This window comes from Lytechinus variegatus, chromosome 17, assembly GCF_018143015.1.
Source record: "Lytechinus variegatus isolate NC3 chromosome 17, Lvar_3.0, whole genome shotgun sequence".
Classification (NCBI taxonomy): domain Eukaryota; kingdom Metazoa; phylum Echinodermata; class Echinoidea; order Temnopleuroida; family Toxopneustidae; genus Lytechinus; species Lytechinus variegatus.
The window spans coordinates 2,666,416-2,810,594 of NC_054756.1; the positions used below are offsets into that span (position 1 = coordinate 2,666,416).

At 37.3% G+C, this 144,179-nt stretch overlaps 4 protein-coding genes and 1 long non-coding RNA gene across 8 annotated transcripts in view; 3 read left to right on the forward strand and 2 right to left on the reverse strand.

Annotated features, from left to right (window-relative positions):
- Positions 1-9,768: 9,768 nt before the first annotated feature.
- LOC121431104 lies at positions 9,769-11,096 on the forward strand (the record flags this gene model as incomplete). The annotated part of the gene is made up of 1 exon (XM_041628602.1): positions 9,769-11,096. A coding segment is annotated over exon 1 (960 nt), but the record flags the coding sequence as incomplete, so codon positions are not given.
- An 18,749-nt stretch (positions 11,097-29,845) lies between these two features.
- LOC121430740 lies at positions 29,846-70,709 on the reverse strand. Of its 3 annotated transcripts, XM_041628109.1 has the most exons (7): positions 70,621-70,709; positions 66,979-67,261; positions 43,972-44,065; positions 35,249-35,379; positions 34,181-34,315; positions 33,083-33,226; positions 29,846-30,908 (listed from the first exon to the last, which is right to left on the reverse strand). In XM_041628109.1, exons 2-7 carry the CDS (start codon positions 67,141-67,143, stop codon positions 30,837-30,839), a joined length of 741 nt encoding a protein of 246 aa, XP_041484043.1. In that variant the 5' UTR covers positions 67,144-67,261; positions 70,621-70,709; the 3' UTR covers positions 29,846-30,836. The 3 variants fall into 3 exon arrangements, with proteins under 3 accessions (XP_041484043.1, XP_041484044.1, XP_041484045.1); XM_041628110.1 differs by lacking the exons at positions 66,979-67,261; positions 70,621-70,709 and adding an exon at positions 55,820-56,046; XM_041628111.1 differs by lacking the exons at positions 66,979-67,261; positions 70,621-70,709 and adding an exon at positions 49,905-50,086.
- A 7,542-nt stretch (positions 70,710-78,251) lies between these two features.
- On the forward strand, positions 78,252-99,494 carry LOC121430670 (extracellular signal-regulated kinase 2-like). Of its 2 annotated transcripts, XM_041628008.1 has the most exons (14): positions 78,253-78,418; positions 81,034-81,132; positions 82,265-82,294; positions 83,107-83,197; positions 84,139-84,269; positions 85,382-85,551; positions 86,966-87,163; positions 88,083-88,217; positions 88,634-88,739; positions 90,686-90,941; positions 92,517-92,621; positions 93,155-93,261; positions 94,839-95,015; positions 98,006-99,494. In XM_041628008.1, the coding sequence occupies exons 1-14, from the start codon at positions 78,353-78,355 to the stop codon at positions 98,183-98,185; spliced, it is 1,851 nt and encodes a 616-aa protein (XP_041483942.1). In that variant the 5' UTR covers positions 78,253-78,352; the 3' UTR covers positions 98,186-99,494. The 2 variants fall into 2 exon arrangements, with proteins under 2 accessions (XP_041483943.1, XP_041483942.1); XM_041628009.1 differs by lacking the exon at positions 92,517-92,621 and having other exon boundaries at positions 78,252-78,418.
- A 7,388-nt stretch (positions 99,495-106,882) lies between these two features.
- On the forward strand, positions 106,883-118,767 carry LOC121430783 (COP9 signalosome complex subunit 5). The gene is made up of 8 exons (XM_041628180.1): positions 106,883-107,085; positions 110,899-111,007; positions 111,593-111,718; positions 112,963-113,091; positions 113,692-113,757; positions 114,362-114,559; positions 117,442-117,587; positions 118,452-118,767. Exons 1-8 carry the CDS (start codon positions 106,952-106,954, stop codon positions 118,534-118,536), a joined length of 993 nt encoding a protein of 330 aa, XP_041484114.1. The 5' UTR covers positions 106,883-106,951; the 3' UTR covers positions 118,537-118,767.
- A 25,334-nt stretch (positions 118,768-144,101) lies between these two features.
- The window catches only part of LOC121431032, a 3,286-nt gene continuing 3,208 nt past the window's right edge, over positions 144,102-144,179 (reverse strand). Inside the window, exon 3 of the long non-coding RNA XR_005972092.1 lies at positions 144,102-144,128. This is a non-coding gene — a long non-coding RNA (uncharacterized LOC121431032). The remainder of the gene's footprint in view (positions 144,129-144,179) is intronic.

The following is a 144,179-nucleotide window of genomic DNA, read 5'->3' on the forward strand; positions in this document are numbered from 1 at the left end:
CCGAATTCGACGAAAAGGGGCAAGATCGGCTTGCCCGAGGGCATTTTCTAGATGCCATAGAAACACCAGAAATAAGAGAGGGATTGTTCCGTGCTCAACCTCGCACATTGGATGATGCTGTGGAAGCTGCTTTAAACACAGAGGCCTTTCTGAGAATGGAGGGTCAGAGGAATGAAGTGAAGCGGGCCATAAGGTACAGCCGAGCTCTGGTAGAGCAGGAGTGTGAAGTTGCAGCAGTGGAGGAAAAGCAACCAAGAAATCCAACTATCGACAAGATAGTAAAGGCTGTCATAGACGCCTTGGATGAAAGAGACAAGAAAAAGGAAACAAAAATCAGGACCAAATATCAGGAATCGAGAAAAGATGGCTTTGAGCCACAAAGAAAAAGAGAGGAACCAACTAAATCAGGGATTGATGAACAAGAGGAACAAAGATGTTTCAATTGCAATGGATTGGGGCATTGGAGGAACAACTGCCCATATCCAAAGAAAATAAAAGGAAGAACAGCAGCTTTACAAGTACCCGGAAGGGAAATGATGAACGAAATAAAAGGAAAAGAGGAACAAATCAGAGTCGGAACGACTCTAGATGGACAAGACAAGACAGGAATAAGAGAACAAGAAAGAGATGAACAAATCAGAGTCGAAGCGACTCTAGATGGACAAGAGAAAAGAGGAACAAGAAAAAGAGGAACAAACAAGAGTCGAAGTGACTCTAGATGAACAAAATAAAAGAGGACAAAAGAAAGAGGAACAAACAAGAGTCGGAGCAACTCTAGATACCAAGAGAAAAGGGCTTTACCTTCAAGGCAAAGTAAATGGACAAGAATTAAAATTACTGGTCGACAGTGGAGCTACCAACACTCTCATTGGAGAGAAAGTGTTTGACCAGATAGAGAAAATCAGAAGACCAGAATTACTACCAGTGACAAGTGTTGTACTACAAGCAGATGGATCTCACTTGAGAATCAGAGGAAAGTCAATGTTGGAAGTGCAGATTGGAGATATAGTTGACACTACAATGGCTACAGTGGCTAGTCTAAAAAAATGAGGGCATTTTTTGGCTAGATTTCCTAGTCAAGATCAATGCTGTATTAGACTGCCAAAAGATGGAATTGAGGACCAACTATGGCATAATTCCATGCCTAGATAGTAATGGAGAATCATTCTGCAGGAGGATAGTAGCGGGAGAAGATTATTCAATTCCTCCAGGACACGAGATGGTATTAGCAGGTAGAGTTACAGGCAGAGAAGTGTCACTAGGTGATGGATTAGTAGAACCACCTGTAAATCCAACAGAACTACTCAAGAAAGGACTCATCGTCGCCAGATCTGTTGTGAAGGCAGACGAAGATGTACTACCTGTTCGGGTTTTCAACCCAACCAAGGAACAAAGGATCATAAAGGCAGGCACTGCCATTGCTTCATTGTCAGGGCTGGAAGAAGTGACCATGGAAATGTGCAACCCTGCCGAGCCAACTGAGACCAATGCCAACAAAGACATACCAGAACATTTGAAGCACCTCTTTGTTCGCAGTACTGACAAAGTGCCAGCCCAATGCCATGATTTAATAAAAGAACTGCTGGTTGAGAATGCAGATGTTTTCTCTACAGGACCTTCGGATCTTGGACAGACCAGTTTTGTCCAACATGGCATAGATACTGGTACTGCGAAACCAATACGTCAAGCTCAGAGAAGACATCCCCTGACGAAGAGGAAAGAGATAGACGAGCAAGTAAAGAATCTACTAGCTCAAGGCCTGATTGAGCCAGTGAACAGCCCATGGGTATCCAACATCGTACTGGTCAAAAAGAAAGATGGCAGCCAAAGACTGTGTGTTGACTACTGTCAACTCAATGCTGAGACCATTAAGGATGCCTACCTGCTGCCTAGAATTGATGACATTCAGGAACAGGTACAACTGGATGAAACCATCACTGACCGGAGCTCACAGGAAAAAGCTGACTGGCAAGAAGAAGACAAGGACATACGTCCTATCTACACGGCCAAGAAACTTGGCAACAGGCCAGATCAAGATGAAGTATGCACGTGTTCCATGGCTTCTAGACATCTACTGGACCATTGGGATGCTTTAGAACTGACTGAAGATTCTACATGCCGTCTTATTCGAATAGACCCTGTGCCACCGGACCGGGAAGATAAGGAACCGCGACTGAGTCGATCTCTTAATAGGTCACTATGTCGCACTGACTCTCGCTCACCCCGTCGATCAGAACGTGGTAGTTCGGCTCGACACTCCCGTTCCAGATCACCAAGACAGAGGTCCAGGACACCACAAAAGGACATGCCTAAACCATCCATTACAGATTGTCCAAAGTGTCCTGAACCTGACAGATCAGAAGTATCTCCACGGCATGGTCGGAATTCTACCCCTGAACCAGAGGACCTGGACTATGATGAGAGATACGCTTTTAGGAAACTGGTGTCGGAGATTTCGTCTACCAGGGACTGGATAGAGTGCACCGGCAGGAATGCTGAGACGCAGACTGACAACCCCCGCCAGAGAATCCAGGCAATGAGAACTGGCGGATCAGAAGAGAAGGTGACCCTGAACAAGTCAACCGACACATTCCAGATTCCACCAGATGTCACCTAGCTTTGTTCGTACCACAGAGTGTTACATCACTAAGGAAGGAGAACTGTTAGAATGACGGAGGAACTCAAGAAAAAAAAAGTCGTCTTGAACAGTATCCCTATCGTGTTCTTTATTATGTTGTTTTGTTAATACAAGAACACTATAAGAAGGCATGTCACCGTGTACTTTGGACATTATTTTTCATGCCGCATTGTTTAAGAGTTATCTTTTCGTGCTACAGTGTCTGATGTTGTTAAATGACGCTCGGGGGCCGAGCTTTGAAAAATAAGGGAGTTGTGTCACGAAATGGGTTTTATTTCGTGTTAGGAAATTATTTTTGGTTGATTTATAATGATTTTGTCGTAGCTGGCGATATTACATGCATGTTTCTACAGTAATAACGACGTAGATAAGACATTGAAAGTTATTCATGTTTTGAACCGTTTTTGTGGAATAACAATTTCTTGGAGATGCATAACTGATTATTATGGTTAACACTAGCTTGATCTAAATGAATGCTTTAATTTGATATGTCATTCATGCATATCCGGTTTCAGAGAGTAAAGTTATAACTGTTTTAAGTTTGTAACAGAGGTTAACTATAACAAAAAAATGTATAATTAATGGATTAGTACAGTAAGAAAGTGTACTCGTGAGGCTTTGCCGATGATCTGTTGAAATACGGCGCCCACGGGGTGCATTGCACGTAAAGTATGCAGATCGATTTGGATTCGCTATCCAATAAATAAAGTTGGTGGATGCGATCGAAATGATTTATATGATCGTTCGCATGTCTTTCCACGGGGAAACCTAGAATCCTAGGCGACGACTGTGGTTAGATTTCCTTGTATGTTGGGTCTTTTGCACGCCAGCAAGAGACTATACCAGGGCTTGCTCTTTTGGTAGTCTGGTTGGTCTGGATTCGGACGGTTCGGAGTCTGGAGCAGACGGGTTGGTCTGAAGCGGATGGTTGCTGGTCTGGAAGCAGACCGTCCGAGGTCCGGAGCAGACAACGGGAAAAACTACAAGTAGAGTAGAGCCAATGGGTGTGGTCGTGGGAACCTGACTGCAGAAGGACCCATACATATGGTCGAAGAACCAGACGTCGTTTCCGGTACTGGAGGTCCCTGGTTGCAGTACGGTTACTGAACAGACGTGGTAGCAGTACTGAACAGATGTCGGTGGTTGCAGTACGGACTCAGACGTGGTCGTGGTACTGAACAGACGTGGTTGCAGTACTGAACGGATGTCGGTGGTTGCAGTACGGTATCAGACGTGGTCGCGTACTGAACAGACGTGGTTGCAGTACGGAATTCAGACGTGGTTGCAGTACGGAGCAGACGGGGTTGCTGTACTGAACAGACGTAGTAGCTGGTCGTAAGCAGACGACGGAGGAAATTAACAGAGTCCATGGGTATGGTCGTAGGAGTATAACTACAGAGAAACCCATACCTATGGTCGAGAGAGCTTAACTACAGGAATCAGAATCATTTGGTCGTAGGAGCTTAACTACAGGAATCAGATGCATATGGTCGGGTGAGCTGTTGGAGCTGACAACAAAGAGTGTAGCCGTCTGGAGGTTGCCTGGTGGTGGTACTGACAGGATCGAGGCGTGTGCAAGTGTCAACTGCGGCAGTATATCTCTGCCAAACGGATCCACGACTAAAAGTTTGGAAATCGACGTGGCGACACACCCGCCGGCGGCAGGCATCCTGACAAGAGCGAGCTGCCGGCGGACCGAACCCACGCCGCCGCCCAGCGGTTCCGTCACAATACTTAATGTCATTCATGATATCCCACAATGCTTTGCAAATTCCTTTTGTTTATGAGTCTGGGGAAGACCAGTGATCAAACAAGAAATATATAGAATACCCGACGGTTCGAAAAACTTCTCATCAAAGTTGAAATAAAAAGTTTTCCAACACTCCGTGTCATAATGACCGCCCCCCCTCTATCTCTTTCTTTCTGGCACATGATATGCATCAACCCTCAAGCCAGGGCCAATACCAACTAAAGGCGTGGAAATCAAAGGGAAGACCAAAGCAGCTAAAAGGAAGGACTAAAGGCCACCGCACACCTTACGACTGTTCGCGATCCGAATTTGGAACAAATCGCACTGTGCTCATTTTCCGAAAATGTAAATGGAACATATCTTTTTATTTGAGGTTAGAATTAATTGAAAGAATACTAATATAACCGTTTTAAAAGATCGCAAACCTTTATTTTGGAGTAAAGGCCAAATTAATTTCATATCGTAGCCAATCGTACGACTGCTATGACGTCATTACGACTAGATATCAAATTCGCTTTTATTCTAAGAAGCATGAGAGCATAGTCACAGATTTTAACATTGGTATTCGTACGAAGATTTCAAACATTACACAGTTAGATTTTCCAAGTCTCAATTATTACCATCAAATTCATTCTGAAATAAAAGTAGGACCTAACATTCCATGAGATATCCCGGGGGAGGGGTCAAAGATATAGCTGTACACACGCGTGACCACCCCCCCCCCAAAAAAAAATGATAATAATAATAAACGCCTTTAAAGGGGTGGGGTTTTTTTTACTCTTGGACGCGGGCTGCGGGTGCACTCGTCATGCTCGTTATCATTGGGTATCAAAAACACAAGATTTTAAAAAGGCAGCTTTGAAAGACTGGTCAATGGTCAATCGCGGGGTCAAACGTATTTAGGGTATTTTTTTCCCTGGGGTCACATTCTGGCGACAACTTCTTTAGGGGCCAAAATATGAAAATAAAGCCCGCGAAAAACTTGTTTAGCATGTTTATGGGGCGATCTTGCACACAGAGAAAAACTCGTTTAGGGGGGGTTGGAAAATTATTTGGCCACGCATGCATACAGCAATAGATTTTTCATGCCCCCCCCCCCACCACCACCACCACCACCTTCCCCCGGGAGATATATATTCCTAAGTCACACAAAGTTACCATTTTAGTCTCTCTTTTTGGGGGGAGGACTCTTTTCAATGGTGAAACAGCGCGTTATGAAAAAAAATATAAAAATGTATACATAGGATAATATAGTAAATGACAGTTTGTATGAGTTCATCTGTGAAAATAAGCGGTACAAATCTGAGAAAAAGACATGGTCCGTTTTCTAATCTAATAAGGTATTGCAGTGAGCAAATCGTGCTATATGAATTAAACATCAATCACACGAATACGCATCTTCTTAGTAGACCTACAAGCATTACGTCTCACTCGCATAACTTACAAGTAAAGATTATAAAGCCTGGCTAACCCCATCGCATACAGGTTGATTAAGTTATTTCCGTCACCAAAAAATACACAACAATATACACACACCACAGAACGGTTTTCAAAGTGGGGGGAGGGGTCTGACCATATGCAAAAATCACAATGATATGGTAATTTTTAGGTTTTTGTATACGGTTTTGGAAAAAAGCGGGGGGGGGGGGGTGGGCTTTAAACAAGCTGCCTAAAAAATTAAATGATAAAAGACAACAGACGGTTGGATAACCCATATTCAGCTGCACCGATAATAGGTTGCTATTGACATACAGATATATCAGGTTTATATGATAATAAAGAAAGAAAATAATGTCCATCGTCATATGATAATTTCAAGAATACTCACATATTGAATGGTATCTTTAATGGTGTAAGATGTTCCCAATGAATACAAAACGAGATGTATAGGCTATAACTCTAATCGGGTTATCAGGACGATAGAGGTACTTCTTCAAAAATGGAAAGAGAAATGAAATATGAATAAGCTCAATGTGGGGCTGTGAAATATTTGTTATTGTTTTGTGGCAATCACCAATTAATTCTTTACGTCATTTACGATATGGAACAATGCTTTGGAATGTCTTTTGTTCAGTCTGGGGGGAAACCAATGATCAAACAACGAATATAAAGAATAAATAACGGTTATAAATATATACAAAACTAAGACAAAGACATGGTCCGTTACCTAATTCAATATGAAATCCAGTGATAGGATGTTTTTTAATCAGCAAGGGAAAATATTTGGACTGAGTGGGCGAAACTGGCAATTTTCGTTGGTAAAACGGTATACAAAAGGCGAGAGCAAATGAGGTGTACACGTCGACGAGCGAGCGTAGTGAGATTTATTTCCAGTTGTTACCAGAGTCATTTTGAAGCTGGAAGCACTGGCCAAACACCGGGCCAAGCACTGTGTGTGTGTGTGTGTGGGGGGGGGGTGATAGCGATCTATTGATCTGAATCATTATTATCGGGATTATAATTTTAGGTCATCACAGGCAACTAACTTCTAAAAAGGTGGAAATATAGCACAATGATGCAAATTAAAAGAAAAGTATTGCAGAAAGGAAAAATTATTTTGGAATGTGATGCGACATTCAAAATTTGGAACGAAATTCACATTTGAAATATTTATTGCATGGTTTAATATATAAACCGATGAAATATAAAATATGGGGTAAATATTGTTGTCATAGCTTGCCTCTATGTTTTACTAACGGCAATGACTTGCCAATGTCATCAGTAACTCAACGTACTCCTAACATGTGGTCCCCCGTCCACAAAGATGCTAGGATAGTACATTCATTCCAATTTTAAAGGTCAAGTCCACCCCAGAAAAATGCTGACTTGAATAGAGAAAAATCAAACTAGCATAGTGCTGAAAATTTCATCAAAATCGGATGTAAAATAAGAAAGTTATGACATTTTAAAGTTTTGCTCATTTTTCACAAAAAAGTGATATGCACAACTAGGTGACTTAGTCAATGATGTCTGTCACTCACTATTTCTTTTGTTTTGTATTGTATGAAATAAATATTTCATTTTTTATAGATTAAACAATAAGGACCAACTTGACTGACCAACCATATAGCATTAAACAATGCTAACTCCACTCGTTAAGGGAGGAATTAATCGTTGTATCACTTGACAATGAGGAGAAAATTAGAATATTTCATATAATAAAATACAAAAAGAAATAGTGAGTGGATGACATCTTAGTCTCCTCATTTGCATACCAGCCAGAATGTGAATATAACTGTTTGGTGAAATTACATCCGTTTTTTTGATGAAATATTCAGTTTTATGCTTAATAATATATACATGTACATGTAAAAGCATACAAATATCATACATTCAAACATAAATATGCAAATATAATTTAAAAAAAAATAAGATGAGAAAGAAAATAAATGAAAGAATATCATGAAAGAATAAATGAATTAATGAAAGAATGTGATTATTTCAAGAACACTCACATTTTGAAAGTTATCTTTAATGGTGTAAGATGATTACAATGAAATATAAATAAGTTGAATGTGGGGCTGTGAAATATTTGTTATTGTTTTGGGCGATCACCCATGAATCCTTTACGTCATTCATGATATCTAACAATGCTTTTTAAATGTCTTTGTTTATCATTCTGGGGAAAACCAATTAATGATCAAGCAAGATATATTTAGAGTAACCGATGGTTCCAAAGAATTCTCATCTAAATTTATATGAAAGATTTTTTCCCAACACTTTATGTCATAATGACAACTATCTCAGACCGCCCCTTTCTATCTTTCTGGCATATATATATATATATACAGTATATATATGTCAGAATTCCAGTCAATGCATAATCCCTTGAGACCAAGGCCAAGAGCAAGGCAAGACCAAGCCATGAAAACTTCAAAACCTCTCAATCAAGATAAAGAGATGAGCAACAGATTCGGGAAAATAGAAACGAACAGTCGATGGGACATTTATTTCTATGTCAAAAAATGTATCATCTTTGTTATTGTTATTATCATCATTATTATTATCATTATTATTATTTTCATTTATCTATTCATTTATTTATTTATTTTAATTTTTTGGTGGAGGGGGAGGGGGGGCTCTTTCAGTGGTGAAACATTGCGTTATGAACCAGAAAAAAAATGAAATAGGATATTGAAGTAAATGGATGTTTCTACGAGGTCACCTATGAAATTTAGCCGTGCAAACCTCCGACAAAGACATGGTCTGTTACCTAATTCAATAAGGTATTGCAGTGAATTTTTTTTATTAGCAAGGGACTAGCGACTGAGTGGGGTAAAATAACTGACCATGTGCTAGAGCTGTGACCTATTGATCAACTGACGAAAACACATCAAAAGAACATCAGAATTATTACATCAAACAAGGTAAATCCTTCAGAAATAATCGAATGACGATCAGGCGCGCCGGAACACTTTCAGTTTTGGGGGGGCAAAATCCCGAAGGGGCACAATATTTTCGACAGTGTGAGATACCGAAGCGATCGAGCGGGAGAGGCTGTGGGACCCCCCCCCCCGTAAGGACTTTGTGTAAAAATGGAGTATAGAAGTTGCGTTTCTAAGAGCATTCAAAAATACGAATTTCTTGAGAATTAAACAGTCTTGGAGTTCCAGCAAATTACGAGCCTTATTGCAAACGAAATTGTTTCAAACCAATGTAATATAGGCCTTTTAAAGAATTTAAGATGACAAACATGACCGAGTGGGCAAAATTCACAAAGTTCACCAAAAGTGTGCACGAAATCCTTCAATTTTATTCTAGAAAATTTTTAAGCTCCCCCATCACAAACCTCCTCGCTCTTAAGTTTCTTCGAAAATTTAGGTCTTGCAGCCCCACCCACTCCCGGATTGTTTTTTTATTTTTTCAAACGTCCATGAATAACAAAAGCTGGGATGAACCAGAGAACATAGCTGCCACCTCGATTTGATTAGTTACAGGTAATGGGAAGAAGTTTTGGAATCTAAAATACATAAGTGCTATATCATATGAGCTGAAATAGTATCAGACAAAACGCCTTCCAATCATGCCAATGAAAAGGAATAGAGGAAAATACGCGCAGAATAATCATGTGTAGAGAATTACAGTTTATAATGGATTTTAAAGACGGCTTGACGATTTAAAATGATTTATTAGCGGGCTAGCAAAATACACATTTTAGTTTGTTTTGATTTTGAAAGGGGGCGTGGTTGCCCGAGAAAGGGCTCGTGACCCGACCCGTAAAGGGCGGGGCAGCGCTTTTTGGCGCCCGCGCCAAAGAATTTGGGCACAATGCCAGACATTTGCCGCGGTTGAGCTATGCGCGGATAAAAGTGCGGGGAATGCTTCATTTTCGTTTTGGCTTTCAATGAAGAGAGATGACGGTGCATGTGTAAAGCGTGCTTACAAAATTTTTTGAAAATTTTCTTTCGGCACTGGCAACTAGGCCTAGGTGGCAGATATTTCGACATTTGTCTAGCTACCTATACCGGATATCTACACAAAGGATTCATACTTTTATTGGATTATACAGACGCTGATTTCAGTTTTTTACTGTCTTCAGACTTCAGCCTCAGGAATTGTTGCCGTAGAACTAAGACTAAGTTAGCTGTGCCGATTTGTGGACCTAAAAGATTCAGTTTGCAACTTCAGGATTGAATTTTTTCTTGGCGGTTCGCTTGATTGAACTTTGGAGGTGATTGCATCCAGGATTCATTGGACTTGGGCTGAGTGACGGAGCTTCGAGTCTAACTCTAGTTTCGCGAGTTGATCATGCCAAAGGTTAAGGCCAAGAAAATAACGACCGCAGGTGCGAGGAAGGGAGATGACACACCGAAGAGGAGGCCGGGTCGGCCGAGAGGTCCACGGGCGACGTCAACCCCCGCAAGTGTGGATCTGGGGCTGGGAGGCGGCAACAACGGGCCAGGAAGGAGCGGTGAGTTAAATCCCTCTCAGTCTCAAGTTGTCGATGTTGATGAAAAAAGTGGTAGGCCTAGGTCTAAAGTTGGTGATAAAATGGCAGAGCTAGATCTAGATCTAGTGGGGCGGGAAGGCCAGGCGCCCGTGGGCAGATCTATTGCTTGGCATGAGATAGTAGCTCAGGAGTCGGATACCGGTAGCTCGGGGCAGGCTCAGCCAGCAGTTTCAGTGCCGGCGCGGTCGGCAGGGGTAGCCGAAGATCTAGGCCTAGATCTAGTGGAGGTCGGTGTTGAGAGATCTGAGCCCCAGGCGCCTAGGCTTTCTGCCGTGTTGGGGGCACCGGAACCATTTATTAGCGCATGCGATCCACTAGGTGTGGAAGTGGCTATCTCACTGAAGGAAAAAATTTGGGCAAGTGAATATATAGATTTGGGAGTGCTCCTTAAGCATAATAATGCACGTGATGAGTTTGGGGCCTTGAGTGTAGGTGACACCACTTTGAGTTTGTGTCAATCGGGATCTGGTCTTGGTTTGCAACTTCAACCTCAATCAAAGGCTAAGAAAATCATGTCGGTAGAGCAGTGGACTTCGGTGTTTCTAGTATTTGCCTCAATTTACGCTGAGAAGCACATTGAAAGGAGCAGGGAGCTCATGAAATATATGGATTTGATAAGGCATGCAGCCCGTGCGTTTGCAGGTTATGGCTGGCGTGACTATGACACTCAGTTTAGGAGCAAGCAGGCGCGTTTACCCGGGCGATCCTGGGCGAGCGTCGACGCCGAGTTGTGGTTGATGCTGGTGGCCTCTAATGGTCCGCGGCAGCGCCACAATTTACCCCATGCCCCTCGCCATCAGTTCTACAGAGGGGAGTACGGCGCGAGAAAATCTTTTCCCTTCGGAGGAAAGGGACCCGGAGCCAATGGCACACCCAGCCGAGGCGTGTGCTTTGCCTTTAATAGAGGCAAGTGCATGCGAGGCAAAGCTTGCATCTATGAGCACAAGTGTTCCCGCTGCCAGGCGACAGGTCATGGGCTAAGCAGTGTAGCCAAGGGCGGGCCGGTTCCAGTCCCGCTGGCAGTAAATAGGTCTACGGCTAGTGCGGTGTCGTCTATTGCTCCGACCCCTATTAAGTTAGCACGTTTGGTGCCCATGTTAGCTACTTATCCTAATCAGGAGCATGCTCAGTGCTTGTATAATGGTTTTAAGTTTGGTTTTTCATTACATTTTGAAGGGGACAGGGTCCCATTGGTTGTTAAAAACCTGAAATCAGCATTCGAACACATGGATACGTTGAAAAAGAAATTGAGGGATGAAATAGACTTAGGTAGGATAGTTGGGCCTTTTGTTGTTCCTCCCTTCGAGAATATGAGGTGTTCACCAGTGGGGTTGGTGCCCAAAAAGGCCCCAGGGGAGTTCCGTATGATTCAACATTTATCGGCACCCAGGGGAAATTCAGTTAATGATGGCATACCGGAGGGGCAGTGTACAGTAACATATTCGTCCTTTGATTCGGCGGTAGATATTGTGACGCAATTGGGGCGGGGTGCCCTTATGGGAAAGACTGACATTAAGTCAGCTTTCAGGCTCTTGCCTGTTCACCCAAAAGATTTTGAGTTGCTTGGGATGTATATAGATGGTCGTTACTATTTTGATCGTTGTTTGCCGATGGGCTGCGCAGTTTCTTGTTCCACTTTTGAATGTTTTAGTACTTTTTTAGAGTTTTGCGCGAGAAAAGTTGCGAAGTCGCAAAATATTGTCCATTATTTGGATGATTTCTTTTTTGCAGGCGGCCCTGCCTCGGAGGATTGCAGGCGGGCAATGCATTGTTTTGAAGCAATTTGCGAACGATTTGGGTGCCCATAGCGCGAGAAAAAACGGAAGGCCCGACCACACAGTTGTCATATCTTGGGCTGGTAATAGATAGCGTTTCTCAGCAGGTTCGGGTACCGGAGGACAAAATTGAGAAATTAGTAGGGAAATTAAATTGGGCGGTACAGAAACAAAAAATTTCCCTAAGAGACATTCAGTCGATTGTAGGTAGTCTAAACTTTGTATGTAAGGCAATTGCTCCAGGGCGAGCATTCATGAGACGGCTCATTGACTTAACTAAGAGCGTTAAGCGTCCTTTTCACATGGTTAGGTTGACGAGAGGGGCTAAGGCTGACTTGCGGGTTTGGTTGGAGTTCTTGGCACATTTTAATGGTCAAGTTTTCTTCCGGGCTCCAGGCTGGTTTGGAAGCGAGGAAATTCAGTTTTTCACTGATGCGGCGGCTGGCATTGGTTTTGGAATTTTCTTTGGAGGCAGGTGGGCTCAATCCAGGTGGCCTGCTGATTTCCAGGCCGGTAGGAGGTCTATAGCTTTTTTAGAGCTATTCCCTATTTGGGTAGGCTTGGAGATTTGGGGCATGGAGCTAAAGGACAAGAATATATTGTTTAATTGTGATAATCAGGCCGTGGTGGCAGTACTTAACAAGCAGTCGGCGCTATGCCCTGATATTATGGTTTTGGTGAGGAAGGTGGTGATTATATGTTTAAGCAATAATATAGTGTTGAGGGCTAGGCATGTACATGGATGTGATAATGGTATAGCTGATGCACTATCTCGATTTCAGATGCCGAGGTTCCATGCGTTAGCACCGGGGGCCGCCCGGGAGGGCGTGGAGGTTCCAGTCCGTCTTTGGAAGAGCTGGCTATCGAGAGAAGTCGACTGCTGATGGCTTCTAGGGCAGCTCGAACACACACAACTTACTCTATTGCCTTGGGGGCATACGTGAAATTTTGTAAAGTGTACGGATACGACCCCCAGCTACCCCCTAATGTAGAATGGGTGGCGCAGTTCATTTCTTATTTATCCTTTATGGGATATGCAGGGTCTACTATTCAAACATACATATCTGGGTTGGCATTTTATATGAGTTCATCTGGGCTAAAGGATGTGACCAAGAGTTTTGTGATTACAAGGTTAATTGAAGGGTGTAGGCGAAGTACTTTGAGAAGAGATGCTAGGCATCCAATCACATTGTCTGTGTTAAATAGAATGCTCGCCTACTTGAGGCATGTTTGTGGTAGTCATTACGATGTTTTGATGTACTCTGCTGCTTTTTCAGTGGCATTTTATGGTTTGTTGAGAGTTAGTGAGTTGACAGTAGAGTCCAGGCATAGATGTGAGTCTATTCTGCAGCACACAGATGTTAGGGTCACTGGCGATGCACCGCATCGCAGGGTGGAATTATTCCTAAGGAAGTCAAAGACTGACCAGCGGGGAAATGGGTGCACCATTTCGATACCAGAGTTGGGGACAGTTAGCTGCCCTGTGATGGCGGTTATTCGTTATTTAGAAATCCGCCCAAAGAATGGTGGAGCCTTCTTTTGTTCATATGGTGCTCTCCCGCTAACTAGGCGTGAATTTGGAAACATGATAAAACGATGTTTGACATACGGGGATATGCCGGCGGCAATGTTTTCATCGCATTCCTTTCGTATTGGGGCGGCTACGACCGCTGCCATGGCCGGTTGCTCGGATGAGGAAATCCAACGCATGGGGCGTTGGGTTTCGAGTGCACATCGGAGATATATAAGACTCGACATGGTTAAGTAAAAAAAAAAAAAAAAAAAAAAAAAAAAAAAAAAGAACGAAAATATATATGAAATGATGATTTTAGGTTATTTGACATTTTGACCAAAATCAGGTGTAAGTTATCTTCCAATAATGTCACAACGCGTTTACTTTACACGAGGACATGTGCTTTAATCAAAGCCGTGGCCGATGGGTTGTTGGATATTTGGGTGTATAATTCTCAATATATCTGCTTACATGGTATTGTTTTATTTTATTCAGCCCTATTCAGAAGCAGGGTGGTATGTTCAGTGCCAAGAGGCTTGTTTACAAAGGAGCCCTTGTTACAGTATACATTATACATTATACATTATGCATCATATATTATACATTATACATTATACTTTATTACATTCTTTATACAAAATGAAGAAAGAGATGGTAGTATATTGATGGGAATGTGTTTATACGTTATACATTATACATTATACCTTATACATTTTACATTATACATTATACCTTATACATTTTACATTATACATTATACATTATTATAAATTGATTGGAATGTGCTCAGACATTATACATTATACATTATTATATATTGGTTGGAATGTGTTTATACATTATACATTATTACATTATACAAAAGGAAGAAAGGGATAGTACTATATTGATTGGAAGGTGTTTGGAACATCAGATTGATCATAACGACCCCCCCCCCCCCCCCCCCTGTACATGTTGATATCAATATACATGTATCATCAAAATAACTCTGGGCTTAATATTGAATGAGTAAGTGCGGGTTTAATGATATCACACAATTACGAGCATTCTGCTTTTTAGAGAGAATGTTACAACGGTATAATGACGTGTTTAATATCAATGCTTTCAGGATTAAGGGGAGGGGTCAAAAATGTGATTACATACATTGTATCTTGGAGGGGAAAACCCCGTGATGAAGGGGTGGTGAAGGGTAGCAGACCTTTCAGGGGGAAATTTTCATACTTCAAAATTCTGCCCAGCCCTCTTTTCTTGTTTTCTATTACAGGACCTGTGGTGTGGATCATAGGGGACTCGATAGTGTTTTGGGCACATCGCAGGGCGAAGAACACCGGCGAGGCTGACCTTGGACTTGGAACGTCGGTCCGCTGGTTGGGGAAAAGGGGGCTACGAATTGAAGGGGTAAGCGATTGGTTAGATAAGATGGGTCGGAGTGAACCAAAGCCTTCAGTAGTAGTATTGCATGTAGGAACGAATGACATTGAGGCACTGTCCAAGAAGAAGCTGGCTAGTTTGACGTATAGACTTTTTGACGCCAATAAGGACAAATTTCAAATAGTGTGGTCGGACATTTTGGAGAGGGTTTGGTACCCCGCTGGCTGTACAGGAGATCAAGGTAAATTGGACTTAAAGAGAAGGGCGGCCAATAGGTACGCCAAGGCTTTAGCTGCAAGATTTCATGGTAAAGCCATACCGCATCCATCAATATCCCATAATGACATTTCGCTGTACAGAACTGATGGCCTACATCTGGCCGATGAAGGGTTGGACAGATTTATCAGTGAGTTAAAAGTTGGTCTTTCATATCTTCGTTGAGTATGTATTTATACATTTTACCTTAGTCGCTCCGGCGTGACCGACTCCAGACCGTCCGATCCGATAGTATGAATAAGGGTTTTGGCTGGTCTGGAGCCGGTTTCACCAGTGTGTCTATGCTTTCATAATGTATCATTTGTTGTTATTTAGCTGCTCATGCATTTACGTTCAATGTATGCATGCATTAAATCATGTTGGGGTCAGTTATGGATAACCTAGATATACATTGTAATGGAGGAATGAGCAATGTTCCCTGGTACCCCCCCCCCCCCCTGGTAAAAGCACTAAGGATGATAACGTTGGTGAATACTAGTAGAATGATCCTGTAATGGTTGCTAAGATTTATTGAATATCTTGGTAGATACGAGTAAAATTTTGACGTGTTTGTTGGCGGTCGATCATATATAAATAAATTATATATTCTCGTTTGGCGGTAATTTGGCAATTAGGCCACCTGAAACACGTATTTTCCAAGAATAATTGGGTATTTCTGGTCATGCCAGGGCAGGCATGTGGATTTTAATCAATTATGTTATGTTATTATGTAAGTTGCAGGTCCCCACTCGTTACCTAGGTGAGGGGGACCTATTTGTACATACAAATGTTTGAGAACGCTGTTAAACTGAAATAATTGTGTCATGCTTAAAGTTTAATCTTAGCCTGACCTGATCTTAAAGGCGGGCAGGCTGGTCTATAGTCATGGGCATTCATATATCTCTATATGCTATATTTATGTCATCTGTAATCCACCGATAGCTCATAATTAATAGCTGTGCTGGGATTCCGGTCCGGCTAGCAGGGAACCAGTGGGAAAACAGCCATGAATTTTAAACATTGAAGAACTTACGAGGGGGGCCTTCTAGCCGGGGGTTTAACCCCTCTCCGAGGAGCTTATTAAACAAGGGTATCGGTTGGTTACAGACATTATCGGTATATGTATATGTGATGATATTCATACACTGTACACAAAAAGCAGAATTGGTAAAGATGCACATTCATCTCTATTTTCATTAAAGCCACGACAAATCGCAATTCACTTGTTCTTGTTGTTTTGTTAGCCGTGAATAATGGATTTTAAAGACGGCTTGACGATTTAAAATGATTTATTAGCGGGCTAGCAAAATACACATTTTAGTTTGTTTTGATTTTGAAAGGGGGCGTGGTTGCCCGAGAAAGGGCTCGTGACCCGACCCGTAAAGGGCGGGGCAGCGCTTTTTGGCGCCCGCGCCAAAGAATTTGGGCACAATGCCAGACATTTGCCGCGGTTGAGCTATGCGCGGATAAAAGTGCGGGGAATGCTTCATTTTCGTTTTGGCTTTCAATGAAGAGAGATGACGGTGCATGTGTAAAGCGTGCTTACAAAATTCCCACCTCCTCCCCATTACCATCCTCTAGTTATAATTAAGGGGGATGTTGACATATATATCGTGGGGGGATTCTTGCATATTATGGATATGGTTGTGTATTTATTGTCCTTGTGCATTCTTAATGTTATTTTGTTTATTTAGTTTTTGTTTGCAAGGAAGAAGTCAATTCGAAATTACTATGAAGCAGGTTATGCCTCAAACGTTCATGTGAGTTGTCATAAAAATCCAAGTTATGGATGGTTATAGAAAAAATCTGGGGATTGAAATTATAATTTTCTCAGGTCATTTGAGAAGAAATGTTTATGAATTCATAATTTCTATGTATGTTTTATTTTCCTCTACCATGAGCATTATATATGAAGAAATGTTTGATAAGATTGCATAGGCTTCATTTCAGATAAAGTTATTTCTCGGGTCTGCATCGGACTCCTTAGGAATTAGACGGAAGTATTGTCCCAATTTTTAGGCTTCTTCAAGTTCAGCCGAATGTTCAGGTCTTTAGGCGTAGTATGTTGGTATACTTATGTGAATTTGTATGGTAATTTTGTCATGGTGTATTTATTATTAATACTGCCCACCTTTGGTATAGGAAGCAGCTCACGCATCAGTCAGATTTGAGTTATGGTTTTTAAATATCTGTTGTGTGCTGCCCGTTCAGGCAGAAATTGTGAAGAAATGATCGTTTTGGGGAAAGATATTGAAGAAAATATTATTTAGTTTAATTGCATTGATGTATATGTTAATGACGAACACGCATTGGTCATTTACAACGAGTGATACTTTCGTACCTTGCTTCCCTTTGCCAGAGTATGGCCATATTAGTGAATTTCGTTTGGTGAAACAAATTTCTTTCTGAATTCAATTTCCTTTATTAAAGTTCCTTTAAGGGGCTCAATATTTTCAGTGGGATGAAAATTGGATACCTATAGTTGGCTTGAATACCAGCAGTAGTTGATCTTGGCAAAGTGTGATTAGGGGGGGGGGGGGGGGGGTACAAGTACTTTTGCATTTATATTTTCCAGGGAAGTTGTATTTGTTGAATCTATATGATACTCTATAATGAATGGTGTATGAAGTAGTTGGAGGGTGATGGTATACTTTTCATGGTTAATTTCAGAATCTAGGCAGAGCCTAGGCTGATAGAAGAGCGTAACACGAATCCAAATTCGAGGGTGTTTGACCTGGTCGCACACCAATCCTAACAACGATCGTCGTGCATAAGTGGGCCGTAAGGGAATTTTATCCTCCTGTCCTATTTTGGCCAGTGGGCAGGCGGGTTTTCGCCCTTACTCGTTTTTGGGAGGAGTGTTGACGCCTTGTGTGTTGTTGAAAAACAAGCAGTTGAAGTTCTGGGGGCATGATTTCAGTAAGAGGCGCATTATTAAAGTACCTCCTTTTTTCCTTTCCATGCCAGGGCAGGCATGTGGATTTTAATCAATTATGTTATGTTATTATGTAAGTTGCAGGTCCCCACTCGTTACCTAGGTGAGGGGGACCTATTTGTACATACAAATGTTTGAGAACGCTGTTAAACTGAAATAATTGTGTCATGCTTAAAGTTTAATCTTAGCCTGACCTGATCTTAAAGGCGGGCAGGCTGGTCTATAGTCATGGGCATTCATATATCTCTATATGCTATATTTATGTCATCTGTAATCCACCGATAGCTCATAATTAATAGCTGTGCTGGGATTCCGGTCCGGCTAGCAGGGAACCAGTGGGAAAACAGCCATGAATTTTAAACATTGAAGAACTTACGAGGGGGGCCTTCTAGCCGGGGGTTTAACCCCTCTCCGAGGAGCTTATTAAACAAGGGTATCGGTTGGTTACAGACATTATCGGTATATGTATATGTGATGATATTCATACACTGTACACAAAAAGCAGAATTGGTAAAGATGCACATTCATCTCTATTTTCATTAAAGCCACGACAAATCGCAATTCACTTGTTCTTGTTGTTTTGTTAGCCGTGAATAATTTGTGAAAATATCTTAAGATTTTTTTTATAGTAGAGCAGTACTGTAACGCTTATTTTTTTCTTTTATATTCTTTATTTACATTTTTATTCATATCTCGGATAATATGAGATTATGAGTCCGGTCAAGAAGACACTTTCACAGATGATTTTATTTTTTTCATGTCTAAACATTATCTCAAGTTGCTTTCGAGTGGGATTCACCATTTTCACAAATTATAAACTGTAATTCTCTACACATGATTATTCTGCGTGTAATTTTCTGATAACATGTCTTTATTGAGTTGAAATGACCTTGGTATTTTCTTTAGGGCACTGACTCGTTAGCACTGTACTAACTCAATTTATATTTAGTTGAAAATGAAATAATTGAAACAAGTTTCTCGAGATGTTATGGTTTCTGGGCTTGACAGCTATGACATAGATTCCATATCTTGCTCGAGTAACTAGTGATCACGCGCGTTAGTGATATCGGGTCAAAATTAGTCTGAGCGTTTCTTGGCGACCGCGCGTTTGTTAGACGACACAGCCAGCGTCATAGAGTTATAAACCTAATCATTGGTGGACCATATACAATTTGCCATTCGCTTTTAGTCTGAAATGTATTCATTAAAAGGTTAAACGTTATCACACTGTATAAGATGGAAAAGGGGCTTATCAAAGGTATGTTTCACAGAGGAACTGTTCGTCGAAAGACTCGAGGCTTACTATGATAATTTGCCCCGTCAGGGGCAAATTTTTTTCATTTTTGAAAATTGAAATGACAATTTTCAGGCAGAAAAGTGCCTTCGTTTGCTTTTGTCCTTAAATAATTTATCATTTTTCTACTTTCAGGGGGCACGTTGGGGGGGGGGGCAAAATCTCGTTTTGCCCCCCAAAAATTTTATTTGGGGGGTGCCCCCCCCCCCGCTTCCGGCGCCCTTGATGACGATCACATTCTCATATCTGTATGTCTGAGGTTTTACTTTTAACATGGTGTTCAAAAAGAAAGGCTGCATGTGCGTTCGAATAATGATATACCGCATATCATTGCCCAATGCGTCCCTATGCACTTTTTGAAATAGGCACAAAAGAAGTCGAAAATATTATTGCACTTTTTTATATCAAAATTAAGGAAACGAAATGGAGGTGGACATGTATTGTGAAGTCAAAACAATATAAAGATGTGAAGACCACGTCCAATTAATTTACTTTCGATGTTGACATTCAACATTCCGGTTCGGTAACCCGACACATGCTCCGGCGACGATTGCTCCGGTAACAAATGCTCCCCAAAATGCGACATTTGCTCCGCGACATTTGCTCCTCGACATTTGCTCCGTCGACATTTGCTCCGCCGGCATTTGCTCCGCCGATATTTGCTCCGCCGACTGTTGCTCCGCCGACAGTTGCTCCGCCGACTGTTGCTCCGCCGACAGCTGCTCCGCCGACAGTTGCTCCACCGACAATTGCTCCGCCGACAGTTACTCCGCCGACAGTTGCTCCACAGACAATTGCTCCACATTTAGCGACAAATGCTCCGGCGATAAATGCTACCCGAACGACACATGCTCCGGCGACAATTGCTCCGCCAATATTTGCTCCGCATGAAGGGACAGTTGCTCCGCCGACATTTGCTCCGCATGTAGGGACAAATGCTCCTCTGATAATAGCTCTGCCGAAAATGCTATCCACTGAAAAATTATTTTTTTTTGTAAAACTAACAACGCTTCTTTTCCAAAGCTGTATGGTTTTTATCATTATTCTATACTTTTTTAACATTCCTAATTGAATTGCTCAGCGAAAAGAAATAATTTGGCTGAACTTAAATTTCCCATCAGCGCTTTTATCTCGATTATTTCTCCCTTTCTTTCCTTGAAAACCACTTTCTCCCCCGTCCCTCTCTCCTCCTGTACTAAATTTTTTTTCTCTCTCTACATTCATGACTTCTGTTCCTTATTTCTTTTACAACCTCTCCCATCTTCTCCTATCTCTTAAGCTAATATGCCTAAGTAGGGCAAGAAATCATGGCCTGAAAACCGGACATTTCAAGAACTTTGGTAATTATGAATAAGATGAATGAGTGAATACATTTTAACAATTAATGCAAGCGCAAATCGCGAGCCGAAACTTTTGATAGACTATCACAAAATGTGGATTTTAAGAAGCTTGTTGTATAATCAATATTGAGACATACATTACTTGCCAATAAAAATGCGAGCGTGCAGTGCTAGCTGATACGTTTTGACTATCAGAACTGCAAAGGGATACTTTGAAAACTGTATGGAATACACGAAATTAATAAAGGTAACTGATAAGTTAACATTTGCAAGCGTGCAGCACGAGCAGAAAATATTAATGTTCAGATCGTAAAACTAACATTTTTTAAAATTACTTTAAAACAATCAATTTGTAAATCAAACAAAATAATGAAAGTTCGATATCCGCGGCGAAATATCTTTTACATATTGACTTCCAAACGTGATATTTAAGCTCCATATTGAACAAGATAATTATGAAAATCAAACAGGCAATGCGAGCACGAAGTGCGAGCGAAAATTTTATATAGTGAAATATGAAAGATTCTTTTTATTTTCCAAGTCTTTCACTTGTCTTCCTCTTCTTTTTTCTCTTTTTTCCCTGTTTTTTCTTCTTTTTCCCCCTTATTCTCTGTTTTTTTGCTCCGCCAATAGGGGGGACCCGGGCCCCTCGCCCCTGGATCCGCCTATGATATAAAGTGGCACAACAACTTGAATGGAAAAACAAAACAATACAAAAAAGTATGTAACGCAAAAGGATGTAACAAATATTTTCGTCAGAGCAAGTGTCTTGTCTTCTTTTAGGCCTAGTAACTGTCGGTAGAGCAATCGTGAGCAGAGCAATTGTTATTCGAGGAGCATTTGTCGCAGGTATTTTTTTTAGGTCTTATATTTATTTTTTTAAAGCAACATGCCGAGAAACTGTCGATGGAGCAATTGTGGACGGAGCAATTATTGGCGGAGCATTTGTCCCTACATGCGGAGCAAATGTCGGTGGAGCAACTGTCCCTACATGCAGAGCAAATATTGGCGGAGCAATTGTCGCCGGAGCATGTGTCGTTCAGGTAGCATTTGTCGCCGGAGCATTTGTCGCTAAATGTGGAGCAATTGTCAGTGGAGCAACTGTCGGCGGAGTAACTGTCGGCGGAGCAACTGTCGGCGGAGCAACTCTCGGCGGAGCAAATGTCGGCGGAGCAACAGTCGGCGGAGCAAATTTCGACGGAGCAACAGTCGGCGGAGCAAATATCGGCAGAGCAAATGTCGGCGGAGCAAATGTCGGCGAAGCAAATGTCGAGGAGCAAATGTCGCGGAGCAAATGTCGCATTTTGGGGAGCATTTGTCACCGGAGCAATCGTCGCCGGAGCATGTGTCATGGATTCTCGGGTTCATTGGGTTTCTGATTAGGTTTTGCAATAGGAAATGGGGCGTATGTGAGCACAATATTTTCGACTTCTTTTGTGCCTATTTAAAAAAAAGTGCATAGGGACGAAGAGGTCTGTCATCTTACACCCAACAAACCTGACGATACATAATGTTTATACTATTCTTTCTTTGTCATTATTATATGAACCTGGTGTAAATATATCTGCATGTCAATGTCAACTTGTACGCAATAGGGTTATAGGCTTTATAATATGGGAGTGAGGCATTGCTTTACATTATGTTTTCTCTCCCCGTCATGCCTGTAGGCCTATAATGTGTATCGTTAGGTTTTTTGGGTGTAAGATGACAGACCTTTTCGCAATATGAAATTACATACTCTAATTGGGTTATCAGGATGAAATCAGTACTTCTTAAGAGTTGATATTGAAATGAAATAGAAGGAGGAAATGAAATAATGAATAAGCTCGATGTGGGGCTGTGAAAATATTTGTTATTGTTTTGGGCAATCATCCATGAATACTTAATGTCATTCATGATATCCCACAATGCTTTGCAAATTCCTTTTGTTTATGAGTCTGGGAAAAACCAGTGATCAAACAAGAAATATATAGAATACCCGACGGTTCGAAAAACTTCTCATCAAAGTTGAAATAAAAAGTTTTCCAACACTCCGTGTCATAATGACCGCCCCCCCCCCCCCCCTCTATCTCTTTCTTTCTGGCACATGATATGCATCAACCCTCAAGCCAGGGCCAAGACCAACTAAAGACATGGAAATTAAAGGGAAGACCAAAGCAGCTATAAGGAAGGACTAAAGGCCACCGCACACCTTACGACTGTTCGCGATCCGAATTTGGAACAAATCGCACTGTGCTCATTTTCCGAAAATGTAAATGGAACATATCTTTTTATTTGAGGTTAGAATTAATTGAAAGAATACTAATATAACCGTTTTAAAAGATCGCAAACTTTTATTTTGGAGTAAAGGCCAAATTAATTTCATATTGTAGCCAATCGTACGACTGCTATGACGTCATTACGATTAGATATCAAATTCGCTTTTATTCTAAGAAGCATGAGAGCGTAGTCACAGATTTTAACATTGGTATTCGTACGATGATTTCAAACATTACACAGTTAGATTTTCCAAGTCTCAATATTACCATCAAATTCATTCTGAAATAAAAGTAGGACCTAACATTCCATGAGATATCCCGGGGGGGTCAAAGATATAGCTGTACACACGCGTGACCACCCCCCCCAAAAAAAAATGATAATAATAATAAACGCCTTTAAAGGGGTGGTTTTTTTTACTTTTGGACGCGGGCTGCGCGTGCACTCGTCATGCTCATTATCATTGGGTATCAAAAACACAAGATTTTAAAAAGGCAGCTTTGAAAAACTGGTCAATGGTCAATCGCGGGGTCAAACGTATTTAGGGTATTTTTTTTCCCTGGGGTCATATTCTGGCGACAACTTCTTTAGGGGCCAAAATATGAAAATAAAGCCCGCGAAAAACTTGTTTAGCATGTTTATGGGGCGATCTTGCACACAGAGAAAAACTCGTTTAGGGGGGGGGGGGTGGAAAATTATTTGGCCACGCATGCATACAGCAATAGATTTTTCATGCCCCCCCCCCCCACCACCACCTTCCCCCGGGAGATATATATTCCTAAGTCACACAAAGTTACCATTTTAGTCTCTCTTTTTTGGGGAGGACTCTTTTCAATGGTGAAACAGCGCGTTATGGAAACAAAATAATATAAAAATGTATACATAGGATAATATAGTAAATGACAGTTTGTATGAGTTCATCTGTGAAAATAAGCGGTACAAACCTGAGAAAAAGACATGGTCCGTTTTCTAATCTAATAAGGTATTGCAGTGAGCAAATCGTGCTATATGAAAACATCAATCACACGAATACGCATCTTCTTAGTAGACCTACAAGCATTACGTCTCACTCGCATAACTTACAAGTAAAGATTATAAAGCCTGGCTAACCCCATCGCACACAGGTTGATTAATTTATTTCCGTCACCAAAAAATACACAACAATATACACACACCACAGAACGGTTTTCAAAGTGGGGGGAGGGGGGCTGACCATGCAAAAAATCACAATGATATGGTAATTTTTACGTTTTTGTATACGGTTTTGGAAAAAGCGGGGGGGCTTTAAACAAGCTGCCTAAAAAATTAAATGATAAAAGACAACAGACGGTAGGATAACCCATATTCAGCTGCACCGATAATAGGTTGCTATTGACATACAGATATATCAGGTTTATATGATAATAAAGAAAGAAAATAATGTCTATCGTCATATGATAATTTCAAGAATACTCACATATTGAATGGTATCGTTAATGGTGTAAGATGTTCCCAATGAATACAAAACGAGATGTATAGGCTATAACTCTAATCGGGTTATCAGGACGATAGAGGTACTTCTTCAAAAATGGAAAGAGAAATGAAATATGAATAAGCTAAATGTGGGGCTGTGAAATATTTGTTATTGTTTTGTGGCAATCACCAATTAATTCTTTACGTCAATTACGATATGTAACAATGCTTTGGAATGTCATTTGTTCAGTCTGGGGTAAAACCAATGATCAAACAACGAATATAAAGAATAAATAACGGTTATAAATATATACAAAACTAGACAAAGACATGGTCCGTTACCTAATTCAATATGAAATCCAGTGATAGGATGTTTTTTAATCAGCAAGGGAAAATATTTGGACTGAGTGGGCGAAACTGGCAATTTTCGTTGGTAAAACGGTATACAAAAGGCGAGAGCAAATGAGGTGTACACGTCGACGAGCGAGCGTAGTGAGATTTATTTCCAGTTGTTACCAGAGTCATTTTGAAGCTGAAAGCACTGGCCAAACACCGGGCCAAGCACTGTGTGTGTGTGTGGGGGGGGGGGGTGATAGCGATCTATTGATCTGAATCATTATTATCGGGATTATAATTTTAGGTCATCACAGCCAACTAACTTCTAAATAGGTGGAAATAGCACAATGATAAAAATTAAATATTGCAGAAAGGAAAATTATTTTGGGAGGTGATGCGACATTCAAAATTTGGAACGAAATTCATATTTGAAATATTTATTGCATGGTTTAATATATATACCGATGAAATATAAAATGTGGGTAAATATTGTTGTCATAGCTTGCCTCTTTGTTTTACTAACGGCAATGACTTGTCAATGTCATCAGTAACTCAACGTACTCCTAACATGTGGTCCCCCGTCCACAAAGATGCTAGGATAGTACATTCATTCCAATTTTAAAGGTCAAGTCCACCCCAGGAAAATGCTGACTTGAATAGAGAAAAATCAAACTAGCATAGTGCTGAAAATTTCATCAAAATCAGATGTAAAATAAGAAAGTTATGACATTTTAAAGTTTTGCTCATTTTTCACAAAAAAAGTGATATGCACAACTAGGTGACTTAGTCAATGATGTCTGTCACTCACTATTTCTTTTGTTTTGTATTGTTTGAAATAAATATTTCATTTTTTATAGATTTAACAATAAGGACCAACTTGACTGACCAACCATATAGCATTAAACAATGCTAACTCCCCTCATTAAGGGAGGAATTAATCGTTGTATCACTTGACAATGAGGAGAAAATTAGAATATTTCATATAATAAAATACAAAAAGAAATAGTGAGTGGATGACATCTTAGTCTCCTCATTTGCATACCAGCCAGGATGTGAATATAACTGTTTGGTGAAATTACATCCGATTTTTATGAAATATTCAGTGTTATGCTTGTTGGATTTTTCTCTTTTTATTCAAATCAACTTTTTATTGGGGTGGACTTGTCCTTTAACAATTTAATCAAATGTTATTAAATAATGAAGTAAGTTAAAATACATGTCATGCATTAGTTGGGGTGATGATGCCATTTTCTTTTTATGTTATTGTAAGAATATGGCCATATGCAGAAACTTTTCGCTGGGGGGGGGGCAGCACGCGTATAGAAGTGATGGAGCGGAGTTACCGAGCTTTTGATTTGGACACTTTTGCATTTTGTGTATACTACAGTGTATTGATTAATTTTTTCAAAATCCCATGTAATTTTTTTTTTTTTTTTCATTTTTTTTTTTTTTGGGGGGGGGCAATTGCTCCCGCTGCATACAGCCATGCGTAGGAACACGTCTGCCTTGGAATAAAATTAATTTAGCAAGAATTATCTTACATGGTATAAAGTTAATAGTCTTCCTGTTTTGGGGGAAACTCTGAATAAGCATGATTCTGTATTATGAAATGCACAGAACTATTTATAATCTCGCTTCATAATCATACTTACTAAAATAAATTAACAATACACATTAATTTCTTGTGTTTTTTATCATTTAATACAGACTTGAAATAATTTTAACTGGTATATAACTACTTAAGATGGCACTGAAATCCCTAAGTTGGTATTAAAAAATATCCAACATTTAAAAAGGCCTTGTACTTCAATTAAATTTTAACAACAATATCAAATATTGAAGAATTAACTTCCCCCTGTATGTACTTCTCTTTAAAGAGAAATGCCAGTAGTTGCAGTTCAGGAGAAAATCTGTAGAACAAGGCTTAATTGTCAGTATATCATCAAGGATCTAGATGTGGTACAGTTACATAAACTGAACTTTGCGAAATCTTGAAATCTACGTTGAAAAATGTTCACACCGAAGATCCCCAACACAGATAAGTGCACGTGGGACAATGTATAATTATTGCTTAGAGCGTCGGTCCCGACGCTCTACCCGAATCCTGTGCTTATTGGCTTATTCTCAGCTTATTTCTCAGCAATTACACAATTTTTTTCCAGAATCCTTTGGCACATGCTTTTTATTTATACAAACAGACACTTTGGCGGTCATTTCATTGTATTATGTACGAACTCATTTTGATATCGTTACCAAAAACTAGCATTTACCTTTAAGACATCAACACAATAGCATGCGTAACTTCGACATGATTTGACCAATGCGGTGACATTTAAGCACGACTCTAAGTCACAATTAATCTTTGTGAAACACCCCCCCCCCCTCCGATGGAAGGCAATTCTTTGGAAGACATTGATACAGACATTCATGATAACATAATATCACAATAAGATTCATTTAAGTAGAAACTGAACAGCGCAATTCAAAATTGGCAAAACAACAAATTGGTAACTCGCTGGATTCCACAACAATTTTCTATGCGGTGTATACAATAATATACAAGTATAATTCATTTCATTGAATGAAAGAATGCATACTATTTTCAGTCAATCAATGGATAAACAAAATGATGCAATTGCTGAATCACAAATTCAGGAAGTGTTTTGAAGTGGCACGATCACATCATGATATAGTTGATATAGTTGAAGAATGTAGCTCAAAAACATTTTACAGAACAGCGTCCTCCTATGATGAAATCATGGATACCGTTTCATTAAGATATGCCACACTGAGTAGATAGGGGAGCCTTCGGCAATAGAAGGGTTAAAAAAATGGATACAAACTACTACATCTGCATAAAAGCACCATTCTAGCTCCTAAAACAATGTAAGGGAAGTTAACCTGGAAGAAACATACATAGTAAAAACACCTATAAGAAAAAATAAAAGAAATTGGTAAAGGTTTGAAGAAAATCCATCAAAGATAAAGAAAGTTATTAGAAATGTAAGTTTTGCATTTGTGACGTCACATACGAGCAGCTGCCCCATACATGTATGTTATGTGTATTACAAAATGCATAGATTTCAATGTTTTTGATGGTTCATGAATACTAAATTCTCTTGTTTTTTTCAGGGGAAGATGTGAAAATTTTGGCTGCAGATTTATTGAAGGAACAAAACTATTTTTAATTTTTTGAGAAAATGACATTGCATTGATTTTTTTTTCAAATACATGATATATATGTATGGGCAAGCTGCTTGCATGTGAGGTCACAAATAAAGAAATCTCATTCTAATAACTTTTAATGTCTTTGATGGGTTTTCCTCAAACCTTAATCAATATTTTTCATTATATTTTCTGCTATTTTTACAATAATGTTTTTTTTTCCATGATGAACTTCCCCTTTAAATTGTCTTGAATATTTCAGACTTTCCGTCAAATAACTATCAAGCACACATTCAATTCTACCATTATAAATTGTTCTATATTCATAAAAAATAAAGATATATCTAGCAACATGTAATAATTTAGCAATATATTTTCACAAAGAAGAATATTGTGTGAATTGAATATGTTTAAGTAGCATTCATGATTACAATGTACATTTCAATCAATAAAGAACTATTTACAAGTTTACTAGAGTACTTCTCGATCATATTTACACTTTATCACGTCTCAACACAAGTACATGGGACATGAAAGTAAATGGGTAATTTCAAGTTCAGCGTTAGTATTGGTGTTGGAAGCACAGAACACTTCATTCCCCAGCATCAACACCTTACATGCCCTTAAACGAAATAAGCCAAATAATAATAATAGGCATTTTATTGTGCAATCTATCAAGAAATAATCTGTTCAAAGAAGCATTTCTATTTTCATTATTACCCCGGATTTAGCTAGTCAAGAGCTACCTTCGAGTGCTCAGTGCATTCAAGGAATTAATCCTACCAGGTTCCCATTCACCTCACCTGGGTTGGCTGCAGCACAATGTGGGTAAATTTCTTGCTGAAGGAAAATTGAATCATAACCACTACACTACAATGCTCCCATCACATCAAAATAAATCGATGATTAATCACCATACATTCTTTCCGAGAAAAATTGGAGCTTGAAATTCAGTGGATTCTGACATGAAGAATATGACAGTAGAGCAGCCTGGCGTTACGCAGTCTACTGCCCTGCCGGTGTAAACTTCTGAAGGTTCAGAAAGGTTTAAATAACACCTTGTGAGATACATGCAAGAACCAACTAAATTTTAGGTCTAGTGTTGTGCTGGTGTAAAATCTAACTAAGCGCCAACACATATAAATGTAACACCGAACTTCAAATAACCCAATATGAACACCAAACTCAAGGGTACAAATTATTATTACAAATATCAACAGGGATATGTAACACAAAGGTCTTTTCTTAATCACTATAATGACCTTAGCCAATCAAAATCAGTATTGTATGCCTATATTGATGACAACACCGAGCAGGGACAAATGAAAATTGCTCTTTCATATTTTGCATTGTCAGGATAGAGGTACTGTCAATGTCGCTTCATTCAAACGGGCAAAAAAATTTCTTAAGCAGAAAAAAAAATTGTCCAACTTTCCAATATTCAGCAGAGTCTGCAGAAGATAACCTTATTGGCCCGTATTCTGATAGCAGGTTTAACTCGGGTTTAAAGTTGTGGTTTAAGTATGGGAAGCCAAAAGTATCAAAATTTTTATTAAGTTGTATGTCTCTTATGTTTACTGTGCTCTTTCCCGATTCATCGATGGTGAAGACAATCATCTATTCATACTTCCTAGACAATTATGAATGATTTGAAAGCCAAATGAGCTGAAGTATGCTATCTCTACTGTTTGTGATTTACACATGTATGTAACAATTGGCTACCCATACTTAAACCACAACCTTAAACCTGAGTTTAAGTTAAACCTGCTATCAGAATACGGGCCAATGGGTTGATTGATCGCAAAAGTTAAAAATTTTCTTGGACGAGAATACATAAATTGTGAATTACATCTTTTCAGGTAGAATTTCTGAGGTCTTCCTCCATGAGTTTTAACTTCCGCAAGTCAAGAATTTTATATTAGTCACACTACCTAACAATAACCATTATTTGAGATTTCAGTTTACTTTGAATAAGTACAGAATTTAGAAACACAAATCAAAAGCATTATATTATTGTAACTACTATCCTCGGTTTCTTTGTGATCACCCATTTTCAACAGTGTTCCAGAAGCTTTTATCAGTGAAAATTACATCATGAAACACTCCCCTATGTAGAGCAAGGTTTGGCTGAGATTTTTAAGTAAAAGTCATGATGAATACACATGGAAGACATATACATGCAGCCAGATTCAGGCTGTTTGACAGAGGCATCACATATAATTGAGTGATGCTTAAAAATGAATTGTGACATTATCAAACTTATCTCATACATGGAAGATCAAATCATCAAGTGTTTTCTACTACACTTGCAGAACCTGGAAGCGCAATTTGTTGGAAGCACTAAAGATGAGCCAAGACACGAGGTGATAGAATAAGGAATAGAAAATAAAGCTACAAGTATCGCAAGTAATACTGTTTTCTATGGTGTTAGTCTTGGTGTCGGCATTGTCAGATGAGTTGGTTGGTGTCAGGATCCTCAATACATCAGCAGGCTCTAACACCAGAGCAGAGTGTTAAGGAAGAAGTGGAATGGGCTTATGTAACACCAATCTTGAACAAATGTCCAGGAACACCATAGTAGATAGGTGTCTTGTCAAGGTACACAATGGATCTGACACTAACACCGGAGTAGAGTGTAACTGGATTGGTGTCACAGAAGGCTCCGATGATGGAGATATATTAAACATCAGCTATTACACTACAAATGAGTGTAGGGCAAGATGACATGGATTGGTGAAGCAGGTGTTATCACATACACCGAGCTTGAAACTACAGCTAGGAACCCTCAGGAAAGTGTCAAGATGTGTCACAGTGGTGTAAACTGGCACACAGCATTGAATAGCAGTTCAAGGCACTTGCAAATCTGTGTTGCCTGGGGCTACATTAAGAGAGGAAAAACAGAAAAGATAGAATGTAAATAAATCAATTTGCTGCAAGCCGATGATCAAATACAGAGCATATCAATATTTTATGTATTCTTCATATAATGTGTGCATTTGTTCATTTACTCATATTCAGCTATGCAATAAGCTATTTTTTGGTATTTTGAAGATAAGAGAAAATATATTCAGAAACAATATATATATATTGCTATGGCTTTACTTATATTTCCACCAAAATTCGTCATGTACAAATTTAATTTTGTACACCATGAAATACTAATAATTATTATGACACATGCATGAGATTTACATAGTACTATCTCTTCTTTTTATCATAGTTAAACAGTCGAGACAATATTCATTGCAAAAAAAAGCAAGGGGGGTATCACAATAATCTCATGTTTACATCTTTCCCTCATTCTACTATTAATATATTATCATCAGAATAATCATCACTGTTGAAATCGTTGTACTCTATAAATATACTTGTGATCAAAATACCCCCAAAAGATGGTTATTCTGAATTTGTTGAAATATCCATTGACAGTCAACCTGTCAAACGGTGACCCAATAAAAACACCAGTTTTTTCTCAGCTTTGGTTTGGCACAGCCCCACCAGATGCAGATCCCCGAGGCATGTACACACTATTATAAGCTACTGAAATCCTTGCGTCTGATTGGCTGAGAGCAAATTTGGCAATGAAAACGGAAAAGATGCTTCACAAAAAAAATCCCCAGGTAGGCACTGCTAGTATGTGTCAGATATGACCTTTACAGAAATACTAACAAAACATAATGGAGATAAAACTGATCCAAACTGCCCTGAAGGTATTTTGTAACCTTCGATCTTGGACTTATTAGAAAGTTATTAATCTGCATATAGAGTACCAGGGCGCTATGACAGAAAGTTCAGCAATCACTTTAAAGGAATATCTTTAGGATTGGTTGCATTGAATACTGTGTACATTCAATTGTTAAAATCAAGCATACAATGAATTACTACCCATTGTGTTACAAGCCCCAGGCTGTCTTCTGAAAGGGAGTGATTGATCCAATCACTCATAACTATGGAAAGCCGGCAGTGTGTTAAGTATTTATCAAGAACTATTTTACGTTGTGTAATGTATCTTTTAATACTGGTACATTAAAAAACTAATTTAATTGAACCTCTCACATTAATGAGCGGTGTACAACAACATACAGGGGTGTGGGGTGGGTGTATAGGGGTGTGGTGTGGTGTACAGGGGTTTATTTGGGTGTAGTAAGGGTGTATGTTGAGTACATTCAAGTAGGAGACAGTCATTAAGTTCTTCTCCTTCTTGATTGCCATCAATTGTCTCCCTAAACTATCTTTATAGTGGACAATTTAGGAAGACATAGAGGGGTGTGAGGTGTATGGAACAGGGGAATAGGGTGTGGTAGGGAGACATACCTGGTGAATATATTCAAATAGGAGACGGTCATTAAGTTCTTCTTCTTGACATACCTTGACTGCCATCAATTGTCTCTCTAAACTATGAACAAATTACGATGGAAAAATAAATCTTATCATCTGGACTTACTTTGGAACAAAGAACAGTTTCATGTCCGATCCGGGACGCATCTTCAGCTCTTATGAGTTGGCGGGAATCGTTGTTGCCGATTGGCGCCGAAGCACCGTCGATGTTATTGTCTTGTAGTTGTCAAGGAATTTTTCAGATTACTAGATTGTAAATCCGAGAGAGGTTGTGTCGTAATCCTCCTCCTTTGTTGAGAGATGGGTTCTCTGCGTTGACGTAGACAGCCTCACGGACGCCCCTCTCACACCACCTAGGTTCTTTGTCTAGGATGAGCACATCTTTATCCTTGAAGTTGTGTTGAAATGTGTTCAGGTGCGATTATAGGTGGGAGTATCGACGGTGCTTCGGCGCCAATCAGCAACAACGATTTCCCGCCAACTCATAAGAGCTGAAGAAGCGTCCCGGATCGGACTGAAACTGTTCTCTGTTCCAAAGTAATTCCAGATGATAAGATTTATTTTTCCATCGTAATTTGACTTTTCCTGGATGAATCAATCCTTACATCAGTTCATGATGAACAGTTTAGAAAGACATAGACGGGTGAGAGGTGTATGAAACAGGTGGATAAGGGTGTGGTAGGGGAGTAGGAGGTGTATGTTTGGGGGACATACCTGGTGAGTACATTCAAATAGGAGACAGTCATAAAGTTCTTCTCCTTCTTGACCTAGCTTGACTGCCATCAATTGTCGCCCTAAACTATCTTCATAGTGAACAGCTCGGATGATTTCTACCAGACCATGTCTCCATCTAACAACCTTAAGACAAAAAAATTAAAAAAAGGATATCATCAATTACACCAAGTTAAACCCCATTAAGACTTTGGTTCACATTGACTTGTTAAACTTTTGAAATTCTAAATTGTGTCTGTAATGATTCAAAACATCAAGCCATGAACAAAATTACACCATAAACATCAAGGAAGTAGAACAAGTCGAGCGGAATAGTGCTAGGTATGTGATTGGCAACTATGATCGTCAATCAAGTGTTAGTGCCATGTCAAAAGAGCTTTAGAGGCCTACACTCCAGGGCTCCGAAACACAAAGGTTTGCGCTGGATTGCAAATATGAAAGAAGCGCACTGATTGGTCCCTGGTCAGCATTTTAAACCGAATGCGCGTGTAACATTGATACTGATTGGTCAGTTCATTTAGCGATTGATCGCTAATCTTTGTGTTACGGAGCCCAGAACAGATAACAGCACAGTCAGTTAGCAATGCTCTTCATGATAAGGTTCAACCTGGTTGATATTCACTGGATGAAGTTCCATCTGATTCCTTGATTCTGACTCTGGCTGCTTGAAATGCTAGTGACCGGGTAATAATTGTTAAGCACTTTGAGCAGTCCTGCACGGTGGTCCCACTTCCTTGCTTAAAAGTTTGAAATATATGACATATGAAACTGGTTGATTTCAAAAGTGTTTGAAACTGCAATATGCATTTCTATCTTTCATTGGTCTGCCAGTGGGAATGACATTGCATCCTTGACCAGACCATTGGACGGACCCAGGTTGATCAACAAACTCGTCTCAAACTTTATAATAATATTATAACAATGTTTAGATCAAATGAGATGGGAATCCTATCCTAACCTGTGGCGGTCTGATACCGGGTGGAATCTGAAATCTATCAGGTTGATCAACAAACTCGACTCAGCTTTATAATAATATTATAACAATGTTTAGATTAAATGAGATAGGAATCCTATCCTAACCTGTGGCGGTCTGATACCGGGTGGAATCTGAAATCTATCTTGGGGGATCTTCTCTAGAATCTTGATGCCATACTTGGAGAGATTCAACGTGACAAAGTCCTGATCAGTCTCAGCAAACTTGAACTGACCATCCATCTGAGGGAGAGAATGAAAGAGAGAGAGAAAGACAAAGAAAAGCAAAATAGTTCTTTAATCCACGCGATGACACATAATCAGACATAGAAGTTTGGTACATGTACACGAATGTACAAAGCACAGACATGAAGATATGTAGACTCCATCATCTTGGACTTGATATTGATGATGATAACGATGATGACAATGATCTTTTTAAAATGAATAATAAAATATGATCACTATTGGCTGTACTTTTATCAATATACATGCCAACACAAGTTCCAGGACCTGAACAAATTCATAATGGACTTATAAATATCCAAAATCATAACATTTCTATCAGTGAAAAATCAACCTTTATACTCCTTAATTCTCTGTTGAATGATAATAAAGGGATAAAGTGATGTACTGATGTACATGTAGACCATGAACAGGTCCTGGTCTTACCTGTGCTTAGTCCAGGACCTGAATGAGTTCAAAATACAATACCCAGAACCTAATCATCATCATCAATGTATATTTACATTTCAGGACTTAATTTCCATAGGCTATAAAATAAAAGGATCACTTTTAGACCCTGTATCCAATAGAACAGGTCCTGGTCTTACCTACATGTATGCTTAGTCCAGGACCTGAATGAGTTCAAAATGCAATATCCAGAACCTAATAATTACCATCAATGCATAACCCATTTACATTTCAGGACTTAATTTCCATAGGCTATAAAATAAAAGGATCACTTTTAGACCCTGTATCCAATAGAACAGGTCCTGGTCTTACCTATGCTTAGTCCAGGACCTGAATGAGTTCAAAATGCAATATCCAGAACCTACATGTAATAATTATCATCAATGTATAACCCATTTACATTTCAGGACTTAATTTCCATACGCTATCAAATAAAAGGATCACTTTAGACCCTGCTTCCAATAGAACAGGTCATGGTCTTACCTGTGCTTGGTCTAGGGCTTGGATGAGATCAAGGTGGTCTTCTTGTGAATGTTGTAGACCCTGAGCTGAGGCGATCATACCAACATACCTCACCATGAAGTCTACTGAGAGGGTCAAAGGATCCCGTACAACTGAATAATCAAGACAGAAATCATTACAAAATCATTACAGTGGAGGATGCCATTAAAGAGAAATGCCAATAGTTGCAGTAAACACTGATTTCATGAGAAAGTCTGTAAAACAAGGCTTAATTGTCAGTATATCATCGAGGATCTAGATCTGGTACAGTTACATAAACTGAACTTTGTGAAATCTTGAAATCTACGCTGAAAAATGTTCACACTGAAGATTTATCACCAACACAGATAAGCGCACGTGGGACAGTGTATTATTATTTGCTTTGAATGTTGGCACGATGCTTGACCCGAATCTTGCGCTTATTTGCTGATTTCTCAGAAATTACGCAATTTCTTCCAGAATCCTTTGGCACATACATGTATGTTTTATTTATACAAACAGACACTTGGTGGTCATTTCATTGGATTCTGTATGAACTCATTTTGATATCGTTACCACAACTGGCATTTACGCTTAAATCTACAGATCGGTGACACGACATTAGCTCCTGCAACGATGGCTCTACCTTAGTTTCGCCTAAGATATAGGGTTAGGCTTGCAATAAAGTTTTAGGTTAGGATTAGGGCAGTATAAAAAGTGTTAAACCCTGGGTTGAAATCGGTAATTCGAATAGAATGTGGAATAGAGCGGAGCAGTTGTCTCCGGAGCAAATGTTATGGACCCACATGATCAGGTGGATTTTTCGTTATTCTGTTTGTAATTAAATTATAAGCGCCTTCATGAACGACATGATCCTTTCTCATGGTGAATGATATACACCAAGATGTATATATACCACAAATGTACCCTTATCATACATGTAGCAAAATAAATTTCTGATCCATGCTCGATAAGTTGATAAACATATGTGTGTCTAATGATATTGCATCACGATATTACACACTTTCATTATTTTAAATTTCAACACTTTATTTCTTTTTGTACATGTATATAGATGTATACATATTCCCCCCCCCCCCTTCAATTAATTGGAAGTATGTGGAAATTGTATTATGTGATTATGTACATGTATGTATTATTGATTGACTGTTTATATGAACTGTTAAAACTATTATGATTTTCTAATGATGTCATTGCATTATTGTAAAACAAAATATTCATGTCAATTGAATGAAGTATATTAATAAATTCCATTCAATTCATCAAATTTTTCAATGATGGTTTATTCAGTGCCGAAGTGATGACGTCAAAAAGCATTTTTATACCCTATTTTGGTAGGGCATGATGACCCCCCGCCACCCAAATTTGTTGGGAATTGGTCCATGGGGGGGGGTTTAGATATGACCTCATGAATACACTATTAGCCCCATTAAGTCAGTGTACCAGGCCAATCATACACTGACTTCAATGAGGCTAATTATGTATTCATGATGTCATATCTTGGGGCCCCATCGACCCATTCCCACCAAATTTGGGTTGTGGGGGGGGGTTCATCATGCTCTATCAAAAATATGGTACCATAATGCAAAAAGTGAAAATTGATGTCACACTTCAGTACTCTATTAAAGTCGCTTGTAACTTTATGAACAGCTTATTGCATACGAGTTGCCATTATGGTAACTTTCTTTGCCTTCCAATTAAGGTGCGCATCAAAATAATTCCATATCATTGTCAAAGGCAGCTCCATTTTAGTCCAAACCCACACACAAGACATACAGTGCACTAAACTGAATTTCATCAAAAAGTGGAATAAGTGCCTTTTGGAAATAAACCAAAGAGAGGCTCCTTTCCTGCCAAAAGCTTTCAAGTGAACGTTAATCAATCAATAGTGATGCAAAGACTTAGAAGATCAAAACAAAATGAGATTAGGGTGGGCAGGAAGGGGGTTGGAGAAGGCTGTACCCAATTATCAACTTATATTACGAATCAAATGCAACCGTGAAGATGTCCTGGGGTTGACGGCCCTGGTGAGTGGGCAGGATGACGATGAGAGTTGTGGATGAAGGAGGAAGGTTTTGCAGGAGGAAAAGCAGCTGAGGAATACAAGATGGTTGATGGGGAGAAGGAAAAAGTGAGGGTGGGTAGGAACAAAAGGAGGAATAGTTGAAGATTTATGAAGGTTTATGAAGAAGGAAATGAAAGTAACAGAGGAATAAAGGATGATTGGAGATTAGGAGGATGAGAAAGGCCCTGTCTTACAAAGAGTTGCATGGACAGCCGGCAATGTCAGCATCTAACATGCATACATGTTTGTTCAAAATATTATCTATGATGTATATTCATACATTCATCGTTCTCTTGAAGACTCAGTGTGATTCTCTTATCACTAAGGAGATTGCGAAAATTTCCTGTAGAAAAAAGTAAGGCACTAATGGGATGTCCATAGAGTTACGATTGATTGGATCAATCGTGACTCTTTGTAAAGACGGGGCCCTGAACTAAGAGATAAAAGTGGAGAGGAAGAAAGAATAGGGAGAGGTACACTGTATGAAGTATTGGAGAGACTAAAAGAAAGATCACCAACAAACTGAAGGCAAGGAATGAGAAGCAGACAGAAAGAGAGAGAGAGCAGCAAAAGAATGAAAGGAGAAAGGAGGGAGAGACCGAGATGACAAAGAGAGAGAGACACACACACACACATACATGTATGGAGAGAGAAAGGGTGAGAAAGAGAAAGATGGGGGGAGGCCAGGAGGGGGACAAGAAGGGGAGTGCAAACGTGGATCAAAGAGAGTGTGACTTAATAGCCTGCTTAGACAATACTAAAAATATACAATCTGATTATTTGGTAAGAGAGAAAAATAAATGTTTTTAGTTTTCTCTAAAGGAATGGATGGAGGGGGCCTGTTGAATATCGTTAGGAAGTGAATTCCAAAATTTTGGGCCTGTGAAAATAAGAGTATTTGAGCAAACCGAGTTCTTACCTGTGATAATAGTTATTTTGAAAAAAAAAACATATCATGAAATGCAGAATGCACCACTTTATTCTTATACATGTACGTATATTGTCCTAGCTGGAAATGGTATAAATCTTGAATTATGGGAATTGCTACATTCACGATGATAATCATTATTATTATCAATATCGTTATTATCATTAAAATTGTTTTTATTATGTCTATGATGATGAAAATAATACAAATAATGATTATATTAATGATGATGATGATGATGATGATAATAATGATAATAGTATTGATATAAGTATTAAGGTCATACTCGTTATAAGATTCATTGTATCAAAATATGATCTTTGACCCTGAAAACACAGACCATCCCCCACCTGTATGTAAATATTTTCTTGCTTTGTGAAACTACGCGAAAATTTAATGTGTTATGTATTTTTTTATCCGACTTTGATGAAATGTTAGGATTACGTTTGTTAGATTTCTCTCCTTTTATTCACATCATTATTAGGGTGGACATTCCATTTGAAATTCGATCGCTATCATTATCATCATCTGTAATTTTTCCTCTTCAGGGCTGGCAATAATCCTGCCACATACGCTTTTGATGATAACACAGACATGTCAGTCAAGGCCATACTGGAAACATTCATCAAAACCACTTTACATCCTTGGAAGGATAAAGAGGGCCGACTGGCTGAGCTGTACGATAGTCGTTTGCCGTATTACCATTAACCAATCGTGACGATACTCGCTCGGTTGTTATAAGAAAAAATGTGAGCAGTGTCGACGAGCGTGTCCATGCAGAAATGGTGCTGTTCAACGAAATCGAGGAAATTGCTAATCTATCCAAATCAGAAATCGAGATTTTCCTTACTTATTCGCCGTGCGCCAGCTGTTCCTCTTCACTGCTTGGTACCGACGAGAAACCAGGATGCCTACTCGCACTACAACATAAATTTCCTAACTTAAAGAAAGATCTGATCATGACGTTCAGTGGCTTTTATAAAATCAAATTACCAACTTGCAATGAGTGTAATTGCCACCCGGATAACGTAACATTGAAAAAACTGATGGATCTTGATGCTTCACCTATGGAAAAGAAAGACTGGGATGAGCTGATGATAGAGCTTCTGACCGAGTACGACAAAGAGAAGCAGAAGAAAGACGAAACGCATTCCCTGACAGACCTGAATGACATTCGGTATGGAGAGAAGTAAGGAGATTGGCGTGACTGGGAGGATAAACGAATGATGGATGGATACAAGGAAATGAGAGATAAGCTACTGCCATGCTACATTGACGATGATAATCATTAATATTATCAATATCGTTGTTATCATTAAAATTGTTTTTATTATTATTACTATGATGATGAAAATAATACAAATAATAATGATTATATTAATGATGATGATGATGATCATGATAATGATGATAATAGTATTGATATTATTATTAAGATTATACTTGTTATATGATTCATAGTATCAAAATATGATGTTCGACCCTGAAAACACAGACCATCCCCCACCTGACGGACGCCCATGAATGCATGTAAATATTTTCTTGCTTTGTGAAAATACGCGAAAATTTAATGTGTTATGTATTTTTTATCCGACTTTGATGAAATGTTAGGATTACGTTTGTTAGATTTCTCTCCTTTTATTCACATCATTATTATGGTGAACATTCCATTTGAAATTCGATCGCTATTATTATTACCATCTGTAATTTTTCCTCTTCAGGGCTGGTAATAATCCTGCCACGTACACCTTTGACGATGACACAGATATATGTCAGTCAAGGACATACTGGAAACATTCATCAAAACCAAGTTGCATCCTTGGAAAGGTAAGCGGGCCGCATGGCCGAAATATGCTATAGGCGTTTGCCGTAAAACCAATCATGACCAAGGTACCTGCTCGGTTATAATGAGAACAAATAAGAGTAATATCGACCAGGCAGGGGGTTTCCATGCAGAGATGTTGCTGCTCAAAGAAATCGAGAGAATGGCAATTGATCCAGACTTTTCAGAAATCAAGATTTTCCTTACTTTTTCGCCGTGTATACAGTGCATCGCTGAACTCCTTGGTACTGAGAAGGAACCAGGATTCCTACCCGCATTACAACTGAAATTTCCCAAGGTAAAGGTAGGGCTTACGTTCAGTGGGTTGTATTACATCGGATTACCAACTTGCGATGGGATATCGCAGTCCTGTCATTGCATCCACAATGATAATGCATTGAAAAATCTGATGATGCTGGGTGCATCACCTATGGAGAAGAAAGACTGGGATGAGCTGATCGAGCTTCTGACCGAGTACGACAAGCAGAAGAAAGACGAGACGCATACCCTGACAGACCTGAATGACATTCGTTATGGAGAGAAGTACAGAGAGTGGCGTGACTGGGAGGATGAACAAATGATGGATGGATACAGGAATATGAAAAAGAAGCTACTACCACTCACAGCTCCTAATGATGTTGGAGATGTAACTGAAAAAATTGAAAAACTTGCCTGTAACTAGGGGCCGCACAGTGGGCCAGGAGAGAGCAAAAGTGCGCCAAAACTGGTTTTTGGTCATGAAACAAATTTTTGTTTTTTCATGTTCTAAGCAAAGATAAGAACCTGTAACATGTCTCCATACAATATTTCTCCATGAAATTGATTATTAGTTGCCCATTTTATTCAATATTACCGGAAAATGACCCTTTACGGCTACCGCATGTGTAAATGACACGTTTTTAGATATTTCACTGTTTTAACAAGACGGATTGCTTGATTTATTTCTTATTCACGGTACTCTTTGATGAATGATTGTTTTAAGTGATCAAAAATTTTCAAGATAAAATGATAATCCCTTCAGAGGTAATTTTGGACGAAACCATTTGACAATGGGGGGTTTTAGCAATTTTTTTATCATGAGCATTTTTTTTACAAATTGCTGCCGATTGCTGTGCTGTATGACGATCTTTGTTTATAGTTCATGCTTTACACTGAATAGCTGCATATATGTGCATTTTCTGGAGATATAACCAATTTTCCAACCACATGTTCGCCGTAGTTATCACAAAAATCGTTCGATCCAAGTTAGTGTCCCATTATGCACGTCCGATCATTGCGGGTGACATTAAACAAACTCCCCGTCGCGTGCTGAGAGAGAGAGAGAAAAAGGGAGACGGAGAGGGATGCAGTTATAAACAGAGATATATTGCATGAAGAAAAGTTTAATAGGGAAATAAGAAAAGACATGACAAAGAGATAATCCATAGGGAAAAAAAACAAACTTCACATACTGTATACTGTCAAAAGGCAAGAAAAAAAATCATCACTGGAGAGGTCTCAAGGAAAATGAACTCTTGGAGCGAGACAGATTTCAGGCACGAACATCTCATGACGTCTTGTTCAAGCAGCTGTGTTTCCTACATTCTCCAGCTTGTTTCGAACCATACCATCTCCCACATCAAAACCACTGGATTGTAGGAGGAAATTGAGAGTGGCACGCTCCCCTCCTCCTACCCCACGCACAGATTACATCTGCGACGCAAGGGGAGGATCTGCGTCTCCTCTCATGATTACCATGCCACGTGCCACACAGAATGAACAACCCTGGCAGCCGCTGAAGAATCCAAACAATTTCCAGCTTTCGACTTGATCTCTTCTTCATCTCTCAAGGCGTAAGAGAAGGATTTCGGAGAGAACTTTGCGTCGGGGTGCGGGGATAATCTCCTGCCCCTGGCGAGCTTACATGCAGATCTGTCACACGCACCCTGCGTAAACCTTGGCATTTCCTTTCTGAAAGCAGCTGGGGTCAAAGCAACCTTTCTCAAGACATCTACACCCTCCCCTCCTTCTGAACTTCCTGCATCTCTGCAGGCTATAGCCCTTTCATATTGACTTCTATCCCCATTTTTTTTACAACTTCCTTGCGCTTCATGCAGACGTGTTAAATCAACATCCTTCGCCCTCCCCTCCTTCTAAACTTCCTGCATCTCTGCAGGCTATCACCCCTTTCACATCTTCTATCCCATTCACTTCTTTACAACTTCCTTTCTAGAGTCCACCACCCGCCCCTCTTTATCAAAACCATCACAGTTTTCAATTATTTTGCTTGCGCTCCTCAAAATGAAAATGTGGACAATATCTGTTTTAGCAATATACATTGGCACCAATTTGTATCAAAACCATCAGTTTTCAATTAATCTGCTTTCGCACCTCAAACTGAAAATATGGATATCTGCTTGTTGAAGATAAATATTATTTGCTTATGCTAAATAAAATTGCAACAATCTGTAACTTTGAAGACCTTGAAAAAATATGGATATTATTCAAGTCAAAATGAATGATAAAGTGTGCAGTAAAACCCACATTAAAAGAAATCAAGAAGAATTATAAAGTTTAATAAAAAATTTAATTGAAATTGCTCATTGTTCCAAATGTCACTGAACTATTAAAATTCAAAGTGAAGTTCAAAAAGCTTCATTCAACTTGATTGAAGATTAAAAAGCACATGTAAAAGGGACAGATACAACATGCCAAACTGCAAACTTCCTCTGCACGAATGCTCTATGTTACGTTCAGATGATATCAAACATTCATCAAACATCAATACAAATTCAACATTGATCAAAAGATCTGCTGAGACAAGATGTTTCAATTGGCTTGTCCGGAGGAATGTGTTCATTCAATTTTCTATTTGAAAATTCAAGCTAATTGATCAATACAGCAAAGGTGTGTTGTAAATTAGAAACCTCATGGGGGAAAGTCTTTGCATATAGGGGGTAGGAGGAGACAAGATCTCTCCCTCATTGCCCTTGAGATTAACCATTGACTTGTAAAACTAGCTGATGTCTCAAAGATCCTAGGTCTAATTGAACAGTTTCAGTCTTGCATCTTCATGCTTTCAAAGGTTTATTTTCAATTGGTCTAATGTGAGTTTGTCCAATTACCAACTCATCGACTATCATTTGGTCTACCATCAGTTCATCCACACCACATGGTCTACTTTCATTTTATAGTCCAATGCCATTTCGTCAAATAACCAGTAGGTTCAATAGCCATTACTTGGTCCAATAGCACTAATTGGGAGAAATTAATGAAAAGAAAATGGGTATTAGACCAACTGGTTATGAGACGAAATGGTCAGAGATAACCTGGGGCCCGTAACACAAAGGTTTATAGCAATTGATTGTACGCTTGATTTTCACCATTGATTGTACATTGTAGTCAATGGAATCAATTGTAGAAAATGTTTTACGATCATTGCTAAATTTTGTAATACGTGCCTTGGTGATTATAACAAAATTATGAGTGGACCAAATGGTTGACTGACGAAATGTTGGACGGTATGGCATTAGACTGTTAAATGAAGGTAGACCATGTGACGAGTGGGCAATAGACGTATAGACAATTTACCCTTTCAACAGTAATGCTCTAATTATACCGACAAAACCCAACTTCAAACCAACCAATGGTTTACCATTGATAACTTTGGCTGGTCTGAAGTTTTGCCTGTATGACTGACATAATATTGCACTGGTGTATGATCTTTCAAAGTATGAGATGCAAGTTATAGATTCCTCAAACTGCGACACTGGATGGAGGGTAATAACTGGAGGTAAACCCTACAGTGGGATTTGAACCCTAGACCTTATGCTTCAAAGTCCAGAGTTTTATCCACTGAGCCAGGACACCTGTATGCATCGGGGCTATGGATTTCCTAAGATGATACTTACAAGGAGGTTTTCTTTCTGCTACCATGTTGTCTTTATATCCTTGGCGTGATGAGACTGGGTCTGGACGGAGAGGCACAGCTGCTGTATGATGGGGCTGTACAAAAGAGAGAAAGAAACAAAGACCAAGTTCTCAGTATACACTTTCTAAACTAGTTTTAAAGTGGAAAATGGTTCATGAAACCAGTTCAGAAGATCAGAAGACAGAAAGAAACAAAGATTACATGTAAGTTCTCGGTATACTTTCTAAACTAGTTTTATTGTGGAAACCAGTTCAGAAGATCTGAAGACAGAAAGAAACAAAGACTATATTCTCAGTATACTTTCTAAACTAGTTTTATAATGGGAACCGGTTCATGAAACAAGTTTGGAAGATCTTTAAACAGAAAGAAACAAAGACCATGTCCTCAGTATACTTTTTGAACTAGTTTTATAGTGGAAACCAGTTCATGGAAGTGACGAAACCAGTTCGGAAGATCGCTTCGCTAGCATTCCCATGTGATCACCCACTTACAAACTCTAAATTGGGGACAGCATTAAAAAAAAAAAATCAAGACAAAGAAAATGCCTGTTTGGATCATTACTTAGTCACTGAGAGCCAAAAATTAGATTTCCTGTGTGAAATATAATAGCATTACTAGCATCATATTGGCAATATTTTTTAGCAAATATAATTTTTATACGACTTTTCATCGCAATTGTGTGATCAACATTCATCTAAGATGGGGGTGGGCTGAATGAGCAACCTGCCATTTAGGAGTCAAACTAGCCCAGTTTTTTTCTACAGCATACATGTACATAGGTTTCTGCTAGTATTAATGTTCATTGCTTTAAAGTGAATCTGAAATCTTTTTACATGTACATTGTAGCTACTCTTAATACAGCTCTTTCAATCCTCTTCTCAACTTAAACATAAACTTCAAATTAAAAACAAGCTGCACAAATTCAAATAAAGCGATAGTCATTGGAACCTCACTTGTATAGAGATTAAGTGGCGCGTTATCAACACATGGTCTTCATCTTTCACATGATATGTTTATACATGGGGATCATTTCATGAAACACATGGTCGAGTGATTTTCACTGCCAGATGTAACAAGCTACTGAAATCCTTGCGCCTGATTGGCTGAATGCATCTTAATTGAAGAAAATCACTGACAAAACATTTCATGAAATGCTTCCCTGACTGATACTTACTCATCTGAACACTCATCCCACCCACCCGAAGGAAAATATGAAGAATGGAAGGAAGGAAGGAGAGTGGGTATCATCTTCCCGTTTTCTTTAAATCTGGCTAATTCAATTCCTATTGCGTTTCATGATTTGCAGTTTTAACCCCTAATGACGATGCAAGCTCAGCAGTTTAAAAAGTGGGTAACAAGTTCTTATCAATGGCATATGCTGTAATAGTACGTATAAGAAAAAGGTGTGGAAAGAATTTACATTACACTTTCTGCAGATGACAATATCAGTTGTGTATTTCCCAAACTATGACAGAATTTGAAGAAAATAGTGCCGAATTAAAAAACGTAAGACCTACATGTACATATTCATGTATGCACATCAGGAAGATACTGTACATGGTTTTTCCAAATCCAAGCACACATCTCGACATGCCACATGTACACTGCAGGATACAGATTGGTGCAATTCTTTGAGAGCCAAACACAAGTGTGGACTTAACTATCCATTATTGGTAACTAAAGCCATCCACATATTTCATTGTACACATTTTTTTCTTTTTAGTCTAAACATGCAAGTTGGATATCAGGATAAAAAAGAATAGTGTCACAGATCTGTAATTACATATTATGCCCTTTCTGTTTTGGTGACTTATATGCTCATTCCAAATCTCAAAGATAAGATACAGTTTTCAATATCAATAATGAGAAGTAGCTAAATTCCAGGGGTGGTATTCTGGAACTCTGTCATAACTTTTGTCATAAATTTTGTCGTTTCTCTCCGAGATGTGACACCGCTATGATTGTCACAAATCGGTATTCTGAACATTGTCTTTTCCTGTCATATCTCTCAAAGTTCCCACCCATTTTTTCGGAAGCTAACCAATCAAAATCATCATTAGTTCCCAGTTGGAGCCCTTCTAGCCAATAGGAAAGCCCCATGGCAGGTAGGGCGTATCCCCAAAACAGTTGCTGGCATCGCGCAGCTACGCGTATATTGATGTGCTTAATTACAAAGAGAGACAGGGAGCTGTGAAGAATTTTAGAGAAGTAGAAAAGTAAGGAAAACAGAGAAAAAAAGGAGGAATAAATATGTAGGGCCTAACCAATTGTAGCATGAAAAAATAATTCTGAAAAATTGTCATGGAAGATGAGTGAAATTAATACCACAGTCTAATCTAAATAATATAATTATTTGCTTGACATTCAGTCGGCAGGGTATCGGGATATTTGGTACTAAAAGATATGACAAAATTTATGACTGCTACCCCCTGTCATAACTTTTGCTTGTATAAAAGGATTACGCGCATTTAAAGCCGCATATTTTTGGTGCGCGCTAAAGAGAAGAGACAAAATTCATGACAATTTTTGTGACAAAAGTTATGACATCCACAAGAATACCAATTTTGTCATATCTCTGAGATAAGATAAAATATGGAGAAAAGACAATGTTCAGAATACCGCCCCAGGACTGTAAACAGGAATGGCACAATATATATTTCGTTTTTATATTTTTTTAATTAAACTTTTTCATAACAATTCAAAACATTTGAATTGTTCATAACAATTCAAAACATTTGAAGTCTCCTCTAGAAACATTAGGGTTTTTTCATCAAAAACTTTTTAATCACAAGCTTTCCTGTCAATCATATTGCTAGCATTACACAGTAAAAAAAAAATATACAACGCTGTTTACTATACTGTAACAAATACTGTAATACCCTTTTCATAAACCTATCCTCCAATTAGCCGCCTAAGAGTAATGCGGATAATTCAATAAAAATTGCGTTCATAAACTCCGAAAATAAGCCGCATTATTTTTACGAGCACCCGTCCTGAAAAAGGCGGATAATCGCCATGACAACTGGACACGCCCCCTCCGATGCGGTTGTGTTGGAAAAGGGTGACCTTGTGACCGCACCATGGCAATTATCCGCATTATTTGGAAATGCGTTCATAAACTCAAAATCTTATCCCGATGCCGCTATTATGCGGATAATAGCAGCATCAGAGTAATGCGGATAACTCTTGTCCTCCAATTTTACGACCAAATTATGCTGCTATTAGCCGCCTAATTCATTTTAATTGGGTTTATGAAAGGGGTATAAGGTTCATATAGTAAACAGCGTTGTATAAAATCTTAAACAGCGTTTTTACAAGGTGGTTTCAGACCGCCTCGAAGTTCGTCAGTTCCAGGTATTCTCTGATCGGGAAATTTACCACGATCAGAAAATACCAGGTATTTTGGTAATGTGAAAGCAAACTACGCGTACTCTCCCCGAAAGAAAATACCCGCTAAATAGTAGGTACTTGGCGAAATTACGAGAACTTTCGCGGGGATTTTTCCAAGGTCGCAGGTATTTTGGCGATGTGAAAGCAAATTACGGGAACTTTTAGCCCAGCGTGTCGTTGGGCGTGGGAGCTGTGGATGGCTGCTGGGCTAGTGATTTTGAATCTCGCGCATTGCGTGCTTATCAGACACTATATGCGCATGCTCGTAACTTCGGGGACTTATCCCGAAGGGTATGTTTCGGGGCGTTGTGAATGCAGGAATAATTAATGGGTATTTTTCTAGCCGAAAACAGTTCCCGTAATTTAACCGGGATTCTTGTGATCGAGGCGGTTTGAAACCACCTACTGTGTATGTAGCTCTAGAGCTGAATCACAGCATGGACCTACTACTCTGATCACAGGAAGATAAACAGGTTTACTCTGAGCCGAGCATAACCCTCGTTTCTCCCACTCTCCCTTCATACTTGAGGCCTTAATAGCGGAATTCCTAGCCCCTTCGTTTGGAGGTGATGAGTGGCAAGCTCTCAGTCGCCTTGAGCGCCACTTCCAGTTTTGAATTGAATCATAACAGGACGGTCATAAATTGCTCAGATGAGATCTCAAGCTTTTCATTTTGTTTAATAAACAATCAAGTATGAAGATAGTTGATTGGTTCAAAGGGGGGGGGGTGCTGGGGAATAGTCATGACAATTTTCCTTTTTTCTTTATAACCAATTTATTGCTAACTTTGGGCTCTGGGCTGTTTCAAATTTAAATGTATTCAAGTACGGTTATTTGAAGCTGAAAGGTACAGTACATATTGCAAATAATTAAACTTCCTGTGAATGAGCTCATTTTTCAAGTCTGGAAGGTCATAGACCTGTAACAGTCAACAAAATTCCAAATTTCAGGTGAAATGGTTAGATAGTTGTTTTTTTTCTTTTGAGCGTGAATTTAATGCATTGTATTTTTTTTTCAAACCAGAGCTTAATTCAGAATGTGACATGATCTAAATATAACTGAATATATGTAAATGGTTCTTTCAGAATTTTCAGTAATTTGGACAGATATCACATACAGAATAGCTTAATTATCCTTTATAGGACTTTCCACAAACTCATTATTTCATCATACCAAGGTAAATGTGCAACCTGAAGGAAAAATATGAGTCAAAACAGGGAACACAACTACCCATCTCCTTCAAACCCTTAGCGGGTCACAGACAAATTTTCTTGCAAATGAAAAAGATGCAATCGTAATAATTCCTTTTCTTTTTATGATGGCAGTACAGGCTTGGAAAACAAAAATGTTTCTTTATTGTGTCTGTGAAGGTAGACCATGTGGCGAGTGGACGTGTTGGCAGTGGACGACTTGGCAAATTACCATTTCTGATAGCCCCTTTCGGCCGTCATGCAGTCTACATGTAGGAAGAAAGTGAGAAACCCCTAGGGTTCTCTGATCTTCAAGCATGTAAAAGAGCAAATTATGTGCACTGTATCCAAAGATCATTCAGGCCAGGAATAACTGTTAGGAACAGTGTTTTCCACTTTCAAAAAATAACCTTATTCTGATTTTAATTTTTCAGATCCAACTTCTGTTTTTAATAGAATATAGCCAGCAAAAACACAGATTCCGTTCTGCTATATAAATTCAGTGATTTTCACATTAAAGGGGAATGAAACCTTTAAAACAAATAGGCTTGTGTAGAAACAGAAAAATCAAAGAATAAGAATAAAGAAAGTGTGAGGAAAATCGGACAAATAATGAGAAAGTTATGAGCATTTGAATACTGCAATCACTAATGCCATGGAGATCCTGCCATGGAGATCCTCCCATTGGCAATGCGACGTGGATGTGTGATGTCACTCATGAATAACTTTCCTTTGGTAGACTATAAAATACCCTCAAAATGTATCTTTTTGCTTTTTCTTATGATGATACAAACTCTCTATCCATGATGTATTCTTAAAAAATGTGTATTTCATGCTCTCATGTAGAAAGAACACATGATCTATGGTTAGATGTGATAAAAGAGGCAATTCAAGTGAAATATATACTTAAGTAATGGGTAGAGTTGTTCAAAAGTGACATCACACATCTTTGTCACATTGCCAATTTGCTATCTCCATAGCATTAGTGATCGCAATATTCAAATGCTCATAACTTTCTCATTATTTGTCCGAATTTTCTCAAACTTTCATTGATCTATTTCTTTGACTTTTCTATTTTCACACAAGCTATCTTGTTCCAATGGTTTCATTCTCCTTTAAGAGTAAAGAACCATAACACTTTTTTCTGTTCTAATTCATCAATGGATAACCATACCAACACTTCGCACTACTCTACGCAACACCCAATATATACTTTTCCTCATGGGATATTTTTTTCATTTTCCAATGTGCACTTGGAATACTACATGAAGGCCTAGATGCCCACATACAGAAAAGACCTACATGTATTATGCAATATGAAATCAAAACTTACTTTTTCATTGTTTGCGTGCCTTGAATGCATATTTCCACTACAGATGCAAAATATCCTACCAAAGACTCAATAAGAACTTGCGATTTGAAAAAGTATTTAGAAAGATCAAGATGGCCACCAAACTCCTCAATTTATTCACCTCTGTAGAATGAAAGCATCTGGATTATGACCGGTCAAAAGCTGTTATTTGTAAGGAGATAATCTGGAACCCTCACAAAGGACAAGATAAATACACAAACACTTGAATAGCCATAGGAATGTGGATCAGGCTTTTAAAACTGCTTTCACATTCATCATCACCCAGGGTTGAAATTATTTGCATACGGTACATGTACCTCGAGCTGTTCAAAACAAGCAAATCAAAAAAACTAAATTAAATTTCAACCAGGGTAGCCACTTCAGCTAAAAATCAGCTGATCGCCCAACCGGATCTGGGCCCCAATGCATGAAAGTTTTTTTTTAATGGTAAGTTTGCCATCCAATGTTAACGATCAGAATCAAGGATTCCATGTAAGTAACCATTGTTTGTATGGCAAAGTTACCATAATGGTAACCTTTATGCAACAAGGCCCTGCACTCTACATGTATGTCAAGAGTCTGAATCTGATAGAAGACATTAAAGGGGAATGAAACCTTTGGAAGAAATAGGCTTGTGTAAAAACAGAAAAATCAAAGAATAAGAATAAAGAAAGTTTGAGAAAAATCGGACAAATAATGAGAAAGTTATGATCATTTGAATATTGCAATCACTATAAATGCTATGGAGATCCTCCCATTGGCAATGCGACAAGGATGTGTGATGTCACTGATGAACAACTTTCCCTTTGGTGGACTATAAAATACCCTCAAAATGTCTCTTTTTGCCTTTTTTTATGATGACACAAACTCTTTATCCATGATGTATTCTTAAAAAAATATGTATTACATGCCCTCATGTAGAAAGAACACATGATCTATGGATAGATGTGATAAAAGAGGCAATTCAAGTGAAATATATACTAAAGTAATGGGGACAGTTGTTCACAAGTGACATCACACATCTTTGTCGCGTTGCCAATTTGCTATCTCCATAGCATTAGTGATCGCAATATTCAAATGCTCATAACTTTCTCATTATTTGTCCGATTTTTCTCAAACTTTTTTTGATCTGTTTCTTTGATATTTCTGTTTTCACACAAGCTATCTTGTTCCAATGGTTTCATTCTCCTTTAAGTCCAAATGTTTTGAAGTCTTTGCTATGACTTGTACAGGGATTGAACCCACGACCTCCCATTCATGAGGCGGTTGGTCAACCAACATCGTATACTGTAGCACCTGGTCACTGTGAATTATTTACCTTGTACGACTCGAGCATTTGTAATTCAGCCTTTAGCCAGCCTGACACTTGCAAGATTTTGTGTCACGCATTGGCACGACTCAAGTCGTGAACTGGCGTGAAGTGTGCGTAAACACGTCGTGACTGCGTGCCATGTCGGGACGAGAATTTGAAATGTTCAAAATTTTGGTCACGACAAAATTTAGCGACCGGTCGTGAACTATGCGCAAACTGTTCGTGAACTCGTCGGGATGATGCGTGCCAGTGCGCGCCATGCCACGACTGTCACAAATAGATCACGAACAGCTCACGTCGTGTTCACGAATAGTTCAGCACGACACCGTCCGAATTGTGCAAACTCGTCGTGCCAATGCGTGAAGTGCGTAAACTATGCGCAAACTATGCGTGAACTTGTCGTGCCAGTTCGTGTCAATGTGGACACTGACGGGCACGCATACATGAACTATTCATGAACTCGTCGTGAACTTGTCGTGAACTATGCGTGATTAAGTCGTAAACAGTGCGGGAGCCTCCCAATTCGTGCCCCAAAATGGCACAACTTGCCACGACAAAATCGTGGCCAAAAGTCGTGCAAGTGTCAGCCTGGCTTTTGTCTGTGCAGGAGCATAATATGGTGCACCATAGGCAAACAATAGGTCCTAGATGTATAACAGTATTATGGAGAGGACGGATAGATTGTGATTTGAGCCTTTGAGGCGTATGAAAGTCCACCGCATAAAAATGATGGTTTGAATGAAAAGAAAATATCAAACTAGCAAAAATGTTAAAAATTTCATCAAAATCTGATGTAAAATAAGAAAGTTATGACATTTTAAAGTTTCACTCATTTTTCACAAAGCAGTTATATGCACATCTCAGTGGCATGCAAATGAAATAGTCGATGATGTCCATCACTCACTATTTCTTTTTTTTTTATTGTTTGAGTTATCCTCTTTTAATACAGGTTTGACAATAAGGAGCAACTTGACTGAACCATATAGTACTAAAACAATGCTAATTCCATATGTTCTGGGAGGAATTAATTTTTGTTTCACTTGACAATGAGAAAATTGAAATATTTCATACATGTTCATGTAATAATAAAATACAACAGAAATAGTGAGTGGATGACATCATCAGCCTCCTCATTTACGTACCAACCAGGATGTGCACATAACTGTTTTGTGAAATTATGTGAAACTTTAAAATGTCATACATGTAACTTTCTTATTTTACAAACGATTTTGATGAAATTTTCAGTGTTATGCTTGTTGGATTTTTCTGTTTTTATTCAAATCAACTTATGGTTGGGGTGGACTTGTCCTTTAAAGATCTCGTACAGATACAGTATTTAAATGCTAATTCTACTGGTTTAAAGTATTCCATTCTCCTTTCCAAAGCCAGCTTTATAAATGTTGACTTCCTACTAAAGAACCTTCTGCACACTATGGGTGTGTTTATGCTTCCATTGCAAGGACAGAATCAGCGATTTCAAACGTCTATTCAAAACGCTGATCGTAAACGTGGTTCTGGGAGTGCTGTTTATGCTTAACTTTTCAGAGCAAACATGATCTCCAACTGGCTTCGCATCGTAAAGCGAGGTCAAATTGGGCGCGCCTTTTTTCGAAAGTTTTTTTTTCCGATTGTTGTTATTACGTGGAGATAACAGGAGCAATACAAATGTATTTGCCCGCGGATTTTCATCTCACCGGAAGCATGTACCAAATGACGTCATTTAAACACGTTTACGATCGTGGTTCTGTTTATACTTCCCCAGAAAGCCTGATTCTGGTCAAACGACGTTTACAAATGCACCTATTTGTGAGTTTACGATCGGCATTTTGAAACAGCGTTTAAATGAAAGCATGGACGCACCCGTGTTTTGGACTAATCACGTTTGGAAACGCTGATTCTGGCCTGAAAAGTGGAAGCATAAACACGGCCTAAATCAACACACAGTAATGGAACAACAGTACAGGATGTCATTCAACTATTTCTTGACTGTATTCCAAGACCTATAATGTGTCCCAGAATGAGCGATGAGCTACTTTTCATTGTTACATTTTTATCTTTGAACTGGTTATACTGCATGTATGTTGTTTTTAAAAAGAGCCTTTTTAATCGGCTTGTGAAATAAAGATGAATTGAAATGAAAAAGATATTTTTCCATTATATTTTGGCAAATGACAATATGTGACCTTCCATCCCAAAACCATAAGTCACCAGGTATATGTAAGGTTCTCTGTCAATAGCCAAAATAGTTATTTAATCTCCAAATTCCAAATACTAAAATAGATATATCTACCTGAAAGAGCAATTCTTCTTTTTCCATACTGTGAAAATTTAAATTTGTGAAGTTGCATATAAAAAGAAAAGATACAAGAGTTTCTTGGACACTACTTTTTCAGACTGCTTGAAAGTTTCTCTGAGATGGTATGCATATATCATGCATGAGTGAACCCCTTAACGTCAAACCTTGTTTTATCCTTATCTTTTAAGCTCTTGCTGAATTTCCTGTGCATTCATTCAAGTACTTGTAAATGGTTATTGTTGGTTAATCTTATCATTTTAAAGCTTAGGAAATGAATTTTCAAGCTCAATGAAAATCTCAAAATTCATTTTGGTCGACTTAATGTTGGTTTGAGGGTGGCAGGTTAATATTATGGCAGGTCACATGGTACTTCGATTTAAATCGTCATAAAATAAAGCCTTCTTCTAAATCGGTTTTATTCCTTAATAGAAAAAAAACACGATTCATGAACTGATGAGAAAGAGTATGAAAAATATGAAACCACGCTTTGTGGAAAAAGTTGTCAAGATTTGCGAAGAATGCACAATAACCTTGCACAAGAAAGGAATGGCTCATCAGCATATATACTAAAGATTCTTTTCCTTGTCTCAAAACGAGAGTAGATTCAGAACCACACCTGAGTTCCTGTGCAAATTATTTCTTTTTGTACCAAAAGTCTGCTATGCATGACTGATTCTCTACCGATGTGGTATTGAAGAGATTTCCCTTTTCAATGTGTGTAAAATTTGTACTTCAATCATATCAAATTATTATTGAATTATCTCTTAAAATGTTTTCCTTTTTTCTGAGACACACTATATCTACAGTGTATGTGCATCTCTCTATCACTGACAATAAAGAGTGAGTGCCCTACACTGCAATGGAACCCCTCGTTAATTTGCGTAAATTTCCTGCTCGTGACATATAAAAGGTAATGTACAAGAGAATTCTCTGCACCACATCCCGTGATACCCATAATATCAGTAACATGTTGATATTAATTGTAGTCCAAGTATCTTGCATCATATCAAAGAGCATCAAAACCTAAAGTCCTCTAAAAAAGAACATACGATAACATACAGAATTATGCAAATCTAATTAACACCACAAACCAACAGTGCGATTTTTAATCACAGTACAAACTGTGGATGTAGATTATGAAGGAAGATCAAAAACCCAAAAGTGTAATTACCTGGAATTTTACTGTAGATTGATTACAATTGATACATGAAAGATATTAAGAAAGTGATAACTTTATCCTATGACAGGCATACAAACAGAAAGAAGAAACTTTAAGAAAAAATCATTCCAGGTCTTGCCTATATATCAGACCTTCATTTTTGAGGAGCACGATCGCACCGGTGCTCCTACCGTGCTCCTTAAAAAAATAAGGAGAGCAAAAAATCGCGCTCCTAAGAAAAATAAAAATAATAAAAAAATCGAAAAAAAATTTGCTAAAATGCCTTCTTTTTTCCATAATTCCTTGAACATACTTTGATTTAGTTGAAATCTATCAGAAAAATGAAGAATTTTCATCTCTTTCCCGACTCTGATTTTAATTTAATCTCGGTAAATATTGCAGTCCCATGTAGTCCCATATAAATTTTCATGGCAACACCATGGAAGTCTACATGTGGGACTACAATATTTACCGAGGTAAGTTCAAATCAGGGTCGGGAAAGTGGTGAATATTCTTCATTTTTCAGATAGTTCTCGACTAAATCAAAGTAATTTCAAGGAATCATGGAAAAAAGAAGGCCATTTCATGGATTTAAAGATGTAAAATGTGAATTTTTTTCAATTTCTTTTTTCAATTTTTTTTTTTTTTTAGCAGGAGCGCGTACGACACCTTGTAAACGTATTGACGTGACCTAGGCCTAGTTTCACCACAGTTTAATAAATAGTTAACACAGCTATTGCATCTACATGTATACAATGTTAAGAAAAATCTACAATTTATCATACATGTATTGTGCAATGAATTGATTTGAGCTCCTCACGGAGAGCGATTCTGTAGAGCTCAATTGAGCTCCTCAAAAAAATAAGGAGAGCGATTTATTGAGCTCCACGAAATTATAAACGTGAAGGACTGCTATATTTTTTAAAGGAGCATTACAGCTCAGAATAGAGGGTGCTGTGCTACATGCATCAAAGGGGACACAAGTGATGGCATAGAATATGCACTTTACTTTGGTAAATTTTAGATACTTGTGCATAATTCACATTATTGTGTGTTACCAAAGCCTATTAATTATTACAAAATCCATGAGAAATTCTTGACTTGTTTTAAAAGAAAGGAGTATACTGTACCCTCGGTCGAACCATGAACACCATACCAGCTGGCTTGTAGTTGAACGTAACCACTTCTACGACAACACATGTTTGTGACATTGTCTTCATTGAATCTCCCTGACTCTATTCAAACCACTTCCTTGACACAGCGGTTGGCAGTTGAGGTATGTTTGGCTGCTAAATAAAATCTTGAGATCATACGAGTGTCAGGTGGTTTGGAAATAACTATTTTGTACTCTATATTCAGCTATGAAGGAGGGTACATCTTTTACTTGCAATGCCGAGGTGCACAACCAAACTGTGTGATGTTGAGAAGCGTCCATGAGATGCCAGAAATTCAACTGCTGCCTTTTTCCACTAATGTAGTTCAGGATTAAAGTACTGACCAATCATTAAATCACACTGCCTAATCTCGATTTAAAAAATCTTGCGACGACTTCAAGGCCTTCCAAAAAGGTCTACTGTCAACAAACAGGGCATGAAGTCAAGGTGGCCATTGAAGCTCTGGGTCTGCTTGGAGAAGAGGACAAGATCCTGGATCACTGACCAATCGTTTAAGAATGCAACCTTATCGGTCCAATCTTGTGGCTCTTTCAATGTCTTTGAGAGTATCTATTCTCTACAAACAGTGAATGATATTGAGGTGAAGCTCTGGGTCTGATTGCAGAAAATGATGAGATGGTGGATCATTAAATGCCCATCTTTGGTTGGATGCTGCAATCAACCAACAGGCTACCAGCTATCTGCAATCCCAGGGTAGAGCTCTGCAGCACAACTCTATCACACCTTAAAATCCCTCTAGACAACTTGAAGAAACCAGGCATTCCATGATATCCTTTGATAGTGGTCATTACTCCAGCACGCCTCCTGGAAAAGTCTACTCTCGGTTTCTAGCCTCAGTGACATCACAACAAGACCTGCACTTTCCTCTAGCTTTTCCCTCTGTCTCCAAATCTTGCTCTTGGCAATACAGATGTCAAGTTGTCTCACAACCCCCCTCTCACAGGAGACATGTATCTCTGTAGTAAACTCTTCAGAACAGGTGTTGGGTTCAATCTACATTGCATCAAAGGCAGCACCGAGTCCCCCCTAAATGTAGTCTCCACTTGCAAACCTCATCGTCAAGAGCAATTTTCTCCCAACCACAACTTGATTTTGATTTGACCCAAGTTATTATGCTCCAGAATCAACTCTTTATGGGGCAAGGCAACCAGATCTCAGCGTCTACACGGGGTTCCCATCATGGTGATGATCTGTGCGCAATCTCGGCAAACGAAGTCCCCGAGATCAGTCACTAAGTGAATTAAACGCGTAGCGTGCGTAAATAGACTTGTCACTCTGGCGACTCATCCACCGAAGAGAAACAGAGGCACAAAGAAAAAGCAAGTTCATCGACTTAATAGGTTGCCTGCCGGGTGGGTAGGCTTTAATCAGAGCTTGGAGTCCCTTAGGACCGAAGGGGGCTGGCTACAGGAAATCCAAGCACTCCCTTACAGCGATTCAAATTTCCACCTCAAGCAAACCTGTGAGAAGCAGGTGCCTTGGCTGGGTATACTATCACTACATTTAGCAACATTATATTCTATATCCTTGGGGTGGGGTGTACTGCATGTACATGTACGGTGCAAAAGCTTTCTGTCAGATTCAATAATAGAACAAGCTGTGCAGAACAGGTGATTTTTAAACTATTCATGTACAGCTCTAGATAAAATCCAAGTTTTATGTTCTTGGACAAAAGTGGGCATTTGTACAGTGTAGATGTGACAATATGAATTTCAGCAAATTTTTGAAATCTGTACTGTACTCAGGGGGGGGTTGCAGGGTGAGGGAGTTTTGAGGGGTAACTTTCCAGCATAAGGGAATAATTTTCCTGGTACACATTGCAATTTGCTGAACACATTCTAAAAGTCTGCTCGTTTACACAAGACTATTTATTAATAAGCCAGTTCGTACTTCCTTTCTGTGCATGATCAAAAGATTCTACGCATGATCAGAAGAAGGTCATTTGTACTAAAGTGACATGGTGCTTTAAAATCTAATGAGATAAGCACCAACTTTGATGTCTTGATTATTAATATTTTTTGAATTGTCGTTTTCATTTACATCCACAAAAAACAACAATGCTTCCACAACCAACTAGCATTTCACAGTTTGTCAAGTACATTGTGCAACATGCTAAGATATGCATTCAAAGTAGGAATGCAACAAATACCTTCATTAAGTGTCCATTGGTGTGCTATTCTAGTCACCTGGTCTATTCAATTTCTTCATCCTGCTATGTAAGGCAAGCTTACATAATATTAATATCGTGCTTTGAAATCTGCCTATCATGATGAAAGAAATGAAAGGTCATTTGACCAAAATTGTCCATGAAGTAACTACGAACTGGTCTATTGGGAGCATTTCTCTTTAATGGCCCAAATAATCAATTTTGGTCAGTGAAATTATTCCCTCTGCACTGTACTGGCATTTTCAATCAAATGGCAAAAGGTTTTAACTAGCTTTCTGTGGTCATTTAAAAAGCAAATAGCAGAATACATTTTCACATTTAGCCCCATTATTGACTTTGGAATATAAAGTGATTCCCAGCTATTAAACAGAGTTCTCCGTGCTGAATCAGCTACCAAACCAGGGGGAAGGGGGGGGTAGGGCACATTGAACCCCCCCCCCCCCCCCCGAGATCTTGATCACTGATTGTACGAGCAAAATAGTAGTGTGCGATGTGATCTATGAGGCTGTATTGATAATTATTTGGAAATGGAATCAATTCTTTTTTTCAATATGAGACTAATTGCTCTAATTTCCAAGAATGCTCATTTTATGTGTAAGTAATCTTTGAAGCATTCCTAACAATTGTGTTTGAAAAAATTGGTTTTAAAATCACTTGCCTATGTACAGCATTTCTCTGGAGTTTTTTGTTGTTTTTTTTTTACTTTTTGCTTTTCTTAGATTATGCCAAATTCATTGCAGAACCTTTAAATGTTTATGAAAGTAAAAATAGTCATCTTTATAGATAAAGATTAGAAAAAGTTTCCATTTGAGTCAGTGATGGTGCCATGGAAAAATGTTGCACAGCAGAATGGTCACAGAGAATGTAGGGGGGATGGTTCATCCCCAGCCCCCCCCCCCCCCCCAGCCCCAGATGTACTGAGGTCTAACTGATGAAAGGTAAATATTGTTGAAAATACACTGTAAGCACCTCATATTGGTTCTACATGAACTACTCTTGATAAATCCCTTAAATTCTTGGTGTACACATAATTGATGATTTGACCACAGCTAATTAGCCAACCTGCCAATAGGAAATGGTTGGATCGAGACTTGAATTATGGATTGGAAACATCGCTGACGTAGATTTCCTTTGACTTCCTATGGTCATTATCCAAGATAGACACATGCTGAAACTTTAGTCTTCCAGGGAAGCTTTTAGTGCTAACAATATTACAGGGTTAGTGCTCAGCAAAACAAGATTTCAATCATGAGAAAGTCTTTGTCACAACACCATCTTTATTCTAGATCTGGCACATTACATGTAGACTTTGAAAAATCATAAAATCTCAGCTGAAAATATGATAAAAATCAGTACAGGGCTGGAATATCATGCATATTTTGCTTATTTCTCAGAAATTACACACTTTATACCAGAATCAGACCGGCACAAATATTAGCATAAAAACACTTTGATGGTCATTCTGTTCGACACCATATATACATGTATGCATACATGTATATGTGAGATCTATTTGGTGGCAGCAGGCAGTATGTGAATTTCAAAAAGAAAATCACATAATTTTTTATCTAAATACTTCATGATCTGCTTTTTAATTTGATAGCTAAATCACAAAAAAATTTAAGAAACACTTAATATTTAGTTTGTCTCTTTGAATAATGCTTGTATTTCTATAATTTGATGGGTCTGAACACAGAATTCCTACAATGCCGTATACATTCCATGGTAGGCATGAATGGCATAGCCTTTATGCATAGTTGATCATCAACAAAACTGTCGAGTCAGTCCAACAAGAAGTCTGTATTAAAAGCGTCATCATTTCATAAAATCATTGGAATTCAAGCATTGTTTCAAATAAAGGGAACTTAATACATGTACTTCTTTGTCATTTTCTATGATTGAGATACCAAATTAAAGAGCTGATGTTGAAATACTTTTAGACATATGATTTTCTTTTTGAAATTCAGATGCCATCTGACTTGCACAGAGTACATGTACATGTATGTGTGCATGATGAATCTTCTAAATTACACCATGGTGAAAAAAAGAGATTCTTTGCTTTACGATGAAAGGTCATTTGTCTACAATATTTGTGATTGAATTCAAGTGATCAAAATAATACAGTTTTGTTTATTCTAGGAAGTACTGTATATTCCCCAAGTGGGAATTTCCCTTTTGTTTCTCGTCAGTCTTTTACACTGTATATCTTGTTTTAAACATACCACGATTCAATACCTGAAAATGTGGAAGAATATATTTTCAGAAATCACTTTTTTAGAAATAAAATTAGCCTGATTGGAGCAACGGGCCTAGAGACGCCTCGGTGATCACAGCGAGGGGGGGTTTAAATGCCAGTGTAGCAATTGCCGACAGTATTAAGGAAATGTCTCATTCAACTTCATTGCAGACGAGGTGGTAAAAAAAAACGGCTCTGTAATTTGGCAGACAGTCATTTACTGCCTGTGACTCACTGATGCTGTTGAACAGCAGAAAATAATTTGCCTTAATGATCAAACAACAGTCAGCTACTAAGGCCGTGTTTATGCTTCCACTTTTGAGGCCAGAATCAGCGTTTCCAAACGTGATTAGTCCAAAACACGGTTGCCTCCATGCTTACTTTCTTTTAAACCCTGTTTCAAAACGCCGATCGTAAACTGACAAAAAGGTGCGTTTGTAAACGTTGTTTGACCAGAATCAGGCTTTCTGGGGAAGTATAAGCAGAACCACGATCGTAAACGTGTTTAAATGACGTCATTTGGTACATGCTTCCGGTGAGATGAAAATCCGCGGGCAAATACAGTTGCATTGCCCCATGTTATCTCCTCGTAATAACAACACTCAGAAAAAAAACTTTTGAAAAAAGGCACGCCCAATTTAACCTCGCTTTTCCTGCAAAGCCAGCTGGAGATCGTGATTTCGCCTCTGAAAAGTTAAGCATAAACAGCACTCCCAGAACCACGTTTACCATCAGCGTTTTGAATCAACGTTTGAAAATGCCGATTCTGTCCTTGCAATGGAAGAATAAACACACCTTATGAAGTTCACACAGAGTGTTCTGCAAGTTAATAAAAAGATGAATTAAAGGACAAGTCCACCCCAACAAAATTTTGGATAAAAGGAGAAAATTCAACAAGCATAACACTGAACATTTCATCAAAATCAGATTGTAAGATAAGAAATTTATGACATTTTACAGTTTTGCTTAATATCACAAAACAGTTATCCTGGTTGGTTTGCAAATGAGCGGACTGATGACGTCACCCACTCACTATTTTTGTATTTTATTATTTATGGGGCAAGTCCAAGAATTCGCGCGCGTTATGTATGGGACATTTCAGAGGCTTCAATGACCTGAAAAATAGTGTTAATTGACTTTTATTTGATTGAATACCCTCATGATGGTAGACATCTAGAAGAATAATCAAGGAAAAAATGGTGGCATATGACCTCGACCTTGACCTTTTAGAGAGAAAAGATGAGCCGTTACGTATGGGACGTAGAAAAAAGACAATTTTTAAAACAATTTTTTCAAGTTGAGAATTCTCTGAAAGTATTTCATTTGACAACTTGTAACTCAGTGTGATAGAAGTCACAATACTCTAGTATATCTAAGGCAAGTTTCATGTCATAAGCCAAATCCCTCTAATTACAGACTCTAATTAAACAAATTAATGACATGTTACGTATGGGACAGTTACGTATGGGACATTTTGTCCCCATAGAGAATGTACACAATTTCTCCCATAATTTAAAAACTGAAATAATTTAAAATATGGAAATAACAAAAGAGTTTCTGTCTTTTAAAATGTTCTATTGAGACTATTTGATATGACTGAAAAGGAAATTAGCCATTTCAACATTTTTTCCTTGTTTTTCATGGTTTCATGAATTTCTTATGTATTTCTATTGTTTTTTATTTTATTCATATTTTTCCATTTTCACAATTTTTTTGCTTCAATTGTTTTCATTAATCAGTATTCATAACAAATCAGTCTTTAAAATTGAAGAAAAGGTAAATAATCACTTTTTAGAGCACTCTTGAAATTTGTTTTTCTCCATTCACTTTATACACAAATCTCCCAATTGACATAGTGTGTAAATGTCCCATACGTAACATGTTGTCCCATATGTAACAATTTTTTAATTAACTTTTAATCAAAAAGTAAACTCTATTTTTGAAACTTTTTTGGTATAACATTTTCATACTTTATAAATTAGAACTTCCCAGAGATGCAACAATACAAGTATTGTATTATGAGAAATAACTTAAAAAAACATCCTCAAAATGTTACGTATGGGACATTCCGTCCTTGCACAAGACCTAATTAATTAGATGACATCACTTCTTTTCCCCAAAAAGTAATAAGATGTTAGGGGGTCCATGTCCCACCTATGACTAAATCTCACAAGTTTTGTTTTTATTTTCTATGAGTTTTTATAATTGTCCCATACGTAATGCCCATTTTACCAATTATGCAAATTAGGTGCCCCAAATTACCATAAATATGCATATTATCAAATTTTTCTTAATGAAATTTAAAAATTCAACATTTGGGCTTTCTTACCCCACCAAAGATAACTTCTTAAATTAAAGATGAAATTTTGCCTTCTAGGGTGACCTTTTCTTGGACTTGCCCTATGAAATGTGAAAAATTCTAATTTTTTTTATTGTCATGTGAAACTAAATTTTCTTCCTGAACATGGGGAATTACCATCATCTTAATAGGCTATGATTAATAAAGTCAAGTTGATTCTTATTGTCAAATCTGTGAAAATTGTATAATTCAAACAACAAGTGGAATGCCTCTGACCGTCTCACCTGCATCACGCGGTTCAATATAGCAGCAGTGCTGACTTTGAAAACTACTCTAACTCGCACAAGATGTTCAGTGATACATGGTTACTCTTACGTCCACTTTTTATGAACTAGACCAATAAACTTACAGAGATATGATGGTTATTCAACAAAAAACCCAACATGGCCAAAGTTCATTGACCTTACATGACCTTTGACCTTGATCATGTGACCTGAAACTCGCACAGGATGTTCAGTGATACTTGATTACTCTTATGTCCAAGTTTCATAAATCAGATCCATAAACTTTCAAAGTTATGATGGTAATTCAACAGATACACCCAATTCGGCCAAAGTTCATTGACCTTTGACCTTGGTCATGTGACCTGAAATGCGCACAGGATGTTCAGTGATACTTGATTACTCTAATGTCCAAGTTTAACGAACTAGACCAATAAACTTTCAAAGTTATGATGGTAATTCAAAAACTTAACCTCAGGTTAAGATTTTGATGTTGATTCCTCCAACATGGTCTAAGTTCATTGACCCTAAATGACCTTTGACCTTGGTCATGTGACATGAAACTCTAATAGGATATTCAGTAATACTTGATTAACCTTATGGCCAAGTTTCATGAACTAGGTCCATATACTTTCTAAGTTATGATGTCATTTCAAAAACTTAACCTTAGGTTAAGATTTGATGTTGACGCCGCCGTCGCCGTCGGAAAGGCGACGCCTATAGTCTCACTCTGCTATGCAGGTGAGACAATAAAAACAAAAAGAAATAGTGAGTGAGGGATATCATCAACTCCCTCATTTGCATAACACAGATTTGTGCATACATACATGTAACTGTTTTGTGATATTAAAGCGAAACTCAAAAATGTCATAACTTTCTTATTTTCAAGACATCCGATTTGTTGAAATTTTTTAGCATTATGCCTGTGTGATTTTGATTCAAATAAACAATTTTCTGGGGTGGACTTGAGCTTTTATGAAGAAAATTGTTATATCTTGTATGAAAGAGGTTTGACTTTTTGTGTCTGTACCAGTCTATATTATTACCATGTTACACTCCTTGATCGCAGCTACCAACCTTAATTGAGAATAAAATCCTATTGTAACATAAATCTCCTTTTATCCTATTTTCAAGCCTAAAATCCTATCTTTATTCAAATTTTGAAAAATAGTTACTGACAATTATTGTTCTTCAAAGTTTTGAAAATCCTACATGTATTTCTTAATAAAAATCCCATTCAGTGTCACTTTCCCATACAAATTCCAAGTCATATGCTTTTCATACTGCACATATTTTCCTCAACCCCAGAAAATTGGTGGGGCTAAGGGGGTCTTAGCCCCACCAATTTCCTAGGGTTAAGCTCAGCCCACTTCATTTTCACACTACATTTTAGCAAAGTGAGCTAGCACGTGTTAAAATAGTACGGTACTATCTGGCCCTGCAAAAAAGCAGGGTTAGCCGGCTTATTGCGGTGCTAGCACCACAGTAGCGGTGCTAAGAGATGCAGTGTGAAACGAAACCGGGCTAAGGAAAGGTGGGGCTAAGGAAAGGTGGGGCTAAGTATTAGCCAATCACAGAAGTCGAAATTGCACTTTAATCAAGTTATGTGTGGCGAAATCATGATCATCAATATTCTTGAGCTGTGCAATAGTCCAGGGTTGAGGTGTTATCCCTGGCTAAGCAAATAGTACAGGGTTAAGAAAAACGGTGTGAAACAAAACAAGAGTGTCGCTACTAAGGCAAGCACATAATATGCCCGCCTGTAACGCAGAAAATGGAGTTATTAGTCAAGCAAGAGAAGTGGAAGGGGCAACTTCACCTTGGACCTGACCTCAAAATTAATATTGGAATCCATGCTAGTATCATAGACACTAAATCATATGAGCGTATATAAACTGAAGTAATATCGCTTTTACCAGAACTGCAGTTAATGTTAGGATGAAAACATGGCACTGTGAGTGACCTTGACCTTTGACCTCCAAATCAATAGGCTTGCTGGATCCACGCTAGCATCATACACACTAAATCATATGAGCCTAAAGTTAAACTGAAATTATTGTGTAGCTTTTACCAGGACTGCAGAATGGTAGGATGAAAACATGTCCCAGTGACCTTGACCTTTCACCTTTTGACCTCACAAGAGATAGGCTCACTGGAATCCATACTACTGTCAAACACACAAAATTATATGAGCCTAGGATTAGTTAAACTGAAGTTATTGCGTTTACAAGGAAACGTTGACGGACAGACACTGAGCGTGATACAATAATAAGTCCCGTACGATGGGTGAATAATCTAGTATGGGGTTAAGGATACTGCAGTGGGAAAAGCATATTAATAGGATAAAATCCTACTACATGTAAATGGCAGCTCTGCTCCAGTGTATACATGTAGTGAGTGATTGTATTACCGACCGGCCTTGTATTACCGAACGCGCGCATCATATGCGTTTGAAAATAATCAAATACGCTCAAACCTTTGCAACTTCCTTCCAAAGGACACTTAAATAGAAAAATGATGAAAAATTATCAAAAACACAATTTCGAAGTCTTTATATCAAAACAATAAAATATGGTCAAAATAGCTCATCAGTGACTTTGTTGTTTTCCCAACTTTTCCCATAGAAAACACACGTTCGGTAATACGATACCTTTTCAAGTGACCAAAATATTTCACTTGCGAAGAGGGGTCCGATTGGAAGCTGATGTCGTAAAAATGGAAAACAATTTCGGCAAAATTTCTGCATGTTTATATTTTGTAGGTATTTGTGTATTTATGGTGAAAGTTTGGTGAATTTTATTGGAATAATGTGTTTGATATGATCAAGTTCATGAAAAGTGTTCGGTAATACGATCCACTACCATACTTAGGTTTTTGCCTTCAAGTGAATTTATGCAAAAATTCAACAGAAGTCAGTTCCTTTATATTAAAGGTAGGTAAGCCGATGAGCAATTTTTCAAAGCCCTTGGAAAAAATGGATAAAAACATTTCTCCTGTGATTATTTTTCAAGAAGAAACGAGGAAAGGATCATGATAAATAATTTTTAAAAATTCAACGTTGTTGATGTACATGTTTTTTGTGAGAACTTTTAGTTTGCAAAGCCATCAGGCTTTCCAAAGGTTCTCCTTTTCCATTATCAATCTCTGTAAATGATGAACATTCTTTATGCATTATTATTTCGATTTTAATATCAGTATATACATATGCATTGTTTGTAATAATTGTGTAAATATGTTTTTATGAGAATGGAATAAATGATCAATCAATCAATCGATCAAAAAAAAAACATGTGCTTTATAGTGCTCAAGATATCTATTTCTGCTTCAAACAAAATTATGAATTGTGATAAAATATTACCAATATCCGCGGTACATGTACATGTATATCCCTTGACTATTTGAGAGAGCTATTTATAGAGTTCAAATTACTGGTATACTATACATGTGCTACATCTTTGACACTGTGGAGTGAAAATTATTTTTTTTTCAAATGTTATTTATTAGAAAAATAAAAAGGCATTTTCCTCATGGCTACCCTTAGTAGCGTACCTAGGATTTTCAATAGGGGGGCAAAATTGTCCGCAAAAAAATTTACCCCCCCCAAAGAAAAAAGGTCCTAAACCACCAATAAAGGACTTTGTGACAGAAAAAAAATTGACAAGCAAAAAAAAAAAAAAAATTAAGGTCTTCAGCTTCTCTTCAGGAGGGGAAGGGGGGGAAAGTCTGCCACCCCCAATCCCATCGTAGGTACGCTAGTGGCTAACCTCAATCTGGCGGTTGAAATTACATTCAATATGTGACAAGACAGGTCCAAATGATGAAATTTAGTTTCAATCACAAGTTTACCTTTTCTTTCAAAGTGATGTCCTTTTGCCACTGGACTGCTCATGCGAGCAAATATGAACATGTGAAGCTGGCAGGCTACTTTATAATAGATCACAGGCACAAACCCTAATGTTTGAAGAAAGGGGTCTGAATTATTTACAGCCTGGGATTTGTGCAATGTACTGAATGTCCTCAAATCTAGGCTCAGCAAGTGTAAACTTGTGCTAGGCTTGGAACAAATACATACTCAAAGTGTATTAATTCTGGGTCTGTGCCTGTGCAGATGTAAATGCTGCTGCAACTTACTCTAACTTGGGCCGAGTTGTTGCTATGGTGGGCAATGGACTCCTCTTGCTTTGGGGTGGAGCGGCGGAGTGGAGCAGCATTCTGTTCTGCAGACACCACCGGGTGATTGTTGACCCCGGCGTCACGTCGCCTCTTGAACATAGAGCACCCGGCACAGCAGCTCATGAACACATGAGGGCGCTCTTTACCTGTGCTGCCAGCAGCACACCAGCTGGCAACTTTGCTTGTGTCTGTCTCTGATGGCGTGTGCTGATGATGTACGGCTGCCTGGTTGCCTCAGAACCTGCAAACACAATGCAAGATCAATAGATCCGTGAACTGCTTTCCCTTTCCAAACTTTTCAAAATAAGATTCAAAGTTCATTATAGTAAATACAGACATTGGAAGTTGAATCTTCACTTCCCTGAGTAGTATAGTACACGTTATGTTTTACCCAAGGGAGATATTTTGCCTGGTGAGAAAATATTGTTCCCAGGGGCGGTATTCTGAAAATCGCGTGAACTTTGGTGTTAAATATTGTGTTACATGTATCCCTCTGATTTTCACGCGCCTAACATACCCCCAAATCCGTAATTCTAAAAACCGTGTTACGTGTATCTTCAGCCTCTCCCACTCTGTATTTGTTTAATCAAATCAAATGCGCTGTTAAAGAAAAGATCATGCAAAAAAGGAAAAGTTCTGTCTCATTCATTCTCCTTCTTTAAAGATTGAAAACAAAATGGCCGAAAGATACTGAGAACGAATGCGACATAGAGGTCTTACTTTTCCTTTTTAAGAGGGTCAAGTTTAAGCCTAGATGTCAGGATTCTGTGTCATGATAGACCTTCAACCATATAATTGAGGTAATTAATGTAATTTATTTTTGTCCCCTTTATATCATATAGAGTGAGCATTATTGCCCATTGCGACCCAATTCTACCCCACTTTAAAGAGTACACATGCCTGCCTAATATTACATGGACGAGTCCTGGGTTATGGTGGGATAAGTCTTCATGTTGAATTTTAAAACTTCATTGACATGCAAATTTACATGTATAGTAACTTGGGGCAAATAATTAGAATAATTGGTAAGCTGAGCATTAAATCAAAGAAAATTGAAACAAATCTTTTGAGATTATAGGTGGGACCCCCCCCCCCCCCAATAAAATTTTGGGGGTCCATGTCCAACCCATAATTGCAAAAGATTTGTTTAGATTTTCTATGATTTAAAAGGGGTGAATATGAAATTACCGTAGGTGGTGTCATAGGATGCAATGCCCAATCATACATGTACTTAACATTTTGAGGACATTTTTCAAGGCATTTCCCAGAAAACAATACATTATTGTTGCATCTCTAGGAAGTTCTAATTTTATGAATGAAAATGAAATACCACAAAAATTAACAATATGAATTTTAAGTATGAAACAATTATCGGTATATTACTAAATATGTTACTTTTTTACACAAGATCAAAAGGATCTATCTTTGACTTCATTCAAGGCATACAAAATGACATAAAACTTCATAGAAGTATACTAGAGTAATGAACCTTTCCCCACACCAAACTGCACTACCTTCAGAGAGTACTTATAGGAGCTGTGTGGACTTTGAAAACTACTGAATAATAACTCAAAAATAAATAAACACAATACATGTACTTACATCGGCCGATGAATATCATGAAGTGATTTCATGATATTTATTAGCCGATGCAAGTATTTTGCAATCCATGATATTTATCGGCCGACCCAAGTATTTTTTTTACCTACGTAAGTACATGTAAAGTGGCACTGCTCATGCCTAAGCCCTCTTTTACAAAGTTTTAGCCTAAGGTTACATACGCATCTGTATCTGACTTTGGCTACCACTTTCTAATCATTAGCAGGCCTCTATGAAAAAAAATTTCATCACTTGCCTTGTCGGGCAAGTGATAAAAAAATTTGCTTGCCCGGTAGAAAAAACTGCTTGCCCAATTTTTTTTCAAAAATTCTTTTGCTCTTAATTATTCTTTTCTGTCCTGGCTGAACTTGATTTACTGGCGCTGGCCTCGGCATTTCTTTTTCTTGACTCTTGTTTTATAAGCTGTTCTGGTCGCCGATCACGACGACAAAAGTCGCCTCTTTTAATCTGACATTGTGACAACTCATTGTTTATTTCGTTTGAAGTTGAAGCCGAGTCCTGGCTGAGTCAGTCCGAAGCTTGCATGCATTCAGCGCGATCTAGCTCGAGACACTTGTTCACTGCTACATGTACCACCCTGCCTGTGGGGAATCTACAGTTAGGACTATGGTATGCCAATGTTGTACAGAGCACACACTTTAAAAATTCATTAAAATATCACTTTTGTGACCAAAATTACTAATTTCCATACAGTTGCAATTTAGTTTTCATTAGTAACTTGGAAATAATTTTTGTATTCACCAAGCGCTCAAAAACTTTAATTTTTTGCATATTTTTGTGTACTCCCTCTATTGGTGGAAAGTAATATGGCAAGAAAATTTTCATTTTTTGATCTCTATTTTTAATTAAGAAAAAAATGATTTAAAGAATCAAAATTAAATAAGAGCCAAGTTGTATGAATAATACATGTAGGTGTAATGGAAACTGTCAGTGTAAAAAAATCAAGCATTTGCCCCAAAGAAAAGAGAAAATAAGCCAAACATTGCCACCCTTATTTTGCCACACATGGAGATATAACTGAGAACAAGGTTATATCATAACCTTGTTCATTGAATGAGTGGCTCGAGAGTCGACTGGCTTGCGATCGCGGCTCGTGTACTACGTACATATACTCATGATACTGTAGCTGTAGCACCGATGTATTATTAGAGCATGCGCTAGGAGGCCGAGAGAGGGGTTTCCCCAGGTAGCTCCTTCGTCGATAAGTAGCGCATGCGCACAGTGTAATTTAGAAAGTAAGATGGCAGCCTTCATCGAACAGGACCGCTGGCGATAAATTGTCGGTAAATTAGTGCTGATTTGACATGTTTCCACTGTTTTTTGACTGGTATGACATTGTAATTTGTATGAGAGATAATTGGCCGATAATTGCAATTTATCAAAAAATTAATGAAATTTACCGTCAATTTATCATTTTTCATTTTCAAAACAACCACTTGCCCGATCGGGCAACTGACTTTGTGAAATGCTTGCCCGCACGTCATTTTCACTTGCCCTACATGGGCAAAGGGGTTTGTTGCGCCCTGCAGCCATGCCCATGGCAGCCAAAACTTGAGTTGAGAGAACAAATAATTTTTTTAGCAACAATCATGACAATGGTCATTGTTGTCTCCAAAACACTCACTGACTCAGCTATGTGGGCCTATGCCATCCCATCCCAGCCTCCATGGCATGGAGAGTAAGCCTACTTAAACTTTACTTTGTTTTACTTTTTTTTTACTCTCAAGGAGCCTCCGGGCCTAGGACTAGGACTAGGTGACTTAGGTCACTCATCGATTCCCCAATTTTTTTTCGCCCGGTCTGTCGCCGGCCGATGGGATGGACATGACGGATGGGTGTGGGCGCAGCTAGTCCGGACGAGCACTATTTTAAGCAATGTTACAATGTCAGACATCAACCTACAATAACCAACAATGAATTTCTAAGAGACGTAGATAATTATTCGATTAATCTATACCATATTAATAAACAAAGTCTTACGTGTCCGTGGGTTAAATTGAATGGCTTGGTAAATCTACGGAAAAACTCAGTGATGTTTTCGTCGCGGTTTCACTTTCTGTACGACGTCGGAAGATGGCAGCAAACACATTTTTTTTACCAAGAGTATCTTTACTTCTCTGTACCACGGAATTCCGTTGAATTTGCTCGGTCTTTTCATTATATTCCTTGGTCTGCCAGGTCATTGGTGTATCATTTTGGATCATTTGTCTTAGAAAAAAATGAAAGAAAACATTTTCACCAGTACCCCTTTTCCATTACAGCTGACAGGCCCAAGCGTACAAAAAGGGGTGATGACTGTTTACCTCCCCCCCCCGGCCCCGGAACGGGCCCGGAACTCCGGAAGCCAAGGGTGATATAATTATAGGGGTATATCAAATGTACATATATCAAACTGAGTGTATTACAGTGGAACTCATCCTGAACAAAATAATGCGAAAATCACCCACAGGTTTTCAAGACCATATGATCCGCCGTACTCCATTTATATCGTGATAAAATTATAATAAAATAAACAATGAAAAAATAAATCAGATGGAAATGAAATTGCTTCAATATATGAATTAATGTTTACGAAAAATAAACGTTTATTTAAATTGAATATTTTCATATGGTTTTAAAGGTCAAGTCCACCTCAGAAAAATGTTGATTTGAATCAATAGAGAACTATCAGACAAGCACAATGCTGAAAATTTCATCAAAATCGGATGTAAAATAAGAATGTTATGACATTTCAAAGTTTCGCTTATTTTCAAAATATGAACGAGCCAGTTACATCAAATGAGAGAGTCGATGATGTCACTCACTCACTATTTCTTTTGTTTTTTATTGTTTGAATTATACAATATTTCAATTTTAACGAATTTGACGATTAGGACCTCCTTGCCTGAAGCGCAAAATGTTAAAATAATAGAATTCCACGTATTCAGGGAGGAATGAAACTTAATTTCACATGACAATGACGAGAAAATAAAAATATTTCATATTTAATATAACAAAATACAAAAGAAATAGTGAGTGATGTCATCAGTTCCTTCATTTGCATACCGACCGAGATGTGCATATATAACTGTTTTGTGAAATGAAGCGAAACTTTAAAATGTCATAACTTTCTTATTTTACATCCGATTTTGAAATTTTCAGTGTTCTGCTTGTTAGATTTTTCTCTTTTTATTCAAATAAAGTTTTTGTTGGGGTGGACTTGTCCTTTAAACAATGAGAATAATGTCTTGTGGAGCCCAGCATTTTAAGATAGATAGATAAATAAATGATATTTATTAAAATTTTCCACATATTGCAGTTAACAAACTGAATTGCATGTGAATCTCTCATTTGGATGTAACTGGCTCGTTAATGTAAGCGAAACTTTAAAATGCCATAACTTTCTTATTTTACATCCGATTTTGATGAAATTTTCAGTGTTATCCTTGTTAAATTTTTCTCTTTTTATTCAAATCAAGTTTTTGTTGGGGTGGACTTGTCCTTTAAATTGCAGGGGATGCATTCAAAATCCATTTACTGAAGTTTTTCTGGAAATCTTTCTTCATTGACCTTGCAGATTCAACTTCAAGAAACAGTCAGCGTGCACCCTTTAAACCATTACGGATACTAAACACTAGAATTTATGAAAAAATTACCCAACCCCCTTTGACAAATGAGTTCTTCAGAAGAGTTTAGTTGCAAAAGGTGTGAGGTCCACTCCAAGAAAATCATTTTTTTTTAATTCTCCCATGCATATTGAAATAATCTTATGAATGCGAAACTGAATTTTAATGATGCCCTACCATGAGAACATAAAATTAGGTTAAAGATAAATCTACCTGGAGTGTCTTCATATTTTTTAAGATATTCTATTTCAAATAAATTCTGTGTGGACGTAACCTGCAACTAAACTGAAATTGACCTAACCCTTTTTGAAAAAAAAAGGATTTTTCTTTGCCATTTTAGTTCACGTTTTAATTGGAATTTCAACTTTTCTTTGATATCATCTTATAGAACTACTGAAAATCTATATACATTAAGACATAAAAATCAAATTTAATGAAAAAAGGACCCAACCCCTTTTTGCAAGAGGGGGCAAGGGCAGAAAGAAAGAGAGAAAGAAAGAATTAAAGAAAGAGAGATGGGGGGAGAAAGGGGAACAAATGAAGGATATAAATCCGAGAGAGAAAATTGGGGAACGGGGTAGACGAGGTTTTGAAAAGGTAAACCTCTGTTGGGCGATTCCACACTAGAACTTCAAAAATATCATAAATTTCAACATGCTTTCAACAAGTCATAAGTAGTGTAATATTTTACTATGATACCTAAATTTTATGAAAATTATGCGTTTTAACCAAAAGTGAAGACAGATACAGTTTTTTGGGGGGAGAACAATGGAATTTTAAATTTTCAATAATTTTGCTCATTGAATAATCAAGTACAAATTCCGCCTGAAACAATTATTTGCAAAGCAAGAGAAGATTGAAAATATTGCAGGTCAATAGAATATTATATCATTGATGGTTCCAAATAATATATACAACATTTTCATGATCCATAATAGGGGCAGCCCTGATTTTTCCGAACCTATTTTTGGCAATGTCCCGTACGACACATGACAATGCAAAAGTTTTTCCTACAATTTTATTTTTGATGATGCAATTTCATAAAATCAGTTTCTCTTTGTTTGACCCATGGGTGATCGATTTATCCCATAAGGATCTAATCACTGCCCTTCATTTTTCAATTATTGTCCTATTAAAAAATGTCCCGTACGACACACGCTGTGTCGTACGGGACATGTCCCGTACGACACACAATATAATAATGCATTTAATTGCAGGATTTGGATTCAGAAACCATAAATAGTAGGCACATTTAAATTCATTTAATTGATTTAACATAAAGTGAACTGAAAAAGTACTTTGTTTATCTCCATAGAACATGAAATATAGGTGATTCTAAACATTTTGATATGTAGGCTTATTCTTTTGTGAATCCCTTCAGCTAAACTGATTTTCACTGATCAGAGCAGGCTAATTTTCATTGAGCATGAAAAGAAAACTTTATAATTTTTCAACCTAGCTTGGAAGATGACTTCCTCTTGCATGCTAATGTGGAATTATTATAAGATGTAAAAAAATACATATCAATCATTATGATCATCTATTTGGACTTCCCTTGATGATCACTATTTTTTATAATACTCCTTAATTTTTTCAAGTTGTAAAAAAAATCCGGAAAATAAGACAAACCATATGGTTTCATGAAATGCAGATGGGTTTGAAAAAGTAGAACCGCATTTCTTAAGAAAAAAAATTGTGACCAAAAAAGTGACAGTTGTGACATAATCATTTTTATATAAAAAATCATAACATTTTAGCCCCATAATTTACACAAAGTTTCATTCATCCATTGTTTAAATAGTGTTTGGAAATCATCAATTAATTCCCTAAAATATAACTTATTACAAAACCTGAAGTTTTCAGCTCGTAAAAATGTTGTGAACAGTTGTACATTTCCCATCATGAAAAAATTATAACATATTGCTCCCAATTGTATATATCATGTATATTGAGGTTACTTAATTGTATTGTCCTGAAAGACTACTTATTGAAAGATTTTTCATAAATAAGCAAGAATTTAGGGGCAATGCTCCTTCTGATTGATAAAAAGTTCATGTTTATTTATTCAGGCTGCCCAGTACAACACGCAAGTGCCTGTACAATACACAAGTGTCCCGTACGACACACAAGTGTCCCGTACGACACATAAGTGTCCTGTACGACACACAACTGTCCCGTACGACACATTATTTTGTTTTATGATATATTGACAGAAATATTCACCTAATAGCGGTTTCTAACCTAATGAATGTCTTAGTTTGATAGGATTATCATTATCATCAGCCAAATAATGTGATTGAAGAAGTCAAAGTGACATAAAGGAAGTTTGACTTCATTTTAGACATGTCCCGTACGACACATTTTGAATGTCCCGTACGCCACAATGTTCTCGAAAATTATAATTTGCTTTATTTATTCATGAATGTTTATTTTGCTTTCTGTTATAAATGTGTTTGTTCTTGGGTAATTGAGTGTCAATTTGAGTTCAGTTTCTATGAAATTTATCAGCCCAACTCACAGACTTTTGAGTACAAACAATTGAGGTTTCTAAAAAAGCCACTTTTTCTGCGTCCGTACGACACATTACTATTTTTAATCTGTATTATACAGGATGTGAATTCAAGTCATGTTAAGTCTTGGTTTTTCTTACACTCTGGTAGTAGTTGATGACCACCTATAGTTACTGGAATATTTTTTGTTTTTTCTTGTCAAAATCTGTCAAATGTTCTCTAAATGTCCCGTACGACACGTATGGAATCACCCTGTTTCGGTGCATTAATCGATGGTCGACGTAACTAAAGATGTGCGGATTCAGAGATGTTGGAAAATGATTATTGTCTGCAGCGTTAATTACGTAAGCGCAGGGCTGTTGGACTGACGTCTCTATCGGGAAACAGTTTACCATTTCCCCGACAGACGTCAGTCCAACTGCCCTGTGTGTCGATCGGGTCACGCAGGGCTGAACCATTCGTTTTTAGTTCCATTATCTTTGTCATATGTCAAATACATTCCAGATTCCATCGTCAATAAATTCTGATTTTTGCAATTCGAACATGGGGAGCTTTCTGTATCGACATGATTAGAAGGTCCCGTTTACAGTCTATCTCAAACATTTTCCAACTCGCGCTTCGCGCTCGCATCATTAGTGAGATCCATGTCCTAGCTTTCCACAATTTTCTATTCCTTTCTGATCAGCATATAAAACAAATCAGTTCACGCCTCGCACTCGCATAATGTTTGTTTAAATACACAGCTTGTTCAGTTGCGATATCTGAGTTTCTCCTTAGAATATAATATATAACAAAAAAAGTGAAATTAGTTTACGCTTCGCATCATCCATTGATACCCTTCCCTTTCTTGATGACGAAAACTGAATGGAATGTCCGCTGTTAAAAAAAATAGCTCGTGCTTTGCGCTGGCAGTACTTGTTTGATAAGATACCCATCGTATCCATGACTGAAAAAAATGCTTACAATTAATGTTCAATTTTCAGATCGAGCTCGCAAGAGTTATTTAAATTTTATGGTCACCCTTTCCATGGTTATAGTCTCTTTATTAGAAACGTGCTTATAACCGTCGTTATATGAGCAAACAGTCATTCACAGGTTTTTTTTTCAAGTAGGTTAATTAAAATTGTCAGCTCGCACTTGCATGTATTGCTATAAGTTATTTGCGCATATTCAGAATTACAGCAAGTGTTTTGAAAGTCCAAATTTCAGACCTTAAAAGAAACACTTTCAGTTTCGCACTTCGATCGCTGGCATCGGTTGTTTAGTTCTATGCCTACCCCGGCTTCATGATTATATTGCTTCAAATTAATATGACCTGATTTTATTTCTATAAATCTGCAAAAAAAAATAATAAACTCGCGCTTTGCTCTTGTTTACTGTGTTCTTAATTTAAAACTTGCTTAACCAGTCCAGTTTTCAGGTCGAATATCTCAAGATTTTGTTCACGCTCCACTCTTTGAGTTCGCTCTATGATTGGTGAAAATTGTTTCCTATTCGTGAACCACTATATACAAACAGTCCTTATATGTCTATTTCATTTACTAAATGTTACAGTAAATTTGAATATAAGAGTTTTATGTACAAAAAGTTTTTAGAATGTTGAGTTTTCTGGTCGGAAATCAAAATTTTCAGCTCGATCGCGCTTCACGTTCACATCAATCATTTGGTTAATATATCCATCCTCTTCATGTTTATTCAGGTAGATTATTAATATTTTCAGCTCGCTCTTCGCGCTCGCATTTTTGATTTGGTAAGTTATTTATTCTATTCATGGATCACTCTTACAGGCCGAGTATACTTATATATTAAATTAGCTCGCGCTTCGCGCTCGCATGGATCGTTTAGTTATTCGCATCTAGTTCGTGATTTGAAAAGCTGCTCAAAATGTTTTTTTCCTGAGTCCCAAATATATAAAATATCAAAAATTTGAGCTCATGCGAACTCGCATGGTAGTTTATATTCAGGCCACATGAAATAGGCCTACTTATCTTGTTTCTAAGAATTGCAATGTATTTAGGACTAATTCCTAAAGATTTTGGCGGCCGCGATGGGGAAAATGTGAATGAAAATATTTTTTGCCCCTCCCACCTTTTGATTATAAAGCTGGACCTAGCCCTGTGACTGTGAGACGAAAGAAAAATGTGACTGAGGATGATGAGGAAATTTATATAATGACTCATGGTCGTCGGTAATCGGCACCGATATTTGTCGGTTATTAGGGCCTCCACACCCCCAACTTGAAAAGGCCTCGCGACGCCCTGGTGAATTGAAAGGGTAACAGAATTCATCTCCGATTTGATCTCTTTTTTCAAAAACTACAAATTATTTTCTCTCTCGGAACGTTTTTATATTTTCCTGATTGGCATTTTATAATTCAAACAATGAAATTCGCACATGTCTTTATTTCGGCGGATACTGGAGCGAACTTGAAGCGTGTGATGGGGGGAACTTTTTCCTCGCGGGCAAAAGGTGTCATTGTTCTTAATGGTTAAATAATCTTCTACGGGTGAGTAGCGTAGCGCGAGCGAAATTTTGCATTGCGCTTCTTTTACCAGAAATAATAGGTTTTATCTGTCTAAGTCCCCCTCTTTTTATTAGTTTTAGGACCTATTCAATCGTCTTCTTCCTGATATTTTTTCTTCTTTCCCCCTCTCTCTCTTGTTATATATTTATTCATTTAATTCATTTTCAACTATCCATCCATATCCATCCATCCAATCCATCCATCCACCCACCCACCGAATCACCCACCCATCCATCCATCCATCAACCCATCCATCCATCCAGCCATCCATCCATCCATCCATCCATCCATCCATCTATCTATCTATCTATCTATCTATCTCTCCCTCTCTCGATCTCTCTCTCTCTCTATCTATCTATCTATCTATTCATTCATTTTTTCGGGGGTGGGGGAGGGTCGACTGGGCTTGTCAGAAAAATTTGTATCATTTGGAACTGAAAGTCCCGGAAAAGGGCAACATGAATCCCCATATAAAAGCGCCTATCATGATCCCAACAATCGCGATCGTTAGCAGAATAGCTAACTGTTCACTGTGAAACTTATTAATGCTTCTCTGTTATTCAATTTTTATATCATATGTTTTCTCCACATTCCCCCTCTGACTGACTTTTTTTTTACCTTTTGAAAATGTTTGCCCATTCATTATTTTTAATCTCTTCCCGTTCCCCAATCCATGTGTTGAAGCGATGCGTTGCCAAGGTATTGGGTTAAACAATTTTGTGCTATCTCGCTCTCTGCGACTTCACCCAAGAATGCAATGCACCGGAAGCCGTACCACTATAAACTACTTTTGAAATTATTACGCTAACCAATCGTTTTCAAAGAAACAATGACCAAGTATTCAATTTCAGATTAGATTAGATAAAAATATTCATGAACTATTTTTACAACATTATTTGACATGGCTTTGTTATTTCAATAAAAGTAAATTATTAAATATGAGTATCTCATTATGAGATAGCGGAGGCATGGATAGTTTGTGATGCGGTTCTTGCTATAAACGAAATACTCAAGGAAATGGAAAGTATTTTGTCTTTTGCCTGATATTCAGAAAAAGAGACATTTTGAGCATCATGACTTCAGAAGTAGAAGAACATGTCCTTGCAAAATATGAAATAAAGAAGCGACTGGGAAAAGGAGTAAGTGATTATGATTAAAATAATATTTCAATGAGTGGTTGTTTATGTTTTCGGAACGAATTAGACTTGAGCGGTCAGAGAGATGTTTGTAGGCCGGTAGGTAGGGCGTGAGATAACCGCGGGCGCCGCTGAGTTTGGGACCGCGGGGCTTGTTGCACTGCAGTGAGTATCATTCATGATGATGGGAACCCAGGGAGCTCCGCTCTCGCGTGACAAGTCTAGTACATGTACATTGTGAAAGGCAAGTGGCATGCCATTATTGCCAAGCCCAAGATACAGGCTCTTGGTTTTGCTGGAAGTGGCACCAGATTTGTGCTGGAGACTTATGGATTTGCCCCAAATTTTCATATATTTTGACTTTTGAGTGCACAATATCATGAAATGTAGCAACATCTTCACATCTTCTGGTAGCCAAGTTGATTATCTATCAATTTGACATGTTTCCATGGCAGCTCACAGAGGCTCAAGCAGTCTTAGACCAAAAGCTTCAGTCTCAGTTATGTTGGTAAGGTTGTTCAGCTAGCAGCTAGCAGCTGAACTCCGTTGGCTTCGCTCACCAAATACAGAGACCGAAGTTCTAGCGTGATCTGTACAGGCGACTCAATGGCCATATGTTTATATACTAAGTTTGGATAAAACAGGGAAGTTAAGTTGTGCGACAGCCGAGGTAAGTCACAGTTTTTGTTCCTTTAACTTGATTTTTCCCCCAGTTTTTGGCAATTAATGCCAAGAGGCAATATTATTTTGCATTTGTGTCGCGTTAATTTTCAAAATTTTTATTTCATTTAAAGACAAAAATTGAAGAGCCCTGACGGGGGGATTTCGCGTTGTAAGTCCCCTAATGGTGGCTGCACGATAGCTGTCTTTACGAGGAGAAATAAATATAAAATTAAAGACTCCTCGAAACAGATGGCTGCCAGCTGTCTAAAACAGTCTAGGTCAGCATAAAGACTGAAGAATGCACATTATCAGCCACTAGCCCACACAGTATAGCATATGGGGATGGGCCAAAATGTTTGTATGCATTTCTAGACACATTTTATGAAGCATTTAAGCCTTATTATTTTTCACTATTTAGGAAATTTTATGGTAAGTTTTTAGCAATGTTTTTGACAATAATGCTGATAAAGAATATATTGAGCTAATGCTTTTTAGTAGAAATTCCCTTTTTTCCGCGTTTAACTTGTGCGTACTGGGCTGAAAAAGTGAATAAAGTAGTCCGACCATTTTTCCACCATGGTTTTGCAAGATTAAGAAAAAAAGGTAAGAACTAATTGTATCAGAGGGATATGGAGATTAAATATAGGTCTGTCATAAAATCGGTTAATGTAAGCTTTGACCAGTAGACACTCAAGGGTTCATTACCATCGTGCCTGTGGGCACTCATTCAACGAACAAGGTTATGATGCAACCTTGTTCTCAGTTACAAAAATTACCCCCAAGTTACTAATGAAAAATAAATTGCAACTGTACGGAAATTAGAATTTTTGGTCACAAAAGTGATATTTTAATGATTTTTTAAATTGTGTTGTGTTGTGTGAGTAACAGAGAACAAGGCTATATTGATCATAACCTTGTTCATAGAATGAGTGACCAGTAGGGGCACTAGTCAGAAAATAGGGATCATCCCAGAGACTGTTTCGGTTTTCAATGATTTCTCACAAGAAATCTTGGATAGCTCATTCACCTGTGTGCCGACACCAATCAAGTGTGCTAGACAATGTACACATCAGGTTTAACAACAAGATTACTGGAAGACATCAAATCGTGAAAAATAGATGGTGAACTGGGGGTGTTGAGGTCACTGAAGCTATTTTTATCACTCTCCTTTCCATTAATTGCCTTCTATGTCTTGCAGGGGTAAGTGCAAAATAAAGTAACTGTCCTCATAAAGAAGGAAAATCTTAATTTATCACGACATTGTTTGTTTTGGTTTATGAGGATATAGTTTTCTGGGACAATTCCAATCTTTGCACCAGCACCTTTACTGTTAACTTACTTGTTGGAAAATCTCTTCTTGAAAAAAATATTGATATTAGAATGCTTTGGTTAAGGAAATAATCTGTTGTCTCACGATGTGGCAAACTGAATCATGAGACAACAGATTATTTCCTTTACCGATTCTACACTACCACATTGATCAGAATCATCTGTATTATGCTTGTAGAGAAGTTAAGATCTTCTGTAATGAACACAAAAGGTAACAAGATACGCCAATGTTTTGCCAATATTTTCACAAATTGAAACCTTGGTTTTTAAAAGAAAAAATACTTTAATAGGTAATTTTATGTTGATTTGGGGGTTGAAATATACGGCTGTGCGCAAAATATGGTAATGCACAAATTATGGTCACACCAACATTGAAGTCGCAATCAAATGCAACTCTAACTTACAAATATAATTTTACTTTATTTTCAACTAATCAGAAGCTAGCATTTTGGAACTTTAGTGGCATGCCACTTTTGCTTTGTTTTTTTTTTGACAAGTTTCATCTGAAAGTTTTTTTTTGGGAACTGCAATACAAGTCATGTGTACGCCGCCATCTTACACTCTTCGTTAATTGCTACTTGTTCAATAAAATTGATGCAACGTTTTCTATCTTGATACCATTTTAGGCGTATGGCATCGTGTGGAAGGCCATTGACAGGAGAACAAGGGAGATTGTGGCTTTGAAGAAGATCTTTGACGCTTTCAGAAATCAGACAGATGCTCAGGTAAGACTTGAAAGCTAAAGGTAGTATTCAGAGACCCAGCTTGCCAATAATGACAATGGCCCGTAATTTCCTTCAGCAAGAAACTGATCCACAATGTGCTGCACTCAACCCAGGTGAGGTAAATGGGTACCGGTAGGAAGTAATTCCTTAAGAAGCTGTGTGCGCTATGAACGCCTAGCTTAGCCTGGTAATATAGGAGTGCCTTGAGCACCTAACAAGGTGGATATGTGCGCAATATAAATATCCTATATTATTATTAGTAGAGATATGTATCATATTTCAGCTCATTTGGCTCTCAATATAAATAGATGACTCTTCACCATCGTTGAATCAGGAAAGAGCACAGTAAACATAAGAAGCATACAACTTTATAAAAAAAAATTGACACTTTTGGCTTCCCATAATTTTAGCACAGAGTTAGACCATGGTCTAAGTTAAACCTGACTTCAGAATACAAGCCAGTCGGGCTGAAGTTGATTTCGGTGTCCAAAATAGCCCCTGCAGTTAGGTTTATCTTAGAAGGGTTGTTTGGAAATAAAATGTTGAAGATAACCCTAAACAGATATATTTAATCTATTTTTTATCCTAGTCATTTTGATTACTGTGAAATATGTTTAAAGCCAGAGCCATAACGAAACCATGAAAAGGACTGGGATTTAAAAAAAAAAGATGAGATTAGATGACTTGGAACAGAAGAGTCAGTGAGTTCAGAGGAATTGAGAAGCGCTTGAAGTGATGAGGACATGAAAGGTTGAGTAGAGTAGATGGGTTGAGAAGAGATAACAGCGACGAATGGATGAGCAAGTGATGACTAGATGAGCAGTGGAGAGTAATTGGGTGATGTGGAGTTTCACATTCTAGGCAGCTTGACTTTCAGTCCTCATTGGTTTACATGTATCCATCAAGTCTCTTTTAGTGCTCATAGGTCAATGGCAAGAGGTTTACTGTGTTTTGAGTTCAGTGCCCTCTCTTGTTTGATGCAAGAAGGCAGTGCCATTAGGGCTAGAGATCAATAGTACAATGTGCTTTCACAATAACTTTCACCACAAATAACTTAGATATTATTCCATTTATTTCATTTGAATTGTATATTGCTCTTAATTTTCTCCTCGCCATGTTTTTTTTTCTGCAGAGGACATTTCGAGAAATCATGTTCTTACAAGTAAGTTATTACATTTTCTTGTATGATGTTGAATGAAATAAAGTTATAAGATATGGATCCTTCAAGTCTGTTGTGGGATTTTACCATGCTTTGCCCTTACATGTAGGCCTACATGCACATTGCTGTATACAGTGTTGTTGTTTTCAATTAGCTTTTAAAATTCTTTTGACGAATTAAAAACTCATTTACTTCCCTAGATTTGTATTAACATAGTGATGTGGATGATAATGGAAATTGAATAAATTGAATTGAATACCCCAGACTGTGTTCCAAATTGCACAAGAAATGCCAATAAATGTATGTACCTTTTTACCATTATAATTTTTCAAGAATAACTGTCAGTTTTAAAGGCCCACAGTCTTGGAATATCTTGCCAGATGACCTCAAAGAAAGTAAAACTACTCGTTCTTTTAGGAGGAAATATAAATTGTATTTGCTTAAGTTTGAATATGAATAATTTAATTTTTAATTTATTGCCGTTTATGTTGTTTTAATGTTGTTAGTTTTGTGTTTGTAATGTATTATTTTGTATTATTTTTTGAAGTGGGGTAAAATCGGGGATTTACCTTGACAGGCCAATGGCCTTTTGTTTATCCCCCACATCCTCCTCACTTCATCTTTACCATTTCTTTTTATAATGTTATGTATAATGTATAATGTATAATGTATGTTGTATTTTGTATTGATTTGTATACTTGATCTTTTGATGTTTTTAAAGAGATGTGAATGAAATTGAATTGAATTTAATATTTTTTTACACAGGGTGCCACTCTATCATTTCGCATCTTATGTTTTCACTCTTTTCTTAACAGGAATTCAGTGACCACAAGAATATTGTTAAATTATTGAATGTGATGAGAGCAGAAAATGATAAAGACATCTACCTCGTGTTTGAGTATATGGGTGAGTTTGATTTGTGCGTCTTGTCAAAATTGTGTGCTGCGATATTTAGCGGAAATCAAACTATCAATGCGGTTCATTGATAGTGGCTTTCCCCATTGTTTTGTCTTTCATTACATTGAATTGTATGAATTGGAGAAGCTGCTTGCGAGGTTCACTGCAGGAAAGATGCTGCTCTGAGCAAAGTTACTTGGACAAATGCGTTTTCATGATTCTCTTGTAAAAACTACCACCTCATTAAACACTTTAGATATTATTTCATGAAAGTACTGCATTGAGAATATAACAGAAACTCCTTTATTCATTTAGTGAAAAAAAAAAATAGCAGGGATGAGTCAAAATGTTTTAAATGCTGTTTGAACAAGCGTTGAATCGAAGAATACAATTTGGTCATTTTGTCAACGGTTTGACCCTGTGAAAAAGGGAGTCTTTCCCAAAAGTTGCTTCAATTTCACATATTTAAATTCATGATTTGTCCATCAGTTGTCTGTATTTCTGTGATATTGTTAGAAAGCTTCCAAGAAAATTAGGAGTATTACGTTTTACTTGACTGAAATATTGATTTCTGGAAATTTCAGTTGATGTTAGAGTACTTTTAATGCATCAATTGTGTACATGTAGGACTTGAACAGAACAACACAGGACCAGACTCTGGCGAGGCTGTACTGTATGTAACTTTGTCATTCTTTTACCACATGTTATGCCGCTGGGTAATGCAATAATAATAAAGTCATCGAATTGTTGGCTTGTGCTTTTGTGGTTCTTTTCTTGATTTGAAAAAAAATTATGAACTTCAAGATGAAGTCTTTACACCTCTTGCTCAACCTTAGAGCCAATACAATTACTCGTTCTCATGATTTCTGTCTGCATTCCTTTTGTTATATCAAATCTTGTTTAGATATTAAAGGTTCCCATTTTGATATTTGTATCTCTTTTTTAAACAGACACTGATCTCCATGCTGTAATCAAGAAAGGAGGGATCTTAAAGGACATTCACAAACGTTATATAATGTATCAGCTTATTAACGCAACCATGTACCTACATTCTGGAAATGTGATACACAGAGATCAAAAGGTAAATAAAAACTTTACTATTTAGACTTTTCTTTCTTGTATTTGTTTACCTGTTTAGCACCAGTTGCTTTTAATTGAGGAAAAAAAAATCAGAATTTGGTGAGAATTTCTACAGGAAAGCATGTCTTTTCATATGTATAGAATTTGGAGATGATCATTTTGATTATTGGTTCAGTGAAATGAATTTATTTCTTTGTAAATAATCTGAAAGAGTTTTTTATGATTTCAATCATCCATACCATTATTTGGGTCATTTTTAATAGCACATGCTATGCAAAACACTCAATAATGTGTGTATTTTTTGTTTTTAGCTTGAATGCATATTGCATCATATTAGGCACAATGCTTTGTGAAGGTTGCCGACTTTGTTCTTACCTTTTCGATAACACAAATCAATGCCATCTTGAGTGAAGACTAAAAGAAATGCCGGTGCAAATATTGTATGTATAAATAAATAAATATATATATATATATTTTTTTTTCCCTAACTCACCCAAAATCACATTCCATCCTACAAGGTCTTGTCTCCTAAAGTAGGTAGGATTTAAAGGCGTCTTGTCTCCGGGAAAGATCGAGACTTCACTGACGTTGATGTTCACATCAACGGGACAGACGTATCCCCGTACTCCGGTACGGGCTTAGGATTGGAGCTGTGATTTTCCTCATTTCTTTTTCTGTCATCTCATCCTCGGTATCACTCATACTTGTTGTAGGTCTTTATAACATATTTTCAGTAAAAGCCCTGATTTTAAAACTGAGAGACACACCTACTTGACTTTGAATCCTAGTACATGTAGATATATCCTATAAAAAAGACATAGAAAATAAAAAAAAGAAGAAAAAGAAATATGTTTTTGAATTTTACTTTTTTCATTTATTTTTCAAAGAAAAAAAAAACGTTAAAAATGTAATATGATGGCGGAAATAGTCAAATTTGACTGGTTGCCAAATGAAAATAAGAACCCCCCTGCAAAAATTCACTGCAGAAAGATACGCGCTGTATAAGCTAAAACAACAACATCATTATGCAAAGCTCTACCAATAATGTATATAATTTCTATTTTAAAGCTTGAGTGCTATCTTCCCTTCTTTGTTTTTTTCTTCATACTACAGCCGTCGAACATCCTATTAGATACAGAATGCTTTGTGAAGGTAGCTGACTTTGGCCTTGCCCGTTCAATAACACAAATAGATGCAGTCTTGAGCGAAGACAATCCTGCGCTGACAGAGTATGTGGCAACAAGATGGTATAGAGCTCCAGAGATTCTGCTAGCTTCTAAAAGGTACCACCAGAGTCCCACATTAGCCTTTTTATTTGTTCTTTTTCAACAACCCGAGTAGGGAGTAGAGAGTGTTGGGCCTGTACTGGGTGAGCTTCACAAAGGAATTTGATTTTCAATTTGAATTCATTCCACATCTGAAATGTAACAGTACAACATGAAATAATTATTGAAAATAATTAATATGAATATCAAAACATGAATGCGGCATGGTTTATAATGATTGTATTACTCCATTATTACATCATAACAATGTGACAGAGTGCTTTACACATATAAATCTTCTTTAAAAATCAATTTTGGTCAACAGTAGATTTAGTCCCTGTTGGAATTAATCTCCTCATATTATCTTGTCGGTCCTAGTTTGGCTTGCCTTTACTCGATATATGCACCTACTCCACTCCTTGCGGATTGTACAACGTCTACTTAGCTTGTTGTATGTGAGCAAATGGGAGGCTGAATGTCAAACATTTGTACTGTTGCACACGTACCATCCATCCATAATGTACCGTTGCATGGTCAGGAACATGGTGACGTCACTATAAGAATTAGGATTCAATGCTTTGCACATTAAATGCATTAGCAATAGGGGAGACAGGGGTAAGTTGGAACATGGGGTAAGTTGAAACATTGTAATTTTCTTAAACGTTTTTAAAGTAAATTTATGCAATACTGCCCTCAATTTATTGTTATTGATACAACAACTTTTGTATTGTTAATAGCAATAAATTGAGGGCAGTATTGCAAAAATTTACTTTAAAAACGGTTGAAAATTACAATGTTTCAACTTACCCCATGTTCCAACTAACCCCGGTCTCCCCTACTTGTACGGCTTACCTGGCTAAATGAGCATTGCTGCTGCAGATCAGGTGCACTTTCTTATTTTCACAGATTAGCATTGGAAAAAAAATTGTTATTTGTATTTTCGCTGACTTCCGAGATGTTGTACAACACAAATAGCGAATTTTCTTATTCGTGCAATGGTTTGACATTTCGCACTATCCTGCACTCTGACGTCATACAAAAAGTACTGTCCTGCACTCTGACGTCAGAGTGCAGGATAGCGCGAGGTCTGGAATTATCTAGAATTTACATGTAGCTAAAATGTAGCATTTGGGGAAACTCAGTAACATGGGAGGTTGTATAAAACAAACAATACATGCATTCTTGTGCATAGAGGACCGAAATAATGAACTCTGTGCTTGACTCGCCTAATGGATATACCGCACTCAGTCCTGCGGACCTCGGTGCGGGTTATCCATTGCCTCTTCTCGCACGTCATTCATTATTTGGCACGTGCTTACGTGTATTATTTGTATACTATTGCATACATGCCTACTATTATTTAATTTGTGTACCATTCCTTTTACGTATCATTCTTGTAATAAACATCTACCTAATTTTTCTTTTCTTGAAGATACACAAAGGGAGTGGATATGTGGAGTGTCGGTTGTATACTTGGAGAGCTTATCAAAGGCAAACCAATGTTTCCTGGTACATCTACATTCAACCAGCTAGAGAGGATAATGGCCATTATCGACCCACCCAACAAGGCAGACATAGAGGCTATACAGTCAGACTATGGAGCTACGTTTGTAGACATGTCAAAACTCAGGTAAGAAGTGGGACGCCCCATCAGTTAAAATACAGCTTAAAATCAGCCTCTTTGTGTCATGAAACAAATGCTGGTGCACACTCTTCCTGTTTCATTTTTGTTTTCATTTGTTGTAACTTCTGAAGGTTTCCATGGCAAAGAGAAAGAGTATACATGTAGTGGGTTAACAATACACCATGTATTCTTTCATGGGCATATATTGGCCATTAAAGGGACCACCCAAACTCGACGTTTCAACAAGTGTGTTCTTCAGGAGAATGAGTGATCTTTTTTCAGGACCAACATATGCCCACGAAAGAATACATGTTGTACTGTGAAACCACTACACTTTTCATTTATTGTTATCATAGGTCATTAGTTATAAAGCTCTGTGCCTTGGTGTTTCTGTGTAATAATCTCACGGGTCGCAGAAAATTGCAAAATTCTGTTAACATTGGCCAAAATTCACATAAGTAGTTTCAATCATACCATGGTATCAAACCATGTTCTATGCAGATTTGGTGTGCATAGTTTCATTTCATTGCCTACACGAAAGAAAGTCCTATAATATATGCACGCTTTTGACAGATGGTGCTATATCCATGCTGTAACGGAGAGCAATAATACAATAAGTCTGCGTAGTCCATCTATTTGTACCTTGGTAAGATTGAAACAACCTTTGTGAATTCCGGCCATTATGTTTACTTCGTTTTTTTTCTTCATGCTTTGGTGGTTATGTATATTGTTTTTGTAAGTATGTCCAGACTACTATGAATGATTTTAGGGTTGAATATTCTGACAAACTGAACCTTAACTATTAGCTAAGTGTCCCACTTGGCTAACCGTAATTAACCTCAACTTTTGATCAGAGTTAGAATTAAACCTGAGTTCATAATTTGGGCCTGTTTTTTCAAACAATTTTTTTTTTCTTTCTCACCAGGCACAAGCAGTCGATAGAGGAAGTCTTACCGGGTGCTCCAGCTGATGCAATAGATTTGATAAGAAAACTATTACATTTCAACCCAGACAAGAGATTAACTGCCAAACAAGCTCTTTCACATCCATATGTAGCCAGGTAGGCATTAACACATAAAAGTGCACAGATTTTATAAATTTAAGACTTAATTTGTTTCCGCTCCTCAATTTGGTAACCATTTTCAATTTTCTATTCATTATTATAATTTTAAACATTCAAATTAGGAATATAGCATCATTGTATGATAATAGCACAGTTTGAATCCAAAATGACTATTTAATATGTATAAACTTTGAAGTTATTTGCACCGCATTACCTATTCAGAATGTGTAATGAAAAAAATGTTATTCTAAAGCAGCATCACATACCACACTGAAAAGTTATATCAACATAATGTATTGTTTCAAATGAGTTTCATGAAATGCAAACAATTTAATAATTCTACATCATATTAAGTAGTTGAAATTTGCCATTCATTATCTTATTTTTACAAAATATGTATTTTTTATTATCAGATTTAGAAATAAATCTGGTGAGATATTTCTAGACTATGATGTAGTCCCACCCCTAGACGATGATGTACAGCTCTCTGTCAATGAATACAGGTCCAAACTATATGAGGTAAGAAAAGCATCTTGAATGGTGTTGTTTTACTCCCATACCACTGGAAGCAAGGAGGAATTAAGTTGTGAAGTTACACATCATTTTGTGCAAGTTAGAAGAAAATGCTCATGAAATTATTTTCATGTACAAATCCAATGCAAATTTTTAAAAAATGTATCACTTGACATACACTTTGTCCTTCTTCCCCCCAACTGAACTCTGCTCTCTCATCTTGCATGACTTCAGTGCTTTTGAGTGGGATGCAGGTCCTGAAATATCAGCTCAATTGCCTTTTTATTTTTATACACATGTGTATATCCTCCTACACAAAAGGAATGGAAGTATTAGAGGATCCATGTGCACACAGATAATACAAAGTATTTTGATATTGGTTATCATGAAGCAGCACTTCCACTAGAATATGAACAACAACATATGTCCATCAGTCTTTTTCATGTATGGTGTTCCTAACATAAGGCTGTCATAGTAGGTTTGGAGTAATGATCACCTGCAAGTATATTTCTTTTCATTTTTGTCTCACCTGCATAGCAGAGTGAGACTATAGGCGCCGCTTTTCCGACGACGACGGCGACGGCGGCGGCGTCAACATCAAATCTTAACCTGAGGTTAAGTTTTTGAAATGACATCATAACTTAGAAAGTATATGGACCTAGTTCATGAAACTTGGCCATAAGGTTAATCAAGTATTACTGAACATCCTACTAGAGTTTCATGTCACATGACCAAGGTCAAAGGTCATTTAGAGTCAATGAACTTAGACCATGTTGGAGGAATCAACATCAAAATCTTAACCTGAGGTTAAGTTTTTGAAATGATGTCATAACTTAGAAAGTATATGGACCTAGTTCATGAAACTTGGACATAAGGTTAATCAAGTATCACTGAACATCCTGCCTGAGTTTTATGTCACATGACCAAGGTCAAAGGTCATTTAGGGTCAATGAACTTTGGCCGAATTGGGGGTATCTGTTGAATTCCCATCATAACTTTGAAAGTTTATGGATCTGATTCATGAAACTTGGACATAATAGTAATCAAGCATCACTGAACATTTTGTGTATGTTTCAGGTCTCATGATTAAGGTCAAAGGTCATTTAGGGTCAATGAACTTTGGCCGAATTGGGGGTATCTGTTGAATTTCCATCATAACTTTGACAGTTTATGGATCTGATTCATGAAACTTGGACATTAGAGTAATCAAGTATCACTTAACATCCTGTGCGCATTTCAGGTCACATGACCAAGGTCAAAGGTCAATGAACATTGGCCGAATTGGGTGTATCTGTTGAATTACCATCATAACTTTGAATGTTTATGGATCTGATTCATGAAACTTGGACATAAGAGTAATCAAGTATCACTGAACATCCTGTGCAAGTTTCAGGTCACATGATCAAGGTCAAAGGTCATGTAAGGTCAATGAACTTTGGCCATGTTGGGGTTTTTTGTTGAATAACCATCATATCTCTGTAAGTTTATTGGTCTAGTTCATAAAAAGTGGACATAATAGTAACCATGTATCACTGAACATCTTGTGCGAGTTAGAGTAGTTTTCAAAGTCAGCACTGCTGCTATATTGAAATGCGTGATGCAGGTGAGACGGCCAGAGGCATTCCACTTGTTATGATTAATATTACCCTTTTCTCTGGTGCTCACTCTCTTTATGCCATGCAGGGATACATGAGACATTGCAAGAAATTTTCAATCAATTGAGCATCAATTTTCGGTCCCCAAATCAATCATAAAGTGCATGTGATTGAAAATTTGCGCTCAACTGACTGTCAGCTTTTTGAAACAAGAGGCTTTCTATTTTCTAAATTACAAACTAATTTTATATTACAAAATCAATTTATCAATCTGCAGTTGAAATTAGCATTTGATTTAGCAAATCATTGAAAATAATTTCTTGCATCACTTCATCTCACAAATTGACCCATTTGCAGATGATGAAAGAAAAGAAAGCGAGACACCGTCAGCAACTACGGGAAGCCCAGCAAGCCCAGAGGAGAGGGAGCCAGTCATCTACCCCACCCTCAGAACAGGGTAGTCCCATGGTCAATGGGTCTTCGGCCTCGGCTCGGTCTAACCAGGCTGTCAGCAGTAGAGGGACCAGTAGACCGAGACCCCATGCAGTTGGTGCAGGAGGAGCAGCGGCCGTAACTCAAGCCCCTTCATCAACGACATATACAAATTACACAGGTATGTGAGATTCAAACATTGGATGCATGGAATTCTTTCAAACAAAGACTGATAAACCAAATTCCATGTCATACTGTGTGATTGGATTCTTTTTTGAGGACATTTGTGGTAGGATGTTTTCTCAAATTTTTTTACTTGAATATTATCAAAGATACTACAAGGGGAAGATCGGACACTTTGGCGATTTTTTGAAACGCTCCAAACGCCCGAAAAATGCTCCTGGGGAAGGGCGCCCAACAACGTTAAGTAAGTAAACCTTCTTTCCCATCCCCAACCTTCATCTAGATTCAAGGGTGTTGCATGGGAATAATTCCACCTTTATTACCCAGAAACCTCTGAAATATATTCATCTTTATTTTAAGAAACAAAAATTGAAGAAAAAATATTTAAAATGTGAAAATCGTCTATTCCTTCAACCCTTCACTATTTCTCTCATATGTTTTGTACACAACCATCTCGCAATACATAAAGGTCGAAAAGGGTCGTTACCTACTCAACGCTTTGGGGCGCTCTTTCTAAGCGTTTCATTACGCAGTCTATGTACTGTCCGATCTTCCCCTTGTAGTATCTTTGATATTATCAATTGCTTTGTGAATAGGAATATCGAAATTACAGAAGACTACTTCCCATTTAGTTCTAGGCAACAATAAAATAGGACAAGAATCACAATAACATAACATGTATCACTGGTATCCGATATGATCCTCTCTGATTTGAGTAATAAAATTGAAAGCATGTTTGATATTTCTACTTGGATAATCATTCTGAATCTCAATCAAATACCATTTACAATAGATATCAAATCTTTCTGTTCAAATCCAGTAGCATTCAGTCACATAGTGTGAGGTGCGCTTCTGTTTTATAGCAGCAGAAAATAAAGGGAGCCAACAGTATTCTTAAGGGTTTTTTGGATTGTATTCATGTATTTGTTTATTTGCATGAAACTGTCTTGCTGTACATGCAACCATTTGTGAAATTCAACATTTGCACCTCAATAAACTGCACGTTTTCAATACACTTTTCAACACGTCCTTGTGTTTCAAAAGTAGAGTAGCATTTGTTAATTCCAGCTTTTTTTTATGATAGTAGAAAACATGTTATTTTTTCAGATTGTAGAGATTGGCTTTCTAGTCCTTCTAATATGTACAGTATATGTATGTTTTGTATATACAACTTATAATATGATGCCCTGGACTGTATTTGTTGGGCAGGTGCTTTAGAAATAACTGTCCTGGTGGGTGTTTCGTAAAGCTGTTCGTAAGTTAAGAGTGACTTAAAGAACGACTGGTGATCATTTCTTACGCGCTAAACCATCACCAATGAATATATCATTTACAACAAGAAAGGATCACCAGTTGTTCTTAAAGTCGCTCTTTTCTTCGAACAGCTTTATGAAACACCCACCTGGACGGACCGTATTTGTTTGGCAGGTGCTTTAGAAATAACTGTCTTGATCGTATATTGTTGTGATGTTTCATTGTGCATTTCTATTTGTGTCTGCATGTTTTGTATATTCTTTGCTGTGATTGTATCTATGTACTGTCTCCTGATGTTGGCTTGCTGTGTGATGTGTAGCCGAGGCAAGGAAACACAGACCCCCACTGAGTTCTGCTTCAGCGAACGGACACACCCCCAACAAGCGCCTCCACCATACCTCAAGTGCCCCCATGCTGCATTCAGGTGAAACACCATCACATTGTTTGGTTCACATCATTCTTTCCCATCCCCAACCTACATCTACATTCGTTTCATTAACATTAATACCTTGGTCACATTTGCTCTACGGCAAATCGAAAACAGCCGTTTCATTTTAATGCAAACCACCTGTATGTAGCGTGTACATAAAATGTTAAAATGGCTGTTTTCGACTCGCCGCAGAGCAAATGTGAACAAGGTATAAGGAATGAGCAAAACCAAGAATTACAGACAAACATGAAAATGCTCTTTGCCAATCGTATGATAATGCATGAAGATACTTGAAGATAAATGATATGAGGCTCTCTTTGGCACATTTCCTTCTTTTGGTGTGTGCTACCTATTTCCTTCCTTTGCACCAGTGATGCAGATGTGGTCTCAGGATTTCATATAATGAACATACCAGTGAATAAAAGACGTGTATTTTGTTTAGAATTTTTTTCCCCATCAAAAGCAGATGTGTCTACCTTTGTTGAAATGTGTATGCCTTGATGTATTGATATCTTTTTGCTTCACAGGTGTAGCATTTGGTAGAACAACAGCAGACCCTCCTGCCCCAATGCAGAGGAAAAACTCAGTAAGGCAGAACCTACAGAGACAGAGGAGTCTAGAAAACATTACTGCAGTGAGTATTAAAGAAAGAAATTAAGGATTTCTTGTTCATGAGGGTCCATAAACATACTGGGTGTATCAGAAAACAGAATAACCCAACTTTCTTTCACACTTTATTCACATTCAAATGTAATCGGGGGGGGGGGGGGTTCAGGAAGCTGTTCGTAATTTAAGAGCTATTTTAAGAACGACTGGTGACCCCTTCTTACGCACTAAATCATCGCCAATGAATATATCATTGGCAACAAGAAAGGATCACCAGTCATTCTTGAAGTCGCTCTTGCGAACAGCTTTATGAAACACCCACCTGATTATGTTTTTAATGTATTAGTTTTCATTGGAACCCATGAGAATAATTCTATGTGTTGTGGAGCCCAGTTGACACAATTTCTAAGTTTTAGATTTGTATGGATTTTAAAAACTTACAAAAATAATGTAGCAAGAAAATTAATAATAATTAATAATAATAATTTTCAAATATTCAGTTAGATATTTCACTATTCAGAAAACTTGAATTGGTATTTTTAGTCTGCAATGTACCATTTTCACGTTTCAAAATGGAAATATATTTCTAAATTGAACAAAATACCATGCATGAAAACCAACATATATTACAAGAGCATCTGATCAAATCATATAAAATAATAAATTTTGCACTCATATTCATGTTAACATTAATCTTATTGTATGAATTTGGTTTCAAATTCAGAGGGAAATTGAAACGATTTAGAGTCTTATTTAGCACCTGTAATGGGTTACCAGTCACAAGTAAAGTCATTTGCAACTTTACGGACATCTTTAATAAAACTCCATGTGGGGTTGAATAACGATAAGATTCAACATTTATAAGGTGTTCATTACAAGTGGTTCTAAGTGCTGCTTATCATTAAGTTGCATTGTTCATTACAACTGGTTTTCTAAGCACTGTTTGCTATTACCCCTGCTTTAGCACTGCTTCCCTGATCAGGTGCATTCAAAACAGGGTCAAAGACTTTTTCCAGTCAGGTACCCATCTACCTCACCTTGATAGAGACTGGTAAAAATATATTTTAATTGTGCGTTCAAGGATTTGAGTGATGCTTTGGGATTTGAATCCTGGAACTTGTATTATGTTGTCCTGAGACTTAAGGCCACTGCACACCTTACGACTGTTCGCAATCCAATTTTGGAACAAATCGAATTTTGCTCATTTCTGAAAATGTGAATGGAACATATCATTTTATTGAGGTATAGGTTAATTGAAAGAATACTTATATAACCATTTTGAAAGATTGCAATGCAAGCCTTTATTTTGGAGTAAAGGCCAAATAAGTTTCAAATCGTAGCCAATCGTACGACTCCTATGATGTCGTTACGACTAGATATCAAATTCGCTTTTATTCTAAGAAGGATGATAGCATAGTCACAGGTTTGATCATAGGTATTCGTATGATGATTTAGAACATTACACAGTAAGATATTCCAAGTCTCAATGTTAGCATCAAATTCTACATTTTATTCTAAAATCGGGTCGCAGACGAATCGTAAGGTGTACAGTCGCCTTTACCACTTATACATGAAATCATCTGCTTCATGCTTTGGTCCCTACAGGGTCAGTACAATAGCAATGAGAACCAGTACCAATCATCCGGCTATGGTCAGCAACGTCCATCATCCGGTCATCACCAGCGTACCAGGTCATTCTCAGCCGGTATACGCAATAGCACCATCACAAGGGATACCAAGGGTCATCAAGGTGGGAGTCTGGCTGTGTCCAGCTCGAGACTAGTAAGTTAACCAGATTCATCATTTTCATCGATCATCATCATCATCATCATCATCATCATTATCATCATCACCATCATCACCATCATCACCATCATCATCATCATCATCTTCATCATCACCATCATCATCACCATCATCTTCATCTTAACCGCAATCATCATCATCCTCGTCATCCACTTCCTCCTCATCGTCATCATCGTCATTGTCATCATCATTGTCTTCATCATTGTCTTCATCATCATCAACACCGTTATCACCATCACCACCATCATCATCACCATAGTCATCGTCATGGTCATCATCATCAACACCGTCATCACCACCACCACCACCATCATCATCATCACCATCATCTTCACCTTTACCACCATCATCATTATTATCATTATTATTATCATCATCATCAACATCATCATCCTCATCACCATTATCATCATCATCATTTTCATCTGCACAATCATCAATCATCACTATCAATTGTAACTATCCTTCTATATCCAGATTAATTTAATATTGCAATTGAAAAAAAGAAAGGAAAGAAAATTGTATCCAGCTTGTATCTCTCAAATAGTTTCTGAATCTGAAATTGGTATTAATATCTTCATGCTCAAAATATTTTCAGTAAAAAATCCTCAATTTCTTCCTGCTTTCCTTCAGTGATAAAAAGAGACATCAGACATCCTGGTAGGTTCTGTATTATCCTGTGTGTTTTCATGTGGATGGGCTGAAGTGAAGCAAGTTCACCCTGGCTTATAATTTATTTAAATAAATATAAAGAAAAAATCAAACAAGGATAGTTCTAAAAATTCATCAACATTTTATATAAAATAAAGTCATTTCAGATTTTTTCACTAAATAGTTTTGCACAACATGGATGTTATACAAATTAGAGAGCTAATTATGTAAATGAGATCATTGAGAATACAAAAAATAGAACTTTCCTAGATTGCTGCCCCATCTCTTTTGGAATTCCCTACAAATCCAACAACTTTGAGACCTTCAAGTCTGAACAATTGACCTATTTTTTTCAATCAACTTTGTAAATAATTTGTGACATAATGTCAGAGCCCATTCATTTGAATGTTTCTTACTGATAAATGGCACTGTTCATCACTTTTTTTATGATGTCAGGAAACTCTGAGCTCCCAAATAGCTTTCCATAGTCCAAGCCATTTATAGAGCCTTACTTATCTTTAGTAGTATTTCATGAATTAGGTCTCTTGGTCCTTGCAGTGTCAGAATGTGGAATGTTAACTCCCATGAGTGTGGGTGGGTGTTGGTGCGTGTATCTTCTTCCTCAAACATCTACATGTAGGGGACAATCAACTGACACATTGAATTCTGAGGTCACACCTCCTATTCTGAGGTCACAACTCCTATAGTGGTCTGTCCTCAGTATATAAACTGTGAAAACATTTTTCAAAATCGAAACAAATACATAATGTCCACAGTTTGCCTGTGACATCTCACACACCAAGGGAGGTTGCTGTGATTAACGGTAGCAAGTTTACATTCAAACACCCATGTCCTCGTTTTGGTGTTACGATTGTAATACGCACTGCTAATGGCAAATACCAATGTGTGTGCGTTTGTGGGTGCACGGTTATGTGTGTACACTCTGTCACCATTTTCATGGGGTATCCCCTTTTATGCACACAAATTTTACCAATGTAACATAAATAGGCAATCACAGTAACAGTAATGATGAAAATGGAAATGATATGTTTTTAGAGTGATTCAGACTGTCCCTTTCCATGATATTTTGCATTAAGACTTACTTTTGGAATTAAAGTGATTGGTTAACATTGGTTTGACTTCTAAAAAATCTGAGCTAGAAGGTCACACTTGTCTTCTGTGTCTAGGATATGTTACAAAAATGAAGCCCAGAAAAAATTGTGTTAGAAAATAATTATTTAGTGCTTCAAAAATTGAAATATAAAGTGACCGGAAACACCATCTTAATTTCATCCCATACACTTATGTGTACTATTTAGGCGTCTATAAGACGCCTATTTACAAAATCGGGGTTTGCCTTGTAGTTTTAGCTTTTCATTCTCAATAATGGTTGTTTTCAGGGTTTATTAGTTCTAATACATGCACTGGTACACATGTTTCATCTTGGTTTGAGAATTTTTTAAATCGGCTGCTCACAAAGTTAAACAATACCTTTAATTTCAAGTAGTGTGAATCATATAATGGCTCTCTGAATACAACAGTGAGATGTGTCACTGTTCAAGCCTTGAGATAAACACTTGTTAATCTATATACCTCACTGAGGATCTACGTATTCAAGATTATCTGAAATCAACACAGAAAATGTATGCCATTTACTAGATAGAAAGTTTTCACACGAATAAACGGAATATATTTTCCTGGTATCGCATCGCAATTTGCTCCACATTTTTGATAGACTGCTATGCATAAATTCTTCTGTATAGCATAATTTTACATAGGACTATACATTTATACATAGTCGAGTCCTTCTCTTATGACCAAAAATGCTATTCAAATTTGTAAAGCAAAATTATTCACTTATAAATGATCTGTTCATGTACATGACTACATGTGTATAAAAAAATTATTTTTTTACAATTAAGCGAGACAAATATTTCAATTCGCAATGGTACTTCTGAATTATGAGGAGTGATGTCTTTTTGCATTCTCTGTTTGCTTTTGGGATTTATTTTCTGACTAATGTATATTAAATCAAATTTTTCTAAGATAAAGTCGAATTTCTCGTTCCACACAATTGACCAAATTATATCTACTTGTAGAAATAGTTTTAAAGTGGAGTTTCTTTGCTTGGCTCAGTCTGTCCCCTCGACAGTGTTACAACATATGGGAGAAATGATGGTTGTTGGAGCGTTCATAATATGAGGAATCCTTCACAATATTCCGGCCAAACGTACAGCTCAAATTTATTTTAGCCTACTTTTTAGAATATCCCCTGATGTTATGATGGCCATCTGTTTTTTTCTATCTCTTTCCAGGTCCCTGCACAGAGACCCATTTCAGCCCAAGAAAGCAGGACATCCCACGCCGGAGGGCGTAAGCAGTTCGGGTCCAAGAACATTAGCTCTTCGGGCGCACCTCGCTCAACATTTGGCAGCTACAGCCAGGCCCATGGTACGATATCAGCTAGCAGTTTGGCAAAGCTACAGGGAAGGTAGTCTTCTTCACAGATCCTGCACACGAGTTTCTCGACACTAGTAGTTTAACCAGCCTGCCAAAGGAAGCCCACGATTTTACTAAGCCGCATGGATGCTAGTCTTCTGTTCCTCGCCTGCGAACAGTTTTCCTGCACAAGATATTATCTGAACTACAAGGGAAGCCCACAATTTTACTAAGCCGCAGGGATGGTAGTCTTCTGCTCCTAGCCTGCGAACTGTTTCTGTGCACAGGTGATTATTCAAAAGTACAAGGGAAGCCCACAATTTTACTATGCTGCAGGGGCGGTAATCTTGCACATTATCCGTAACCTTTCACACAACACATGTGGATCATTCAGAGAGTCAAGACTACAGACTGCAATCCTCTCTTGTCTGAATCCTATCCAGTGTTGTGATACATTAGCTAGCAGATTAGCATTGTCACAGGGAAAAGGTTCTTTACATGTAGGGTACTGCCCAATTTCTGTTTCTCAGCACTCGTGGTCTGGCCACACAATGGGTATTCATCCTCAATAGCCTACAAGCTATCCAGGGTCCTGTATTACAAAGAGTTGTAATTGACTCAAATCAATCTCACATTGCAATACATCTGAATTTGTGTATGGAAGAGATTCAGATCAATCCCAATTTGAGATTGATTCAAATCGCAACTGTCAGGAAGACAGGGCCTTGGAGTTTGATGTCAGCATGCAGTATGGTCAAGCTACATGGTTGTGGTTTCCGGCAACCATGTAGCACAGGGTTTGACAAAGCAATATCTCTGCACAATTTCATGAAGCATGTCACCACTGACCAAGTTACCATTCTGCATGTAGATTAATTATTTGTATGTGCCATGCAGCTTCAGTCTGGTCAAAACCATTGGAAGGGTAGCGTTTCATGAAAGTTGTCAGCATTTCCTTTGGCAATCACCTTTATTGCAACATTCAATGATTCTTGTCAGAATAAGCCTGCTGGCTCCAACAATTTCTCTGGACAGGTGATCGGGGCGATTTTGGTCCCGGAATGCACAAAAGAATAACCTGCTTGCTCGGTGACCTCACGTTTTGTAACAAAGTTGGCGGAGTACAGCAAGCTTCCATGTATGCCGACTTAACCGAAGACAGACCCTTTAAAAAGAACCCCCCAAAATCCTTATTCACAGCAATGTTAAAGCCCATCCAGTGTTGCAGATTTTGGCAGTAGTTTATGAGAAGTAGTCCCCGAAAATAAAATATTATTTTTTGCTTGGGTCATACGCATACATGATGTAGCTCATAATTGAGTCGGTACTGACAGCTTTCATGAAACAATACCCTAATGATACCATCACACCAAGAAAACAGGCTATTGACCGAATAAAGTTATGCTGTTACCAATGGAATATTATCCGTTAGTTTGTAGTCGGTTTCGTTGCATAATTCTTGAGCATGATTTGTGCAAGCTCATAACCTAAGCCATGAAGCCCTTGGTTTATCTGCAATATTCACCAAGGTATAGAGTGACATCTGCAAAATTTTCAGTAGTCTTCAAATTTGTTACTACTTGCTGGGGGTTTTTGGCCCAAAATATTGATCAAGGACATATATACTTGAATCTAGATAATTGCAGTAAGACAACTATACACTTAACAAAAAAAGTAAGTCCCCCCTAAATCAAATTGCTGTAACTTTTGAACCGAATTAGTTTGAGATATGATATTTCATAGGTGGTTTTCTGCACTCATTAAGCAAACCGTGACGAAAAATGAAATCGATCGGTTGAGTCATGCATGAGTAATTAAAGATTGAATTAAAAATGACCATTTTTGAAAGTCACAAGAGTCGTTTTTCAGTTTGTTCAAATACAAAGTTGGGCAAAAGTTGTTTTCAGGTGAATTTTATTGTGTTATGCTGTTTTACTATCCATCATTCAACCACTTCAGACCAGATTTTGAAATGGTATGTTCATGGTTGAGTGAACACAATGTATTGCAGGGGCTGCGGAAGCGGGGGGGGGGGGGGGGGGGGGGGGGGGGCTTCAGCCCCAACTTTTTTCCAAAAGCATGTACAAAAATGTAAAAACGACCACACGATTTTGATTTTTTGCATGATCAGCCCCCCCCTCACTTTTGGCCCAGTCTCCCCCCCCCTTTGAAAACCGTTCAGCGGCCCCTGAATTGTGACGTATCATCATAGGGGTTTATGGTAGTATCCTCTACAACTTGTTAAATCATGTTAAAATTTGAAAATGTTGGTGGCTTCCCCGATTATAGGCCCCTTCCCCTATTTTAAAATTCTGGATCTACCACTGATTTGTCCATACATTCAACTGATCCTGAGAAATTGTTAGGAAAAGAATACATTTATGCAGTATAAAGAGTATTAATTCCTAAGTTTTCGATTGTGCTCGCTCAACCATGAAAATGTTTAAAATTCGGAAAGTATTTTGTGATAGAAATGATGGATGATAAAAACAACAGCAATTTAAGTCACATTTGAAACCGAATTTGCCCCCAATAATCACTATATTATCCTTTAAAATGCGTCTGTGACATTGAAAATACCAATTTTCCCACTTTGATGCGTGCTCACTCATCCATAAATAAACGAATCGATTTCATTTTTGCACAGAATTTTGCCCATAGGTTGATAAACATTACTGCCAAACGACATTGCTAAAGACAGCCTTGAAAAAAAGTTCCACCATATTGAATAAGGGGTTACTTATTCGTAAACATATGCACCCATAATGTACACAAGTCTATGAGAGAGGAAGTCCAAATTTTGAAATGAGGGTTTGTTTCATGGACGGTTTTTGTTACTTCTGCCAACAGTTATTTCATGAAACTTCGCACATTGCTTCAGAGTAACACTATCCAAAAGGTGCGCACACCAAAATAACCATTCGATGGAGCACAGAGTGGGGCCAAAGCCTTGAACTTTCTTCTCATTTGCATAATTTTCGAGTATTGTGTGCTCACTGATGCGTTAAACATCGGGATTTTCACAAAAATTAAATCAAATGAACTATGCAAGGAGGTTTGTGACAGATATCCATAGTTACAAATTGCATTTTTTCAAATAACGTAAAAAAGAGCTAATCACATTCCACATGTTCATTCAAGCGTGAATGTTTAGTTAAACGCCTTTGAATCATTGAAGCATGTTAATTGATCATGAACACAACGAAAAAGTTCAGAAAAGATCATTTTCAGTTACCAAAATGAAACAATACTTGCCTATGATATTTGAAAATCGTATTTTTTGTTTTCAATAAATGTTCATTGAACCGTGAAACGATGAATACTGTTGAAGAAACTCTTCCCCAAAATAACTGTCATCATATTCAATTATTTTATTGATAGAAACCTGTAAAATATCCAATTATAGCAAATTCGGACTTGTGTTTATTCAACCGTGAAATTTAGCCAAAAAAATTGTATCGTCTTTTAGAAAGTACCTTTTATAAGCCTTCTGACTATTTTTCATGATGAGAATGTGGAATTAGTTCCAATAAAATGGAATCAAAGTCATGATATTTTGCTTGTGACTTTTGAAAAGTGACATTTTTGCCTTCTGACGGTGCTCACTGAAGCATGACGTAAAATACGTCCATAACATTTACTCAGAGGGTAGCTTATAAAATTACCTACACGCTCATGTAAAAATATATCAAAAACTCGAATTGGTTTGGAAATTATTGATGTTTGTTTAAGGGGGGACTTACTTTTTTTGTTGTGTATAGATTACGTTTATCTTCACTCTACAAAGAAAGTACATTCATGTGAATAATTTTGTGTTTCTTCATTATTTCTCTTTAATTTCACGTTTCTTAGTATTCAATGTCCACAGGTTAATAATAATATATTAGATTTCTATAAATCACTTTCTGTCGTAATGAGATGTCCAAGGCAATTCAGAACAAATAAGAGAATGAAGAACCCTCCCCCCAAAAAACAAAAAAATTACTAGTTTGAAATGTAAGAAGTGTCTAAATGGATGTCTGTCAAAAAGCAGCGTTATACAGATCAGTATGTGCATGTTGGTTGTCATTTGTCTGTATTATGAAGTAGTTGTATAGACTTGATGGGTGTTTTATCAAGCTGTTTGTAAAGATAGGCACGACTGGAACATGATCTGAGGTGCTAAGTCGGCTGCACAGGGATATATCACATAGCACAAGAAAGGATCACCAGTCGTGCGTGAAGTCATTCGTATCTTACAAGCAGCTGTATGAAACACCCATCTGGTCAAAATATCTCCACATCATGAAACTCATTTGAATGTTATCAAAGATTAGATTCTTTGTGCAAATTGAATAATTATTACTTTTAAGGTTTAAGTCTGCCTAAGTCAAAACTCTTTGGACCACCAAAATTTGTGTTTGATGTAGAAGAAATTTGATGTAAAAAGGTAAATACATCACATACTTTTCACAATCTGGATTGAAATATAGCTTCCACTTCCAGGCAGTTATTTGATACGTATCTGCCAAGCATAGAATGAGCGACATGAAGTCTTTGATTTTGCAGAAATTACCAATTGATTCAGCCCCCCCTTATTATCTCGGCCGTCGATCGCGCGATCGCGACGAAAATTGGCACACGTGTTACCCATGGCATTATCTACAAAACTATAACATCAAATTCTGCATAAAATCTCATGTCTCATTAATTATGCTAATTTATGCGTAAAATCATAAGTTTGCTCTAATCAATAAAATAATGCCCCTGAAATGCTAATTTTTGTTTCACATACTCTAGATAGGCATCTGATCAAATTGATTTAAAAAAAATTTCAAAATCACATTTATTTTTATGTATTCTATTGTTTTCTAAATTTCTTATGTATTTCTTTGTTTTTTTGACTTATTGTTTTCTATTGTTTTTTCAATGGAAATTGTTGGGGAATTTATTTTGACCATAAAAAAGATAAAATTGATTGATTTTGAGCAGTAAAAGGAAAAATAATGATACATTTATGAATTTTAGCTAAGAACACTATTTGCATTGGATTTGTACACAAATTCACGTTTTTGAGTAATTTGGGGTCTGCATGCACTTACGAAATGTTGCGTAATTTTGGAACCGTGTACCCGGGGGTCACATTTTTGGTCTCAAAACTTGCGCGAGACTTGAAAGTAAAATGTCCGCGAGCGACGCGGTCAAAAAATTTCTCGCGGCGGATTTATCGTGAAAAATGTCGAAAGGGGTCTGAATCAGCCCCCCCAGGCTTTTTAGGGTTAAAATGACAAGTATGTTGCAAAGTTAAAGATAAGTTTAAACCAGGGAATCGCCACAAAGCTTCATTGTATAAAACTTGTGTTTTAGATATGGACATAGTAGAATAAAGCAACAGTAATCTTTGTTGAAACATGTGATGTCAAAATATTTTGAATGGTTCTTTAACAATAGCTGCATCCTTTGATTTACCCCATGTTCGAATACAGGGCAATCATCCTGATTCCCCATTGCTTTAGCTATGCAGAATGTTGGGGATTAGAAGTGGAAAGTTTGCTGAATGTAACATTTTCTGATGTAAGCCGTGTCATCTATTGTCTCTATGTGCTTCCAAAGGACTTAGGTTTTATACATGTACCTTGGATTTAGTGTGGGAAGCTGTTAATAGAGTACACCAATCATTTTAAGGAATTCAGTTTTGCCAGTCACATACTCACCTCACCTGGTCAAATGTTGCAAATATTGATTAATGTATTGCCGAGAGACATTAGTGATGCAGCAGGGAGTTGAACCTGATACCTTGTGATTCAATTGTGGATACTTATCCACTGGACCACAACACCTGTACACACAGTGGCCAAGGCTTTTATTTAAGTACCTTGAGTTCAGTTTTTTTAGTCATCCTTGAAATTGACATTCCAGTTGTATCAAGCCATAAACCAAATTTATCATTAAGCATTCCCCAAATCTTGGAATAAAATATTGCTATTTTAGTTTGTAGGCAAAGGGATAGTTCATTTTGAGATAACCAAGCAGGAGTAGACTGTACAAAAACATTGAAATCTCTAGTATCTGATCTGATCATAAAGGCATTTTCTATTCACGATGGGGGTAAAGGCAAAGGTTTGCAAGGGCAAGCCATTGAATGTTGACAACGGTCAACCTTCCAAACTCTTGTTGGTTTAGAGCATTCAGACGCCACTATTGTCTGACACTTTTTGATAACAAAATTCCAACTTTATATAGAATATCACATAGATGTTATACAGAGAATTATGTAATTGAGCATATTGTATTCCAGGGAAGTCTTTGCCAAGAAATGTGTAATTGTTGAAGTATTCATTGTATATTTATTTGCTTGTGATATATCTTATTGAGAATTCTACCAATGTCTTCTTCAATCGGAAATATTTATCGACATATCAATATTTATTTGGAATGATTACTGTTAGCCATGGTGACTTTAGATACTAGGGGCACACAAGGGTCTTGGCAAGGACGGGTCTATCGTGTTGCCCAATCATTATGAAGCGCTGTATGAGGCGAATTCTAACAATTGTATTAAATCAGCACCACGAAGGACGGTCCTTGCAAAGCTCTTTTGTGCGATCGGCTCTAGGAGGCTTTGGATCAACTCTAGATAAAGATACCCTGCAACCTATTTTTTTCAAAAGAAATTTTTTCGCGTGATATCATGAGGCTGTATTTTATTAATAACTGGAAAATGAATATCATTGGAGAGGGGTAGTATTACGGATGTCGTTATCTAGAAGTTTGTCAATAGTCACTCAGGAGTCAGGGATGGTGTTTCACAAAGATGTTTGTAAGTCATGCACAACTTTGTGCATGTCATTCATAAAGTCATTCTTAAATTACAATCAGCTTTATGAAACAGCCTTCTGGTGTATGAAGTACCACAGTTGAGGGTACTACTTAAAAAAAACGAATGAATTTAGCTGTGATTATTCAATATATATTTTGTGCTAAGCACTGAAAAGTGACTTTACTGAAACCTTGATTATTGTAAGAATTCCTAATGAATGGCTTACAATTAGAATGTGTGTGTGTGATTCCAAATGTTTATAATAGAAGTGTCTTAAAATGTTGTATAGATCAGTCAGTTGTGAGTATTATTTAATGTTCAGTATGCATACATGTGTAAATGAACTTGATTAAAAGTACTTAATAAAGCAATTTCTTTTGTGACAATGAAATTAAAGAATATTAATTAAAGAAACAGTGATACTGTCTTCTTAAAAATGAGAGAAATTCTTATGTGATGTGTTGTTTCTGGTGTGCATAAACTGCCTTGTATTTGATATCAAATTAGAAGTTTTACTTGATTTGCAGGGGCCTGTTTCATGAAACTTTATATATTATCAAATTTGCAATATCAGTTAAAAGTCACTGAAATCTTTCAATCTGATTGGCTGATAGCCTATTTGGTATACATGTAGATATTGTGTATTTGCTATTATAACAAGTCTTTACAAGACCCCGATCCTCATTTAAGAGCATTATCATAAGAGCAAATATTATGGAATCATGGATAAAAAAAGGAAAGAGAGATGAGGAAAAAAAACTTTGGTTTGATCAACACAGCACCACCCTCCCTTTCCCCCATATATAAATGAATACAGACACAAGGCAGAAAAGTTGGCCTATATGGTCATCAGATTGGGCTGCCAAGTAAAAAAAATAGTATTTTTGAGCCAACCCCCCAAATTACCTTATTTCATAGTTTTCTTTTTTCCTTTTTTTTTTGCTTGTCAAACTTCTTGGTACCAAATTGACCTTCATTTTGGACTGAAACCTTTTTTTTTGCTTGTCAAATTTCTTGGTCAAACCTCCTCTGTAGAACACTAGATACACCCCTGTAATCACTTCTGTATCACAATTTGAAATTCGATATGATAGCATGGTGTGCTTGTGTTATAAAAGTTCAGTGGATTTTGAGTCGTTTTTGTCTGTTTTTTTATGATGTAATGACATATTTGTATAGTAAATAAACTTATGGTAATGACACAGGTGGCATCCCTCAGTTGTATCTACTTATACTACAATACATTATCTGTCTCCTCGGTTCCAATTTTCCTAAGTAGCAGGTAAAGAGTTGCCTGACAAGGAAATGGTGACCTTTTCCTTTTGTGGACGAGAAAAGAATTTGAAAAACAGGGATTACAGGCTGGCAACTTGTCATTGAGCTTGATAGCCATTGCTTTAGAGATACCAGTCGTCAATCCGGCAACCCCCCCCCCCCAAAAAAAAGGTGCCAATTACTATATAAGCCTGCTTTTTTTTAATTTCCCTTTCCTTGGTTTTGATAGCAACCAGTCAGTATTATGACTTTTTGCCAGCTCTTCCTTTATTTTTTCTCCATTTTTATTTTACATTGCTATAGCATAAACTTTTTTGTTTCTCTAGCATTCTTTTCTTTCATGTAATTTCTTTGTAATATCCTGTACTCAACAGAATAAGAATTCTTTTTTTTATCCCTCTCTCTTCTTTTCATTACTTTTATTTATTTATTGTTTTTATCATTTTCATTTTCCTTTTTCCTTTTTTTGTTTTATTTCGTTTCTTTTCTCCATTCTTCTCTTCTTTTTCTTTTTCTTCTTTTCTTTTCTTTTCTTCTTTTCTTTTCTTTTCTTCTTTTCTTTTCTTTTTTTCTTTTCTTCTACCTTTTTTGTGATGTCACTTATTTCTTTTCATCCCCATTCGTTTGTTCTTTTTTTGCTTTTGTTTTGCCTACTTTAATATTAATCATTTCCGAAAAATCAGGGTTAACTTCAGTGACGACCTTGAATTTTTTTTTTCTCTGCGAAATTCTGAAGAAAATAGGTGACATGGATCGTGAAATAGCCCAAAAGACATGGGAAATGTCTAACAACGTTGAGCTTGTTCAAAATGTTGATGAGATTTACAAGTATGACAAGAAACAACAGCACGAGATACTGCAAGCAAAACCATGGTCGAAAGAGTAAGTTTGTCCTCCCACAGTCAGATCAGTCCCAACCGTCGCAATCTGTGTTGTAAATTTAAGAGCGGATAGGCTTGGCCGGCCACTTCACAATTCTACAAACTCACTTTTTCTTCGCACGCCATGGCCATGGCACGGCTAACTTCTGAGTTTTGACAGGGGGAATAGCCATGGCAAAACCCCTAGTAGATTAATAAATAGGAATGACTGAGGAATACATATTCTTCGACTTAATTAATTAAGTCACTTTGTCTTTGCCAAACTTCTGTCTTTGCGCCGTCTGTCACTCTGTCTCTGTGTCTTAATTTTATGATTCATAATTGATGATTTTGAAGATTTTACCTGAGCTGATCATGCATCAACATTGCTTCTCATCTCTGATTTGGGTACATGTAAATGATAAGAAGATGTTCCTGAAAGCTCAGCTGTTGATATGTATGATGGGGTGACCATAATTAGCGCACATTTTTATTTAACAATTAAGGCCTATGAAGTTGATTTTCAGTCAAAAAATTCTCACAGCTCACACAAAATTAATCAAAATCATAAATACCAGATGGGAGGCAAAATCCCAAGTCAAATTCGCTTGATGAAATTTTAAAGTAGGTCAAGGGTTTTGCTCGTAATGCGATCTAAAAATTCAATGGCGATCGACTAGTGCGTGCTTGGCTGAAAACTTGTCATTAAAAAGTGTGACCTTAATTTGCGCATCATCATTTTGCAAAGCTTTATAAAAGAAATCAAGCAGACAAACATAAGATAATTAGATCAGATGGAGGATAAAATAACATAAATTTGGTTGGTATCACATTTTACTTATTTGTAGACCTCTGCTTGCAAACTGGCGATTTCTTGATACTTTTTGAGAAGATCGGATTTTCTCGGAGCGGATGTAAAAAGTAACAGAATTCCCCAATGTTTAGCCAATATTTTCACAGATTGATACCTTACATTCAACAAAATTACCATACTGGATATTTTTGGCTGGCTTTTCTGTTGGTTATAATATAACTTTTTCAAGATATTAATTAGATAAAGAGATATTCGACAGTGCAAAATTAGGTAACGTGTGAATTAAGGTCACACCACCATACAGCGTTCTTCCAGTAATGAATTGAAGTCATGTTGTGATCAAAGAAAACTCACAAAGTTTGCAGCCACCTGCTGGACTTCGGTTAATATTGTAAACCAAATCGCCGTGTTTTTACTTGCACCCTCCACCTTTTTTTGTGAATAACCTCCAACAGCAACGTCACTGTTAGCCATTGACTGTACATGCACCCATCCCAGTTTAACATCCATCCCAGTTTAGCTTCCAGTATGAGCAAAAAAGGTATTACCGGTATTTCTTCAAGGTGCAAGGTTCTAATTGGCATTCCTAAAATCATCTGAGCATGAAATTATAGACATCTATTTTGAATTCATCAGACTAACAACTTTTGTTTATTTAGCAAAAGATCTAATGTTACATTGTAGTTTATTAGGGTTCAGCTGCAGTTGTTGCCTTGAGGAATGTTGGTGCTAATTATAGATTTCATTGGCTGCAAAAATATGAAACTTCCCCCCTTTTTTCCAAGCTCTAACTAGCCAAATATTTGCCCAGATTTCAGAGTCGCTACTATAATTCTCTGTCGATGCATTATTGACAGAATTCAAACCACGTCACGCATTGGAAACATCTGTGTTTCAGCTTCAATATTGACGTCATGGTTCTACTTCTAGTCTCATTCGCACTTTTACCTTTTTTACACAGGATTTTCTTAACCCCGGACTATCGCTAACCCTGTACTATCCTTAACCCCGTACTATTTTTTTTCCTTTTCACACATGCCAAATTGTTATTGCTAACCCCGGATAAGGAATGCTTGCTTTTTTTTGCACACGAAACTCGCTAACCCCGGACTAGTGGTTTTTGTCGATCATTCGTAGTACAAGTACTTCTCTCGTTCACTTTTTACACACGCTAAAATTTCCTTAACCCCGTACTACAGTGCGTCCCAGAATAAACGAAACCGAGTTTTAGCGATCATTTATCATAAATTAATCATAAATAGAGAAGATAAATGACCTATCAATTTAAAGCTTAGAATCTCCTCTTTCATCTGATATTAATTAGCCTATTTCTTATTCACGCATGAGTGAGCAAAAACAATTTGAAGAAATGATACCAAAAATTCATTTGGCGAGGGGTATCTGGGTTTCAAAAAGAAACCACACTTCTGAAAAGTTCAATATCTGCTCTTTAATTTGGTACCTCAATTACAGAAAATGGTCAAGTAACAAAAAAGTTCTGGTCATTCGAAATAAGGCTTGTATTTCCATAATTTCATGACAAACGTGTTTTCACCGGTTTCCCACAGAAGCTTTCGCATGGTGAACAAAAGATTTAATGCATGGCTGATCGTCAACAAAACGGAGTGTTGAGTGAGTTTGAAAGCCAGCCTGGAGAACCTCTTCATTTTATGAAATTATTGAAATTCAAGCCTTATTTCAAATGACCAGATCTTTGTTATTTCTTGACCATTTTCTGTAATTTAGGTATCAAATTAAAGAAGAGATATTGAACTTTTAAAAAATGTGGTTTTCTTTTTGAAACCCAGATACCCCCCGCCAAATGAGTTTTTGATATCCTTTCTTCAAATTGTATTTGCTCACTCATGCGTGAATGAGAAATAATCCAAGTAATATCAGATGAAAGAGGAGATTCTAAGCTTTAAATTGGTAGGTCATTTGTCTATTTTATTTATGATTAAGTAATGATAAATGATCGCTAAATCTCGGTTTTGTTTTTTCTGGGACGCACTGTATAGGTGGGGCTAAATTGCTATTTAGCCCCACCTATAGTACAGGGTTAAGCTTAGCCCACTTTCGTTTTACACTAGCGATCTTAACCCCGTACTATCGCTCTTAGCACCGCAATTGCTGGGATAACCCTGCTTTTTGGCAGGGCCAAATAACCCCATACTAAAGGTGGGGTTAGCCCACTTTGCAAAAATGCTGTGTAAAAAGAAAGTGGGCTAAGCTTAACCCCGTACTATAGGTGGGGCTAAATGGCAATTAAGCCCCACCTATAGTACAGGGTTAAGGAAATTTTAGCCTGTGTAAAAAGGGTATTTGTCTTCTCTGCATTATTATATATGGAATGAAGCTACATGTAGCTACCAAAATACATTCGTACCTGTCAGTTCCCGGCAAAAGCTGTAATGGTACGATAAAACACCAGAGGCCTGTTGCATAAAACTTTTTACCTGAGAAAACTCAGGTAAAAACTGAAAACTAAGGTTAGCCTGATTTCCCCCATTGACTTTAACTCAGGGCAAAAACTCCGGTAAAAACGACCTGAGTTTTCTCAGGTAAAAAGTTTTATGCAACGGGCCCCTTAAGGTGGTCTGTACTCTGACAGGAAGAAGAAGGAGGTTTCACTAAACATTTGCATTGGAATGCATCCAGGAATTTAAATTGCTAACTTCAGTTCATATTGAAGCTGCATACAAAATAATGAAGCTGAAGTTAGATTGAGACTAGAACCAAAAATTCATCAGAAAGATGTTCTTGATGGCCAATGTAATTTAACACTATGGGGATCAATTGATTAGAATGTATTCAAACTGCAATTCAGCTCTGAAATCTTTAAATTGTTTAGTTGCAACTTTTCGCTTTGGTCTTGCTTTTATAAAGGAATTTTCCACTCAAGAGGAAAACTGTAGGCCTATGTATTCTTTTCTCCTTAAGAAAATGTATTATTTGGCTTTAAACTGTTACATGTAAATCTCCTTACAAGTCTTCCTATTCTCTCTGCACCTTCATTGACAGCAACCAGTATTTTAAGTATATCAAGATCTCGGCCCTAGCACTGTTGAAGATGGTAATGCATGCAAGATCAGGAGGAACACTAGAGGTCATGGGACTGCTCCTGGGAAAGGTATGTTACCTATTTTATATTTTTAAATAGAAATTCCAGTAAACACTGATTTCATGAGAAAGTCTGTAAAACAAGGCTTAATTGTCAGTATATCATCGAGGATCTAGATCTGGTACAGTTACATAAAGTGAACTTTGTGAAATCTTGAAATCTACGCTGAAAAATGTTCACACTGAAGATCACCAACACAGATAGGCACACGTGGGACAGTGTATTATTATTGGTGGAATAAAGACCCGATGGAAGTGGCCGAATCCGTGCTTATTTTGCTTATTTCTCAGCAATTACACATTTTCTTCCTAAATCCTTTGGCACATATTTTTTATTCATACAAACAGACACTTGGGTGGTCATATTAGATTATGTAAAAAGTCATTTTGAGATCGTTACCAATCCTGGAATTTATCTTTAATTCTGTTTGCATACTTTCTGTTATCTTTCTTTTTCTGCTGTCATCTACATCGCAAAGTTTTCTCGTCTTGTTTCATAGATGAATTGCTGATTTATCTACACCCTTTTTCATTTAGACCAACTGGTCATAGGCCAAGTAATTAATATAAACCTTTTTATTTTCATTATTTACAGGTTGATGGTGAGACGATGATAGTAATGGATTGCTTTGCTCTTCCAGTTGAAGGCACAGAGACGAGAGTCAATGCACAGGCTGCTGCATATGAATATATGGCTGCTTATATTGAGAATGCCAAACATGTAAGTTCCTTGTGAATACAATTGTGCTCAATAGTGAATCCTACCCCAAAACGCACTCCATCATGCAGAGTGTTGAATGTAGACAACACTACAATGTTCGGCATGCCTAGAGAAAACAATTTTATTGGATGTAATGTTTTATCACATGGCAGAACTTCAACACTTCAAATATGTTTATTTTCTGGCGGGGTTCACTACACTGTATATAGCTGCTTTTATACTGAAAATGCCAGACATGTAAGGCCCTTATTGTGAATATGTAGCTGCTTATGAAAATGTCAAACATGTCAGGTTCTTGTTATGATTATATATTTATATATAGTTGCTTGCTTATATTGAAAATGACAAATTTTTCATGGTTTGATTATGGGTATATTTAAATCTGCTTTATCCACCACCTGTTTATAAAGACTACAAGTTTGGATTCTCTTGAATAATGGGACATCAATTTGTTTATATTGAAAATGCCAAACATGTAAGTTATTATTTGGGTTCAAATTGTGAATAGAGTCGAGCCTGCTGTAATGACCAAAAAAGACCATAAGTTGTATTCCATTTAATAATATACCCATTCAAACTTGTTTTATGTCCATTAAGTTCAGCTAGTGGGTGTTTCATAAAGCTGTTTTTTAAGTTACACACAACTTTAAGAACGACTGGAAAATGTTCTTAGGTGCTACATGTAAGTCATTTAAATAGGGATATATCACAAAGCACAAGAAAAGGTCACCAGTCGTGCTTAAAGTCATTCGTAACTAGCAAACAGCTTCATGAAACACACACCTGCTCATGAAGACCACTATTCCTGTCTTTCTTCTTTGGAGGTCTTTATCCACAGGTCTCACTGTATATTACAGCTTAATATGTTGAAAACACAAGAGATGTGCCCAGACCCAGGTCTGCACTGGCAAGGGCCTTCAGTATGCTAGTCATCGTAGGCTATGCACTTAGACCCTTCAATGGCACAGTCACATTTAGCCTGCGATAGCCATCCGGTGGGCTGAAAACAGCTTTTTTTTGTGATGATTTTTGTACCAGCTTTCTGTATGTGGTTCATAAAGGAATCTGTTAAACGGCTTTTTTCGACTGACCTTGCGGACATCGTAAGGGAAATGTGACTGCATGCAGCATAGGTCAGGTGAAACATATGCACAGCAGACTACCCAGACCCTTTCAGTGATGTTTGTAATTCTTATTGTTATTTATACACCCTATTACGTTTTTCATTGTCTTTACGATTACAGGTTGGACGTTTAGAAAACGCTATTGGTTGGTATCACAGTCATCCTGGATATGGATGCTGGCTGTCAGGTATTGATGTAGGAACACAGATGTTAAATCAACAGTTTCAAGAACCATTTGTGGCCATTGTGGTAGGTGTTTTACTTCATTTGTAATACATGATTATTAAAATACATGAATAAAAAGTAAATTTCACATCATTTTATCATTTAACCATTAACGTCACTATGTGCTTCTATAGGACTTAGGATATTTTACTTTGGCTTTATTAGCCTTGAAGATAATTCCTGCCAGGTAACCATGAGTCGAGTGTGGCAAATGTAGCTTGATATCCTACGAAAGGACATTTGTCTTGCAGCAGGGATTTGAACCTGGTACCGTGTGGTTCAATGTCCAGAGATTTATCCACTGGACCATGAAAGTTTATATCCCTGAGCCCTGTAACACAGAGGTTGGATTGCAAATAGTGATTGAAAGCACGATTCTGATTGGTTCCTGGTCTGTAGTTTGAACATAATGTGTATGAAACAGGGTGCTTGATTGACCATTGCAGAACACAGCTCTGGTTTATGACTTCTAGGAATTTCAGTTAGCCTCATACATTTGATTTATGGTATGATATTCTATCGGTCTATCCATGTACATATTTTTTTGTCAAAATGCAGTTAGATATGTAAAAATCTTAGATAACGTTTAGTTACCAGCTTCTGTATGGCTTGTTTTTCATACAGGTTGATCCAGTCAGGACAATATCTGCAGGAAAGGTCAACATCGGTGCTTTCAGGACGTATCCAAAGGTAATGTTTCTAGGTTGAACTCTGCCACCTCGGCACACGAGAATCCCACTGACGGGATTGGGTTCTGGTATCGTTTTATCAATTCTAATGTTCTGATGTTGTGATGATAGAAGTATCAGGCAAGCAAAAGTCCATCTGAGACTTAAACTTTTACTATTCCTTTTATTTCATTGAAATTGAACGTTTAAAGTTGGATTCAGCCTTGTTAATATAAAGCTCAGGAACATTCTGTGTATATCGTAAGTCTATGGGATTTAAGGTGCTAAAAAAAACTCTACCTTGGCAACATTTGCATGCCTTAAGGGGACAAAATGTGTTTTCCAAGGGGATCCTCATTAAAATTTAGTGAGAAATAAATTTTGTCATAAGTTGCTCGGATTAAATAAGTAAAAGTTTGGACATAAACAGACGGACAATGAGAAATTTATTTAAGAATAATAGTGAATTTCATTCAAATGTCCTTTTCTTCTTCTATCAAACCTTCAAGTATATTATTTTCAATGTCTGTCCTCCCCCTTTCGTTCAAATAATTTTTTTTCTTCTGATTGTGTTCTTGTTAAACGAAAGTTTACCTTTCTCCTCCCCCCATCCTTCTCCATCCCAGGGATACAAACCACCTGATGACGGACCGTCAGAATACCAGACCATTCCACTCAACAAGATTGAAGACTTTGGTGTCCATTGCAAGCAGTATTATAGTTTAGAGATCTCATACTTCAAATCAGCTCTGGATCGTAAGCTGCTAGAATCACTCTGGAATAAATACTGGGTCAACACGCTCAGCTCGTCAAGTTTACTTACAGTAAGTCAACGGATTGATGCGATGCATTGCATGATTTGTTTTTTTAAGAGAGAAAATGCTCAATAATGATTTCAACTTCATTGAGAAACCAATCTCTGATTGATTCCAACCAGTGTTGTACGATGACTACTTGGCTTGTTGTACACAATCAAATGGGAGGCTGAATGTAGGGGGTGGTTTCATTCAATTTCGATTGTCACAATTTCATTCAAGTAATTGTGCTGAACTGCAGTTAAAGTGCGCATTTGGGGATTTTGCTCTTTTCTTTCACCTGCTGATTCCAACCTCATTTTCATAGATTAAAGTAGGAAAAATTTATTATTGTTCGTATCTTTGTGAAATTCTGATGCGTTGTACAACACAAATATTCTTGTTCATGCTATGCTATGGTGGTTAGCTGCGGTCAGAACCGGCCAACACTCAAAATTTCTGTCTGCCACTCAGTGCAATATCACACCTGCCTGCCCAGTAGTAACTTAGAAAGAATTTATATAAGAATGATACAGTTTACTAGCTTTTTTTCCCCTGAGGCAAGGTGTCAGGCAATTTTCTGACCACAACTACATGGAGAATTCAATCTGTTGTATTTTTTATGAAAATGTTAATCCTTTTCTGTCCATTAGTTTCAATATTTGTAATTGTTGTTTCTCGTTATCTTGTTTTGCCCTATTTCCCTTTTGGGCAATTCCACAGGTAGGTGGACATGAGCTTAAAAATTCAAATTCAGTATTTTCTTGAATTTTTTTGATACTTTAAGTCCTTCATACATGATAGTTTCAGGAACAAGAAATAAAAAGTTTATTTTCATATGTATACTTTGAAAAAAAAATGGTCAAAAGCTGTGTCTTCCATTGTGTACCAAAATACAAGAAAAATAGTGAAAAATGAAATATGCCTTTACCATTTTGTTATTGCAACAACATACCACTTCATATATTTCTGAAGTTTAGAAGAGTCAAATTACTTAAAATACACAACGGCTTTTCAAGTAAATTTGTAGTACTCATTCAAAAATGAATATTGCAACCTGCTCAGGTGATGTAACGTGAGTAACCGAAAAAACTGACTTTGTTTTCTGAGAGAAAAATTCTTCACAGTTAATTGGTGGGATTTTAAATTCTCTTCCTTCAAACAATCTTTGACACAGTGATGACTATCAAAATCATTAAAAAGTACAATTTTTTTTATAAAACTGATGAATAAAAACTGTAACGTGAGTAACTATGTAACGTGAGTAACCATCATGTAATGTGAGTAACCAGTAAAAATTATTCAGTTCAGAAACATTTTTTGTGGGATGTCAAGTTTTAAGTGTCATGGTGAGTTGAGAAGTTATTTTTGATTAATTAAAAGAAAAATGAGGGTACATCTCTTTGATGCGACTCTTTGTTCATCAAAATATCAGTGGTCATACAATCACACAAAAAATTGAATATTAGTAGAAGTATTCACAATGCAAGAGTGCATTAGTAAGACTTGGTTTTGATTAACCAATCTTTAAAAAGTGTTCGAACAACACAATGAATACCCTTACCTGTAACCCTATCTAGGCCGGGGTATTTTGGGAGTTGATATGGCGGGGGGGGGGGGGGGGGCTCCCAGTCCCCCCTTGAGATCTCGGCCATTGGCCACACGATCATGCCGAAAATTTGCTTCAAAATTTGTCTTGGACATAATCTACAATATATATCTACAATAAATACAGTAATTTATTTCATACAAATTGGTATTAAGCGATTATGCTTATTTATGCATAATTAGTAAGCGAAATCATACTTTTCCCTCCTACTCCCTAATAAAGCTCCAATTGTTCCAATTTTTGGTATAAAATCTCTTTTTGATGTTCCTAGCAATTGATTTTACACACATTGAATTTTTAATGACATGTGTGTTGTTAACCATACATGGACAAAATGTAACGTGAGTAACCGTAACGTGAGTAACCATATTATCTGCACCCCTAGTAAAAACCATGTGTTCTTTATTTTTTAATTACATACAAAGTTTGACTCTCTAATATACTTCTTTGAAATGGATATAATCAACGTATAAAATCTCTTTTTGATGTTCCTAGCAATGAATTTTACACACATTGAATTTTTAATGACATGTGTGTTGTTAACCATACATGGACAAAATGTAACGTGAGTAACCGTTAAGTGAGTAACCATATTATCTGCACCCCAAGTAAAAACCATGTGTTTTTATTTTTTAATTACATACAAAATTTGACTCCCTAATATACTTCTTTGAAATGGATATAATCAACTTTCATAAAAGTCTTGTATGAGGAGAATTTTCACTTATGTCGACTTTTCATTTTATGCATGTCCAAATCATGTAACGTGAGTAACCGACACATTCCAAAGATTTGCCAGGAGCATAATAGAATTTCCCAAGTTTTTTTTTTATACAAAGGATAGTCAGACTGTGTACTTTGTTGTGATAAGGAGATGTTTAGTTCCTATCAATAATAATGGAGTTACAGCTCCAAGTATGAGTCAAGGTGTCTCCAAATGTAACGTGAGTAACCGTGGAATAGCCCTTTTCTCTTTTTCCCATCCACCTCATCCATCTATTGCTCTCATTGTTGCTCTTTCTCTCTTTTTATTCATTTTTTCTTCTTCCTCCTCCTCTTCTTCTAATTATCATTTTCTTTCTTCCCTTTTTTTTTCTTTGTCTTCTGCCTCTTATTCTTTTCTCCCTTTCTTTTCTTCTATATATCTCTTGAAACACCTCTCTTATCTTCCCCTCCCCCATTCTACCTTCCTTTCTCTTATCCCCCACCTTCCCATACATCACTTCCTCTCCTCCATCTACTGTCTAATGTTACCCTGTGCATTCCTTCCGCTCCCTCTCACTCACATACATCCCTCTGATAGAATGCTGACTATACGATAGGTCAAGTGTCAGATCTTTCAGAGAAGCTTGAGAATGCTGAGAGTCAGTTAGGGCGGGGTAGCTTCATGCTTGCTGTTGATCATGAAAAGAAGGCTGAAGACAAACTAGGAAAAGCTACAAGAGATAGGTAAGTAATACTTCTACTTGTGGAGGCGTTGTGGTGTAGTGGCTTAGTCACTTGAATCTTTAACAATTGGTCGAGGGTTCAAATCTTACCTGACACTTATCCATGTTTGCCACTCTCCGACCAGGGGGCCGTTTCATAAAGCTGTTCATATGTTAAGAGCGACTTTAAGAACGACTGGTGATCCTTTTTTGTGGTAAATGTCATATTTTTGGCGATGGTGAAGCGCGTAAGAAAGGATCACCAGTCGTTTTTAAAGTCGCTCTTAATTTGCGAACAGCTTTATGAAACACCCAGCCGGTGTTAACGGGTACCCAATAGGATGTGGACGTCAATGTCCTTAGATTGGCATGTGTGCACTGATAAACTAACAGTTGCCTGGCCAGGATACCCCCCAGGATGGAGCATTTAATGCATGGAACAGTGATGGATCCTTGACTGGGGTAGTAATGATTACAATATAAAGCACCTAGAAACACAGCATATAAAGCTCTATATACATGTAACCATAATTATACATACTTCCAGGATACAGCCCAACTCCACTAAACATGGTCAAACTGGCAAATATGAACTTCCTTTATGATATCTAGCACTCTAATGTAGGAATCATTCAGTTCCTCATAAGAGAGCCTTTGAAGATTTATCTTACAAATTTAGTTTTGGCTATAAATCAGAAAGCTGAAAAGAAAGATTATTCTATGAATTTTTCAGTCCATTCTACGCTTTAGAAATGGTTTTAAACAATGAATAAAATATGTACTTATTTTTATTTTGGTCAGGAATGAAACTAAATGGATTTTCTTTTTATATCACTATGTGCATCCCATGCTGCATTATTTTTTCTTTTCTTCTTTGCCCCTTCAGCTGCAAGTCCACCATAGAGGTCATCCATGGTCTCATGTCACAGGTCATCAAGAACAGGTTATTCAACCAGGTCCATAATCGCTGAGAAACGAGGCATTTTATTCATTGTAGGAAATAATGATAACTATTAACAAAGGACTTAAGGTTGTATGTTTGCTTATTGGAAATAGCCTCCAAGGAGGCCCTGTAACTCAAAACTCTGTGATTAATGATAGGAATGATATTTGTGACTGATTGTATTGGTCATTATGTACAATTGATCGCAGTGCTCATTCATAGAAGCAAATGCTTATCAAATGTTACAGGGACCAGGATGTATTTTTACGAAAACGTTTATAATTTACAGCCACCTTATGATTGGCCTCAGACCCGATTTTGGAATAAAACGTGATAACAGTTTATGAGAAGATGAAATTGTAGAACAAACTAGAGCCCAGACTTCTGAATTGTCTTGTGAATACTCTTATGGAAATTTATTGTTATTTCATTAATCTTCATAGGAATGAATTCAAATACATTTCAGAACTGTAATGACGTCATAGCAGTCGTAACATAAGCTACGATTTTTTACCACTTTTTTGCCATTTCTGCCAACTGAATACATGCTAATATTGAAAGATTTGATATTAGAATTCTGATAGTTAACCTTGAAGCCCCGACAAGATATCTCTATTTATGTCATAAGAAATGTCAAATTGATGTTTCTTCCAAAATCGAGTTGTAGATCAGGTCTGAGATATGTGGTGGCCTTTAGATACTACTTTACTAGTAACTTGTCTTGTGATATATTTGTTTTTCTGCAAGTTAGATGTTGTGAATACCCTAAAACCTGATCACGTCATACAGTTATGACCTTGTACTCAGATGCTTGGATAACAAGAATTTGATATATGGAGATCAGATTTAACTTGAGTTTATTGGGAATAAAACAATGATTTGGAGCTTTTTCATAAAATATTCTTTTTACAAGTTGTCAGTTAGATCTGACAACTTTTCCTTGATTTTGATTGGCTGAGAAGCACAGTTCCTATGGTAACTGTCGGGTTAAACAGGCTATGTTTGATAAAACATCCAACAAGTCCTGGTGAAGATCTTCTCTGATGTGACCCTTCATCATTCATGCGTAACGTCATGTTTGATTTATGAACAGCTTTATAAAACAAATCCACTCTGCAGAGTGCCCAAGGCGCAGTGAAAGAAGAAAGAAAGAAAGAGAAAAGGAACAGATACAATAGTATTAGATTCAGGAACAATTAAGAGTAAGAGGCATTGAATAGACGAGTCTTGAGGTAATGTTTAAATGTATAAATGGACGTGCATTCACGGATTACTATCATAGTAACATGCCAATCAGGTGGGTGTTTCATGAAGCTGTTGTAAGTTACGAGCGACTTCAAGAACGAATGGTGATCCTTTCTTGAGGTAAATTATGCGCACCAACTTTTCATTGGTATGTGGATTTAGCTCCTAAGAAAGGATCACCAGTCGTTAAGGCTTTCAAACTTACAAACAGCTTTATGAAACACCCCCTGGTCAATCCCATAGGGGTAGTGTTGAATGTTCATATGATTTTTTTAAATTGTTATGTTTTCAATTTATCCAAAGTTCTACCAATATACTTTTCTGATGTGTGATTTGACTATTTTCTTTTCAAACAACTTTGTATTTGAGTCGGATTCTTGTTCATAATCAGAGACCAATGATTTGGTCAAACATTTCTAGCTGCTGAAATCTGAAAAAATAGGTATAACACAAGTTGGTAAAAATTTGTAGTTCATATCCTTGTCATTTGTATTTCTTTATATTGTAAGTGTTCTTGCACTTTACACACAAAATAGAATTTTGACTCAATCTTGTATTTGTTTTTCTTCATTACAAATTAAATGTATAATTTAAGTTATAGATTTATTCACTAAACACTTAACCCTAAAAGGACTGGGCTATTTGCGATTTATTAAAGACGGGGGGGGGGGGGGCATGGGGCATGATGGTTTAATTTGGTTTTCAAAGTCGGGGGCTGAGCCAAAAGGGGGGGGCTGACCATGCTAAAAACACAATCATCTGGTCAATTTTACGTTTTTGTACACGGTTTGGGAAAATAGCCCCCCCCCTGCGGCCCCTGTATGATGGTTTAATTTGTAGGTCTATTTTCCTCACAAGTCTATAAAATATATGATGCATTGTTTTTATTTCACATTGTTTCTGCTATATACTATTAAATGGATATCCAAATACAAACCTTTTTCCTGTATTGTGGGCTGATTTATGTTTTTAAATAAAGTTTTTCAAGACTTGGCCCACTGTAGATAGTTGCTAGATGCAAGTTTTCGGGACTATTTTATTTCATAATGGGAGGGATGGTGATCCAGGACCATTGCACAAATATTTGAGTTTAAATGTGACTAAATATGAAATTTAAGTTTGATTTAAATGCTACTAAAATATGAAATTCAAGTTTAAATCAGTAAAAGGAAAAATAATGATACATTTATAAATTTTGGCTAAAAATTCTATTTTCATTGGATTTGTACATAAATTCACGATTTTGTGCAATTTTGGGTCTGCATACACTTACGAAATGTTGCATAATTTCGGAACCGCGTACCCGTGGTCGCAAATTTGGTCTCAAAAGTTGCGCGAGACTTGAATGTAAAAAGTCAGTGAGCGACGCGGTCAAAAAATTTCGAGCAGTGGATTTATCACGAAAAATGTTGGGGGGGGGGCTGAATCAGCCCCCCAGTCTTTTTAGGGTTAAGGTAAACACGATATGTAGCACCTCCTGAAAAAAAAACGGGGGGGGGGGGGGGTGCTTCAGCACCCCTGCTGACCGCACTGCAAAAACTCTGGTGTTAATTTAACACCAACCCAATCTATATATGACCACATCAGAGAAGTGTTAATCAACACCAGTTTCGTTTTGGTCTAACACCAAATAGGTGTTTATGTTTATACAATACCAATTAGTATAAAAACAGCATCGGTTCGATTCCTAACTGGTGTTGTTTCAATACTTCTCTGGTGTGGGCAATAGATTCCTGGCTGGTGTTAAATCAACACCTGAGTTTTTGCAGGACAGGGCCATGGTTATATTTTTCTGATATCAGTTGAAATCGCATTAATTTATTTTCAAACTAGAATTCCCTCTAATCGCAACATTGAGTTATTCTTGTTCTCTCTCTCTCTCTTACAATTCTCTTGATTCTTTGCAGTACTATCATCGCTAATAAAGCAGTATAAAGAATAAAAACACATATTTCAAGGGAGTAAATAGAAGCAGGGTAATATATTTTATTAAACTTCAACACAATCAAATTATCTACTGTGAACTAACCTCTTCGGGCAAATAGGTACCTGTACTTGAATGTGCACAATCCTTGTAGATTAAGCTACAATATCGTAAATAAAATACGAAGACATGAATATGCCAAGGAAACATATTATACGTCTAGTAAACATGCCATAAATCTATATCAAATGAAATACTCGGCATTTTCATTATTGTTTTCCAATACATGTCTGCTAATTCGAATGGGTATATACAACATATATGCCTAATAACAACATGCTTATTGATCCATGCAACACAGGCATATACAGTAGAAACACCCGGGGGGGGGGGGCCACTTACATTGACGAGTGGATACTATGCGCGACCAAAAAAACACGTAAAAAGGATGTCTTTTTCACGATAGGGCACGTTACGTACGTAACGTGAAAAGGGTGTCAAAAACGCAAAAATAATGAAAAAAGGGTATCTATTTCACTAGGAAAATTACGTGTTTAGGGTCGAATTTGCGGGGATGATGAGACAAAATTAAAATGTCTTATAAAGGATGTCCTTTTTGCCCTAACACTACGTGTTTAGAGTCCGATTTGCGCGGGGTGTAGAAGGTGGGGTCGTACTAAATCAAATAAGGTAAAGCCGACGACCGAAGGACCCGTAACAATAAAACATTCCTGTACTTGTTTAGGGGTTCATTTCAGGGAATATTTGCCAAGAATATCGTTTTGTTTCGAATACTTGTTAAGGGTAGGGTTTCACACGCCAATACTTGTTAAGGGGTGCATTTTCAGAATATGGAATTACGTGTTTAGGGTGCTTTTCGAGACCCCGTGGTCGCGCATGGTATCCACTCGTGAATGGAAGTGGCCCCCCCCCCCCCCGGGTAGAAACAACGTCATTACTTAAAAACTAATAGTACACACTCTTCTTCCCATATCATCTTTGGTTCCATAACGCCATAATAATCTTTAAACCAAAGAGTTGAAATTGTGATTTATACTCCTTATTGTATTACATATACATCCTGTACATGTGTACATAATTATATACAACTTGATAACGACAGTGTCGAATTGTTGGCAATTTGTTGGGGGATGCGTGAAAGTTTGCCCTTTAAAATTTAATCTAATACGTACAACTATCACTGCAAAAACTCTGGTGTTGATTTAACACCAACCCGATCTATATATGACCACATCAGAGAAGTGTTAATCAACACCAGTTTCGTTTTGGTCTAACACCAAAGAGGTGTTTATGTTTATACAATACCAATTAGTATAAAAACAGCATCGGTTCGATTCCTAACTGGTGTTATTTCAATACTTCTCTGGTGTGGACAATAGATTCCTGGCTGGTGTTAAATCAACACCAGAGTTTTTGCAGAACAGGGCCATTTAGCTTGCAGTATCGACAAACTAGGATTTAAAATAAATCCAGATCGACTGTGAATAGTGACCAGCAGAATATTAGTTTTAAACCTTGTAGATTTAAATGTAAAACTAATAGATTTGCATTTCAATCTTTTGAGAAAAGAAAGTCAATCCTAAAGATTCAAAATAAATCCATCGTTCGGCTGGTCACTATCCACAGTCGATCTCCACCCTTTGCTTCCCGCAACGTTTAAACTTTGCTTCGATAAAATTGAATCATAACCAGAGGCGGATCCAAGGTTGATTTTCGGATTAAAGGAGGAACATATTTTCCCGAGAAAAATTTGACAATGAAAAAAGTTCCTCGCTTTCAAGGGAGGGGGAGTGGTGGCACACTTGTGTTAGAACTGCATATTTACATTACAAATTTTATTTGTGCCTCTCAGGGGGGGGGGGGGCACGGTCCGGCTGTGCTCCCCCCTCCCCCCCCCCCCCCCCCCCCCATGGATCCGCCGGTGATCATAACCACTCTCTCTCTAATAGAGTACACACAAGTCTTGAACATGGAAGATAAAAAGAAATCTACGATTGATGACAGAACAAAAGCAAAGATTATAATATTCTCCAAAAAATATTATTCAACTCCACTTATGGCAACATAAACTGCTCGTAACCCAATGCATAATGATACGTAACAGTTGGGTTTGTATGAATAAAATGCCTTTCTGTCACATTTGTCTTTTGATGTAATACACATTAAAATTATTTGAATTTATCTCTTTTCATGATAATAAAAACATATATGTACTCTATATACAAAACATTTAGTAATTTGACACATGATAATCGACATGCTAAATGAATTGAGTCCCGATAAATAAAGTTTGATAACATTGTTTAAAAAAATTCAAATGAAATCACAATATTGGTATATATCGGACTTCATTATCAATTCTAGTTATTACTGATTCATGTTATTTCAGACACTTTAAAAAAAAAATTCTTATTTACAGTAAAAATACCATCTTCATTCACAATATCGTTACCAAGAAAATAGTCGTTGAAGAAGTATACATGCATCTTAGACATATAGACCTCGCATTGCTTGATTTTCTTTTCATTTATTTTCATTTTCTCATTTGACATTTTTATTTACCTAAGAAAACAGAAACAGTATATTGCATTACTATCAAATTATAGATAACTGAGAATTATACAAATATAAATATAACATAATGATTCAATCAGTCAAGATAAAAGGTTAAGCTTACTTTAAGTCAAAAGAATATTATGGGACATCAAAGCAAGCTTGTAAAACTGTGGGCCACGCAGGGGGGGGGGTCAGGTGGAAAGATGGTCTGTGTTATCATCCCCCAATAATATCATTCAATTGGCACTGTTTTCAATAATATCTTTGTAACTGAGATTATTAATCATATAGTCAGTCAGGTGTATTTTATCATTATAAAGTTGCAAAGGGATTATCCAAATTCAATCACGACGCATGCATTTGTTGATTATGTATGAAATAAAACAGAATGCGATGGAAAACAAATATTCAGTATTGAAATTGAAGTTTTGCAGTCAGTCTTTTAGTATATTAGTCTCTATCTCTATGTCAATCCCGGGGGATGGGTGATATATTCTCCAATATTTCAGGTGGGGATGGCCTGGGCTATCATCCGCCCCCATTATCTACGGTCTTTCATGAATCATAAACGTATCATCATGGTGATGAGGAGGGAGTAAACGACGACCATGTAGTATTGATTGTCGTATATACCAATGATGCCCATCCGTGTTTTTTTTTCTCGGAATTTTCTCATGTTTATTGTCGAATGAAAGCATTCATTTTAGATTGTTATATTATTGGTACTTGGTATGACGTTCCTCTGAAATCCTCCAAGAAGTGTTTAAAAACAGATTGATAGAGAAAGAAAGAACAAGTCAGGATGAAGTAGAATAGCATGTTTATGTTATGCCTTTATAAATTACATTATTTTTAAAGATTTACCTCTCTCATCAGCAACTTAATCACATGGGGGAGTGCCCCGCTCATTTTATCACGCTTTTAAATGTCACCTCATGTTTGTTTGTCCCGTTTCAGGATGTAAAATTAGTGGAGAAGATACAACAGAATTGAAAATTAATAAATATAGTGCATAAAAAAGGAAATTTTGCCCTTTGCGCCGTGTCTGACTCCCTACAAAATGGAGCCCGTCGCCACAACTCCACCCCCCACACTAATCTATAATATATGAATGCTTCACAGAGAACAAAAATTGTGCAAGTTATCCCCCAATCAAGAAGTCTAATTTAATTCATAATATTAGTTTGGAGACGTAAAAACTTTTGCATGACTGATCTAAACGTGCTCTCATTATTAGGGATGAGAATTTTCGACATTTTCGCGAGTGTAAGGGCATTCGGGTCATGCGTCCTTCCGATGAAAAATAACACGGCCATTAAGTCAAAGGATACCAAGGCGAAAAGGGCGAAAGCCATGCATATATGTACATGTATATATATATAGAACTTAGTGATAATCCTTTAATCTTAGCTCAAACAGAATTGAAACTGAAACTGAAACTTTATTTACCACAATCTTCATGAAAAACATATAAATCAAAAAGTATAAATGTTTCAATAAAAAACATTATGACATAAGTGAGTACATGTATATTCAAGAATAGTGGAAGGATCACTGAAAAGTTACAAGGAACTTATAAGTTAATGATCCTGGAATTAACACAAAACAACACAATTAAAAAAACAAATGCAGTAAGGAAATACAGAACAACAAACATAACATAAGTATACAATAATTGTATCTATATCAGTATTACTATTAGTTTTAGACTTTGCCAAAATTGCCAAAAGGACACTTACCTAATAAAAACGTTATAAAGGGGGTGATATACAAAACAAAAAAAACCCAAACCTGCATGGCATTTCAGAATTTCAGATGCAATATGCAATTGGCATGCTCGGCCAAAGTAGGCCAAAGGTAGACTTAAGAGGGAATTTGTTGCACTTAAGAAAAATGTCACCGTATAAGTGAGCGTAAGTTTATATTATTCTGTAGCTCCGTTTCCCGCTCCTCTCACCAGCTCACTGCCCCCTCCGCTACCCCTCCATTTCCCCGCTCCCGCATGTCGCCATGCAACCACGAGTGAATGCATACCTTTTTTTTGAACTTTGTGTATCTTTTTTTTTCATTGACACGATATGTAAATATTTTAATGGTATTTCCCCCTTTATTTTATACCTTGAACGGTATATCGCATCTGTTTGTATTTCAATGTAGCCATGAACACGTCCAAACATGTTTAATATTTTTCTGTCAATGTTGGCAGAGAAATCAACCAATCGCTGAGACGTGCCGTTGCACCCTTGGAATCATTTGATGCGACCAACTCCGATGTCATCGTAATCATTTCTTCACGCTTAACGGCATTCTTTATTGATACACTCTCAAACATTTCCCTCAGTTTGTTCCCATAAAGGGGAAGTCTAAAAAGTTCATTTTTCAGGTGATTAACATTTGCAGGTATACTGATGTTTTCATTGGCGGCCTCCTCCAATGCCCTATTAAGTGCTTTCCTTTCCTTTTCGCATTCTTTTAGCGTTTTTTCTAAGTTTTTCAGCAGTGATTCGTTCCTTAACGGGCTTTCTTTCTCCTGCCTTATCGTCATATGTAAGAAGTCAACCACTGAGTCATTGAATGGGAGAAGAGCATTGGCCTTATAAAAGGCGGCATATTTTGCACTGGCCTTAATGATAATCGCTTGTTCGCTTTTCGATGCGGAGATTTCTTCATTGATATTAGCCAATAACAATTCTTCCTGTTGTTTTTGGTCACTAAGCATTTGTACTTCACGTTGGACTTTTGGAGAAAAGAACTCCCTTTCGGTTAATATTGTCTCGTATGCAATGTGCATGTGCTCCTTGTATACGTGGCCGCATCCACGACAAACTCTATCCCAGCCTATTGCGTCACAAAGGTAGAGTGTTAGGCTACCAATAATTGACCCTAAAAAGCCAGGAATCCTACATTCATCGTGACAGATCGTTTCGTAAACTACATGACTGATCTTTGCCTGACCGACTTCTACATGTCTGATGCACTTTTGATGAGTACACACTGTCCTGTTATATTTCAGTTTTTGTTGTTCAATATCATATGCTTTGAACGTGAGGATATCTTGTAGGGCATCAAGATCACAATCTTTCTCATTAATCTTTGCTGCAATATCTTCAGCTGCCACTAAATTTTGATTAATCAGTTTTGAAATTTCTCCCATCGGCCGTGATATGGCCAAGATGACTCTCCAAGCTTCGTGTATATCTATAGTTCTTTGCAAATTGTGTGGCTTCAACTCGCGTATATATGTAATCAGACGTTTTGTTTCTTTCACAGACCTAGCCCATCTCTTCCCAAAGGCCGTTATTTCTTCGTCTTCAAACGGCACGCCATTCTTATTGCCAGCAAGAAATCGGAATGACTCATTATCAAAATAAAAGCTGTTATTTCCCTCAGCTTGAACTTTCACATTACAAGCATTTAGTTCTTTATTAAGAATGCGCAAGGTATCGCCTGGCTGGAAAAACGTCGTCCGAGCATGCGTGAAACAGAACAAAATATTCTCCTTGGCTGAAATGTGCAACTGAACTAATAGTTGTTGAATGCAAAATCGGAATCTTTGTGTCAGCCGTGAATTGTTCGCTTTGAAAAAAAGACAAATTGCATGGAGCTTTGAATAGCGCGAAAGGCACGTGACAATATTCTCCATGTTGATTTTATCCTGATCGATACCGTCAGTATCCCCAATACCAGGTGTGTCAATCAAACGAATTATTCTTTTCCCCAAATTGAAGGCATGTACCCGGGACTCTTTCGTAGCTGATTCGCCTTCTTCCAATCTCTCGATCCCATCATTTTTACCGACCTGAACCAGCGTTTCTTGACCATCACGGTGATTACGGAAAGGGAAAAGGGCTGGAATCAAAACCGGGAAATCCTTAGCATTCATTGCCTCTTGTAAATCTTTAAATGCAAGGTAGTTTCGAAACGCATTGACCCAAGTTGATTTACCAACACCTGTTTCACCTAAAATCAGTATATTTATTTGTTCCATCTTATCAAAGTAGGGGACAGGGTCGTAAGAGTCTTAATTTTTAGATTTTCTTTGGGTACCCCTGATTTTTGTCACACAAATATAATATAAATGAAATTACTGGTGCAAAATAAAACAGTTAATTGTAAGTTCCATATAAAGAATATGACGTGAGACCGGAAGTTATCCAATGCTATTTCATTAGCATTGTTTTGTTGTTACAATGAAGAAACATAATAAAACATATATGTAACGATATCATACAAAGAAATACTCAGTGCAAAGGATCGGTTATTTTGGAGTTTACATTGTTGTGTAAGCTATCGCAGCCATTAAACAATGTCTCATCAACCACCGTCTCAACAAGATGTACACACACCATCAGCCAGCATGGTCGTATTCGGACTTTGGAGGAACATCAAGTTCTGCAAAAAAAAAAACATAGTATCAATATACTGAAGTTCCCAGATTTGTTTCAAATTGCTCATTATAAGGTGTACAGGTGCTTGCAAAGCGTGTAGCACTCTAAGAAAAAATTTACCCAATATTTGGTAAAATGTTTCCTTTCTACCCAATGATTTTCACGCAATTTTTTTAAAGAGTAAACTGAATTGTGTGCTCCCCTGATGACCATTCAGTGGCGTGATGAGGCAAATTTTTGAGGGGGCTAGATAATATTGGGCAACATTTCGATAAAAGCTGCGAAGGAGCTTAATTTTAATTTTCTTTTTTCTGATACAGAGCAAACTCATTTTGTGATAGATTCTTTCATTTTCTTTCCTTTTCTTATCGAGACACGCTTTTTTTTTAGATAGTTTGTCAGTATGACAGATCACCTCCTGTAGATTTATTATTATTACATTTTTTCTATCCTCAATTCTTGTGTGATAAATGTGTCCACGACATCCACAAATTGGCCTAGTCAAATTCGTTAAAGTTGATGAAATCTCTGAAGTTTATCTGAACATGTCATTCAATCTTCTGATAGTATTTCATGGCGCCGTCATTTTGGCGCCATTTTGTAAAATGTCACAATAGAAATAATCGGTAAAGAAAAAAAAGAACACATCTAGGTCAACAATTTATTAGTTGATGTCATGAAGGGGCGTGTGAAGAATAACGGCAGCATTCAAAATGCTTTAAAATACTGACTGGACAGTAGCCTGTACATTTCAGAATATACGCATTTCAAAATCTGCGAGTAACGACGTTTGTCAAATTGAATATGCTGGTTTCATGCCATTATTTAATTCAATTATTGGTGACCTCGTTGGATTTTTTGTTCAAATTTTTATGACCATTAACAAAAGGAATGAACATCTATCAGTTTAAAATATACGCGCACGAGCTCCAACAATTATGGGCATAACATTCCCATTAAAAAAAATCACTGTAGCTCTTCGAAAAGAAAGTAGGCCCCCAATTCCATTAGGAGTTATGATTTCATGACTCATTTGACCCTAAAAGGTTAACACGCGCTTTGCACCGACAGTGATTAAAATAGCCCGGTTGTAGGTCTAAATCGCCAAAAACATTCAGCTCGCGCTTCGCGCTCGTATTATTATTTTTTAGTGAAGACGACACCTGTCTGAAAATGTGACTAAAGAGAACAAGAACTAGATTCATGGTCGCGGGATGTCGGTAATTTGTACTGATATTTGTCGGTAATCATGGCCTCCACACCTACTGGAAAAGGCCTAGCGACGCCCCTGCCTAAGAGAGAGATAATCACAGCATATAATATATTCATTGGTAATATATGTCGTTCAATCTGTTCATACACAAGTGAGGACCACCCCTCTTATTTTTTTGCTTGTCAAATTTTACGTGGGTGCAACATTATCTTCATGCTCTGTTGAAAACCTTTTTTGTTTTTCTTTTTTGGCTTGTCAAATTTTCCAAGGGAAAATGTGCCCACGTATAATCCTGGATCCGAACCTGAGTGGGATATATGACAATTTGCTCATTGAATATTCATGAAGAAATACCTAGAACTGTTATCGGAATTGGTTTCTTGGATTCATGCTTTCTTAGCAATCAGGAAAAACTATCACTACCATAATGCACTCAGAATGTTAAAACTTTTTTATTCTTTGTTCTATTTTTTAATGTCAATTCTTTTACACGGATAATTCGTACCGTAATGGGCGTGAAACTGGAATTCACCTCCGGAGTAGAATTTGAATTCGTGCTTGTGATTAGCGCTCGTGATTCAAGTTTGGTTTTACACTTGCTAAAAAAAAATCATTAGCCTTATTTTTCAGTGAAAACATCATTTAAATTACGATTTTTTTTACCGTGTGAAAGGGCGGTTAAGTATCATCTTCTGCCTGGAGTACCTTTAATCATTCATAATGTTAAAAATAATCATACCTCCAAACACCCCATGAATGGAATCCTGACAAAGCATGACTTCGAAAGAAAAGTGATGTAACAACTTGGAACATAATTATGATGCAACGTTTAGCTATGATTTTAAAGTGCTTTAATCCACTACATGTTGGGCCTTTTCACACGCGAATCTTGAATCATCATTGTAATGATGTTTGCAATACGTTTTTAAAATCATATCGGACCTTTCACATGGAAAATTCGTACCGGAATTCACCTCCAGCGTTAGAATTCGTGATTATGATTACCGTTCGTGAAATCTAGTTCGGTTTCACACGTGCTAAAAATTTGTCATTAGCCTTATATTTCACTGGAAACATCATTCAACTTACGACTTTTTTATCGTGTAAAAGGGAAGCAAGTTTTATTACGTGATAACAATAGTAGTAATTCATCACTTTATTGACATTCAAATCGTTCAAACAAAGGAATAAAATACATACACACATAGAAGGAGCGCCCAGGACATATCTGAGTAACAGAACAAGCAGGGCATACAAACCCTTTTTCCTAAGGATACAAAGCAATGCTTCATTACTACACCGGTTTGTGCTGCCAACTAGGCGCCGATGAAGTACTTTTCAAGGAAATTCATCCTAATATCCCGGGTACCCATAGGCGGATCCAGGGGGGGGGCCCGAGGGGCCCGGCCCCCCCTATTGGCGGAGCAAAAAAAAAGAAAAAAGAAAAAGAAAGGAAAAGAGAGGAGAAAGAAGGAAGGCAAGCATAAGAGGAGGAAGATAGTGAATAAAATACGATGAGGGGAAGACTTGGAAAATAATTTTTAACAAAATCTTTCATGTTGGGATATAAAATTTTCGCTCGCGCTTCGCGCTCGCATTGCCTTTTAGGTGATATCTTGCTCAATATGGACCTTAAAATATCAAATTTTGAAGTCAATATAAACATATTTCAGCTGGGAAATTGAACTTTCATTATATTGTTTTATTTACAAATTGATTTTTTTTAAAGTGTAAAAATTTCTGTTTTATGGTCTGAATATTAACAATTTCTGCTTGCGCTGCGCGCTCGCAAAATTTGATTTGTCAGGTACCTATTATTTTCCTGTATTTCATAAAGTTCTCAAAATATCCCTATTTAGGTCAGATTTTCAAAACGTATCAGCTAGCGCTGCACGCTCGCATTTTGATTAGTGAGTTATGTATATCTCAATATTAATTCTGAAACAAACTACTTAAAATCACCATTTGATGACAGTTAATCATAAATTTCTTCTTGCGATTTGCGCTCGCATTGATAGATATTAAAACTCATGCATCTTATGCACAATTACAAAAGTGCTTTAAATGTCCAGTTTTCAGGCCATAATATTAATAAATTTCGCGCTCTCATGCTTAGGAAGAGAAATAGGAAGATATTCATCATTTTCTTATGATGACATAATGTCCTTATAGAATATCCCGGTCCTATGTCAAAACTCAAAGTAACAATGGTGAAAAATACCAGCTCTGTTCATCTCACAGTTTTTCCACAAAGTGCTTGCAATACAGAGCTTAAAGTGACCCCTTTTTAGATCGGAATATCATATATTTTTAGCTCGCGCTTTGCGCTCGCTTTATTGATTTTCATGATAAAAACAGGTATTAAATAACCCAAATTCTAGGTCGAAATCTGAAACACACATTTATTCAGATACGCAGCTTCTTCTCCATTTAAATATTTATCCAGTTTTAGATCACAACATAAAAAATTGTCTGCTCGCGCTTTGTGCTCGCATTATTAATGTATGAAAATTTCCAATAACTTAACCTTTTCATGATTTACAAAACACGAATAGAGTGTCCAGAATTTTTCCGCTCTCGCATCAGTAATAAAGTTAATAAGTTTTTGTCTGTCTTATCCTTTCCACGATTACAAAAAGTGCTTAAAATTTCCATTATTCAGGTAGAAATGTCAAAAATTTTCAGCTCGCGCTTCGCGCTCGCAATGTTTGAATGTTGAAATATGTAACGTCTTCATGGCTAAGTTCAAGCAGTCCATAGCAGGTACGTTTTCGATCAGCTCAAAACGTATATAAAAATTTTCCGCTCGCGCTCTGCGCTCGCATTAATAATGTAAGGAAGATCCCCACTTCCTCATCCTTTTCATGATTTACATAACTTGAATAGAGTGTCTCGTTCAGTAGGTCTAAATCTCGATTTTTTTGCTCACGCTTCCCGCTCGCACCAATCGTTTAGTTATATACCTATTCTGTTAAGTTACAAAAAGTGCTTAGAATTTCCATTCCTTAGGTAAAAATGTCAAAAAATTTCAGCTCGCGCTTTGCTCTCGCATTATTTGATTTTTTAAAATATGTAACGTCTTCATGGCTAACTGCAAGCAAGTCCATAACAGTACCCTTTTCCATCAGTTCATTTCTGCTCGCGCTTCACGTTCGTAATAATTATTTACTTGCATACACATCTTTTTTTCAGGATAACAAACATTGCCCAGAATGTTCAAAACTTTAGGAAAAAGTACATAAGATTTCCCCTAAAAAAATAGCTCGCGCTTCGTGCTCGCATTATATAAATAAGGATTATGGTATTATATATGTTTATTTATAAGAATAAAGCTAAGAAGTGACTAATAGGACTACCCCTTTAAAGACTGTTTCCAGAAGAAGAAGAAGAAACCAAAAATCCCGGCAAATATCATATTCGAGTGGCAGATCGGAGAAAATATGGCTGAAAAAAAATCCGGGCCCCCCTATTGGCGAAGGCTGGATCCGCCCCTGCGGGTACCCATTCACCTCACCTGGGTTGAGTGCAGCACAATGTGGGCAAATTTCTTGCTGAAGGAAAACACGACATGACTTGGAATCGAACCCACGTCCCTGAGATTGAAAGATGAGAGTCATAACCACAAGTCATTAAGACAAGCATATATCTGCCATTTGACAAAACAATACATTGTCCTATAATTTCCTCTTACCAAGAATGACTCTGATCCGATACTTCAGCAAAAGAACAGGCCGGCCCATCTGTTATTTTTAGTATCGCCGTGGCTCAGCTATTGATTGGCTATCGATAAACTATACCTGAAAAAATAGAAATAAGCATTGGTTATCTTTCAAATAAATAATATGTTCTACTGTAAATCAAACATTCACTTTAGATGCTTGTACAGTTCTATAAGTGGAGTATCCTGTACTATTTCATGCATGGATGTGATAAAGTGGGGATCAATATATATATTTAAGTACAGATCCCGTACTTACAATCTGCAACGGCTATTTTCGATGACTTTAGAAGTTCTGTTTGGTTGAAATCAAGCGCGAAGCTTTTAGTGTTTCATAAATTAAAATGAAAAGGAGCCGTTTCTCTTGTCTCTAGTACCTCCAATTCGGTTGACTATATTGCGATTTTGAACCTTGTTTTCAAAAGTGATTGTAAACGCACAAAAGAGGTATACAATGGAGGAAATTAAATTGATAATAACTCCGCGCGAAGCGCGGAAGCTAAAGTGATTTATCAATTTTTCTTGCCATAAAAAGGGTCCCGAGAAAAGGGTATTCTCAAAGATATATTGAAACTTTCTTTGGAAAGATCAGATTTGATTACAAACAATTTAGCATCAGTGCATATTTTTAACTCGCAAAACAGAGGAGAAGATTGGTAGAGGAAGATATTCCTCCCCGCGATAAGCAATGAAACTCTGAAATTTCAAAGGGCGGACGTTTCATCAAATGTAGATATCTCTAATACCCAATCGTCTCTAATTCAATTGATTTTCTAAGATTATTGAATTTCATTACAAGGAAAATAGTGCGCATAAAGTTGAAACTTCTGTGATTTATTGAAATTATCTATCTATATAATAAAGGATGGTTATTTTTTTTACTTATCCTGAAGCGCTTCATTTTGAATATAAAGAAACTTAAGTGTCATTCAAAATTTCAAACTGAGGGCGCAAAACAGGACAGGAGATGAATGTATACAGGGAAATGACATGAAGTTTAATACAATTTGATAAAAAATATTGTACTTTTTTATTTAATACGTTACGAATTCCATACCTTCCTCTTTTTAAATTAGGAACCTGTTTACCCCAAATTATGGTTGTTTATAGTAATGAGCTGAAAGCGGGAGAAGCTGACTTTGTGGAGGTGACGGCAGAAACTGATATAAAGATTTTTACCCGCTCGGAGCCGACCAGACCAGAAGTTGCGCGATCAATTGAAAAAAAAAGAGATAACTTCATACATTTACTTCGGCCTAACCTTACTCAAATTCATGCCCTAATGTATACAATTTTAACTGGCAAGAAGCACATAGCTGAGGTGGAAAAACAGGGTTAGAGAAAAGGTGGGGGAACAATGGAGAACTTCAATATTGTCATTTAACCGCGCGCAGCGCGGAAGCAAAATTCATATATGAATTTAAAGCAAAAAGAGTGAAGGAGTTTCTCTTTTGAGAAAAATATAGAGAATAAATAGAAAAAACACAAAGCTACCTTTCTTCCCTTTCCTTCCTCCCCTTTTCCTTTTCACCTCTCCTTTTTTCCCTTCTTTTTTTTCTTTTTTGGGGACGTTTGGGGGGGGGGACCGCCCCCTGGCTACGCGCCTGGATATGGCCTTGATCAGAACACTGTAGAAACTTGAGAAATGTCATGAATAATTACGAGCGAGCGGAGCAAGCGAGCCGAAATGTTTGCGTTTTTCCGTCAAAACATACAATTCTTCTCAATAGCTTGTTGGTAATGATTACATATTAGTTGATGATACATGTCCTTCTGCTCGTAAGTCTCATGATATGGCCTTGATCAAGAGACTAGAAACTTAAGAAATTTCATAAATGATTACGAGCGAGCGGAGTGAGCGAGCCGAAATTTTCGCGTTTTCCCGTCAAAACATACATTTCTTGTCAATAGTTTGTTAGTAAATCAAGTATTAGTCGATGCTACATGTCCTTCTATTCGTAACACTCATAATACGGCCTTGAACAGGAGACTAGATACTTATGGAATTTCATAAATTATTACGAGCGAGCGGAGCGAGCTAACCGACATTTTAGCGTTTTCCGTCATTTTGGTTTTCATATTGGTAAAACATATTTTGTAAGAAAACGTATGTCTTTGTCTTGGTTCACTTGTATTCATAAGTATACATCATGATAATCATGTATGGCCTTGTTAATGGCGATACCGTGATCATGTCGGCGACATGCGGAAATAAAAGATATAATAAACTGGAGCGAGCGAAGCGAGCGGAAATTTTTTCCGTGTTTTTCGTCGGAAACATGAGATCCTTCATTATTGCTGTCATATACATTATTGGGTAGGGGAACTGTCCGTAACCAGACCAACGAGTTATCAGGCGCTTGCCCGATAACTCCTTGACCAGACCGACCTCTGGGGAGACAAGCAAAAAAAAAAAAAAAAAAAAAAAAAAAAAAAAAAAAAAAAAAAAAAGGAAAACGAAAAAGGGGGGGGGTTTGAACCCCCGAAACCCCCCCTTGCGTACGCGCCTGCCTTCTCTTGTAAAACAGCAAATGGTAATAGGGAGTAATCAGCGCATGCGTGTGTATGTTTTATGATAACTATGAACACGCATTTTATTGACATAATATTGTAGGCATAAGAGGCGTAATTTCGAGACGTTATGTTTTTTTTCTTAATGAGGTACTCCGGCTAGAAAATAATTATCTATAATTACTATAATTTATAATTAGTATAATTGTTCCCAAAATGTGGAAGCACATCACGTCAAGCGTAGGTGCACTATCGGCACATTTTGGTAAATTGCACATTTGGGTGATTTGTGCCGCAGCAGGGGGGGGGGACCACAGGCCCCCCCCCCTCACTACCCATTTCTGTACGACACTTTAAAAGAGGGGCATACTTTTGCAGGCCTATTTTGCACGTCCTATTTGTCGCTATTACCACTCCACTGCTCTGAATATCAATTTCACCTGAAGCACTCGAACTTTCCTCAAATTGTTTATTCCAAGGTCATAATCTAAACCATTAATTGTTAAACGTGCTCGTTTATCATTTTAATGATGAGGGAATAGCTTTATGGTAAACACAAACCTACAATAAAAATTTAACCATTGTTCTATTATTTGGCTAAGTAACAGAATTACACATGCATATTGCTTTCACAGTTCGATAGTTGATGATTATTGCAATCAAAATAACCAAATGTAACTCGTGTAATGTCCTCATTATTTTAATTTGTGGATATCATCACGAGATATTAAACCTCTTCAAAAACATTACTTACGCAATCATATTAGGCCCTAATGGTTTGGCAAATACTTGAAAATTGTCTTCTAGGATTGGGTAATTGGAAGAGAGGAAATAGGGTGGCACTGTGAACTTTCCTCAAATATGTAAGTATATCAGGACTTATTACACTGTCGTCTGGTAGTTGGTGTTCATTTTCACTCGTTCATGAATAAAAATGAATGCAGCAAATATGATTTTCCCATTTCAATTTCGTTCCCAGTAATACCATTATTTTGAATACTAAAAAGCAAATTGATTTTAATTCATTTCAGTTAGAAAAAGACTAACTAGATACATAAAATAATGCATGTGGATTCAAAGAATGAAAACGGGGATAACCCAACTCCGAGTAGCTCCAATTATGACGCTGCTAACATCGACCCAATTGTTTATTTTAACATGTTTAACGTCTCACCCGTCCCAACAGAGAAACATTCATGGAGTTTTAAAGCTAAGTTTCTTTACCCCTATAGAATTTAGTATGCTTAGTATCTTGATCACTTGATTATATTTGATTATTTGATTTACGATTTCTTTGCTCCTTATGGTTGTATGTTTATTTTGTTCTTTATGATGCTTACCGCGCTCAAACATCAATATTAATTATACGTATATATTTCCCTGCGCAGTTTGATGTACCTTTTAGTGTCAAACTCTCAAACTATAACTTGTATAACCACTTATTTAAGTATTGTGTAAACGTATCAATATAGTTATGTACTCAAATATAAATTATAGAATAATACTGGAACGAGTTATCATTTTACAAGAAACATTATCCCCTATTTTTTGCCGGTAAATACCTTGTCTTTCTACAAACTTAAGTTACCCAATCGTTTCTATTGTACTCAGCCATCTCGTTTAAGTCATTACCCCCTCTTTTGTTATTTTTTATTATCTTGTTATCCTTCTGTTCTGTATACCCTTTGTTACCCTTTATTTACATTGTTTTTAACGATATTACATTCTGCGTGTTGGACATAGATGATGATAAGAGCCCAGGACCAAAATCCAGTTAAAACCAATTAGAGCAAAACCAATTGAAACCAGTTGGCCAACTGGTTTCAATAGGGAAATTGGAACAACTGGTTCCAATTGAAAACCAGTTGCCAATTGGTTCCAGTTAAAACCAATTGGGCAACTGGAACCAGTTGGCAATTGGTTTCAATTGGTTTCCAATTGGTTCCAGTTGTTCCAATTTCCCTATTGAAACCAGTTGAATCCAATTGGAGGTAACTGGTTTCAATTGGTTCCAGTTGAAACCAATTGGAGGCAACTGGTTTCAACTGGAACCAGTTGAAACCAATTGATTTCCAACTGGATCCAATTGGAACTTCCAGTTGGAATGAACTTAATTAGTTACAAATTAATTAACACTTGCACTAACTATTGCTCATGTCAACACAGAAGCAGTGTTATATGTCTATAAATACCAATGTAAATGGCATTGATAAAATACAGACTTTAATATGTACATATTTATATGGAAGATCTTCAAATATATGTATTTTTATTTGATGCAATTTGGTAACAGTTAGTGGTGTACTAATTATCTTTTAATCTATTCTAATTATAATCTATAACATTTATGAACATGGTTTTCACTGCTAAGTATTCCAAACACTTATCTTAAAAAAGTGTGGTACTTCAAATTAACAAAAATCAACAGATATATTGTAAATTATGATGAATCTCATAAAAACATTAATTTGTGCACACTGGCAGAAAATATGCAAATTAACTGGTTTCAATTGGATCCAGTTGGGTAACTGGAAAATTTCCAATTGGAAACCAATTGGAAATCATTTCCAGTTACCCAACTGGATCCAGTTAGGATTTCCAGTTACCAAACTGGTTCCAGTTTTATTTACAGTTACCCAACTGGTTCCAATTAGAATTCATTTCCAGTTACCCATCTTTCCAGTTAGAAGTCATCTCCAGTTACCCGATTGGTTCCATTTAGGATTTCCAGTTACCCAACTGGTTCCAGTTAGAAATCATTTCCAGTTGGAAGTCATTTCCAGTTACCCAACTGGTTCCAGTTAGGAGAAGTTCCAGTTGCCCAACTGGTTCCAGTTAACTGGTTCCAGTTAGAAATTCCAGTTGCCCAACTGGTTCCAGTTAGGATTTCCAGTTGCCCAACTGGTTCCAGTTAGGATTTCCAGTTACCCAACTGGTTCCAGTTAGGATTTCCAGTTGCCCAACTGGTTCCAGTTAGGATTTCCAGTTGCCCAACTGGTTCCAGTTAGGATTTCCAGTTACCCAACTGGTTCCAGTTAGGATTTCCAGTTACCCAACTGGTTCCAGTTAGGATTTCCAGTTGCCCAACTGGTTCCAGTTAGGATTTCCAGTTGCCCAACTGGTTCCAGTTAGGATTTCCAGTTGCCCAACTGGTTCCAGTTAGGATTTCCAGTTACCCAACTGGTTCCAGTTAGGATTTCCAGTTGCCCAACTGGTTCCAGTTAGGATTTCCAGTTGCCCAACTGGTTCCAGTTAGGATTTCCAGTTACCCAACTGGTTCCAGTAAGGATTTCCAGTTGCCCAACTGGTTTCAACTGGAAATTGTTAAATTCCAGTTAAAACCAATTGAAACCAGTTGAAACCAATTGAAACCAGTTGGAAATCCAACTGGTTTCAATTGGATTTTGGTCCTGGGAGGCAAAGTGAAAATGCATTATATATATATATATATGTGGCCTATGGGTGAGTTTGTTTTGTTTGATTGAGCGCCTTTGGAACGTTGATTCATGATTTTACACCCCCCATCTGAAAAATGGATCGACGCCCCTGGCTGCTGAATGCATACCACCCCCTTTTCATAATTAGCCATTTTGGAGCCCAACTGAGTAGTTTCTGCTTTGCAGTAAACCCAATTTTATGCCATTTGGCTGTTTGGTGACAAGAGAGAGTAGACTTTCCTATATCAACATGATCAACTACATATAAAGAAGTGCTTGCATAGCGAACCCTAACCTCTAAGCCTAAGGAGCTAGCTACCAAAGTCACCCGTCCCTTTTCCTTATTTTACCTATTTATGGGAAAATATGGCATTTTAAATCCCCTTTTGAGGCGAAAAGGCGTTTCTGCAACGCAGTACGTAAAGCCACGTGTATTGTTTTGAAACCAGTTGGAGAGGAGATCAGCTACATATGAAAAGTGCTTTCTTCATATTTTGAACAAAAAAATTGAATACAGACGCCTGGTGAGTGCTGTTTGTTCTGACACTTGTATTTATAATAATTTATACTTCATTCGTTGAACAGGCATTCCTCTGTCCAAGGAAAACCTTTTCAACATGTGACAGCCCTTATAAAAAAAATTGAATGGTATACCATTGACTACCATTTATCATACACCATTGATATACCATTGGAATACCATTCGCACAGCACCCACCATACACCAATGGTATACCATTCAAGCCTCAATGGTATACCATTCAAACTAATTTAAATAATTCGGACGTTACTATTACCATATTCATGAGCACCATTTACCATTCATATACCATTGATCAAACACCATTCACCATTGATCTACCATATGGCCACTATAGACAGGTTTACCATTGACCACCATTCACCATTCAGCCACCATTCACTGGCCTACCATTTACCATTCAGCCACCATTCACTGGACACCATTGGCCTACCAATTGCCTTTCACCATACACCATTCGCCTACCATTGACCATACACCATTCATGTACCATTCACCATCCGCGTACCATACACTGTACACCATTCGCGTACCATTGACCGTACACCATTCGCGTACCATTCAACGTACACCATTCGTGTACCATTCATCGCTCACCATTCAACTACCATTCGCCGTACACCATACACCGTTCACCATTGATTGACCATTCACTTTACACCATTCTACCATACACCGTACACCATTGACCTACCATTTACAGTACACCATTGGCCTACCATACACCATACTACTATTCACCGTACACCGTAGGCTTACCATACACCATACAACATTGGCTTACCATACACTGTACACCATTGACCTACCATTTACCATACAATACTGTCATACCATACACTCTATACTATTAGTCAACCATTCAAATAACACCATTGGTCATACACTATAGACCACAAGTGTACATTCAATGGTAGACCAATGGTAGACAGTAGAACAAAGATGTGCAATGTATAGTAAGCCAATAAAGTACAGTGAATGGTAGACCAATGGTGTACAGCATATATCTGGGGTTAATGGTAGCTTAATAATGGAATAAGTATACACAAGAAAAAAAATGAAAGCAGTTATTTCAAGAACGTCATTAAAATGTTTTTACTATAAGAAGTTTAAGTACAGCATAAATGGCACAGAGTATTCACAAGTATAGACTTTATAATTAAAGCACATAAGTTATTAATATATATGACTTAGCTACTCATTGATATCTCTGTCAATCTTGTTATGAAAAAAATAAACATGTATCAAGACAGATCGAGTTTGATTGAAAAACACAACAAATGAAGACTAACATTTCCAAGAATAAACCTGTTCTCTCTTATTGCTTTTTACATGGATTGAGTACTTGGCAAAACCACTGTTCTGCATACAAATCTGATACTTGATGTTAAATCTGTTGTGTGAATTGCTTTCAACAATATTAATAAACATTTTTTTACTAATAAGTTCAAGTACAAAAGAGTATTGACAGGAATGGTATAAAAGCACCATATTATGAATACATGTGACTGCGTGACACTACAAGAGATCAATGATTGCACTCCACATAGGTATTATGTTAATCTTCCTATAAACGAATTTACATGCAAGACAGAATTTGGACAACAAACTAATGAACACCAAATTTCGAAGATTAAACTCAAAATGTGCGATAGCCTTCACATGGCCAAATGAATAAAGGGTACCAACCTAGAAGAAATGAAATATCTCAAAAAGGGGGGGGGGGGAAATAGTACCCCCGTCCCCCAAATTGTTCTTTTTTTTCTTTTCACCTAAAAAGATATATCAATGGCGTGTTTCTACAAAGAATTGTTAAAAAGTATTACCCGCCTAAGTATCCAGAATCCTGGATAAGTTTCCTGTAGAAATAGACGCGATGTGGTTAATTGATTAATTGCATCGCCCAAAATGTGGTTTCACATAACCATCTTTGAGAGGTGGTTATTGCCATGTTAATCCGTTTAACTTTTCTGTAAACATGGGGCAAAATAGCATTCATGTCTGGCTTAAGTGCTTGAACCCAGAAGTGCGATCTCACAGTATACATATATTCTGGCCTGTTTAATCTCGCCAGCTGATCGCGAAACATATATACCTGCTACAATGAGTGAGATGTACCATGAATTTTGAAAATTTTCCTAACGAGATGCAATTTTTGACATACCAAAATGCAATGTTGATGTTATAGTTTGAATTTTCCGATTTCTGCCATATTTGCGAAGCGAAATGCAAGTTGATCAGATTATTTGGTCTGTAGAAACAGCTTGGTTTAAGAGCGATAAGGTTATTCGAATCTGGAAAAGATAAACTGTTTTTAATGATTTACTGTAGAAACACGCCAAAAGTTTATCATAAATACAATAAAGATAAATTAAGAAATAAATAATATATCACACATAGAAAGAAAATATAATGAAAATAGGGAAAGAAAATTATTCAATTTGGAACACTAAAAAACATAAAAAATAGAGACCTCTCAAAATATATAGAAAATAATATAAACAAGATACCCACTTATTTCTTTTCTGTCTAATTTTGCTGTGCTGAATCAGATGAGTAACTCAACTATGTGTGAGAAATAATATGATTATTGTCTTACACAGAATCAGTAGTCAGTTGTAAGTTTTTACAACCTAGCTTGGACAAAATTTGAATTCATATAATACAAAAAATATATAAATTGTGATTTTGTATATTCATGAGGACTTGAAGAGAACAGTTTTACCAAAAAATAACAACTTTAATTCGTCATAACTTCGTTAATCCGCAACAAATTTTGATGAAATTTTCAGTGCTTTTTGTTTGTCTGATGTACACTTTGAATTGTATCACATAACTTTCAGTCTCGAGTACCTCTAACCCTCCAATCAAATGGGTTGGACGACCGGTTACATTTTACACATGAAATAGTTATAAGGAGAATGAAGGGGACCATAGAAAGAAAGCATGAGAAAATGGCAGATTTTGGTAAGGAGAGAATGAATCAGAAAAGCATCATGCTGAAAATTTCATTAACATCTAATAATAACAAAGTTATTGAATTTGAAATTTTAACAATATTTTGGTAAAAATTAACCTAATGTACACATGATCGTCAGGAATATTTGCTAGGCTTATTGTATAAAATGAAATCATAATTATTTAATATTTTCATACATGTGTGTATGATATGTCCCAAGTATCATATCATTATTTCCAGCAATGCATATCTTCACATTAAAGGTCAAGTCCACCACAGAAAAGGGTGTTTTGAATCAACAGAGAAAAATCAGGCAAGCATCATGCAAAATATTTCATCAAAATCGGATGCAAAATAAGAAAGTTATGACATTTTGAAATTTCGCTTATATTTCACAAAATAGTTATATGCACAATTTACCCACATGCATATGAGAGAATCGATGATGTCCCCCACTTATTGTTTTGTTTTTCATTGTTTGAATTCTACAATATTTCAAATTTTACAGATTTGACAATAAGGACCAACTGGACTGAACCAAATAATGTTAAGCAATGGTAACTCCACATGTTCAGTGGGAAATAAAACTTTATTTCATAGGTCAATGGGGAGAAAATTATATTTCATGAATATTTAAAAAAACAAAAGAAAAGTGAATGAGTGATGTCATCAGTTCCCTCATTTGCATACCGACCAGGATATGCATATAACTATTAAGTGAAATTGAGTGAAACTTAAAAATGTCATACCTTTCTTATTTTTCATCCGATTTTTATGTTTGATTTTTCTCTTTTTAATCAAATCAACTTTTTGTTAGGGTGGACATGTCTTTGAAATAAATTTTCACTCCATTTTTTAGAGTTCTCGGAGGACAAAGTGTAAATAAGCACGACTTCTTGTAATAAAATACAAAAGAACAAGTGGGGATATAACATCAGCTTGGGTACGTCGTGGTCTAGTGGTTCTGACTCTCACCTTACAAACAGAGGGTCATGAATTTGAGTCCTAGCCATGGTGTGTTTTCCTTCAGCCCAAAATTTATTCGCACTGTGCTGCACTAGACCCAGGTGAAGTGAATGGGTACCCGGCAGGATCAATTCCTTGAAGCTGTAATAAGAAATATTGGATGAAAACAATGCAAAGGACAGTATATTAGCT

Bases quoted from the DNA above. Each gene is read 5' to 3' on its own strand.
- LOC121430740 (XM_041628109.1), bottom strand. From the start codon at position 67,143: ATGAGCTGCTGTGCCGGGTGCTCTATGTTCAAGAGGCGACGTGACGCC. The intron at 35,380-43,971 runs GTAAGTATCATC...TTGATTATTCAG, and splicing joins AGCAGAAAGAAAACCTCCTT to TTGTACGGGATCCTTTGACC. The intron at 33,227-34,180 runs GTTAGGATAGGA...TTTTGTCTTAAG, and splicing joins CCGGTATCAGACCGCCACAG to GTTGTTAGATGGAGACATGG.
- LOC121430670 (XM_041628008.1), top strand. From the start codon at position 78,353: ATGACTTCAGAAGTAGAAGAACATGTCCTTGCAAAATATGAAATAAAG. The intron at 78,419-81,033 runs GTAAGTGATTAT...ATACCATTTTAG, and splicing joins AGAAGCGACTGGGAAAAGGA to GCGTATGGCATCGTGTGGAA. The intron at 85,552-86,965 runs GTACCACCAGAG...CTTTTCTTGAAG, and splicing joins ATTCTGCTAGCTTCTAAAAG to ATACACAAAGGGAGTGGATA.
- LOC121430783 (XM_041628180.1), top strand. From the start codon at position 106,952: ATGGATCGTGAAATAGCCCAAAAGACATGGGAAATGTCTAACAACGTT. The intron at 111,008-111,592 runs GTATGTTACCTA...CATTATTTACAG, and splicing joins TGGGACTGCTCCTGGGAAAG to GTTGATGGTGAGACGATGAT. The intron at 113,758-114,361 runs GTAATGTTTCTA...TCTCCATCCCAG, and splicing joins CTTTCAGGACGTATCCAAAG to GGATACAAACCACCTGATGA.